Source organism: Pinus tabuliformis, chromosome 3_2 (genome assembly GCF_031772625.1).
Source record: "Pinus tabuliformis cultivar Carrire ecotype Pingquan chromosome 3_2, CPIR1, whole genome shotgun sequence".
NCBI lineage: Eukaryota > Viridiplantae > Streptophyta > Pinopsida > Pinales > Pinaceae > Pinus > Pinus tabuliformis.
Genome location: NC_142302.1, coordinates 1,286,293,977 through 1,286,438,155, shown reverse-complemented (window position 1 = coordinate 1,286,438,155; position 144,179 = coordinate 1,286,293,977). Strand labels below are relative to the sequence as shown.

The 144,179-nt window shown below is 39.5% G+C and overlaps 1 protein-coding gene and 1 long non-coding RNA gene across 2 annotated transcripts; both read right to left on the bottom strand.

Moving 5' to 3' along the window:
* Positions 1–17,782: 17,782 nt before the first annotated feature.
* Positions 17,783–19,665, bottom strand: LOC149185442 (uncharacterized). The gene has a single exon (XM_089417948.1). The coding sequence runs from the start codon at positions 19,508–19,510 to the stop codon at positions 18,569–18,571; it is 942 nt and encodes a 313-aa protein (XP_089274074.1). The 5' UTR covers positions 19,511–19,665; the 3' UTR covers positions 17,783–18,568.
* A 20,419-nt stretch (positions 19,666–40,084) lies between these two features.
* LOC149185441 (uncharacterized) lies at positions 40,085–136,201 on the bottom strand. The gene is made up of 2 exons (XR_016257842.1): positions 135,991–136,201; positions 40,085–40,732 (listed from the first exon to the last, which is right to left on the bottom strand). It is a non-coding gene; the product is annotated as an uncharacterized LOC149185441 (long non-coding RNA).
* Positions 136,202–144,179: the final 7,978 nt, after the last annotated feature.

The window sequence follows — 144,179 nt, the reverse complement described above, 5'->3', positions numbered from 1 at the left end:
CTAATTTTCCCACACAATAGTGATAAGACGACTCCTTTATCACCGTACTTGGGGCTTCTAGAATCAACCCACTCAACAGTGCCTTGTCACATAAAATCACAACAACTAGGGTTCACTTACAAGCCCATACAACAGTGACATTATCACTCCAAAACACAGTCTCTAGGGCATACATAAATTGTTGTCCAAAACACCATTTTGATCATACCACTTCCAAGCCACTTCCAACACACAACCTTCGCTAGATCAACGCCTATCTTCCTTCACGAAGTCAACCTTACTCTTTGCCACTTCTTCTCACTGTTTTGTCCACAACAGAGAGGTATTTTAGCCTCTCTAGAATCAGACCACACCACATAATTCAAAGCGCACTTTCCTAAGGATTATGTGGTCCTAAAACAAAGGCAATACTCCCTTCCTTGAGGTCTTGGCCCTCTTTACCATGCATAGAACAAAGTGCACTTAAACATAGTTAGAGAGAAAATTGTAGGGTAGCTCTCATCACAAGAAGAAGCCCTAACTAGGGCACCAATACACACAAGATCAACCTCCTAACAAACTTACACAAGGGCTCAAAAATTACTAAGGAAGACGTCCTCCTTCTAGGAAAACTCAGCCATCCACAAATCGAAATAAACCATAACAAGCTCAGATTTTGACTCTCCTTCAAGGCTACAGTTTACTGAGGTAACTTGCATTGCTTTTCTTGGGCAAATATCCATGAGTTGTGAGGCTTGGGATGCTCCAACGAACTCCTCCTTCATCTCTTCTTATAGGTTTCTATGGTGGTGTCTTTTCTCACCAAGGGTTGTGACCTTTAGCCCAAGCCGACTTGAGTTATCATGTCAAAACCCAACTAATATAAGAGATAAAATGCCTTCGTTGGTTCTTTTGCCACATCATTGAAGCCTTAGGTGTCCCTTAGCCTTTCAAGGGTGTGAGCTACATGCTCTCAATGAATAAACCATCAAATTCTCCACTTGGTTTTGCGCCCATAACTTTGGGTACAAAACCCACTATGTGTGTATCACTTCCCACAAACCACTTTTGTTAGTCAACTCCACACAAACCCATTACCCCAAGAGTTGTGGGAGTACCTCCCAAGCTACACAAATCAATACTCCCTCTTAGAAAGAGAGGTACTTCCACCCCTCGGAAGTATCTAGTCATCATCGACAACACTAGCCCAATCTCTAGTGTTCACCACTACAACATCCCCTTTATAATGAACCACACTCATCTCAGTAGTGTCCCTACCTCAATCTCGTCAAAACCTGAAGATTCAAGCTTCCATAAGATGTACTCCCTCTGAATCTAGACTCCTCCTGAGTCTACACAACCTCCATTGGCTCATGCCACTACTAAGCTTATGTCCTTCCAAGGTCAGTTCAAGCTGCAATCAAACACCGGGCCTCATCTAGACCACCATAACTCAACTCAACAAGCAATCTCATCCTCTTGGATCAAATACCTCACGTGCACGACTCCAATCTTGGATGTGCAACATCACTACCCAATGAGAATACTAGCCTATCGTCATTTTGTCCTTCACACAGAGCTAACTCGTTCATGCCAAAGCACTCCTTGAGCAGTCCCAACAAACATTGACAAGTCATCGGATGTCCATAATCTACAACCTGCCACACAACAAATTGTTGTTCACTAGGTTTTCCACCAATTCACCAGAAATCCCAGTGTATCTCGTCACCTAACCGTCAAGACCACACTTACATGTTCTTAAACCCTTTACTCCCTATTTAAGGAAATTATTAGCACCCTCTTAAGCTATACGTTGTGCACACTTTGATCCACTGTCCCTTCAAAGTAGCTCTAATTCCATGTTGATTTTTCCTCGACACTTCAAAATCAGGTTTAAGGTTTATATCTAAGACACAGTGACAAACACACTAACAACACAACCACTTTACTTGGCAGAAAATGTACACCAGTGAATCAATGTAGTACACAAGACAATTTTTAACACAAAACTTGTTATATTACAAACTTTAATACAACAAACGTAGGGTTCTCGTACTTGGGATCATGGCCCTTACAATTAACCATGAAATAAGAACAACTAGGGCTTGATGTCAACAACTTGTGACACTTAATCTACCCTGAACAAGATACACTTGACTTACTTGCTGAAGGAGCGCTCAACTCAACCCTTTTAGTCCACATACCTTGAACACCTTTGTCAAGTCATTTTCCACCTCTTTTGTTGCTCACTAGTACCCCTGCAACTTCATAATTACTGGCTTCTTCAACTGCTCAAACTGCCACTATCAATCCTCTTGTTGCTCCAAGAGTGACTGAACATAAGCCTCAACCAATCTGCCCTCTAGCATAGACAAGGTTACTCCACTAACTCTGCTCCTATGGTCTTTAAGTCTGCGCACTTATCAACCTTCTAGTTGCTCCCCAAATGTTGAAATTGGGACTCCACAGATAGCACTCTTATCATCAATTTGCCACACATCAAATCTTTGAACTAGGGCACAAACAACTAGCCCTCACACAATGATGACTCCAACTCTACCACTTAATATAGGGCTCTACAAGCAACCCTTACAACATTGAACAACCTCTTGCATTCAATGTACTTAGGGCTTCCACAAATATCAAGGTTACTCCACTAACTCTACTCTTATGGTCTTTAAGTCTGCGCACTTATCAACCTTCTAGTTGCTCCCCAAATGTTGAAATTGGGGCTCCACAGATAGCACTCTTATCATCAATTTGCCACACATCAAATCTTTGAACTAGGGCACAAACAACTAGCCCTCACACAATGATGACTCCAACTCTACCACTTAATATAGGGCTCTACAAGCAACCCTTACAACATTGAACAACCTCTTGCATTCAATGTACTTAGGGCTTCCACAAATATCCTCGCACAACAGTGATAAGGCAATTCCTTTATCATTGTACTTAGGGCTTCTAGAACCAACCCACTCAATAATGCCTTGTCACACATAAAATCACAACAACCAAGGCTCACTTACAATCTCATACAATAGTGACATTATCACTCCAAAACACAGTCTCTAGGGCATACATATGCTGCTATCCAAAACACCCTTTTGGACATACCTCTTCCACACCACTTCCAGCACACAACCTCTGCTAGATCAGCCCCTCTACCTTCATGGTGTCAGCACTTCTCTCTGACACTTCTTCTCACAGTTTTGTCCACAACAAAGAGTATTTCGGCCTCTCTGGAATCAGAATCTGGGGATTTTATGGTCCTAAAATAGAGGCAATACTCCCTTCCTTAGGGTCTCCTCCCCCTTTACCATGCACAGAACATATCACACTCAAACAGAGTTTACAGACAGAATTTTAGGGTAGCTCGCATCACAGGAAGAAGCCCTAGCTAGGGCACCAATACACAAAAGATCAACCTCCCAACAAACTTACACAAGGGCCGAAAACTTACTGAGGAAGACGTCCTCCTTTTGGGAAAACTCGATCATCCACAAACATAAGATAAACCATAACAAGCTCAGATTTTGACCCTCCTTGAAGTCTACAACTTACTAAGGTAACTCGTGCTCATTTTCTTGGGCAGATCTACATGAGATGTGATGCTTAGGATGCTCCAACAAACTCCTCCATCTAGGGCACCAAAACACAAAAGATCAACCTCCCAACAAACTTACACAAGGGCCGAAAGCTTACTAAGGAAGACGTCCTCCTTTTGGGAAAATTCGATCATCTACAAACAGAAGATAAACCATAACAAGCTCAGATTTTGACCCTCCTTCAAGTCTGCAACTTACTAAGGTAACTCGTGCTCATTTTCTTGGGCAGATCTACATGAGATGTGATGCTTAGGATGCTCCAACAAACTCCTCCATCTCTTCTTATAGGCTTCTATGGTGGTGTCTTTTCTCACCAAGGGTTGTGACCTTTAGCCCAAGCCGACTTGAGTTATCTTGCCAAAACCCAACTAACATCAAAGATAAAATTATTTCGTTGGTTCTTTCACCACATCATCAAAGCCTTAGGTGCCCCACATGCTCTCAATGAATAAACCATCAAATTCTCCACTTGTTTTTCACCCACAACTTTGGGTACATTGCCCACAAACCACTTTTGTGGGTCAACTCCACACAAACCCAGTACCCCAGGGATTGTGGGAGTACCTCCCAAGCTACACAAATCAACACAAAACACATATGGAACATTGAACCCAATGTCCAACATTCTCCCCTTTGCACAAGCCCAGTGTGTTTCGAACTTGAGACATGTGGCTTTGATACCATGTTAAGAATTAAGCATAAGTGAGACAAGACAAGCAAGTGGCAAAAAAGGCCTCAAGCTATTGTATTTCACTATATTGATCTCACAAACTAAATTTATAATACATCAATGACCATTCTAAATCTAGATCTAGATTTCACTAATAACTCATCAATATATCATAACAACACTTCATCAAAATAAAACTTACAGCTCATGACAATATGATTTCAAACTTTGTGTTTGTCTGAACACTCCGTCTAACATTTTAATGAATAATGTTCTTTTTTAAAGCACCACAATATATAACTTACCATCAAAATCTTTAATAATTAATCCGACAAAATGATATTTCACAAAATTAGAGTACAAAACGCTCCACTGTAAACGACATTTCTTAACTTGTTTGCAAAATAATGATACCATTTTTTGTCATGAAAGATTCTCTCAAATCAATTATGTCAAGGTGCTAACCCAATAAATAATCTGAACTTTACTAATTTTGACACTACATCTTTAACAACTTGGTTATTCTTCATTTACTAATTTTGACACTACATCTTTAACAACTCGGTTATTCTTCAGGTCCGCCGTAAGATGTCTGAAAATACCCAAATTTGAATTAACACGATGGTTTAGACTTTTACGATTTCAAAGAACTCAATTGTAACTTCTTACATATACTTTGGGATGCCCTTTCCAATTAAGTTATGAATAACCATGTTAATAAGAGAAGCAACTACTTTTATTAAATAAAATGAAATGAAATATGCACTCTCCTTTCTTTCTTTATTTTATTAATTAGGTTAACCTTTTTCTTCTTTTTTCGTTTTTATTTATCATGTCCAGATCAGGATGGAAAACAAACTGCCCATACGTAACATGCACACGGAAGATGCTATCCACATGATTATCTAATGTTTGGTTAAGTCTCAGGTGTTTCTCATCCTCAACTTCACTCTCAACCTCTCTCCATGAAATTGGATATTTTTATATCTCACAGGTGGTTCTCATCTTCAACTTCACTCTCAACCTCTCCCCATGAAATTTAACCCCATGAAATAACCAGTGACCTACTGGAAACTAAACCCACACAAACAACTAATCTACACCTCATGAACCAGATAAAACATACACTTTACTTCACATTATATACAACTCAGCTGTAACTTCTTAAAGTTGCATATACTTCACTTTGAAATGCCCTTCCAATTAGGTCAAGCGAGAAGCAACTGGTTCTAACATTGATCGATAAGACAATCTAAAGAGGTGGAAAGATTTGCAATTGCATGCATATAACTCTCCTTCCACATGAAAGAGTCGACTCTTTCCGAGTTACCGTCCCACGCTTGTCATGTTCTGGAACAATTTAGGTAATCACATAAGGCTTCAATACATGTATTGTACCACGAGTGCATGGTACAGGAAATTGATAAAACTCGGCGGTTCAAACTTTGCATGCACCAACAAGTACAATCGTTTCGAATGCGTAATAGTGGGTGGCACACATTTGAATTTCACAAGTGTGCGATGTTAGATAGAAGTGTACATCTCAATAATTAAACAATTATTCCCTCTCACACTTCTCTATCTTCACTCAATAGTTAAGCAATTATTCTGTCACGCATCTCTATCTGTATATTTTCTGTCTATATTTTCTGTTTGAGGATCTAATTTGCAACTCTATAGTCGCATTGACAGGGAAATTGTTACTTAGAATGAATGTTGCATAAATTTGGCCGAAACGCTGATACAGCATGCTCTTAAACAGCATACAAGTAATTTTAGGATTCTCAGGATAAGCTCATTAGTGTCAATAAACCATTAAAGACCGTAACCAAAACTCGAGACCTTCAGAAATGTTGTTAAATAATGGTACAGCACAAAGTTTAGTTACGACGTAACAATTTCGAAATAGAGTTGACATATAAGGCCGCTAATGCACCAATGTTCAAATATTGGAATTTGGCACAATAGTCTACACCCATGTTAATATATCTCGATTGCACACAGAAAACTCAAAATTAACATGTTTTCACCATGGAAGATATAAGCATGATATACGTAGGTAAGGGGGATGTGTGTGAGATCCCCATCTTTTAAAGGAGGCAGTCATGATTATACTCACCATTTCCCAATAAACTCAGTCAAACTGATCATTTTGGCTATATCAAAGTTCAATTCCCTAAGATATCTAAGAGATTGAAGAAAGAATTTATAAGGGAAAGAATTCAATTCCGTTCCACGGTGGAAAAATAGTGGAAAGGAAAGAATTTCTTTTCCACAGTTTTTCCATTGGAGTTAGTTTTCCCTATTCCTTTTTTCAGGCATGATGATGTGAATTTCACTTTGGTGGGCTTTTACGTGCAATGTCAAGCAGTTTCAGTTTTTCAACCTAAGAAGTACATTGACAGAGTTTATTTAGAAGGTCAAGCAGGTGGCCACAACTACAAAAGGAGGACCAGTGTATTGACATTACATATATTATTTCATTAGTTACTGGAGATATTATACAAATCAAAGGGATTATATATTATATTCTAATATCAATAATTGTGTTCATCAAGAGGAATCTGTCATGAAACTTTAGGATACGGTATAGATATAGTAGGGGAAGACTCTACTTGGAAAAAACATCCTAATGTGTATATGCCATAGGAAGGATACAGTTTTTAAAACGTAATGCTCACTACTGAACACTAGTATATAAAAATTAATTGTACCTATTCCATATCTCAAGATATGGAATTGTAACTTCTAATGCAATGGTGGACTAGACATATTGGTATACAGTGCATCTATATTAGGGGAAGACTCGTGGAGAAAAACATCCTAGTAATGTATATGTATATGGAAGACTCTCTTATATGAAAGAGTAACTTGTAATGCAAAGGTGGACGAGGCATACTAGCATACGGTGCCGCTACCGCGATAGTAGGGGATGAGTCTTTGGGAACATCCTAGTAGTATATGTGTCATCAATTATAATAAGGATGCAATTTTTAACGCTAGTACTCACTAGTGAACCACTGGTATATAAATATATTTGTACTTGTAATGCAATGGTGGAGGGGTACGCACAAATAGATATATAAAGTTGAAAAGTATTTGAAATAAATTATGCAGTGTCTAAATCTAAAGTACCAGAACAGTCTAATATAAATAGATAAATAGATTTACAAGTGTAATCCAAATCTAAAGTACCAGAACAGTCTAATATAAATAGATAAATAGATTTACAAGTGTAATCCAAAGGTGGATGGGGAACAACTTACAAGAAAAGGTATTAGAACAAAAGTTGATAGGTATTAGACCGAACTATGGCAAGCGTCTAAATCTCTAGCAGTAGAACGGTCAGATACCAATTAAAGTCAATATCCATTAAGCAGGTAAGATTGTAGATACCTAACTAGCCACAAATTGCCAAGATTTGTGGCAGAAAAAATAACTTGTTCAAGCACTTCAGTAGAAAGGAAAGCAACTGTCATCAACATGATAATAGCAAAGAGAAAATAACATCCCCCCCAGTACTTTGAGGCACAGGGAAGAAGGGATTTCCAGTGTGGATTTTTGGAGGTCTTCCATACAGAAAGATGGATACAGCTCAATCTGCTATGGATACAACTCAATCTGCTATGCAAACAATATGAACAAATCCCTCAGGCAATATTATCATGCCAAAAGTTAAATTAAAATGCTTAATTTGTTGACACTGTTTCCTGAGATTGCATAAGAAACTATCTTTATTATGTTCCTGAGCACTCAACAATTCGTCTAGCAAAGGCATTAATGCATTAAACTCGATGATTTGGCTCTATCCTGCAAATACACAAGATGCTTAAACTCAGACAAAAATGTGAATGCAATGCAACTGTACAACAACTTACAAGACTGGCATCAATGAGTCCCATCAATACCGTTTTGAGCAATGGTGCTCACCGCTTCAAGTTGTTGAAAAGGGTTCATTATTACAGTTGTCTATTGTCATAATCCACAAGGGTGAAAACATTCTTCGTTTGATATAACAAATGAAGAAATTGAGTCGACAGCAAGAGTAGAGGGCCAAAAGGCAATCTTAAGCCTGCATTTCCTGCATTTGCAAATGTGATAGTGCATGGAACAAACAAGACTCCAAGGATGATGATTGGCGCAATGCTACTATCCAGACCTGTGCCATGTATTATATCTCTAATGCAAGGCCCAAAACTCCTGCCTTTGTGTTATTTCAAAACAACACATCTCAGGTATAGATGTCGAGAATCAAGATATCTTTGCGTTAAGCTCATGATAAGATTAGCCTTTCAATTCGAATATTATGAGTGGGAACCAAGCAACATAATGGTACAACAGTCTTCACAAAAATATATTGCATGCTAACTTTGCTGCTAACAATGCATACATGCATACGTGTCAATTCTGTGTTCACTGTTTACTTATGGAAGGAACCTTATAAGCTGCTTTATTCTTAGCATCATAAAATAAAGTTTATACACTGTGGACAAGCTTTGGGTAAGCAGGACCAGGTTAAGCGTAAAGAAGCTATGAGATTAGTACTTCACTAAACACCCAAACCATAAATGGTGGTTTCGCTAATGATCATGTCCTTTGATCTGCATGAGAAAATGCACATTGTGGATTCATTTTTGAGACCTTCAAACATTATTATTGATGAGAACAAGTCCAAATTCTTGTTGGCCAATACGACATGTTAAGTTCGTCATGCAAGCATGACAGGGATATCGAAAAAGAATCCTCCCTAGACTATTTGTTATGGCGCAAACATGGGATTCGATGTTGGAAAGAACTTCTCTGCAACTTAATCCTTTCTATGTTAAGGACAATAATGGCAGACATAAGATTGTGTGTTGGAATGAATTGTTTTGAAACTTAATTTTTTTACAGCTAACAACATTTCCTTAACAAAGTTTTTGAAAAAATGAGACTGGATTTTCTTAATATTTATCATTTTTCATTCCATAATATGCATGATGTCATTCAGTTCCCAAATGAAATTGTTGAGATTTGTAAGTTGGGAGGTACTCCAAGCCCTAGGATTCAGGGATTTGGAGGAATGGGCACCACAAAAGTGATTTGTGGGCTTAGAACCCAAGGTGTGGGCTTTGCATCCAGGCTTGTGGGTGTGAAACCGCAAGGATATTTTGACACTTGGCACTCGGAGGACATAGGGCACCCTTAGAGGAGCAAGGGGCCACTTGAACAACAAAGAGATGCCATGCAGTTTGAGAGATAAAATTATTTATGATTTACACGCTGGTTGGGTTTACAAAAAAAAAGTCAAGTCAGCTGGGTTAGTTTTAGCCCTAAAAGACAAGTCATTGAAGCCCAATAGAGGCATATAAATTCAAGTGGACGTAGAGGCTAGTAGCCACATCCAAGAAGCATCAAATCACAGGACCAACATTTCTATTTAGGTCGCAGATCAGGGCAGACCTCAGTGAAGGAGGAGGTTTGTTTTGGCAGACCTCAGTGAAGGAAGAGGTTTGTTTTGGCATTTTTATGACCGTATTTGGAATGATAATACTTAAGGTGCAATGCATAGGCCGAATGGTGTAATGGTGTGGTCATTTGTTTCCACCTTTTTGTAACTGTGTCCTTCACTTCATAATAAAATGTTTCAAAAGGGTTATTTTCACTTGCCTTGATAATTTCCCTTATTCTATCCAACATACTATCAATATTTTCATAAGTTTTTCCCAAACAAGGTGTATGTGTGTCAAATGTCCTGATCAAGGTCAAGATTGGTTCAGTAAACCACAAAAGGTATTGGACCTTGTCCCACCATGCATCATCAAAAATGATAGACTTGATTTTTTGCCCTCTATCAAAAGTGGAAGTCCTCCATGATTCCCAAAGAGGGTCAATGACCATTGCTTGTAAAATGTGTCTCACCTCCACAAGCCTCTTTATGACAAGAGTGTGGGAGGCAAAACAGGTTTCAACAACCTAGAGGTTTCAAAAAGTCAAATCTCAAATGAAAAATCATATATAAATTTGAAATTAAGAATTTCCAAATTCCAATACAAATAATATTTATTAAAAAAAAGAGTACCTGCAGTGGCTCCAACTTTGCAAAACCTCGATATATGGCCTAGGAAATTGAATGATTGGTTATGAATATTTGGATTTTTTACTACTACATATATTTCATTAATCCATTCAATCTCACCAATCTTGGCAAACATAAGGTTTAATGAATATACTACACATGGAATCTAAAAGATGTGATCATACTGACTCTCCACAATCAAACTTGCAACTCTACAAACCTGTGCATTGTCCATAATGACTTGGACAACATTATGTGGCCCCACACTTTCTATTGCATCAATAAGAATTGTGGATATGAAAGATGTGACTTTCTCTATTCCACTGCAATCAACAGCCTTCAAAAACATTGCCCATTAAGGGCATATTGCAATAACATTTATTAGTGATCGGTTTCTTCGGTCTCTCCACGCATCAGAAATTTTGGACATCCCTGTTTTTGCCCATGTATCCCAGATTGATTGTCTCTCTAATGCCAACAAAGTAGTGCGGACCTTTTCATATCCAGGGCTCTTGTATCCTTTTAGCGCTTCATTAATTGTCTTAAGCATTTGTTGTCAATAAGGAGAACGCACCAAATTCAATGCTAGCCCATTTGCATAGATACAACGAGTTACATGTTTATCGGTTGTGTCTCTACCCTGGTTATTGAAAGTTTCTTCAAGAGGGCCTAGAGTGGGCCTTTAATTAGTTGTGACAGCAGGCCTAAATGTCAATGGAGGCCTAGTTGTAGAGCTTTGCACAGGGTGTTTTCCCTTAGCAAGCTTCCTATAAACAGCTTCTTGTAAAGATGCATAAAATTTTATTTTTCCAAGACTCAAACCTTGGTCAGGTTTGCCATTTGCATCTTTTTGCCCAGTGCATACTTGCACCCCTGTGTTAGTTTGTCCAGTCACATGGGTCTTCACTCTAGTATATGAGCCATTTTTTATATTTAGGCATTCAATGCACTTCCATTTATAAAAACCACCTCCATGATTTTTTCCAATAATCTCCACATACTGCCATAAAGGAGATTTTGGGTCTGTTTTGATGTTTTCCCCTTCACTCTGTCATGACAGTTCCATTTTTATTATCAATAATTTAAAATACATAAAATTAAAACTTAAAAAATTTTAAAAATGCTTAATGTATAGTGTTTAATGTTTAATGTTAAAAAAAATGTTTAATTGTACACCTAAGAGTCCATTGTGCATTTCGACTGCGGGGATTTTAAAAAAAAATGTTTAATTTACACCTAAAATTGCACTGTACATTTCGACTATAGTGAAAAATTTTATTATAATGCAAAAACGAACATTTCACCCTTACTCTATCCTTGTCCCAGGTCCCTGTAAAAGCTTTGTCCGTCCCTATAATTTAAAATTTTTCAACACCTTTGTGTTGTTGTTGTGGGATAAACAGTCACTGCCTGGAGATGGAGAATGTCGGTTGTTGTGGAGTTGAGGTTGTTGCGCAATGTGGGGTCGATGGTCATTGTCTGGTGAATGTTGGAGAACGTCAGTTGTTGTGGCAGTGTGGAGTCGTCATTTTTTGTGGGCTTGGGGTCGTTTGCTTAGAGATTCGCCTTCGGAGAACCCTTGCCTATTTGCTCAGTGCTCACTCTTGTGCGTTGTTACGGTCAACAAATTATAACAATGGACCACTTCGGTCGAAGTAAAAAGTTAAAAACTGAAAAAAAAAAAAAACCTAAATTTAAAAATTCAATTTTTATTAATTTGAAATCCAGCTATGTGTTCACAGGATCTGTTTCTGAAAGTCGTGATCCGTTTCTAGACATCGAGATCCATTTTTCGAAAAAGATGGATCTGCCACCTCACTGCTTCTCAGTCAGTTCAAGCCAGATCTGGATCGGATACATGGATACATGAATCCTAGACCCTCGCCTGTCTGATCCAATAACTTAGATATGTTGTTGATGAGTTTGAGGTTGATTTGTTGCTAGAGGATAGGCCCAGGTTGGACAGATTTGGTTGGGCACCTTAACACTGTTAGGAGGGCAGCAAGTAGGTGACCCAAGTAGCCCTAGATCAACTTGGCATGGACATTGACAGTGGTAAGGAGGGTGAATATTTATGAAAGCTCAAGACTGATTCTTGAAAGACAAAGGAAGGAGGTCAAGGGAGCAGATTACATCAGCGCGAGATCATTGAAGAGAAGGACATCTTGCAGCGATAGGTGGCAACCCTCCAACGCGAAGTTTGTCTTCATTGGAGCATCCAAGGAAGGCATTAGACGGAAGAAGTCCCAAAGGAGTTGAGGAGCAGTAATGGGCAATTGAGAGTTGATCACAAACGGAGTTGTGAACAACTCAATGGGAGTCTCTATGTGTTGATGCGTTGATGGATTAATGATTAACTAGAGAGCAGTTGGATGAGTTGTGTTCAGTGACCTAAAGGAGCAGGCCCATTGATAGAGGCAGGAGTTGCAGCTTGGGAGCAGACGGACCAGCAGTTGTGTTCAGGGTACAACAAGAAGAGTTGTGATTGTACACTACATTAGTTAGATTGTTAGAGTATCTTACTCTTGTATTCTTGTATCAGTGGATGTATGAGAGCCATTACCCCTAATACGGGAGCCCTAGACAATTGTATTATCAGTTTGTGTTAAAATTGGCAACTAGGGCCAAATCCCACTTTGGACAACTCCTTTGAGGAAGATAATTGTGGCATTGAATTCCTCCTCGAGAGGACCAAAATCAGCCTAAAGAACACCAAATTTGGATAAGGGAAATATTTATTTATTTAAAAGAAATTCTACAAGTCATGACTTTATTAAGGTGGGAAATTTTCAAATTTGCCTCCAAGTGTCAAGGTCAGCTTCACCTCCATAAAGACAAATTGTTATATATATAGGTGTCCTCCATTCTCATTGGACACACATTGTTTGGGCACAAATTAAAAGGTTTCATCTTCTGTGGAAGCCGCAGCACAAGGAGGACAGGGCCAAGGTTGCTATGGGTGGTTTGGAGATCTCGTTGTGGGTTTTTGATGGGTCCAAAATGCAGCTGAGGTAAACCAAGGCATATTGAAGGAGGGTTTGTAAGGCCGCAAGTCTTGTAGTAATTACAGGAGGTCCGCAGGCCTATTCTGGGCTAGTTGGAGGAGTCGTTAGGCCTTACTCCCTCAGCAAGTCAAGTTACAGGCAGCCATGACAAGCATCATGTAGAAGTATGCCAGCTGCAGTGATTGGAAACTTTGTTGACAGAATAAGAATGGGCTAACCAGGTTCGAGATCTTCTGTTGTTACATCATCACTGTCTAGTATATATCCATTTTGGGTTTATCATAATCAGTTATGAAGGCCGCTCAAATTGAACTAGGACCGAACTCTATTTGGAGTCTTCCTTGTAGTTGCTCTGTCTTCTATTGATCTCTGGTTAGGGCAGAATCTGGTTGCTATTGTTTGAAGGCAGAATGGAAGACTTGCCTGGGCTGCCTCCTTGTCATAAATTGTATTTTCTCCCTCTCTTTCTCTGCTGAACATTTGAAGATAATAATAAGAAGATTTGATCAAAGGTTTTCCCCATCTTGGGGTTTTTCCCTGGCTTGAGCCAATCTCAGTGTTCTCTTGTCTTGGCTTGTCTTTTGCATATGTTATTTATGTTCTTTCTTCAATTACTGAGATAATAGGTTATGTGAACTGGAATTAATCTTAGGCACTTATGAATTATTGAAGTTATTGACCTAAGCAAAGAACATGTTCCAAAATTAACAGTTTGCTAATATAACGAAGTTGGGTTTTGTAAAAAGTTCTCTATATTTGTGCACGTGTTGATTTACTGCTGTTTATATTCTGCTGTGCAAAGTAGTTTGTTGTGGTATTTGGATCGGTAGTGTCAGTGATTCTAAGACCCTAGCCTAGATTCCAGTACTGTGGAAAATCAACAGAAATCAGATGTAGCATATAACCAAATATAAGGTTAACAGGCTGCACTCAAGCATAAAGCTTACAGCTAAATTTTCTCCATAGCTGACAACTTGCTAACTAGATTAGCTACACCATTTATTGGCATCACATAAAACCAGAATATCATGTCTGTTAAAGTGTTCAGATCATTCTCTAGTACCAGTTCAATGTGCCAAGGACTAGAAATAAAATAGAGTGAACAGAAAATCGGTGATGACCGAAAAGTATAAAGCGCAGCTGATTTTTTTGGGACTCCACCTTGGCTGCAAAATGAAGTGCCTTTACCAATATCCTGGCAAAATGTTTTATAATTGCAGTTAAATTTGCATGTATGCCAGCATGGTGATTTAGCAACATGTTTCATCCTTCATCTATATACGTTTCGGTTGAAAGATCATGGAACTTAGACAGGTAACTGCATTTACTAACCTAGATGGAACCTGAATACATAGATTTGAAAGCTTGATTTTTGGTTACTTGTTTATAACTGACCAAAATTGACCCAGGTAACACTTTTTTTCAGAAATACCTACAAAACAGAGTCTTCTAAATAAATTTATGTCCAGTAAATCTAATTTCCCGCAAATCAGTATCATTTAACAAGAAAAACACAGTTCTAATAGCTAAATTGATGCCAAGTTCTCTGGCATTATAAGAGATTTGAATAAATCACATAATTTGATATCCACCTTGGTCTCCGCTTCAAATAGCACCCAACTGAGAAACAGATAATAGCCTGCCTATGATGTCAAGATTAACTGGTTAAGCCAGAAATCACTATGGGTTCACTCTTTCACATGGCAGTGGTTGTCATTTGCATGTCTAAAAACTATAGATATGACTTTTAACTCGCTCATGTATCCTGTCTTGTCTAGTCTTTGATCACAGATAACAGCCAAACTACAAAAAAGGGTATATTTTGCATTTTTTAATGCTTTCCAGTTTTTGCCAAGTCATTCCAATTTTTCCCAAGTCAGCTATTTTGACCCTCACTGAGAGCGCATATATATATATATATATATAGAGAGAGAGAGAGAGAGAGAGGATTCCCCGATTCCTTAATTTGGGAAACCTGCTTCATAGACCCCACTTCTAGTGACAATGGCCAAACAATATTAAAACTACCAAATTTCTGTTCTTCATCCAGTTTCACTGGATGCTCCACCTTCATGTCATATCAATTTATAATATATTAATACAATTGAAATCTTCCCTAACTGCAGAATCGCCTCCACTGAAACTCTTAATTCATCATTATATGCAATTGAGTTGCCACAAATATCAGGACATTTTCGGTGTTTTATCCTAAGGAAACACCAGTAGTTGTCAAATAAGGCTTTTGCCTTCTGCCATGATAAACCTCCAAAGCTCATCGCTCAGATATAGAGGCAATACAGATATTAAAAGTACGAAAAGAAGCACAGCTGGCTCAATGACAAAGATGCTAAGCCAACACAAATCCAGGGAAGGACTTATAGAACATGGAAAGAAAAATGCAGAGTCAAAACTACCTCAATCTCAAAAATAATCTATTTTGATTCAATAACATTTTGGTGAATGACCAAACTGGCTAATGCTTGTACAATTTATATAGCCTTTTGAAGTGGTTGTTGCTTTCACCTTACACCAGTTCATTTATAAATCATCATCTAAGAGATCATCAAGCTTACATTTTTACAGACACACAAGTGACACAACTGAAAATCAATAGCATAATTTTGGAAGGATTTGTAACAAGCATAATAGCAATCTTAAGTAAGTGCCAATAAAACATTTTCCTTCATTTCTTCAGTTGAAGAATTATATCCAGAAATTATCCTTTACGACAATGTTAGACAAAGACATCAAGTCAATTAATGCACCTGATAAATCCATTCCTATTGGACAATCTAAGGGCAAAAATAGCAAAGACTCGTGATTTGCATAACTGTTTACGTTCTGTTCATTTATATCAGAACCCTAAAAAATTATTTGAGAGAATCCCAAGTAGCCAATTCCATGTAGCTATTCTATAATCTATATCCAAGAAACAGCCTAAGTTGGAGATCTTTGTCACTTGACTTGTATATTTCTTCCATGCTTGAAAGTGAAAATCATTACTAAAATGATTGAATTTACATGATGATCATTAAAAATTAAGGCCACCACAACAATCTTGACAATGATGGATATCAAAAAGCTTGCTGCAAATTCAGATCTCACTGACACTGATATGAGGTAGAGACCTAAGGAACACATGAACATCTCATTATTGAAATCTCAAAGCACCAAGAATGACATAAAACTCTGCACATGCATGTAAGCTCTGGAAAACATAGAATAGAAATTTGCAATCTGTGAATTTCAATTGCTAAGAAAACATGAACAGCATGTCAAATCCTCTTTGCCATGGGGAGCATCTTTGAAGATTTCTAAAGAACACTTTGTGTAACTTAATCTGTTAAGTCAAGATTTATCTAAACAAAGTCTACTGATTGAATGAAGGTTGCAACAGATTTGACTGGAGCTGTAGTTGCCTCAAGAGAAGAAAGAAATTTTGCTAAGGTCCACAAGTGACCAAATTGGATCAAAGGGATTCAAAAGTAAGGCAAGCTACAATAATAATGGGGTGTAGCTAAGGCATCCCTAAATCTAAATTAGTAGAAGGAAACAAAATAAAATATAAAGAGGAAAACCCAAATAGATAAAGCCTAGACAACGAAATAGAGACCAACCTTGGGTGAGGGGAAAATAAAGGAAGAAGCAGCACTACTATGGCAGAAAGGGTTGGCCAGATCATGAGGAAAAGGACAGTTGTGAAACCTGTGAAATCTAAAATTTATTGCTAGCAAAACCACAAATTGAAACCACAGACAATGAAATAGGAAACCAGGAGGATAATATTCTAATCACGTTACCCACCAACTTTTGTAAAGTTGGTAACACAAGATATATACCATTATAACGGTGGTACACTAAAGTTTAAACCCTCCCAAAAAAAAAGAGTTCAACCTGTTGTTTTTGCAGACATCGTGGAAGCCAACACAACAATAATAACAGTAGCACAGACAGAACGAATAAAAGTCTGAAAAGCCAGAATTACAGTGTAATTAAAAGCTGATAAGCTGAGCTTTGACGTTTATGCTTCCCACAGAAATGAAGTGTAAAAGTAGTGAAAATGTGGATTGATACAAGATCAGAATGGAATGGTATGGACCAGATTACCCTAAGTAGCGACAGAAACACTGAATACAACACATAAAGGTGGCAAAGATAACTCCAGAGTACAATAATGATGATGGGTTGCACAGCGATCCCAAAGGAACAGTTCTAAAATCTTTCAAATCTAATGTTTATTACTAATATAACCCAAAATTGAAACCAAGCACAATAATTATATGAAATCAGAAGCATAATATTCCACTCACATTACCTGCCAACTATTGTGAAATGGCCAACACGAGGTACATAGTGTTATTATGATACAGTAAGCTCTCCCAAAACAAAAAGGGGTCGACCTGTAGTTTTTACAGACATTGCAGTAGCCAACACAATACTAATAGCAGTAGACACACAGAAAGAATAAAAGTCGTAATAGCCTAAAATATAGTGTGATAAAATCAGATAAGATGAGCTTCAACGTTTGTGCTGCTTATAGAAATGAAATGAAACAGAAGTGAGATATGCGGATTGATACAAGACTGGAGTTGAATGGTATGAACCAGATTACCCAAAGTAGCCAAAGAAACACTAAATACACCCAAAATAGGTGTGGAGTAGGACTCCAAAGTACCATAATGATGATGGAGTTGCATAGAAATCCCAAAGAACCAGCTACTAACAGAGCCACAAATTGAAACCATGAGCAACGAAAGAAGAAAATCGGAACATACCACTCCAATTACATTACCTACCAACTGTTCTAAAGTGGCCGACGCAAGATACATACCATTATAATGATAGACTAATGTTTAAAGCCTCCCCAAAGGGGTTCAAACTGTAGTTTTTGCAGGCATTGCAGTAGCCAACACAACAATAATAACAGCAGAACAGACAATGAAAAAAACTCTGAATAGCCTAAATTACAGTGTGATGAAGGCAGATGAGCTGAGATTCAAAGAAGTGAAACATGTGGATTGGTACATGATCTGAGTTGAATGGTATAAATCAGGTTACCAGAAATAGCCAAAGAAGCAGTATACGCCAAAATGGACTTTCTATACAACTTCGAAGTCAACAATGGTGATACTGAGGTGCACATCTAATATGCACACCAATCCCAAACAAATATGAGAATAACTCCAAATAACCCCTAAATAACCCAAAGGTAACAACAACAAATATATTGCATGTGCCATCGAAGGCCTCATTTGGGATCCGAAGGAATAGAAGGTGAATGCGACCTCTTTTTTCTTTTAGTGCGGAGTTTAGCGAGCTCTAGAACGAGCTTGGTGAACATCTCCATTTTGGCGATCTCGATTCTGGCATACATCTCAGAAAATCCGACAAGAGCATCGGCCAATGATTGGATAGGGTTAGTGGACTTGCCTTTGCGTTTCTTCGAAACGGAGGGGGAGTTGGAGGCAGAAGACTTCTTCCGCTTAGGAGGAGGTTGCTTTTCCGGCGACGAGGAATCCTGAAAGTCCGATCTGCGATTATTCTTAGAGCTGTAAGAGCAAACATTGTTAAGAATGTCGTCCAGAGAGCAGTCGGTGCCGCCAGTATTGTCGACTAAACCCTTGCCTCTGTCGGCACCGGCGAAGACGGACAAAACCATGTCCGACATCGACATGGACATCGACATCGGTGGCGGGGGTGGCATGCTCTCGCCCGCAAACCCTTCCGGCAGCTCGCAGTCAACGCCCTGGTTGAGCTCGAAGGACGACTGGCAGGCTTCCAGAAGACTCGTGCCCTTGTCGGATCCCGTGGCCGTGGCTGTGGCCATGGCCATGATCTCGTCAAGCTTGTGGAAAAAGGACCAGTGAACGGAGCTGAGTCCTCTGTTCGCGGCGCGGCGCTTCTCCAGCTTGTAACGGCGCTTAAGATTCTCGACCTTGTCACGGCATTGCTTCATGGTCTTCGGAGCGATGTTGGAGGCGTCGCAGTGGGCATTGACTGTGCGCACGATGTCGTCCCAGTCCTTGATCTTGAGGTAGCCTTTGATGCTGGCGCATTTCTCTCCGTAGCTGTCCAGCAGCCTCGACACTGTGGAGGGGTGCCATTCGCAGCGGGACACCGACGATGTCGATCCGCCCACCACGGCCCCTGCGTTGCCATACTCATCTTCGTCGTCGCTCACGCTGCCCATTTGCCCAAACCCTTCCCGACACCACTCAGTTGGATCCGACAAACACAGGGTGTGGGCGAGTGAATGGACTTTATGTCAGGGGAAAGGAGCTAATGTCGGACCACCCCCAACCTTGGAGATCAAAATGGCATTCTAATGGCTTGCAACTTTACATGTGGATCAGTGTAGATATGTATCCTTAATGGTGTTTTCAGTGTAACCTCAACTTTTTGGATTTGTTTTCCACAAATGGAAATGTCATGATGCACAAGTGGAGGAATTTGAGCAATTTGATATGAGGGGTTGATAAAGTTTAATTTTTTGTTTTTTTAAAAACAGATAATAAAATATAATTATAAATTTGGTTGATGATGATTTTAATAATAATTAGAAAGAAAGAAAGAAGAAAAAAAGAAATTATTTTAATGTCCACGAGGCTACAGATAGCTTATGGGACAGATTGCTTTTTCATGTGCTTGATGTATTCGGCCTTTTTTTTCTGTGAAGCTTCACAATAAATGCTCCCAGCTTCTCGACAAACCCCTCGCTAAATAGATTATCCCAAGAGGTAGCTGCCAGCGTATCTACATAACTTTCCATGTTGTCTTTGAAGGCCTCACATTCTAAAATGAAATGTTTTTTGTTTCCACTTTTCCAGAAGAACAATAAATGCATACCCTTTCCTTCCACACTTTCTTTGGCCTTTTCCAGTGCCCTGTTTAGTACAGATCTATCTTAATTTTTTATTGGTATATATTTATTTTATTTTTCAATTTATCTAATGATGTGATATGCAAATCTTTTTTAAGTGTAAAACTTGAGAAAAAATATATAAGTAAAAAGATTTAATTATTTTTCTAAGTGGATTTCTAACTAAAATGGATGTATGTTAATTCTTAAAAATACTATTTATATTATATATAAATGGCACATTTCTAGAAATATTTTTATTTTTTATTTTATTAAAACATCAATAATACAAATAATTATTGTTTTGTACTTATTAAAAAAAAGTATTAAATTTTCTCACTATTTAAAAAAATATATATTAATTATAAAGTTATAAAATATCATGGTTACCAATATGAATCATTATTATTTTAATTTATATAATAAAATAGAATTTAATTTATAACCATTATTTTTCACTCAAATTACATAACAATCAAAATAAAATTAATATACCATCAGTCTAGATCCATCTTCACTGTGGATCTATCAAAACCCTAGGGGGATCAAATCTTTTTGCATCTTAAGATATTCTCATCTCAAGAGATTTGATCCCTCTTTCAGAGTTAAGATGGATGTAGGTTGGTTTAATTCCCCCTTTAAATAGGTTATATTCTACATGAATACCATGGGCAATACATGGGTTCTCATAAACCTGGAGTGTAACTTGACCAAGTCAAGTTTACCTTAACTATCCAACAAAAAATAATTAAAAATAATAATAATGTAGAAATTTTATTTTAACCATAAGGTTATTTTTATTTTTATTTCAAATTAATGTGGAATTGTTTTTTTAACAAAGTTATTTTTATTTTATTCTATTTTGACCAAGTCAAAATGTTTACATAACATCAAATAACATAACATAACATAACCTTACAATATCTCTTCCATATATGTGACGAAATTAAAAAAATAAATGAAATGATATTTTAAGGTCCACGAAACTAAAAATAGTCTATGAGGCCATTAGTTCCCTGTTTTTCGTTTTTTGCAATTCAATCCTTTTCCGATTCAAATTGATCATGAGCTGGCCCAACCTTTCAACAATCCCCTCACTAAAAAGACCATGCCAAGGAACTGATGCTAACATGTTCTCATAACTTTCTCTGATGTCTTTGAATGCATCACATTCCAAAATAAAATGTTTTTCCGATCCCACAGCCCCAGACGTGCAAAATGTACGCACCCATTCTTCCCAAGCTTCTTTAGGCCTTTTCCATTGTCCTGTTTCACACCGAAGTTGATGTGAGATGGCCCTTAATTGAGCAATAAAAACCTTTGCCCTCCATGAAATGCTAGCTCCAATGAACTCTTTTTGTTGTCGATCACACGTAGGGTTGAATTCCTCAATGTAATATTTCTTATTTCTACCCAACTCTTTTCCCCATACCTTTTTTCGAAACTTCTCCATAACAAAATCATTTAGCTTCTTGTTATTTGTGGGATATGCATTGAGGCAGATATTCCATTTTTGCATCCATGTGTAGTTTTGTTTCATCCATGTTTTCTTTCTTTCACTCATGCCTTCATTGAAGATAACATTAGGCCATCTACCTACTCTCATTTGCTCAATTCTTTTTAGATATCTTATGAGCCACACCATAGCAATTGCTTCAATGGGAGTTGCTCCTGTTTCACTCAACATTATCTCATAAGGTATTGAACTTTTTATTTTGAACTTGCTCATGATCAAGCGTTTTTGGATTTTCTCAATTTGTTTCCATTTTGAGACGGGAGTGTTGCTAGCCCACAATTCACACCCATATAGCATCACTGGACAAACTAGGAGTCCAAAAAGCACTTCAATCGTTTTCCAATCCCATAACTCTATCTCTCTACATATGTTTTGAATAGCATATAACACTTTCCACCCTCCTAGAATTCTCTTCTTTCCACAGTCCTCCCAATTGAGTTTGTTGTTGAAATCAATCACAATGTACTTGTACTCATTTATTTCTTCAAGAATGTTGCCTTTAAAGAAGAAAGTATGTTGGCTCTGCTACCTTTTATTAGAGAAAATCATTATTTTGGTCTTGCTAGTATTGACTTGCATCCCCACTACTCTACAAAAATGCTCAAGGGCATATAAGTGCATTTGCAATACATGTGCCGATTTAGATATCAATACAATATCATCAACATATAAAAGAAGCTTTATCACAAACTCCCCCAATCGAACACCATCTCCACCTTGCAGATTTAGCCACTCTTCCAATTTATCAATATATAGACCAAAAAGAGCAGGGGATAGAAGGCAACCTTACTTGACTCCAATGTCACTTCTAAAGCTTTCTGAAATACCTGTTGAGGTTTTAATTTTGACTTTCACTTCTTCATAAAGTCTATGGACAGCAGCTCTATAATGCACAGGAATTTCAAGTTCTTCCATTCTACGCCACAACTTATCCCTAGGGACTGTGTCAAATGCTTTTTTGAAGTCAACAAAGCAGCAAAATACTTCTTCTTTGTCCTCCCAAACCTTTTCAACAATGTGTCTCAACGTGATACCATGATCCACTGTAGAATGTTTCAACCTAAAACCCATTTGTCCTCTTGTCCTCTTCTCTTTTACTTCTGCCCACTTACTAATTTTGTCTTCTACCATGTTGCCGAAAAGCTTTGCAAACAAAGGATTGATCATAATTGTTCTATAGTTGGATGGATTATTAATGTCTCCACTTTTAAAAAGGGGTATTGCTAGGCTAGTTGTCCAGTCTCTTGGGAATCCTTGTTGAATGATGTTGTTGAATATTTCCATGATGTGTGGTGCAAGAGCGTTCATTCCCCATTTTAGATACTCTGCTTGAAGTTCAACCAAGTCCTTTGCCTTTCCTGTTTTCAGCTTCTTAATTCCATTCTCCACCTCCTGTAACGTGAAGAGCTTTGAATTTGTGTTGATCCTAGAGGGGGCCTTCGCCTCAGATTCTTTCTCATAGAGTTGCCTTGCATATTCAAACCATTGATTGGTTGTAATATTATTTTCAATTTGCTTCTTCCTTGGTTGCAGTTCCTGCCAGAAAAGCTTTGGATTATTCTTGCTTAAATATATTAACTCTTCTCTCCTTATTTGCATGAACTCATCTTTTTTCCTTTTTAGTATCGGCTTATATAACTTTACGTTCATCTTCTCATTTCCTGTCTTTTTCAAGGTCCTCCTTGTCATTTTGCATTCCTCATCAAACCAAGCATTTACAGGAAAACAATTTGATTCTGATTTCCTATTTTTTTCTCTTTTGCACTTCTCAAGTGCACTTTGAATTATATTTGTTAACTCATGACTATTGAAGCTTTTGAAACTAGTTTTCTCCTTTTGAATTAATCTCTCTAACATTGTCTTCAAGATAGTACAATTTTCTCGTGTTAGAAGAATTTTTCTCCTTGATAGTGATTGTCGAGAACATTGGGTTTTCCTCCTATGTTGTCTTTCTTCTAACCATGATAACCTTATATAAATTGGGTTGTGGTCTGGTTTTAAGTCTGATTAAAACATTTTGGCTAGGTCAAATTACATGAAAATAAAATAAAATAACATTAATAATTATAATTATCAATTATTAATAATTAAACCAACCTAGATTCATCTTAATTTCGAATCTACCAAGCACGAGAGAAATCAAATCTCTTGAGGTGCAAACTTCTTTGAGTGAAAAGAGATTTGATCCTTCTAGGCACTTGGTAGATCTTGAATGAAGATGGATCTGCATTGGTTTATATTGTATTGCAAGGAGAGGTGATTTCCAACCCAATATGAAAAGGATGGTGTAATGTCAAGTCATGTTATGCTATGTTATCTAAACATTTTGACTTGGTCAAATTACATTAAAAAAAAAAAAAAAAAACCCAGCCTAGATCCATCTTAACTCTAGATCTAGCAAACACCGAGAGGGATCGAATCTCTTGAGGTGAAAACCCTCAAGAGATGTGATCCCTCTAGATTCGGAGTTAAGATGGATATATGTTGGTTTAATTATTAATTATAATTATAATTATTTATTTTATTTTATTATGTAATTTGACTAAGTAAAAATGTTCCCCCTGATCCAAGGGTAAGTCTAACAATGCAAACCTTTAATGACTTTCATGAATCCAGCACATAGACCTGGGGTGGGTTTTCAGTGACACATTTGGGCCGCATACCACCATGTCTCGAGTATGGAGCGCAATGGTGGTGCCAAGTCACCCCCTCCTGCATTTAAAGCATGCTCTCCATCCCGGTATGAAAGAGATATTGTAATGTATCATTTTGTTATGAAAGAGATATTGTAATGTATCATTTTGTTATGTTATGTTATCTAAACATTTTGACTTTGTCAAATTACATAAAAATAAAAATAAAACCAGCCTAGATCCATCTTAACTCTAGATATACCAAATGCTGAGAAGGATCAAATCTCTTTTCACTCTAAAAGAGGTTTGCACCTCAAGAGATTTGATCCCTCTCTACACTTGGTAGATCCATAGTTAAGATGGATCTAGGTTGCTTTCATTATTAATTATAGTTATAACTATTTTTTTTTTGTAATTTAACTAAGTAAAAATGTTCCCCTGGATCTGGGTGTCAGTCCAATAATGCAAGTCTTCAACAACGCTTGGTAGATCTGGAGTTAAGATGGATCTAGGTTGGTTTAATTATTAATTATAATTATAAATTTTTATTTTTTTTTTATGTAATTTTACTAAGTAAAAATGTTCCCCCAGATCCAGGTGTCAATCTGATAGCACAAGCCTTCAATGACTTTAATGAATCCAGCGCGTTGTCGCACAGATTGTACGACAACGCTCAGACCGGGGGCTGTCACCATGATCCTCAATCTCTCCGTTTAAGCCGTCTCCCGCGGCTAAGGGGGTAGACCCTATGAGATGAATGAAGACCAACTGTGGACCAGTTGGGTTGGGAGATAGAACAAGGCGATTTAGCACTTGATTGATTTAGAAATTAATGTACCAGTGCCTTATTAATGATTAAATAATTATTTATCAAAAGCTGCAGAAACATAAACTTTATAATTCCACGATTAACAATCATTTATCATCAAATAACCCAAGCAAAGATTTATTTTGCCAGATGTGAGATAATCAATAAATGCACAATGCCTTGACAATATTCCAACAATTAAATTTCTAAAGAAGGAATGGTTTAAACCACCATGAAATTTAAATGCTGACCAGATTTCAAATAGTTAATCTCCAGATATAAACATTTTGAGCACATTTAACTTCACCACAACAGAATAAGACTTTAAAAAAAAGAATTTCCAATTAGCCTTTTTCAAAAAAAATTATTTTGATTTATTTATTTATTTTTAATTTTTTAATTATTTTAATTATTTTAATTTTATTATTATTTTTATCTATTTTTATTTATTTATTTATTGATTTTTATTTTTGGATCCTCGAACTTAGCCTTTGGAAAAATCACTTAGGACCTAGGACTTAGGACTTATGAGGGGATTAAAACATTTTCTAACCCTCAAGACACTTTACATCATGACTTTTACAATTTTACATCTCAAGGGGGAAAACCCATTTGACATAGACCCTCATAGACCACCCAGTTCTGCGACCAAACATAATCTAGCAGACCAACACACTAGGCTTCCCCTAAGATTCTAATGACAAAATTCATTCCGGCTTTGGAGTTACGCTGAAGGAAAACTCTGCCAATCATGGATCGGTGAGACAAAAAACCTTCCGGAACGTAGATTATCACTAAAAAATTAGGTCCACCTAGGCAATTTTCATACAAGACTCATATCTGCTAAGATTATTTACAATTTACACATGCAAACTAGGTTTACAACATAACACGATCAGGTTGATGATGGAAGTCAAATGGCACAGACACATCGATCAAGCGCTATCCCTTTTGCAAAAAAGGGGGTGTACTGTTATGGGTAGTTGACACGTTGTGGTCAACATCTGGCTCTACTTGGGGACACGTCGCTGCACTATAGGAATGTGAGAATCCAGAATCTATACCCACGCAACACACAACCAAGAATAAGTAGAGTCCATCCAAAAATCATCATATAACATTAAGCACAGGAAATATATAAGCTCTTCATTTATTAACTATCTAGTAACAAGGAAAGTAAATCTAATCCTAAAACATAAATAAAATGTTGAAATGACAAGGAGTAGGGTTAGATATACAATACAAAGGATGCCCCATGGCATCAGATATCATCTTTGAAGAACAGCTTGAGCATTTGGCCATTTGCAGGTAGATCAAGTGGTTCGCCATCCAATCTGCTCAAGTGGAATGAGTTTGGTCCAGCTATATCTCAAATGATGTATGGTCCCAGCCACAAACTGTCGAATTTCTTATGTTTTCCTAGTTTTTCATTCTTGTGATCCCAAAGAAGTACCATATCTCCCACCTGCAAAGATCTAGATCGAGAGGATTTATCAAAGCTTTTCTTAATGTTAGATTGATTTTTACATATAATATCAAAAGCTGTCATACGAGCCTCATCTAACTCCACAATCTGATCTATTATATTCTGAACAACATCTTTATTAGTAGAAAAATGCTAAAGGAGCTGATAAGCTGGCAATTTCAGGTGCACAGGTAAGCTTACATCCAAGCCATAAACTAATTCAAAGGGAGATTTACCAGTAGCTTTCTTCTTAGTGATCCTATCTGCCCATAAAGCATACTTGATTTTGCTATCCCATGATCTCTTATTATCTCCTACTATCTTCTTGATAATGGTTATGAGATTCTTGTTACTTGATTCAGCCAAACCATTACCCTGAGGATAGTAATTTGATGAATGAGATAAGATAATGCCATATTTGAAACAGAAAGATGAAAACTCTGAAGAACTAAAAGCCTTGGCATTATCAGTAGTGATCTTAGCAGGGACACCAAATCTAGTAATGATATTATTTTCAATGAAATCCATAATAACCTTTTCAGTGGCATTCTTAGCAGGAATGGCTTCAACCCATTTAGTGAAATAATCAGTAGTAGTCAAAATCCATGAGTAGCCATTGCTAGAATTTTCATGGAACTTCCTGATGAAGTCCAGACCCCAATGCTGAAAAGGTGCCTCTACAATGATAGGTTGTAGGGGCAGGGCAACAAGCTTCTATTTCCCAGTGAATAGTTGACAAGCTTGACAAGTTCTAACAAACTTATGCACATCAGAAAAAATTGAAGGCCAATAATAACCAGCTCTTAGAATTTTGTGGGCGGTAGTTCTAGCAGCATAGTGACCACCACAAAATCCTGAATGAAACTCAGAGATTAATTTCTTGGACTCAATTTCATCAACACATCTAAGCGCTATGCCCTCAATATTTCTCCACCCAAGGCCATCCTTCATAAGGCAATACTTAGTGGCTTTTAGTCTAAGAGCCCTTCTCCTATGAGCAGCTAAATGGTTAGGACATGTAAGATTCATCAAGTAATAAACGATGTCCTTGTACCATTCATGTTCTCCTAATCTTTGAAACTCGGGCAAAGATAGATCGCTAAGACAAAACAAACCAAGATTCTTTTCATTACCTTCAGTCAACATTTGAGCCAAACCTTGGCCTTTGACTAGCTTGGTGGGTCTGATCTCTAAACCATATTCTTGTATTTTAGTAACCCACCTAGCGCGAGTCCCTAAGCAATTGGTTTGAGTTAATATATCTTTAACAGCAGAATGTGGGATGAAAGCAATGATTTTAGAATAACCCACATAAGTTTTGAAGTGCTTAAGAGACTTGACCAGGGCATAAGCTTGCTTTTCCATGGTATTGTACTTTAATTCAGAATTTTGAAGCGCTCTACTCATGAAAGCAATAGGCTGCTCATGACCATCTTTATTTTTTTGTAACAGGACACCAGCAATGGTATCTTTGGAAGCGAAAGAAAAAATCATGAAATCCTTGGAATAATCGGGACTAACTAAGACAGGAGCTCTTACAATAGCGCATTTGATTTCTTGAAAATCCTTTTTGTCGTCTTCTTGCCAAACAAATTTCGCATCTTTCTTCAGAAGACTTTGAATAGGCTTAGCTATTTCTGCATAATTTGGAATAAACCTTCTAAGAAAATTTGTCTTTCCAAGGAAAGACTGAAGGGATTTAAGATTGTTAGGAAGAGGAATCTTTTGGATTGCTTCAATTCTTTCAGGATCAATTTTGATTCCATCCTTAGAAATGATAAGGCCAAGTAATTTCCCTTTGGTTACTCCAAAAACAATGTTAGCTGGATTCAAAGAAATCTCGTATTCTCTACATCTATCGAAAACCTACCTAAGATGATTTATATGACTGATACCATCTTTAGAAAATACAGTAAGATCATCTTGATAAATCTCAATAAATTTCCCGATTAACCCCTTGAAGGCATAATCCATAGCCCTTTAATTCATCATAAGAAAAAGCTAAAACATCTCGATATTCGCGAAGTAAATTAGTTAACTTTTTTCTTTCCTCCACACTAGTACCTTTACCAATTTTAACAATCTTCGGGTTCTTAGGAGTACCAATGTTTATCTCGAGATATTCGCCTGGGTCCATTTTATTTTCCTCTCTCAACTTCGTGGCATCATGACGATCAAAGTGTTGCTCTAAGGCAACCACATTCCTAGGAGTAGGATTTATGATATGCTCATGATTTAAAGATCCATCTTCCCCAGAATCTATCCGGAAATCTTCAAACTCATCCAGACTATTAAGAAAATGAATGACTTGTTTTTCATCATTAAAAACTTGCTAATGCTCTTAGTTATTTGGAATAGATGGTCTAAATATTACTTCCATTTTAATCTTATCCTTAATCAGTTCATCAGATAACTGGAAGGTAGTAGCAACTACGGCAAGTTCATCTGCCAAACTATTTTTCTCTCTTGGGATAGCTTGGAGGTCAAGGGCATCAAAGTGCTCCATAGTATCTCACACAGCATTTCGATAATTCTTTAATCTTTGATTTTTGCATGTGAATTTATTTTTAAGCTGCATGATAATTAAATCAGAATCCCCTTTAATGTTAAGCAACTTAATTTTCAAAGACTTTGCCAATTCAAGTCCCAACAATAAAGCCTCATATTCAGCGACATTGTTAGTTGCTTCAAACTCTAATCGATAGGCAAACTTGAAAATGTGATCAAGGGGAGACTTAAGCGCTATTCCAGCACCCTTACCATGCCTAGACGATGCACCATCAAAGTACATGTACCAAACTCTATCATTGAGATCCTTAATCTTATCATCAGGAGGAATTATGAAATTAGACATGATGGCGTAGTTCCCAATGTCAGATTGTTCTTTAATTATCTTGTTGTGAGGTCTCTTAGGATTTTCAACATGGAATTTTCTTTCGGGCTCTCTATTAAGTGTTACAAAACCATCACCTCTAGGAGAAGGAATCATAGCATATGACCAATTCATTTGAATGCTTCCTCCTAGATCAAAAGCCCACTTTCTGGATAAAAGCATACCCCAGGCATCAGGCACATCAACAACAACTATATCCATAACAATCATGATGTCTAGGTAAACTGATAGATGAACTTGTAAATCTTTGATCAAACCATGCACTTCAATCTTTTTAGAATCCATGACACATATATTATAGTAGGGTCTAAAAACTCTTAATTTAAGCTGTTCCATGACCCTTTTAGTCATTACACAAGCTGATGCACCAGAATCCAACATGCAATTATTCAATTTATATCCATTAACTAACAAGGTGATAAAGAAAGGCTGGTGATCTTTGTTATCTGCATCTAAGCTTTGTAAATATATGGGAGCATCGTGATAGTCAACTTCCCGCGTCTTCTATTTTACTTGAGGACCCTGAATAGCTTTTAGTAACTTGTTTCTTTGGGAAGGGATTTTAGCAATCTCGGAGACAGGAACCCAGATTTTCGCATTGTTAAACCAACTTCCCAAATCGACATCTAATCCAGAGTTTAAACCAGGGTTAAAAGTTCGAGGGGGAATTTGATTCCCGCTCTGATCTTTATCCCTTCTCTGATAGGTTAAACCTTTATCTCTAGCAATTTCCATGATTTTCTCTGGAGAGGGTTTTTCACCATATAACCTAGCCAAAATGTCATCTTCATTTTCAAGGTTATTTATACTAAAAGCTGATGAAGGATTCATAACGTCACGACTATTTTCCTTGACCTCTATCCAATCATCCATAGACAAAGGAAACTTGTTACCTACTACATTTATTTGATCACCTGCCCCAAACATTCCATTATCTAAAATTCTTCTAACGATGGGACAAGTGGCCTCTTCATGAAGAGCATCACAAACCCGACAGTAAGGAGGAGCATTATCGACCAAATTAGTTAACGGATTAGGAGGTCTCTGCTCACTAGATTGACCCTTCTTTTGCCAATTGTTATTTCTATTATTATTATTTCGAGGTTGGAAATTTTGCGTTTGCGCTCTTTCCATTTGGACCAACCTATTTTGCAAAGTAGCTATCTCCTTATTATGATTAATTTCCATGGTTTCAATATTTTGGAGCAATTTGAGAACAAGTTCGCTTTCAAGCTCTTGAACTGCTTTTTCTTTAGGTTCTTTTAGTTTCGTAGTAGCCTTATCGAAACCTGGGATCTCAAACTTCCGAGATGCTGCCTTGTCCTTCTCAAGCTCTATAGCTAAGGCTTGGCAATCCCTATAATCATTAAGTCTAGCACGCCTCAATTCATAAGATGGCTTAGGACTAAAGGCATCAATTTAAAAATCTCGAAGAGATTTGTCGGTAGGTTTATAGTCTTGAGGTAATTCTTTAATAATATCATTAAACCTTTTATTAAATTCTTCAGCGGTTTCATTCTCTCTCTTTTTGATTATGCTGATAGCTTTCACAAGGTGTCTTCCTTCTCTCTTATCTCCGTACTTTTCCTTAAAGGCATTAACAATCGATGGTAAGGAATCAAATGAATTTTGAGGCTTTTCCGTAAACCAATCTAAAGCATCACCCTCCAAGGTCAGAACAAAAAGGGTCATTTTAACATCTTCATGATTAAAATCAGCGGTCCTTGCGTACTTCCCCAGCCATGAACTAAAAGCTTTCATATGTGAATTAGCACTAATTGCGTTATCTCCCTAAAAGATAGGCAATTTATCCATTCCATGCTTTGGAATATCATTGGGATAACCCTGAATGTTAGCAAAGTTACACGAGGGGAATATGTCCATGATGTCGTGCTCAACCAGGCTAGTAAAGAGCAAGCGGATATCAGAGAGGGCTTCCTGTCCAAGGTTAACAAGAAGTGTACGAGAAGAGAGTTTGTGTAATCGTACTCTAAGAGCCCTTTCAGGATCAAGAGCAGGATTGCACAAACTACTTGGATGTCTTCTAGTATACACTCTTGCAGATGATATATGAAGTGGAGTCGCCACCCGGACAGAGAATATAACACGGAAAAAACTCGAAAGGAGAGAGCTAAGGACAAGAAAGGACGAGAGGAAAGAAACGAGACGAATGTCGAAGGAACCAAGGACAGAAAAAACTCTATCCCTGGCAACGACGCCAAAAAATGTTGTCGCACAGATTGTCATGACAACGCTCAGACTGGGGGCTGTCACCCTGATCCCCGATCTCTCTGTTTAAGCCGTCTCCCATGGCTAAGGGGGGTAGACCCTATGGGATGAATGAAGACCAACTGTGGACCATTTGGGTTGGGAGACAGAACAAGGCGATTTAGCACTTGATTGATTTAGAAATTAATGTACTAGTGCCTTATCAATGATTAAATAATTATTTATCAAAAGCTGCAGAAACATAAACTTTATAATTCCATGATTAACAATCATTTATCATCAAATAACCCAAGCAAAGATTTATTTTTCCAGATGCGAGATAATCAATAAATGCACAATGCCTTGACAATATTCCAGCAATTAAATTTCTAAATAAGGAATGCTTTAAACCACCACGAAATTTAAACGTTGACCAGATTTCAAATAGTTAATCTCCAGATATACACATTTTGAGCACATTTAACTTCACCACAACAAAAGAAGACTTTAAAAAAAGAATTTCCAATTAGCCTTTTTCAAAATTTTTAATTTTTAATTTTTTTATTATTTTTTTTTGGATCCTCAAACTTAGCCTTTGGAAAAATCACTTAGGACCTAGGACCTAGGACTTATGAGGGGATTAAAACATTTTCTAACCCTCAAGACACTTTACATCATGCTTTTACAATTTTACGCCTTAAGGGGGAAAACCCATTTGATATAGACCCTCATAGACCACCCAGTTCTGTGACCAAACATAATCTAGCAGACCAACACACTAGGCTTCCCCTAAGATTCTAATGACAAAATTCATTCCGGATTTGGGGTTACGCTGAAGGAAAACTCTGTTGATCATGGATTGGTGAGACAAAAAACCTTCCGGAACGTAGATTATCACTAAAAAATTAGGTCCACCTAGAAAATTTTCATACATGACTCATATTTGCTAAGATTATTTACAATTTACACATGCAGACTGGGTTTATCAACATAACACGATCAGGTTGATGATGGAAGTCAAATGGCACGGACACATCGATCAAGCGCTATCCCTTTTGCAAAAAACGGGGTGTACTGCTATGGGTAGTTGGCACGTAGTGGTCAACATCTTCTTGCCCTCCAGGGCCTAGATCTGGCTTCAAACAAAATTTTTTTCTCATGCCTGTAACCTGCAATGGCAAAACAAACACCAAGAGATGATATATGCAAGGATTAAAACTAAAACTCTACAAACCAATCAAAAGATTTTAATATTTACAAATTTATGGCTCTACAACAGCCAGATTTGTCAGTAAATCCTCAATAATATTTTTAGAACTTTAGATTTAGTACGAGGCACTTCAAAAAACTTCTCATGCATTCAAAAGATAAATTAAAATGATAGACCCAGAATTAAAACTGGCTGGGCTCTTCAAGAAAATGCTTTGCGGGAGTTGGCTAGTTCAACCGAGAACTTCCTCAAATGCTCACTGATCTTCTCAATCTAGATTTACTATACAACTCACTTCAACCATCAATAAAGAGGGAAAAAATAGTACTAAATTCCAGATCTAATGGAGATACCTGCCATTATTTCTAGAAATTCTACTACCATTAAAACCCTAGTGAGTGAACAAGATACCTGTGTTCAACATCACTCTTCATCAAGCTATTACCAATGGCTAAAACTAAATATATGCAGAAAAATGAAACAGTTTACAGCACTTCAGGAGAGTAACACCAGCAAGATTTCAACCCCAAAGTCTTTCTTTATTGCAAGAAAAAGTTTACAAGAGAGCTTTCTTCAGCACAAGACTCACAGATCGAATATGATTTCAAATGACCCTTGACACCCTATTTAAAGGAAAATTTCTCAACGGCTAGTTTCAATGATCCATGTCAAAATGATCTCGACCGTCGATGAGGATCAAAATCCCTTTTAATCTCATCCGTCGAATTTTTAAATGCATTTTAATATATTAAAAATTGAAATTCTGCATTTCAATCTGCAGCGCGATCCCGTGCCATCGTGCCCACTGCATTTCAATCTGCAGCTCGATCCTCCTCTACTAGCATGTTGTTTTTCCCACGCATTTTTTTTCTCACCCAAGCTCTTCTGCAGCCCACGTCTTCACCTGCAAATCGATTCAGCCTGCACGCAAGTCTCCCTTCAGCTGCCGTCACCAATTGTTCTTCGAACCTGCGCAGCAAACGACAAGCAAAAAAAGGTCGAAAATTTGTTTTCCGTGGTTGGCATGATCAGATTTTGAGGTTAGCATATCATTTTAAAAAAAAAATCGATTTTCAGGTTTAGCGTAGGTGTTTTGTGTCAGGATATGTGCATATGCGTTAGGCTAGAGTTTGTTGATAGTTTAGAAATCTAAAAGTTCCGTCTCTTTTTTTTATTTAGATTTTGATTTTAGTTTTAAATTTTTGTTTTAGTTTAGATACGTTTCCCTTCTAGTCATGTTTCAAAAAATAAAAATTTTAAATTTTTGTTTTACATAAAAATTTAAGTTTTAGATTTTAATTTAGATTTGATTTTATAGTTTAGTTTAGTTTTATATTTTATATATCAAAAAACAAATAAAAATAAATAAAAAATTCCATAAAAAGTTAAAAAGTTTCTTTTTATTTTTTTATGTTTTTATTTTATTTATTTTTTAAACTCTAGGCTTTGTTCTGATTTTAGATTTTAAAATATAAAAATATAAAAGTCATAAAAATTAAAAAAAGCATAAAAAGTTTTAATCTTTTGTTTTGTTTAGAATTGTCATTAGCTTTGGATTTGTTAAGTTTAACTTTTAACTTAGGTCTTAGCTTTAATTTAGATATTTTCAGTTTCATGAAAGATAAAAAAAATTCATAAAAAGTTAAAAAGTTTCTTTTTATTTTTTAGACTTTTTAAATTAGATTTTATTTAGGATTTTAATTTTGTTTAATTTTTTTTTAGACTTAAAATTTTATTAAAAATATATAAAAATTAATTTTTTTTGAAAAGCTTAGCTAAAAATTGAAAAATCATTTTGGTGTCTTTTTGTAGTGTTTATGTTCCATTTTTCTATAGCTAAACGCACTTAAATGTTTATTTACAAGTTGGCTATATGAAAGTGGTCGCTGGTTAGCATTTAAAATTACGTGGTTATCTAAAGCATTTAATCTTTCGAATTTTAATTGCTGGAATATTGTTAAGCCATTGAGCATTTATCGATTATCTCGCATTTGGCAAAAGTTAACCTTTGTTTGAGTTATTTGATGGTAAATGATTGTTAATGAGCTCATATTTCTGCAAGCATTTGATAAATAATCATTCAGTCATTAACTCCATAAAGCACTGGTCTATTAACTTAATAAAATCAAATAGGTGCTTGTTTTCCCTCATGTCTCCCAACCCAACTGGTCCACAGTTGGTCATCCATTGTCCCATAGGGTCTCCCCCCTTAGCCGCGAGAGACAGGCTTAAACGGAGAGATCGGGGATCAAGGTGACAGCCCCGATCTAAGCGTTGTCGTGACAATCTGTGCGACAACACAGTGCATAGACCTACGGTGGCCTTTTAGCAGCACATGGGTCACATACCACCATGTCTCGAGTTTGGAGCACGGTGGTGGTGTCAAGTCCACCCCTCCTACATTTAAAGCACATTAAGCGAGTGGTGATTCCACTTGTCGTTTGATGTCCCTCATTCCTCATTAAAACGTCAAGAGCTCTCGACATCGCTATCAATTCCTCCAGTCGCGTGAAAGTGGTTACTATGCTTCAACTTCAAAGCTTTGCCTCTGTTTTCGTTGCAACTAGGATAGATCCATTTTTTAGACAGGATAGATCCATTTTTTAGACATTTATACCCCTAGTAATCAAGCACTGAGGCTTCATAATGGGACACAATATCACAGATTTTAGTCTATTCGAGAGGAGCCAAACTACATAAAACCTTTCTAACAAATGATTTCTTTAGCGCACAATCATTACTATTTATTTTTTCATCACTAAGGGAAGCATCAAATCCAACTTTTGTGCAATAAGTCACAATGCTAACATAAGCACAAACTTTCATACAATCCATTTATACAATTTCGATAACTTAACCCTTCAATAAGCTTTGGTGGATGTGTCATATCACCACACCAAGGCTTTGGAGCACTCAAACATAAACTTATGTATTAGAACATCGTAACCCATGCAACATGCACATTTGGATAAAAAATTCCAATGTACAATGATCATATTAAAATGCTTAATGTTAAGACAAGGATGGTTCTAAAACTTAATATGTCCCAAGCCTTATCCATTCTTTCTCAAAGATTGTTGGTTCCATTTGTTTCTAGTCAGATTTTGAACTAGATTGTGAATCTATTATAAATATGCATGTACTTCTCCACAATTAGATGGAGAGGAAGACATTTGAAAAGGTTGTGTTTCTAGTGAGATCTTGAACCAAATTGTGAATTTATTATAAATATCTATGTACTTTTTTACAATGATGGAGAAAACATTTGAGAAGGTTGACATTAAGATTAATATATTTTTATAAGGCTTATCCAAGTTTTGCCACATTTTTTTAAAGTAAAAATTTATGTACTATCATTTTTATTAATTGAAACTATAGATATCAAGGATTAATTAGATTTCTAAAATTAATTAAATATTTTCAAGTTTAGTACATGTTGGCTTTCTTAAAATTATTTGTTATTCTACTTGCATTTATTGATGGATGGAACTCATTTTACAAAATAACAAGGAGAATCTCTTTTACACTTTGACACCTTATTTCATTTGTATCATTCATCTTTTTCACATTTATTTATCTCACATGATATTTAATAGCGCATTTATTTCTTGTGAATTGGACTTATAAATCATAAGTGACACCAAAAAGCCACTCCTTTTTCATGCATTGTTATTCTTGATTATTTACTTTGTATGTTTCCTTACATTACATGGGGCACTCTTAAACTTTATGACAGCTCACTTATCTATGTCATTCATTTTCTCATAAAATTTAATACATGCTTAAATTTCATCACGTTTAATTCTTGTTGTGCCTTGGACTCACAAGACATAAGTGACATCATTAAAGCCACTTACTTTTTTCATGTGTTGGATTTCTTTATCACATTTATTTCTTGTTGTGCCTTGGACTCACAAGACATAAGTGACATCATTAAAGTCACTCACTTTTTCATGTGTTGGATGTCTTCATTTATCTATTTCACATGGGAAGTGTCTACGGAGGCAGAGGAATTGCCCGGACGGCTAAAAGTGGTCAGAATCCGAGTAAAAGAATTTCAAAAAATCTTGCACTCACAGTGTTTGAATCATGTTTTTTATGGTGGAAATGGATTCAGCGCTATCAAAAACCTCTGTGGCACCCAAAACCTTGAAGTTTAACCGCTGTAACCTGGATTTACAAAAATCCTTGACGGATTTTATCAAAATCTTGCCAGAATTTCCATAATTTTTAGGGAAAAAAAGCGGTGTCGTTAGACTACGACATTTCACATGTTGGGCTACACTACATATTACATATCCGTGTATACTTTATGACATATATCATTAAACCCACTCATTTTTTCATGTGTTGGATTTCTTCATTATCTATTTTGCATCACTACATATTACATATTCTTATATACTTTATGACATCTCACTTTCACTGCCTCATTCATTCCTTTCATATTCATTTCTCTCAAATGAGATTTTATACATACTTAAGTTATTGTGACCTGGACTCTCAATACCTAAGTGACATCCAAAAAGCCACTTCCTCTTCTTCATGTGTTGGTCTATGATTTGTTGTTTTGAGTTTCAATAATGATTTTAGAAGCTGCAATTTTAGCTTTTTTATGATAACGATAGATATTCAATTATGAATGTGTGGAATGACAAAATCATAATTCCAATATTTTTCCTGTAAAGTAGACAATATTTTTTTTATTTCTTTAATGACTGTATAAAATACCAACTACATAAATGCTAGCTATTCTTCCTCACATGTTGAGTTAAAAAATGTTGTCATAAATAGGGAATTTTTTAAGGATAGAAATCTATAAGTAAAAAAATCTTGATAAATCTTAGTAATCCTTAATATGCATATTTAAAATGTTTAGCGATATTTTTGAAAAACTATTCAAATTTCTAAGAATTTAACCCCTAAAATTTTCCTTGGTCATAAATATATGATCTTCCATTGACATTGACATGTTCATAGGAACATGGGTAAATGTGTAATTTTTGTATTATGACCTTAATATATATGTATCTCCATTATGATTTTTTAAAGGAGTGTAATAATATGTATATATATTGATTTATCCCCCATTTCTCATGTGGACCTTAATTTTGACCAACCTACTAATTGAATGTTTAATTATACAAATGGCATGCATATTGGCTTGAAGATGGCCTGCTATTACTTTCTTATTCTTCACATGCTTCTTACTCAAGCCATAAGACGAGACCTATTTGTAAGATCCTTGTAGATTGAAATTGCATTGTCGCCTCTTTCTAGATCTTCAATCCACCCATAGGATGTCTTCATTGGTATTTCCATGTGATAATATTATTCCCTGTAACTACATTTTTCTTTTAATCACATATGTCCATAACTTGGTAATTTTATTATTTTATTTTAGTTATTGATTGTTAATAGTATCATATCATGTAATTATCCTTGTTTTGATTACATCAGTGTCCATTATTTTGCAAAATGTGGATGAACATATTGACCCTTCTATCTTGATTGTAGACTTTTCAATTATGGAAGATGTTAACAACACTCTATCTTTATAGTCTTTATAACCCAATGGTATCTTTTTTCTACTTGTTCTCTAATCCTTCTCAGTGAAAAAGAATACTTTCTTATGTTTACTTTTGGTTTTGTTGCTTTTCTACTTTGTATTTTACTTTCTTGAATTAAGATAAACTTTTTATAGAAGTTTTATATAGAAGTTTTATATAGACGGCTTATATTACTTCATTTTTGTTTAAAATTTGAAGTGCATTACTATCCATCAACCTCTTTCATCATTTTTGAAACCCTGTATGCATTTCTAATTAACCTTATTTATATTTAGGGTTTTTGCAACCTTGCTACATAAAGTTACTTCAATTTTTCTAGTGATATTTTTGTTCTTTATTTCACACTCTTTTATGTAGTGGTATTTTCATGTTTTTCTTTTTCTAAACTCTTTTTTATCTATTGGTATTTTCTGTTTTTGACAGCCCATGAATTCAGAGTATCTCAATAGATGAGGGTAGATTGAGTTCTAGGTGATTTTCCTTCTATTACTTCTTCCTTTTCATTTAAAATATGAAGTGCAATATTATTTATCAATATTTTCATTAATCTTAAAACCTTAAAAGCATTTCTAATTAACCTTCTCTATATTTAGGGTTTTTTTAATTTTGTTACCAATCGCTGCTTCAATTTTTCTAGTAATCTTTTTTCTTTCTAGTAGTCTTCTCATTTTTTTTTTCTTTCTTTGGTCCTTTTTCCTTTTCTGCCAGCCCATGAGTGCAACACATCTCAATGGTTGAGGGTACATTAAGTTCCAGACAACTTTACCACAACATACCCTGGAGTTGCCACATCTTAGCCGATGATAAAGCCCACTTTAATAGAAAGTAAACCACAAAGAAAATTGCTATACACATTGTAAAATATCATCCAAGACGCTATAATTGAACTAGAAAAAGAAAACTTCATTTTTGGTAGATTTTTCAACATCTTTTGTTTGTATACAAATATGATTTTGTGTGGTGAGTTGATTTCAGAAAGGAGAATGTATAAAGAATAGTGACTTCAACAATAATTTATTAAAATAATTTCTTTCTTTCTTTCTTCTTCTTCTGTAGCTAAGGAGCATGAATGAAAATGTTAGGTTCCCAAATGTTCTAGAAAATATTAAAATCCCATCCCACTATGTTTCCAAATGTTCTGGAAAATATTAAAATCCAATCCCACTACGTTTCCAACTTTTTTTTGTTCATATTTTCCTGAAATCTCGTGTTGTTGAGGTTGTTTCAAAACTGAGGTACAACTGATTTTTTGCATTTTATTTCCTTAATATTCTTTCACAGCATATACGCAGCCATGTGCAAATACTTTGCTCAAATAGTTGGATATTCAAGAGTAGATATAATTATAAGCACAATTTGAAGTATGTTGCTTCAGAAAACCCCAAAAATAATGTAAACATAAAGCATTTCAAGCTAAAATCTAATTCATGGTCACAAAATGGATGAGAGGTTAGTAGTATCCAAAAGAATCTTACATAGAAATGACTATCCTAAAATTCTAACATTTGTTACAGAGAGCTATTGTGGCAAATGAATATGACAATACCAAAACGATCAACTACAGACACAGTGAATTAGGGTTTTCAACAAGATTTAAATTTATATATGCAAGAAATAGGAAGTTAAACATTACAGAAATAATTTATGGGCAACTTGAAAACTGCCTGTGACGCCCCTTAAATAAATCATGCTAATTGTGGCATGAGATTTTGAAGGTCATACATGTGCTCCTCAATAAATTGAGGGTGGGCAAGTAAAATGCTATTTAAGATTCATAAAGGATTAATAATTTATAGAGACATTTAGAATTTCTCATGTTTCTTTCTGAAATTGTTTAAGAAAGAACCAAATGTCATTATGGTCACGAATATGACCAGCATACAGTTCTCTGTCGTCCATATCCTGTATGTGCATCTTAAGCATAGATGTATAATGTGTGTCGTAAAATAATCTAGCTGTTGACCGAATGCAATGTAGAAAATCACCTCCAAATAAATAGGAGCCACAAGAAAACGAATATACTGACACAATCTAGCATAAATTTCTTGCCATATTCAGGAGTTATCCAATTTTGAGTTTACTTTTTGTGTCATCTTTCTTTTCAAGGAAGCCTGACGCCAACTCTCAATAGCTTTCTCTGTGGATGCTTGTGCGTCAACAATTTCCTTGTTTGTATACTTATGTTCAACGATGCCTAGAGGACCAGGCTGCAGAACATTGACTACAGTCTCCACATCCCGCTCCAACTGCCTGAACAGCATAGAGAATAGAGTTACTGTCGGAAATCTGAATATTCACTTCAATGTATGTGAGGAAGTGGAAGGAAAAATTCTATATCATCACAGCAGCCCAGATGCAAACCATCATTAAGGTTCCTAGCCTCTGATTCCAAGGAAGGAAAGTGGACATCATATTCAGTACATACAGGGTTGGTAAAATGAACACAATGTAGACGAATAGTACACCTAAAGAAAAATAAGCAAATATGGTAAAACACATCAGCTCAAGATTGATAATAGATAGAAATATTCCTAGTGATTCTCATAGATTATCAGATGTCATAAGAATTAAGATTCTATAACAAATTTGGAACGATTAGGACATTGAAACCTGCATATATTTTCCTTAACAGAGCCAATAATATAATAATGATAAATTGTCACGTAAGCTTAATATTTAATACTGCCACAATACCTGGACGCTGGGGCAGGGACGGGATGGGTGCAAGGATGGCAACACCAGTTTCGGAAATCAGAATGCAGGGGCATATCGGGGTGCATCACATATAAAATTATAAAAATGTAAAAAAATACAAAATTTTAAAAACAACCAAAATTTATCTAAAATGGCAAAACTTGAGCATAAAATAATATGATTTATTATTATAAGACTCAAGTGAATGAGAAGATTGCTGGCATGGTGTCAAAAAGGAATTGATTTTTCTTTTTTAGTTCAGAAAATCTGAATGTGAAAACTCGTTTTTGGCCTTGGCTAACTGAGAAAAGATGATTTTGACTTCCTGATCCTGCTGCCATAGTCAAGAATCTGATGCTCCCGCTGATCTCAGCATTTATTGTTTTGAACTTTTGAAGCTTCCCCAGCAACACAGGTTTTAAAAATTGCAAACTGAAATTTACATCGTTTTATGTAGGGAGTACATATCTACTTGCAGAAGTAATCACCTATAACTGAAGCTGTGGGTCCACCAATAGATATTGGATCTCAGGTACAGGAAGCTATTTGCTTAGCTGTCAGGTACATTAACTATGGTCTGAATTTAAATTATTAATGAAGAATATTACGGCAAAAGGAACCGCAGTGCATGAGAGCTCAAATGAGGCAACAGGAGACTAAGAATATAATCCTCATATTATACACCTTTTGGGACCCCCTCATTGAGGTTTATTAGTTAAAACGGCTCCACGTCTATTGGGTGCCATAAAATAAGGTAATGTATAGTCGTATGTCTGCCGGCAGAGTAAATATGACAATGTGGTAAATTTATACCCCTTCAGTTCCTTATCATTCTTTATCTCATGTATGAATATGGCATATCTCTGGGGTCTGGGCATAAAATAATAGAGCATCCTTTTAGTACCTCATTGTGCTTCATTGACCATGGGTTATTTAGGCAGTACATGGGAAATTTGGAAAATAGTGACAATTGTGATACTGCGGCTTACAATGTTATGCAGCCTATTCCTTATATTCAGCCAAGATTTATTACAATGACTGACCTGCATGGTCAAACTGCATTTATGATTGTGCAATGTGGACTAACCTATACTACTATGATCCTTGAATTTATGACATCCTAAATAGGGAAAGACTGATCTCTAGCTGAGACCATAACCAGAATCAGTCTTTGACTGAGGATTATTCGCATGGTACTCTTCCAAAAATCATGGACTATTATGAGTTTCTTCACTGAAACACACACCATTATCTGAATGGTATATTTCTAGTCTATTTTCAAGTCGTTTTCTGGTTGGTCTCATGACAATGGCACACGTTTCCCTTTGTTTCTGTATCGTCATTTTACATATGGTATATGACAGGTGGTATAAGAAAAATTCCATGGGTGATATCTGTTGAGTCACAATGCATTCTAGACCTAAGGGTTATGGCAAGGTCCATGCCGGTCAAAAGGAAATCTAGTTGTTGGAAGCAGTTGCTACAGCATTGACATGTATGCAAGTTTACATGATTCATAGGTGCGTATCAGAATCACTATAAGGATCAGGTATGTCAGCTTTCCAAAATTTAGGGTTCGTGGTCTTTAACTCAACCAATGAATTGGCCAGATAAAAAAAACATATATTATTCATATTTCAATTAATATATATATATATGTGTGTGTGTGTGTGTGTGTGTGAGAGAGAGAGAGATTCTGTCCACACCCAATGTAATGCATGCACATCCATGTCTGCTAGAAAATGTCCCAAACTGAAATAACGAATTGAGTCCCTTCATGTTATAGACAGCTTTTATAACGGCAACCTATGTCACAAGTTTCTACAAATTTGAACCTTGAAGTTCGAAATTAGGTGAACCTCTCAAAAAAATAATTCAAATTCATTGAGGTTTGTCAAACCTCAAGGCCAAACCTTAACAAATTCGAACCAGTTTAAATTCGAACTGTAAACCGAATTTAAAAACAAATTTTGAGTGAATTTTTTAAAGGTTCGCCGGTTTAGAGTTTTATCGTTTATTGGTTTAATTAAAAATAAATAAATAAAACATTGGACACCAACATTTTGTTTCCTCCACCACACACAGTAACCCTTCTCCAGCTCGAACCTCACTCAAGCCTCAGCCTTCAGGAATCTGTAGCTTGAAATGGAATTCGTTATTTTGCTCAGGTGACAACTGCGATAGTTTCAGGTTTTGGCTTTCTGCAGTGCACACAGAGGACAGGTCATAACTCATGACTCATGATTCAAGTGATAGGATTGGCTGAAATCCTCATGTTAATTAGTATGCACTCTACTCATAGTATCATATTTGTATTGGACCTTTGAGAAGTACAATTGAACCAATTGAACTTGAATTGTCACCAAACATGTTGGGTTAAATGCTTTGACCTGTCGGTCAATTGAATGATTGTAATTTCATTTAAGGAAAAACATATTATTTAAGTTATTATTTATGTCAATATTTTGGTTTTCCTTTTAATGGTGTTGCTATAAGTATAAATAGGAAAACTTACATGCAATTCAACAAAACAAGCTGGTGACAAGGGTTATGTGCAATTACAAGGCCTGTTGGTTCAATTATGGATTCTTCAACAAAGAGGTTGGTGTGAACATGATTGGAATTATTTGTATCATTGTGTGTGAACATCACCTATGTAGAATCCATGTTGATTCCTTATTATTTTACACTTGCTATAATTCATTTTAGTGTAGGCGAACCTCATCTGAACCTTATCAAAAAATTCAAATTTGAATCAAACTTAATCGTTGCCAAACACAAACCATGTGACAGACTGCAACATACAAGCTGGTCAATGAGACTCTAGCACCAATTATATTTTTGAAGAGATTTTGATTGGATAATTTTAGGAAGCATAAAATGAAATGGTTTGGTTAGACAAAATAGCTAATGAGAAAGATCAATATCTAGTCAAGCAGAAATCACAGAATTTGGAATGTCTGTTTTGTGGACATATTCAACAAGATTAAAATACAGAATCTATGGAAATTTTGAAGCTAGTGGCTTTGAGCACATGTAATGCAAAAATAAACAATGATACAACTAAATGAACCACATGTTCACACTTCCAGTTTTCAATGGGTAGATAATATAAATAAAGTTAAAATAATTACATGGGCCCATCAAATCTTGAAGTAGTCAATCTCTAAGAGATACCTAATGTAAATAAGTTATAACAAACAATAACTAAATGATACCAACTGGCCCAATCATGAAGTCACCAACTGCCATTTACAATCCACAGCATGCCAACAGGCATCTGAGTCAGCATAGGTGTGTCCAAGTCAGCAAATCTTGAAGTTTCCAATTTCTTAGAAACCAAAGTAGGCATCTAAGTCAGTAATGTCTGACTTGTCGAGCCAACGGTTCTTGGCTAGATTGACCGAGTCAACAACCTGTTCAGACTAGTTTTGGTCCAAAACTAATCAAACTCAACCAAGTTGAGTTGACTCAGCCAAATCTAGTTACACTGGTTTTCACCCTCCACATCCTCCTGCGCAACATCATATAATCCAGACCCCAATTGATCGTTAGAAGCATTGCCAGAACCCTCACCAAAAGAACTGCTAATAACAGCATGGTCACTAACAAAAGAAGCCACAAAAACTCCCAAAACCAACCTGCCTGCCCCTATCTCATTCTCATCTGAAAAAAGATTGTTCGGAGAAGATCCCAGAGAGAGGTGAACCATAAAAAATTCAGAGGTATCCAAATGCCTTTCTTCAGGATTCATATCCCACAGCTTTGAAGGCCCATCATTATACGCATCCTTTGATTGAGAGATAAGAAAAAGGTCATGTAGATGGAAACAAGATCTTCTGCTTTTGTTGATACAATTTCATGTTTCTTTACAAAATGGACGAACACACAAGTTCTCTAGTTTCTTCCTGTCGCTGAAGAGTTGGTAACCTAGGAAAGAACTCAAGATGCAAGCACCTACAATGCCAGAGATGAAAAGTCATAATATTTCCACCATGAAATAAGACAAGGGAGGGCCTCATCTTTTGTGCTAAATTTGGCACCTGTCCTTGTGCTTGATTTACAAATTGGATAAAATTGGAAGGGAAGCACTTGTATTGGCTTAGATTGGCATGTGTCATTAGAAGGGAGCACTCAACCTATCGAAAATATCATTGCTTCTATTTTTGTCAAGTTTCATATGTCAAGTGGCTAGCCATCCAATATTATCAGAACCAGACTAGTCGTCAAACCAGTTGACCCCAGAAACCAGAACTGGACAAAAACAGGAAACAAACTGGACCAGAAAACCAGTCCACCAAAAAATACATTAAATATTCAAATTTTGGAATCCAAACCATTATCCACAAATATGCAAAGTTTCTCATGTATATAGCAAGAGTGAATATAACCAAAATAGCACTGAAGGAAATCCATACTTGAACCAAAATACATCAATAAAGAGGCTATAGATGGTTTAGTGTTTTACCTTTTTATTTTATTGACCTTTTTAAATGTAAGTTTAAGTGGTCCCTGTTGACCACTGAAGTGGCCCCTGAAAGTTTTTGAACACTGTATGCCCAAGGATATGTCAGAGGCTTCAATGTACCATCAGAGTTCTTATTATCATCAGAGTTTTTAAACTCTAGCTTCTTCTTCTCATTTTCTTCTTCAGTCCTTAGATTCTGCAGCCCTAGGAGGATATTGTATAGATGTCACTAGCATGATGAATAAAGCCATGTAACAGGCTTAGGGTGTTGGGACTCGATCAACAAGTGAGTACACCTTGGAGTGTTTTTTTTACTTGGTTAATTATTCTTGTTTTTTAGTGGCAAATAATTTTCTAGGTTTTTTCACTCACTGCATTACCCCAAAGTCGGGGTGACGGCTTGAAAGTTGAGCCCCTAACGCATCTTAGTGTCTAGAGTCAATGTATATTACCATGCTAGGTCTAAGTAGAATTTTTTAATAATTAAAAATTTCCCGCACAACAGGATTTTTAATTATTTTCTAATTAATGATATAAATAAGTGATCCTAGGAAATGTCTAGGGAGTGTGACTCCTCAAAATTCATCCTCAGAGGCCCAGCATTATCCTAGGACTCACTTTGAGGGTCAAAAAATGACTTATAACCCCTCAGAAACCAATTTTTCTAATGTCAGTGGCAAAAATGAGGAAAAAAATTCAAAAAAAAATCAATAACTAGAAAAATTCATAAATTTTTCCAAGGTCAAAATATGTCAAACAAGTGACAAGGCAAATTGAGAGCAAGTCAAAAGTGAGGTGGCAAGAATGTGGGGCCCACCAAACAAGGCACAACTACATCATGAAGTCAAAGCAAGTCAAATGAGCCAACGTTGAATTCATACGTATGGTTAAAAGTTCACCTTGGATAAAGTTATTATGGATTAAACTTAATGGGGCATAGTCTAAGTTTAAACTTTAATAAAGTGGGTGGGGATTGGACCCCACCTCACTCCTCATATAGTATAAGTAAGAGGCAATCCAAACAGCAATACGCACATGACTCAATGCAACAGAAATTAATAGTCAATGCGGCTGTCATAAGTATGCTGCCAGCAGGGAAAAATCAGCGTAGACTTTGATGGAATATTAAGAGAAGTTAATGCTGCCAGCAGGGAAAAATCAGCAAAGACTTTGATGGAATATTAAGTTAACTCAAGTTTTTTTGTGATGGCTGTCTAAGCCTTAAACTCCACTTAGCTTCCATGCTGCCAGCTAAAACTTACCTACAACAGTCAACGCAGGCCCAGATAGCAGCTCCACGCAGCCTTTATTTGAGTTGGAGATTCGTTGAAGATGGCAGCCAGAATTTGGTGGAGATATGTTCCCTTTATTCTCTCACCCAAAACACTCCGCACTTGGCATCTACAGCAACGAAAATGATTTTTGCACATGGGCATGATGAAATTTATTGTCTACACTTGGCATTTGGAGCTTAAATCAACAAATTTGACTTTGCCTTGTAATTTCCTCCCTCTCACCACTTGGCATTTGGTTCTCACATTGGGATTTTCTCCATTCTTCTATAAATTGAGCCATTGGACTCTCATTTGAAATCATTGTTACGAGCTATTGCACTTGGGGAAGCTCTACTCTTATGTACACAAGTTTTCAATTGCAATAAAAGATTTTGGGGTTCATTCATGAATTGTTGTTCCATTGGGGTATGATGATTAGTTCACTATGGGTATAATTTATTTTGTTTATGCTTTGATTTATGTTATTTCCATGTGCTTTTGTAGATTTGTTAATGTAAAACTATCTTGCATTGACAAATGATTTATGAATATTCTTTAGGTGTAGAAATCTCTACCTATTTTCCATAAAAATTTTAGAGTTTTTTTATCATTGCTTATTTGCTAGATTTATATGAGACTAATGTTTGATTGAAGTTTTGTAAATTTCTCGAGTTTTCTTATCATTGCTTATTTGCTAGATTTGTATGGAACATTGGGACTAATATTTGATTGAAGTTTTGTAGAGAAAAATCTTGTTGGATCAAATCTCAATCGTGAAGGGAAGTCTTTGGAGAGACCAACCCACTCTTGACACATTTTCCAAGGAGCTCTCATTGGTTCTTTGAATTCTATAGTTCATCTTACGAAGAGATTTTTTGCAGGGATTTTCTTTGACATAGCTTGTATACAACAAATACTTCATAATTTAAATCTCTTTAAAAAATTGTGCTTTCATTGATTTATTTAGCTATTTAAGAGCATTTCCCAAACTAGGCAAGTGATGGGGTTCACTCCCATCACTTGATTTGGTTTTGTATATTATTTTGTATCATACTTACATGCTCTTTTTACACTAATCTTGTCTTAGTTTTGCAGCCCATAGTTGGAGTTTTGACACAAGTGCCTTGAGGAAAGACTATTGAAAACTCTAACTACCTCTCTTGTAGGACCTCTCAAGCATTCAAGATCTATTCTAAGGAGGTTGTGGACACTAGAAGGAGCTGCAAAGAAGGTTAGGCCGTGGGCCCTTGTGGAGATTGTAATTTTCTGATTTTAGAAAGACTTCTTTGGCCTTTGAGGTTGCTATTGTTTGGAGGGATATTATAGCTATTTCCAGCTCTCAATCTTGTACAAATTCCCTTCACCTTTTGGGCAGCCCTCTAAGAGGCTTTAACTCCATTGTAATATCATAATAAAATATCTATTTTTCTTGTGGGAGCTTGGGTTTTTTCCGAAAGTATCATTTCTCCTTATTTAGAAGGAGGATTTTTTGTGAGTGGATTAATTTTGCATTTCAACTTTTCTAACTTTCATTTTTAGCTCATTTTACATGCTTTAAAATTAATACAAACTCACCATCACATTTTGATTTCTAAGTTAGATCTTGATACAAGTTCATTTGATGTTTTGCATTTCATTTTGCTTTGAAGTACAAGTTGATATCTTGCTTTAGAGCAACTCACTTCTTACATGCAAGTATTTGGAGTTATGTGGCAAGTTTAATTTAGTTGCTTAACAATTTGCTTTCTTTGGGATACAATTGCCTCACTATAGGCTCATTTGTTATTTTGCTCACTTATTTTCCAAGCATACTTTACAAGCAAGCATTTCATTTTTTTTAGCTTCATCTCATTTTCAATTGCTATAAGTTTATGGTTTGTGGCATTTACTTAGAGCAATTTACAATTCCATTTATTTATGAAGCTTATGTTTATATGTCTTTTACAAGTTTGAGAGAAAATTTTCAAGTTGTATCATTGTGAGCACTTTCATTTACTTGAGGCAATTTCCTTTTGCAAAGCATCAATAAACTTACTTGCATCACTTTAATTCACCTTCAAGCTAATTTCTTTTTCCAATTGAAGTTACATTTGCAATTTACTTTGAGCATTATCTCATTTCCATTATTTTGAAACATTGCAAATATCTCTTGGGAAAACTTACTTGCATTACATTTAGGCATTTTTGGCATAGTTTGCATTTTAACTCAATTAACCTCCAATCATAAGTTTAGTTGATAGACATCATAGGGAAAAGACTTTCTTGGAAAATTCTTCCAACTGGTACGAAGTAAGGTAAAGAGTGTGTGACCTTGCAGTTATGAAAGTGGCTTGTCCCCTTATAAGAACGAAGGCACATGTTGGCTCGTAAGACTGAAGGGAAGGGTATCGTTAACGACACCATCATGTACTCAGCCCGTCTTTCTTACAATCACTCCAATTTTTTCCCTTTGGCAAGAGTTCAATAGGAAGATCTCTCACATAGAGTAGGCATTTAGTTTAAAATTAACCAAGATAATTGCATCTAACATTTAGACATATTAAGGCATCTATAGTATAGCAAGGGCTCTCATGCTTGTGAGTCCTAATTATGTGAAGGACTTTATGACTTTCTCCTTTGCTTATGAAGAAACAATTGCAAGAGGTATTGCTCCAGAAAAATGAAAAGCAGGAACAACCAATTGCTTTCATGAGCAAGGCATTGCAACATTTAGAATTGAACTATCACACTATGGAAAAGCAAGTTTATGCCTTGGTCAAATCACTCTAGCATTTCAGGGTATATGTGGGATATTTTAAATTTTTAAAGTCATAGCTTTTGTCACGCATTTAGTAGTAAAGGATATTCTAACTCAGACAGATTGCTTGGGAATTAGAGCTAGGTGGGTCACAAAGATTCAAGAAAATGATTTGGAAATTAGGCCTACCAAATTGATCAAGGGTCAAGGTTTGGCCCAGATGCTTACGCAAGGAAATGGGAAATTCTTAGGGATGGTTGGCCAAAATACTTCATCAGGGCCAACTATTTTAGCAAACCTACAAAGATTAGAGCAATTGGACTGGTATGGGGACATCATATATTATTTGCTTAAACTTACTAGTCCAAGTCACCTAGTTGGTCACAAGAGAAGAGCTCTAAGATTGAAGGCTACAAAATATTGTATCATCCATGATGGGCTAGGTTGCAGAAATCTAGAAGGGATTGTGCTTAGATGTGTTGATGAAGATGAAGCCAAGAGACTTGTTTCAGAGTTTCACACGGGATTTTGTGGGAGCCACTATGCAGCTAGAACCACGGCACACAAGATCCTTAGAGCAAGATATTATTGGCCCACCTTATTTTCAGATGTACACAAATTTGTGAGGGAATGTCAAGCTTGCCAATTGTTCACAGGGAAACAAAAGCTAGTCGCTCTACCTTTGCAACCAGTGGTGGTTGAGGCCCCCATTCAGCGTTGGGGCCTTGATTTCATATTGAAGTTTAAGGATAATTCAAGCAATGGCTACTCATGGATATTAACAACAACAGATTACTTCACTAAGTGGGTAGAGGCCATTCCTACAAAAAATGTCACCGAGAAAGTTGTGATGGATTTCCTAGAGGACAAGATTTTCACCAGGTTTAGAGTACCTGCAAAAATCACAATTGATAATGCCAAGGCCTTTAGTTCAGTTGAATTCTCAACTTTTTGTTTCAAGTATGGCATTATCCTATCCCACTCATCTAACTATTACCCCCAAGGGAATGGTCTTGCTGAGTCTAATAACAAGAATCTAATGACCATCATCAAAAAGATTGTGGGGGATAACAAAAGGGCATGGGATAGTAAGATTAAGTATGCATTATGGGCGAATAGGATCACAAAGAAAAGTTCAATTGGAAAAAGCCCCTTTGAACTTGTGTACGACCTTGATGTTACATTACCAGTACATTTAAGACTTCCAGTGCATCAACTCCTTCAGAACTTCACTTCAAACAAAGATGTAGTGCAACATAGTATTGATCAGATAAGTTAGATGAAATTAGACAGAAAGCATTTGATCAAAGTTGTAGAAACCAAGAAAAGGTTAAGAGAAATTTTGATAAATATTCAAGAACAGGCCACTTCAAAAGGGGGATATGGTATTGCTTTGGGATAAAAGAAAGGAGAAACCACGAAAGCATTGAAAGTTTGACAACTTATGGCTAGGACCATACCTCATCAGGGATATCACATGACAAAATTCATTTCATTTGAGTACACTATACGAGGAACCACTTGATTTGCCTGCAAATGGGCAAATGCTCAAATTGTTCACCGAAAACATATGATGCCCAAGGAGCACTCTGTAATGTATTTCTAATCGGAAGTCACAAACTCCTCGCTCCTTTGCTCTTGCTCTTGCTCAATGAAGTCACAATGAAATTATTTTAGGCCCATTGGACTTTTAAAACCAAAAGAAATTTTAAAATTTGATTTTTTTTTTTGCGTCCGCGGAATTTTTTTCCCGCCAGATCACTTTAGGCCTGCATCGAAACGCTCCCGAAGCGATTTTTTACACCCGGGAGCGATCTGGGAGCGATCGCTCCCGGGCGTTAAAAATCGCTCCGGGAGCGACGGAGCGATCGCTCCCCGAAACGCTCCCGAACAGGGCAGGGAGCGTAAATTTTTTTTAGGGAGCGCGCTCCCGAAAATCGCTCCCATCCGGGGGCGCGCTCCCGAGCCGCTCCAGCGCGGAGCGCGATTCGGTGAACAATTAGAAATACATTACAGAGTGCTCCTTGGGCATCATATGTTTTCGAGGGGGGGGGGCAAGCCACTTTTATGTAGTTATGAAAGTGTAATGTATAATAACCAGGGAGCGATTTTCGGGAGCGCTCTCCCTAAAAAAAATTTACGCTCCCTGCCCTGTTCGGGAGCGTTTCGGGGAGCGATCGCTCCGTCGCTCCCGGAGCGATTTTTAACGCCCGGGAGCGATCCGGGAGCATTTCGGGGAGCGATCGCTCCCGGAGCGATTTTTAACACCCGGGAGCGATCGGGGAGCGATCTCTCCCAGAGTGCTCCCGGGCGTAAAAAATCGCTTCGGGAGCGTTTCGATGCAGGCCGGGAGCGATCCGGCGGAAAAAAATTCCGCGGACGCAAAAAAAAATCAAATTTAAAAAAAAAAAAAAAATTGGTTTTAAAAGCCCAATGGACCTAGAAAAATTTCATTGTGACTTCATTGAGCAAGAGCAAAGGAGCGAGGAGCAAGTGCTGAGGAGCGAGGAGCAAGTGCCAAGGAGCAAGGAGCAAGCCTGCAGAGGTAAGTAACTTAGTAATTTAGTTAGTTTAGTTAGTTAGGTAGTGATTTAGTTAATTTAATTTAGTTTATTGAGTTTAAAAATCATAAATTTAAATTAAATTAATTAATCCCAATAAATTAAATTAATTTGCAGATTCAGGAATCAAAACCCTACAAACATCAAACACCATGGACCCGGCTATATTTCTTGGCATTTTCCTCTTCCTGGTCCCTTTTATGGTTATTATGGTGCTGGAGAGTAGGAAACAGAGGGGCCAAACTGAAGAGGGGGGTGAAGAAGCTGGAGAAAGTCAAATTGGTGAAAACCCCAGTGAGGAGGAGCTGGAGGAGGGTGAACATGACCCTCAAAAAACTAAACAAGACCAAACTCCATTGTGGAAATATGTTAACAGGGCTGAAATAGGGAGAGGGGGTGGAACCACTAAATTTCATTGCCCCCATTGCAACACTGATTACACAGGTTCATACACCCGTGCTAGAAGACACCTCTGCCGGAAAAGGCCATGGGATGGAGACAAACAAATAGGAATCAAAACATGTACAGCGGTGTCAGCGGCGGATAGAGCCAAATACATAAGAGAAGAGGAGGAAGCCCAACACAGATCAAAAAAATCAAGGGGTTTCTTCGAACCAAGCTCACACTCACAAAGAACTCCTTCAGCATCCTCCCAAGGTAGTGGATATGGAGGCACAGGGTCATCATCTTTAAGGCGTAGAACCATATCAGATTTCCTTGATGAGGGGTGTAGGAATGATGTGGATTCAAAGGTTTACAGGTTTCTCTATGCATGTGGGATACCATTCAATGTTCTTCGCTCACCTTATTGGCACGAAATGGTTTCTGCCATAAATGATGCCCCTAAAGGATACAAGAGCCCTGGGTATGACAAGGCAAGAACCGTTGGCCTTGATCATGAAAAGCAAAAATATCACATTCTTTGAATAGAATGACAAGTTCTTGCACTGACCATGGGGTGTCCATTGTATCTGATGGATGGACAAATGTAAAAGGCAAGCCATTGATAAGTGTTCTTGCTGTGTCTGTTAGTGGTCCCATCTTTCTAGCTGCACATGATTACTCAGACAAGTTCAAGACCGCCATCAACATTGCAGAAGCATTACTTGAAACAATTGAGCGTATTGGCCCATACAATGTCATCCAAGTCATCACTGATAATGCTCCTAATTGTAAGGCAGCGGGAGCAATTATTGAGGATAAATACCTGAACATATTTTGGTCTGGATGTTTGGTTCACACATTGAACCTTCTGTTGCATGATATTGTCAAGAACAAAAATGAACAATACCAATGGATTGGTGATTTGTGCAAGAAAGGAAAACAAATGATAAAATTTATTACAAATCATAGCAATACCCATGGCCTTTTCCGCAGTCACTCGAGATTGGAGTTGTTGAAGATTGCGAAGACCAGATTTGGTAGCTATTACCTCACCTTCAGGCACCTTTTGAAGGTAAGAGAGGCATTAGCTAGCATGGTATCAAGTCCACATTGGCAGGTATTAAAGGAAAGGGCTACAAATGTAGCTGACATGGCAGGTTTTGAAATGGTGGAGGCCGCTCTTGATGGGCAGTTTTGGACAACTGTGAGGCAGGTATTGGATTTCACCAAGCCAATTTATCACATGATTCGGTTTGCAGATACAAACAAACCAGTGATTGGCGAGGTGTATGAGCAAATGGATACCATGTTGGGGGAAATAAAAGACATTGTTCATAATAGAGATCCCAACTTGTACAAACTGATTCATGATTGTGTGTGTGAACGGTGGAATAGGCTTAATCTTCCACTACATTGCTTGGCGTATATCCTTACGCCAAAATACTACTCTACATCTTGGTTGGGCCAACCTGCAGCAGGGGGTGGGGTTAGGACCAAACCCCATTTAGATCCAGAGGTAACTAAAGGATATTTGGAAGCATTAGAAAAGTTGGTACCTGACAGGGAGGAATGTGCAGTTGTGCGCCTTGAAATAGGCAGATACTTCAGTGGCACTAGTTTGTATGGTAACTTCCATGCAATGGACGACAGAGATAGATTTGATACTCTCACATGGTGGGAAACATATGGCGGGCATGGACTTTTGCCAAAATTGGCAAAAAAAGTTCTTTCACAGGTTGTAAATACTTCTTCTGCAGAGAGGTGTTGGAGCACCTACAGCTACATACATAATGTGAAAAGAAACTGAGTCAATGAAAACCGAGCAGAAAGCCTGGTTTATGTGCACTACAACTTGAGGTTGTTGAGTCATTACTGTGATCGGGCTTATGAGGATCCCACATATAAAATTTGGGACAATCACCCAGAGGATGACAATTTGGAGGATGGCATTGTGCATATTGAAGAACTAGAAGAGGAACTTGTAAGGGATGAAGATGAAGCAGCTGCAGCAGCCATGCCACCTCCACCTCCACCTCCACCATCCAGTAGCAGTGCTCGAGGTCCGAGTCTTGTTCCTTTGTTGTCGCCACCTCCATCTACACCCTCACGTGGAGGTTCTAGTTCTGGTCGTCGGTCTGTGCGGGAGACTCCTAGAAGACCACCACGACCTGCTTATACTCCTGGAGACTCTCGTGGCAAGGGCCACATGTAGATTCTGATTTACAGTTTACTTGTCTTTTTTAGTTTCTATTAGACTTTAGTTTTCATAACTATTGAGTTTTGAGTCCTTGACTCTTGACTCTTGACTCTTTCATATCATAATGATATTTTTTGTAAACAATATATCACTGTGACAATGAAAATTTGAAGTTTGAAGTTGGCCCTTGGCAATTATAACTCATTGGTAATGATGTGAATTATGAATATGATGCTTCGTGAAAGACTAAAGTTGTTTCATTTCATTTCATTATTCATGTTTCATTTTATAAATTTATAACATTTCATATCATGTTAACAGTTAGAAGTTAGGATTTAGAAATATCTTAGATATTACTTCTTGTAATGGTTAAACTTAGCTTACAAGTACAACTTTGGTGATCAATGATGATAAATGTTATTGAATTTTCAATTTTGAAAGCTTGAAGTTGAAACTTTAAGATTGAATTTGATGAATCATGATTCATGATGATGAGACTCAATATGTTGCAGTTGTAATATGTATTTTACTAACTTGTGGACATGGTTGATGACGATTATAATTTCTAGATGATTGATGTGATATGGTTCAATGATCAATCTATGTTTTTTTATGTTTTTTATGTCTAATTCATCATTCTACATGTTTTTGTTGACATATATGTATCAAAAATTAAAAAATATAAAAAATATATATATTTTTAAAAATCGCTCCCGGATTCGCTCCCAAACCAGGATCTTCTGAAAATGGTCGCTCCCGCCCCCGTTTTCGCTCCCGCTCCCGCTCCCAAGCAACATTGTTTTGGTTTCAACATTTTACCTATGCATTTTGCTAGTATATTTCCTCCTTGCTGATTTTTGGATTATTCTGACATATTTGGTGCAGGTACTACTGTTGTGCTCTGTTGAGTTGTATTGATTACAAATTCTAGGTCTTTGTATCCTTTCCTGAAGATCCAACACACGTCCCCATGTGGAGCCAAATGTAATCTGTTAGGTTGCACCAAGCAAAATCTGAAGACCCCATGGCCCAAAGTACAAGGCACTCATATTTTTCAAAAGTCCAGAAGTCAACAAGCACTTGTTGACATTTTCTCTCTCCTCTATTTGCTTTTCTTCTCTCTCAAATTTCGCAACCCTACAGGGAATTGTATTAAATGTCGCTAGTATGATGACCTTTTGTAAAAGGCTTAGGCGACTTGGGACTCAATTGTCGAGTGAGTACACTCTAGAGTGTTTTTTTCACTTAGCTAATTATTCTTGCTTTTCAACGATGAATAATTCGCTGAGTTTTTCATTCACCTACCTCCAGAGCTGGAGTGATGGCTTGGTGATTGAGCCCTAGGTTTGTCTTAGTGCCTAGAGTCGATGTATCTTACCACACTAGGACATATCTAAAGTGTCGCAAAATTTAATTAGGTTTTATAGGATTTTTTAATTTATTAAAGATTCCGATAAGACAAGATTTTTAATTAAATTATTAAAAAAAATTGTAAATAAGTGAGCCTAGAAGATGTTGGGGGCGTATAAGAACCTAAAATCATGCTCTCCTCCCCAACATTCTTATAAATTCCACATTGAGGGTCAAAAAATGACTTCTAACGCCTCAAAACCCACTTTTCCTAAGTCTAGTTGCATTAAGTGGCAAAAAAATTAAAAATTAAAGGAATTAAATATAGACATAATAAATATGCTCTCAAAAGCTACAAGGGCCAAAGGAAATGAGTTGGAATTTCAAACTCAAGCCAAAGGTTTAGTTTAGAGGATGATTGGGCAGCCAAGTCACTGTATGGAGGTGGGGCCTCAAGATGGTTGAGCTTAACTACCTCTCGGAGGGCCTGAGTCGCCTACTCGGCAAGCTAAGATTCCCTTGTTCTCCTCAAGTAGCTACCAGCAATTGATTGAAGATTCGTCGAAGTATTCAGTAGAGTTTATGTGGGAGTTAACTCCCCTTAACTCCTCTCCTCCTTACACCTATGCACAGTCAGCCACACAAAAGATCTGCGCTAGCAATCTTAGAGCTACATGCAGATTTGGGAGTGGAGTTAACACAACAGTCAGGCTCAGATTTGAATAGGGACTTGTCTCCCACTTCAGTCACAGAGATCCACACTTGACACACAGTTATCACACCTGTCCACAAGGAAATACGACAGGTGAGGAGAAGGATCAACACTACCACCTACAAGCAAACTTCTACACTTGGCCAGTTATCATAGCAGACTTTGCCACACATTTAAAATTCGACCCTCCTTGGGATGTCCGCCACTATTGCCACTTGTTGATCAACGTTTCATTGGGATTTTCTCCCAAAACTCTATATATGTAACCCATGGGCTCTCTTGTTCTCATGGTTGGAAGCTGGAAGATTCTTGTAACCCTATCAAAATTTTTATTCAAGTAATAAGAAGTAAAGTCTTTGGAGATCACCAAGCTGGTTTTTGTGTTGTTTTTCCTTGTAGCATGAGGTAACATGGTATATTTTCATTGAGTTCTTTTTTGCATTGCAACAATTTTCGTGTTATAGCCTGAAGGCATTCTTGTCTAGGGAAGGAAAGCTACAACTAATTGTAGTTTTCCATGGGCTTGCATGTAGAAATTCCACGAAATTCTGATCTGCTAATATGAACAATCTGAAAAACACTTTCTTTCCATATAAAATCAGAGTTTTTCTACTCAAATTATGATACAAATTGTGCCTTCGTTCCTCCTTTTAATGCAATTCATATGGCTAAGTTTAGCAAATTTCTAATTAAGGAAAGTTGCTTTTGTGATTGACTGAGTTAACTAAGTGAAAACTCACATGCAACTCATCTTGTCTCAAATCTAAGACTTGAAACTCAACCACTTGTCCTTTTCCTCAATCAACTCGCACTAGAAGACAAGTAACTCGTCCTTCCACTTGAGCACATTAGTTAACTGCATCATAGCTCATCCTAATTTTTAGGGAATTCCTAAATTTTAGGAACTTGAGCATGCACAAGAAGGAACTCGAATTTGACTCCTTGAATTAAGGCACAAATCAAGGAATCAATTTCTCGCTACTTTTTCAACACTCCCTCTTAGCGAGGAAGGGATTTTGTACAACTCCCAACTTATCCTTGTGATGAACAAAATTGCTTCTTGCCAATGCCCTGGTCAAGGTGTTTGTTGTTTGCTCCTCTGTCGAAATGCACAGTAGCTTCACTATCCCTTTCTGCACACAATCTCTAAGACAGTGATACCGGATCTCGATATGCTTTCAGCGATCATGAAACATTGGGTTCTCAGAGAGTTTGATGCAACTCTGATTATCACAGTGAATCACAATAGGCTCCATCCTCTACCTGAAAACTCACACAAGCAACTTCCTCATCCAAATAGCCTCACATGCTTCCAAACTAGCAGCCATGTACTCGGCCTCTGCTGAACTGAGTGCAATTGAACTCTGCTTCGTATTACACCAGGAAACAACTAATAACCCAATGTTGAAGACGCCACCTAAAGTACTCTTCCTGTCTGTGGAGCACCCTGCCCAATCTGCATCTATGAAGCCCTCAAGCCTCACTCCATCAACCTGTCTATACCACAATCCATAGTCTGTTGTGCCTTTAAGATATCTCAACACGTGCTTCGTAGCAACCCAATGCACTCTGGTCGGTTCCACCGTGAACTGACTTAGTTGATTGACTGCAAAACAAATATAAGGTCATGTGTTGACCAAGTACATCAACAACCCAATCAAATGCTTGTATACTATAGGATCAACTCGCTCAGATCTAGTGGCACCCACCTTCCTCCAGTTTGTGATTAGAGGTGTGGCCATGGACCTATAATACTGCATATGAATTCTCTGGAGAATTTTTGTAGTGTACTTGCCCTATCCCACAAACATCTCACCATCACTTTGCCAAACCTCCAAGCCAAGGAAATCGTGCATAAGCCTCATATCCTTCATCTCAAATTCCCTTGCAAGGTCCTCCTCGCAATCCTGGACCAAGATCTCATCTCCATTCAATATAAGGTCGTCAACATAAAGAACTAGAATGAGTGGAAGCCCTCCAACAATGATGTAATATAGGTTTGCAACCGCTTCAATCTTAGTGAAGCCCAATCCTCGAAAGTAGTTGTCAATCCAAGTGTACCATGCTCTCAAAGCCTGCTTGAGCCCATAAAGAGATCTCTTCAACCTGCACACATGCGTGTCTCTGCTAAATTGCTTGAATCCCTCTAGTTGCTCCATATAAATCTCCTCCTCGACACTCCATTGAGGAATGTTGTCTTCACATCCATTTGGTGGATCTTCCACCCCATCTATGCTGCAAGTGCCAGAATAATCCTGATGGATGAATACCGTGCTATTGGGGCAAAAGTCTCATCATAGTCTATGCCCTCAATCTGTGAGAAGCCCTTGGCCACAAACCTGGCCTTATACTTCTCCACGCTCCCATCTGCACCATGCTTCACCTTGTACACCCATCTCGAACCAACTATTGATTTACCATCAGGTCGTGGCACAATCTCCCAAACATAATTCTTCATGATAGAGGAATACTCCACCATGGCATCCTGCCAAACCTGCTAAGAAGTTGCCTCCTTCTAAGAAGAAGGCCCAGTATCCACCAACTTTGTCATTGGTGCCATATAACCTGTGTATCTTTGTGGTTGTTTACTCTACCTAAACATGGTGCTAGAAGCCTCAACCTACTCCTAAGCCTCTTGAATCAACCTCTCGGCCAACTTGGCCTTCTTCCTCCCTATGGTGGGTGGCTCTGGTTGATCTATCTACTCTCAGCCTGAACTCTCCTCTTCATCCTGCTGCAAATCATGTTGTGTTGCCCACTTGCCACTTGGCTGTGGCTGGGTCTGTGGCTAACTCTAAGGTATTGGTTGTGACTCTTGCTTGGGAGCAAGTAGCTCCTCCTCAAGTACTACAATCTGCTAATGCTCTAAGGAAACTCTCAGAGCCTGATCCTCCTGGAATCTTACATCTCGCCTGAGAACGGTCTTCGTAAGTCCTAGACGATACACCCTGTATGCCTAAGTTGTCTCACTATATCCCATGAAAATACTCTTTTCTGTTGTGGGCTCTGTTACCACTCAAACCAGCAAGGGGCATAAAAGGGACTCCTAAAGGGACAACTGCTAGATCAAAGGGAAACGATGGAGGCTTAGCCCACTTTCACCTTTAGCTAAGACTCCCTACTCTTTACAAACTTTCACTAATGGGAGGAGACCCAGTATATGGAAAGTCACTTGTGAAGGATGAATCAACCAATATATGTGAGGTGACCTTAATAATCCCTTTCCTAGAAGAGGGTTAAGAATAGAGCTTACTTGCTTGTTAAGAAAGGTACAAAGATTTCTAGGATAAGGAGGTGAGGATTTGAAGGTTAGGTTAGAGGAATATGCCTTGTGAGGGAATTTCCCAATCCTAAAGTCCTCATTGGACCTGACTTCCCGAATGGTTCTTGAAGATTTGGCTTTTCAAAAGTGTGGGACCACACGGAACCAAGTGGACCCGACCTAGGTTAAGGGGGAAGAATCTAGCAACCAATGATGTTCTTAACCCAAACAAGGAAGGGGAAAGGATCAAAGCAAGAATTTTCACTTAAAGGTGTCAAATTGATCCTATGAGGCACTAGCCTAGGGAACACCAGGGCAAAGTTTGATCTTGGAGCTAGGGCTTGGGTTATCTCACAACTCCACCATTGGAATGGCTTCAAAATTGGAGGAGGCCTTGAGGACACACCAGCGCAGTAGAGGCTAGGAGATCAAACTTTTTCTTGGGCTATTTTGTCGGGAAAATGATGCCCTAGGTGACCCAACTTGGCTAGACCTAGAAGAGGGGGGAAAGGTGAAGAAAAGTATTCTTTGAATGATCACCTATTAGAGGACCAGTGCCTTAATCCCTTGGGGAGAATGGAGTCTAGGAGAATGATGAGAAAGGAACTTGTATTTCGATCAAGGAGGCCTTAAGGACTTCTTCGCTTAGCTTTTAGGGCAAGAGGAAGAGATGGAAAAAGAGATGGCTTATCAAGATAAATTCCCCAGTGGAATTATCCCTAGGATATTTCATTCGCATACATGGCCCAAACATTGAGAGATGTTATATAGAAACAATAATTTCACAAATTTGCAATTATGCAATGCAGCAATTAGCCCTATTATAGCGAAAATCACATTCAATGCAGATGAAAAAAGTAAAACAAGAATAATATTAAAAATGTGTACTTACATGTAATACAACATATCCAACCATCAACAATTTGACAATAAAGAAGCTCCATGATAAAATACTCCAATCCAAACATCAAAATTCATCCATGCTCCAATTCTTCATCCCAAAAAAAGTGTGAAATTCTCTAAAGAGGAGAGATCCAATCCAAAGTGATGATGAGAAAATGAACCCATCTCACTTGTATGTATACACTAATGAGGAGTTCGAATTAGTCTCTTAGGCGTACATAAGCCCCAAAAATAAAAATGAAAATAACGTGCTAACAGCCTAACTTTTGGTGACAAGCCCACAAAACTAGCTCATAAATGAAATAATAAGCCTCTTAAGAGGTCAAATGATAAACAATACATGTCGTAGGGCCCTCCAAGAGGCTTGATGAGGTCCATAGGTGCCATAATGAAGAATAAGAACCTCAAAAGTGATGGAAAAGGGGTTAGCCCCTTGTTCTCCAAACAATAAACCTGTGGTGCTCCCAGTGGGTGTGGGAGCACAATAATAACCTCATGGGTCTCCAAATGAGTCGAAGATGTCTGTAGACCATCTGTAAGGGCTCCGATGATGGTTTAGGTGATGCCACATCATCCTAAAAGTCCTGGGTCAGCTATTAAGTGCATGGTACATCTGTGGGGTTGGCTGAGCAAAGGTGAACCAAGTGCATCTTCCTCGTCCAACAGGTGGATCTCGAGCCAATCTTTGAACATCTTTGGGGATCTATGGAGTGGTGTCTACTACTGTGGAGGCATATGGTTCTCAACACACACCCTACATGTGTCAATGTAGCCCTCTGGAGGGTTAAGACCCCATATAGGGAGTCCAAACCCAAGATGGAGACCACCTGCAATCCTGCATAAGATCCAATGCATCCCCTAGCCTTCCAGTACAACAAGTCATCATGGAAATCGAGTAAAAGAGCTTACAAACCATAGACCACAAGTGGAGACTTCATAATCACCTGCCCTTCCATAATGGGCTTTGGCATGTGCTAATGTCTCCAAACTCCAAATGGGGTTAACCAAATATCCTATTAGGCGGTTTGTACTTCTAAAGGGGATAATATGTACAAGGTACATCTTTTAAAGGGTGGTGGTATGTGATAAAGAGGTGAGTGGAGGAGGGGATGAGAAGGGTCAGCCCTGGGCCACATGCTGGGGTACAAGGGTAGCTAATAAAAGGGAAGTCCATACTTGGGTATATAATGTATAGGATGGAGCAATTGTGGTACATGAGGTGCCCCGGCCTTGATTTTTCCACCCTTCTCTATAAGTCTTTTGCCTTTTTGTGATTTTTCTTTAATTAATTGCTAGGGGCTCAAGGGGTAAGAGTGTGATGTGTGAGATATAACAGTGGATACCCCCTTTTAAAGTAGGGTGGTTCATTGCCCACCAGGGGTTGGGGCAATCATGGGTTCCTATATGATGAAGGGGTAGAGCTCATGTATTGGCTTTTGTCCACATGCTTAATGTATTTGTCCCGGCCATCTTTTGCATTTTGTGGTACGTTTTCCTGTTGAATGTGACTAATTATGCTTTTACTTTTCTTTTTAGTTGCATCAACCTCCAGAGCATCATTCCAGGCCTGACCAAAGATGTGGGCAAGGGGAAGGGAAGAGCTAGCCCTATATGGACCCAGTGGAGAAATGTGGACCCAAGTGAGAGAAATGATGAATGGGGTAATAATGAGTGGAAAGGGGGTAATATATGCAGATGAGGGAGCGGGACCACACAACCAAAATAAAGGTTTCCCATGAAATACCATCCCTAAAGCCAAATGGTCAATAAAAGAGACCCCATGGGACTAGAATCCAAAGTTAATATCCAAAAGGGGGTCTAGGGGACAAGAGCATAGACCTAGCCTATTCTTTCCGCCCAACCCCCCCATTAGTCCATGTCAAGAAATGTCCATGATAAGCATACTACAATACTCAATTACCAAATGAAAAGGCATACCTTTAGGTTCAGGAGACCCACCTTCAAACATACAATCATGACATGTGGGTGAGGGGCCACATGGCTAGCTCAGGTGGCAGAGAAGCGGCACAACGAGCTAGTTGGTGGCTGCAAGGGGCTGCTAGCTACCGACTGTTATCTCAAAATCAGTCCCTGAAAGGCTGCTGATCAAGTAGACCTTGAGTAACTGTTTCAAACCTACTTTTAGCTAAGGCTTAGCCTCCTCAGCCTGAGAGGGCTCTCTCAAAGGGTTAATGATTTTGATTAAAGAATAAGATAGATGGCTAACTCTATGGTTTGTGATTGTATATGTTTATAGGTTGAAAGATGAAGGCTGGCTACCATTGGGCTATGGAGTCAAAGTATGTTCAGTACCACAGCAAGATCAACTTAACATGAAGTCAGGGCATAGAGAGTTTTTATACATCAACAAAACAAAGATACAATGCAAGGAAACACAGTTTATAAATACATGAAGGAAGTTAGAGCATCATTGATGAATTCTAAGTAACATGTATTCATACCACTACAAATAAGTGAAAGAGGAAGGCCATGAGACAATAGGACATTAAAAATTCTCTTTGAATCCTGAGTAGTGAAGCCAAAACATTCTACCTAGCATGGAAGTCAAGGAATTATAGAGTTCAAGTGCAGAAATGCAAATATAAAACAATGGAACACAGTGAGTTTATCTATGAAGGAAGTCAGAGCATCATTGATGAATTCTGAGTATCATAAGTAAACATCACTACAATGTAAGTATTGGAAGATGCCATCAAAACAAGAACATACAAGAACTCTTCATGAATCTTGAGTTGTCTAAGTAGAAATTCTGCATTAGGTTAAAAATATACATAGTATGCACATAGAGCAGCAGCTGAGCCAAAAAGTCTCCGTGCATTAGGTTAAAAATATACACAGTCTGCACGTAGAGCAACAGCTGAGCCAAAAAGTCTCCAACACTTTGCTAATTCGACCTCTTGCTCTATATATAGCATTTACAACATGTATTCCTTCATCCCTCATTAAGAGAATTCGAATTTGCTATGAGTGACCTCTATTCTAACCATAAAACAAACTATTAAATACAAATGACAGCAAACTAGCAGTCCTAGAGTCCTAATACAATTAGGAGTACAACTCCTTGTTATGATTACAACAACCTTATCTAAACATTGAAAGCATTCTTTGACAGCTGCAACCTCATGAAGTCGAATTTGATGAAGCCTCCCACGTTGTCACCTGACTGCTGATGACAAACCCTAGAAATTAGGGAACATGTTTCCCTGTTTTTAGGCTTAGGATCCTTGAAAATGGCACATGGGACAAAGCCCTTATCTTCTCACTCATGACATATTTTACGAAATTGAAGGAGGTTTTTGTAGTCCATGCCGTCTAGAACAAAAACCTCTCTTGGTTTTTTAAAACACTTCTCCAGCTATCCAAAATCTGTCCTTGAAAAACACGTGTCAAACAAGAAAAATCCGTTCTCTGAAATTAGGGTCTCAAAGAAAGCTTATTATCTCCCAACTGAAAACACTTATGAAGAAAGTGAGATAGGTTATTGTAGCTGGAGAGTTGGTGAAGAGAAACCTCCCTCAGAATTCCAAAATACCTTTTCCTGTAACCAGAAACTGATCTTGAAAAAGACTGCTAAAACCAGAAGACAAAGTTTGACTTTCAACAGTTTCATAGCACAAGTTTAACCATAAATTCCTCCCACCTCAGAACGAATTTGAAGAAACTGAAAGAGGTTTTTGTAGTTCAACATGTTAGGAAGAAAAGCCTCTTTCAGTTTTCAAAATTGAGTTCTCAGTTGCTCAGGAAACCTTCTAGAAGTTAACTAGTAAAAGCAGAAAACAAAGTTTTTTATGCTGAAACAGGGTTTTCAGGGGTTTTGTAGCGCGCTACGAAAACTCCTAGTTCAGAATCCCCGATTTCGTAGCGCAGCTAGTGCAAATTCTGGGTTTTGCGCTACGAAAACACCTAGAGTGAGTTTTACACTATGAAAACCTTGACACAAGTTTGACACATGGAATTTTAGGTGATGTGGGACCAGTGATGGGCAAGAACGGAGTGTTGACCCTATTTGACCATACCAACAAGACTCTTTTCTAGATCTTAGACATGAAAACAACCATGGAAAGACTAGACCAAGACTAACATCAATCCTTTGGGATCAAACTGATGTCAAAACACATGGTGAGGCTTTTAGGACATGGAATGAGGCTGTGAAACTTTTTTTTTTTGGAAAAGAGAATGACACTTATTGAGATGAGATGACTCAAAACCTATAAGACTATGACTAGAAACAAAGCAAACTTTCCAAAGCTTAGAAACAAAAATTTTAGGGTGATAACACTGGCTAAGGACCGTCCTGGAAGAAAACAAATTCTCCTAGGGATATCACCCACAAAATGGTGAGCAACATCTGGCTCCAAATGGGACGTTATCTCTTGAATCAGTGGACAAAGCAACTCGAATGGGAGGTCACGAGAACTCCAACAATCTCTTGGTTACCATAGACCTATTACCTGAACATATAATAGATAAAGAATACGGGGCATCATGCTTTTGTGGCGTCTCATGATTGCACATGCTTGATGTTAGGCCATAAAAATCAACAAACAAATAAAATATGCAAAGATGCATCTATTCTACCATGAGAAATATCATATGATGTTAATTCTAATGTCAAAATCAACATGCAATGCATCCTACTCTACCATGCATAATATACAATGTCAAGTGACCTCAGGATAATACTCCTTTAGGAGTTGTCCGTTTACAAGGAGGGGAACGGACTCTCCACCAAGAGTCTCTAAGTGGTACGAGTTTATTCCTGCCACATCACTTATCCTGAATGGACCTATCCAAAGGTTGTCCCACTTCTTGTGCATGTCGAGTTTTTCTCTTCTTTTGTCCCACGGGAGTACTAAATCATCAGGTTCGAATGCTTTGTGTTGGCTATGTTTAAAGGCAGCTTTCATTTTATCATGACTATGGCCAATTTGGTCGAAAGTTTTCCTTCTATTTTCATCATTTTCAATTATCTAATCAATACGGGATTGTATGGCATTTTGTTGATCGGGGAAAGCTTTTAGACATTCAAGGATGGGTAACTGCATTTGGATAGGTAATTTGGCCTCAGAACCATAAACTAATTGGAATGGGATAAAACCAGTGGAAGCCTTTACAGTTGTTCGGTCAGCCCATAGGGCATACTTGATCTTGCTATCCCAATCCTTCTTATTGTTGTCGATAGTTCTTTTGATAATTTTTATGAGGTTTTTATTGCTTGACTCAACTTGTCCATTTCCTTGAGGGTAATAGTTAGAAGAATGTGATAAGATTATGTCGTACTTATTACATAGGGATGTCAGAGCCATGGAGTCAAAAGCTTTGGCATTATCAGTGACAATCTTGGCAGGAACACCAAACCTGGTAATAATTTTATCCTCAAGGAAATCCATAACTACCTGGTCAGTTGCCTTCTTGGTTGGTATCACTTCAACCCACTTGGTGAAATAGTCAGTCGTTGTGAGGATCCATCTATGCCCATTGCTAGAATTGTCTTTGAATTCACTGATAAAATCTAAACCCCATTGTTGGAAAGGTGCATCAATAGCAACATTTTTTAATGGCATAGCCGCAAGGTGTTGCTTCCCAGCGAATAGTTGGCAAGGTTGGCATCATTTTACAAATTTGAGGTTGTCAATGAAGATGGTGGGCCAATAATAACCTGCCCTCAAAATCTTATGGGTAGTAGTTTGGACAACATAATGTCCACCGCAAAAACCAGCATGGAATTCATTCATCAATTTTTCAAACTCTTCCTTGCTAATGCATCGGAGGATCACCCCATCAAGACTCATCCATCCAAGGCCATCTTGGGTCAAGCAAAACTTAGATGCTTTCAATCTCAAAGCTCTTCTCTTGTGATCAACGAAATGGGGGGGTCAAATAGATTGCGTAAATAATAAACAATGTCTATGTACCAGTCATCATTTTCGAGTTCAGTGGATGTAGCACATAACTGCTCCTCCTCTCCCTCTTTAATGGTTTTGTTGTTACTCTCAGTAAGCATTTCAGCTAAGCCTTGTCCCTTGATGACCTTCTTAGGGCGGATATCAAGGTCATATTCTTGGATTTTGGACACCCATTTCCCCCTAGACCTAAGACAATTGGATTGCAATAGTACATCCCTCACAGCAAGGTAAGGGACATATGCATATATCTTGTTGTACCCTACATAAGCCCTAAAGTACTTAAGGGATTTGACAAGAGCGTATGCTTGTTTTTTAGTGATAGTATATCTTGTCTTAGCATCCATGAGAGGCTTACTCATGAAGGCCACAAGCCTCTCCCCTCCTTCATCATCCTTTTGCATGAGGATGCCAGCGATAGTGTCCTTAGATGTGGAGTATATGATAAAATCCTTAGTGTAATCGGGGCTAACGAGAATGGGAGCAGAGGCAATTCTTTCCTTAATTTCTTCGAAGGCCCTATTTGTTGCTTGGTTCCATAAGTAAGGAGTATCCTTCTTCAGGAGGTCATTCATAGGTTTGACGATTTCAGCAAAATTTGGTACAAATCTTCTTACAAAGTTTATTTTGCCGAAAAAGGATCTTAAAGCACTTTGGTCCTTAGGAGGGGAAATGTCTTTGATGGCTTGAATTATTTCAGGGTCAATGTTAATCCCATCCTTGGAGACCACATGCCCCAATAGTTTACCTTTGTCAACACCAAATATCGACTTCTTAGGATTCAGGGAGATGCTATATTGCCTACATTTCTAAAATACTTTTCTCAAGTGTTTGCAATGATCATGTCTTTGTTTAGAGGCGACGGTCAAATCATCTTGATAGATTTCCATAATTTTCTCAATGAGGTCCCTAAAAGTAAAATCCATGGCCCTTTGGAAGTTGGATCTAGCATTGAGGAGGCCAAAAGGCATCCTAAGATACATGTATGTCCCTCAAGGTGTGGTCAAGGCAGATTTCAAATGATCCTCTTCTTCTACAATGACTTGGTTATATCCCAAAAAACCATCAAGGAATGACATCATTTGAGATCTCGCTATCCTTTGCAAGAGATTCTCCATATTGGGCAAGGGGTAATTGTCCTTTAGACACACACGATTGAGATCCCTGTTGGGTAGCGGAGGGGTCCCGCGTAACAATTTTGGGTCTAATAGCCTAGAAATTAGGATAAAATATTGTAAACCTCTGAAATATGCGGAGCGCGAAATGTAAAAGGTCGAGTCAAAGGGTTGTACGCCCAATAAATAATATAGAATAATAGGAAGTAAGTCGGTCCGCGGACCATAGGAGGGTATAAATAGAGCGTGGCTCTATGAGAGAAAGGCAGTTCTATTTTTGGTATGTAATCTTGGATCTAATATGGGTTTTTGAGAAGAAAAGCTTTGAAGCGTCTCTAAGTCCGAGTCGATGGTTTGGGTAGTGGATAGAGGCTCTGCAGTTGTGTGCGTAGGGGCCTGGGAGAGTCCGCAACTATGTGCGCAGACCCCTGCAATTGAGTGCGCAGGGCTAATCTAGATGTATTGGTGATAAAGTGGAAATAAAGATAAGTTGCTTCCATAATTCTGTGTTAAATTTGAATTATCGTGGATCTAACTTTTTGTATGGTTAATATAACTGTTTGATCTATGCGCATATGCTTATATTATGAATGTATGTGAATCTGAGTTTATTCTAAGTGCGCAAACTGGTTAAATTTGTTAAATGTTTGCTTAAAGACCCGGCTAAGTAGATATGATTTATACAAGTAATTAATATCACGAATTAACCCGGATCCGGATCTACGCGAAAGTAGAGCAGCGCGAGGCTGCAGGACGGCGCGCGAACCCTCCAGACCACATCTAGACATCCCCAGGGTGCGGAAACCTGGTTCCAGCACCCTCCCCTACTACCTCGAGTGAGACCTCAGTCCGGGCTCCGCGAGCTGTTGCTGAAAGGGCCGGTAGCTGCAGGATTTGCTTGGCTAAATAATTCTTCCAAACCTAGGTTAGGCCCATATAAGCCAACAAATGGTTCCGTTGCCGGGACCGAGATCTGCCTAAGGGGTGTCTGATGTGAAACGCAGGGACTCTATAGAGAAAGAATTGAAGGATCGAAGGGACCAGGAGCAGTAGTAGTTCAGAGTACATTGACAAGGGTAACAATGACGAGCGCGATCCAGCTACCAGTATTCAAAGGAGCAGGAGGCGAAGACCCGGAACAATTCTGGTTCGTGTTAACATCAGTATGGAACGCACAGCGAATTGCGGATGATAATATCAGAAAGGCTACCTTAGTCAGCGCGCTGCAGGACCGAGCGCTGACATGGTACATAAAGTACTCAAGCGATCACCCAACGGCGGGGACAGCAGAAATCCAGACCGAATTAAAGAAAGAGTTTAGCCGGTCGAAGTCAGAAACACAATCGATCATAGGGTTCAAGGAGATCGCGATGATGCTTGGTGAAACCCCGTGGGATTTGGACCAAAGACTGAAAAGTACTATTCGCGAGGCTAACATGACATTGACAGATGCGCAGCACTGCGCTTGGTTTATGGCATCCTTAACACCACATCTGAGGACGACTCTGTCACAACAGAAGATCTCAACCCAGGCTAAAGCATTAGAGACAGCGATGAGGTTGCATGAAACTTCGTTACAAGACCCAGGGTTGGGAGTTCAGCAAATCCAAGCGCAAATCCAAAATTTGTGTTTGGAAATGAAGAAGTTAAAACAAGAACAGGCACCGCGACCAGAAGTCCGGGAGGAAGTATGGTGTATAAAGTGCAGGAGCCAGGGGCACGATAAAGATCACTGCCCAATCTCAGTGAATTATGTGGCAACGGGGGGACCAACACCATTGCAACCAGAGGCATAGGCAGGGCCGAGCACAACAACCCCGCTCTAGTGCACAATCTATCAGGTGGGAGGAAAGCACAACACGGATAACTGTCATCTGCTGCCAAAATACAACCAGACCCCTCTATCAGGTGGGAGGAAAGCACAACACGGATAACTGTCATCTGCTGCCAAAATACAACCAGACCCCCCAGCAGCTATTTTGCAACTTTTGCAGATCGGTGGGCCACAAGGAAAGAGACTGTCGTAGCTACCAATTATTAATGGACCAGTCACTTGCTTACAGAATGCAGACTGAGGCGCGAGGTCAGGATCCAGTTGCAGCGATCGCGCGTGGTGGGTTCCAGGGCCGTGGACGAGGACGAGGCGGAATGGGGCCAGGAAGGGGTTGCGGGCAGCTAATCTGTTACAACTGTGGAGGTCCAGGACATTACGCGTGGGATTGTACCAACCCAACTAGAATTTCATGCAGTTATTGTGAGCAATTCGATCATGAGCTGATAGATTGCCCTACGCTGATAGCACAGATTCGGGAAAAAAGGGCAGCGCAACCAGCAACGACCTAGAACGTGCAGATGATGAGGTCCGAACCCCGCGAGGAAGATCCCAAAGTAAACATGGTACTGAGGAGTGGCACAACCACAAGAGTGGATAGAAGGAACTTAAGTAAGGAAGACGCAGGGGTTGGTAAGGAGGCATATCTGGAAGCTCGGGAGAGCTTCGCGAAGGTCTCTACCCCAGGTAGTAGGGATTAGCCTGAGCCGGACAGGGATCCCTTGATGATAACTACCTTTTTAGAGACATGTATAAAATTGCTTCATGACAACAGGGTAGTTAAAGGCTTACAGGAATTGATAAATAGATGCGCAGGATGGAGTGAACCTCGCGTAGTTCGAAAGTTGGGAAGACATGCGTCGTGGACCGGGAGGGAAATGCGACTAACAGTGCAGATCGGCGATTATGAGATGGATCAGGTCATTCTGGATCTGGGCTCCGATGCCAACGTATTGCCTAAACAGACTTGGGAGCGCATGGGTAAGCCTACACTACAATGGTCCCCTATCCAATTACAGATGGCAAACCAGCAAAAGGTCCTGCCCATGGGAAGGCTGCAAGGAATTACGGTAGATATTGACGGCGCAAGTACTCGGACAGACTTTGAAGTGATTGAAATCATGGATGAAAGTACACCTTATCCTGCGTTGTTAGGAATAGACTGGGCTACCGACATGAATGGGGTTATTAATTTAAAGAAGCGAACAATGATATTTGAAACAAAGTCACTCCGCATAGTCGTTCCGCTAGATCCAGTTGAAGGACCGCGCTATATTGAACCCGTGCGCAACAAAGAAAGCAACGACGAATTAGATGGTATCTATAGAATCGTTGCACAAAGGCAAGAATGGGTCAAGAATGGGCTATGTAGAATCTTGCACCACCAATTCAAATGAAGAAGACGAGCGTTGGCGTAACAGGTTGAACGGAGTGACCACGCTACACTGCAATATGGTGACTAAATCTCTGTACTGCGTAAGGGCCTAGGATCGCAAATTGCCGACATATGATGGGTTGACAATAATAGATGAATTCCTGACCAAATTTGAAATCGCAGTACCAGAGCACCAACAGTTTGATGTGTTGAAGTGGGCGTTGCGCGCGATGCCTACGCGATGGTGGGGCACACATGAAGGGACTTTCGAAGATTGGCGCGGCTGCAGGCGCATGATGAAGATCAGATTTGGAAAGCCGGAACTACGCATAACGGAGAAATACGATGGACGTGATGACTCGCGCATGCACCTTACCAGATGGATCAAAGCCTACGGAGAGGAACCTCAACTAGAATGGGTGCACTTATTTTATCACACCCTAGATGTCATTCCCAAAAACTGGTATACTGAAGCGGAGCTCCGACACGACACAGGCGAGTGGGATATCTTGCACAAAGGGTTTTTGTCGACATTCCTCTTTGAAGATCAATGGATGGATCCCGTGGACGACGCGTTATAGCTAGTAAAGGCCACCATTTTCAAGACGACATTGGAACCAGAAGAAACTGTGTAGCCCGACTGGTCGCGACAGCTGAGCCAGGCTCTCGAATGCTATAATGTCCAGGTAGAAGATGATGAGGACGATCCGCGAAACGTCAATATTTCGGAATCAGAGGGGAGTCGTGAGGTGCGCGGACCCGAAATCGAAGATCCAAATATCACAACGTCGTTGAAAACGAGACAAGTCAATATCGGAACCGAGGAGGAGCCGAAGTATGCAACGCTTGGGGACTATTGGGACGACGCCACAGTGGAGAAGGTCGTCGAATTGCTTCGGGAATATCGAGATTTATTCCCAACAAAAATCACAGAGCTAAAAGGGATCCTAGGAGACCTGGGAATGATGAAGATAACGTTGAAACTAGACGTGAAACCAGTTAAGCAATGACCCTACTGATTGAATCCAAAATATAAAGCAAAGGTCCGCGAAGAACTGGACAAGATGCTGGTAGCAAGAATCATTGAACCAGTCGAGGAGTCCGACTGGGTAAGTCCGATGGTTGTGCAGGAGAAGAAACAGAAGGGTGAGATTCACATCTGCGTGGATCTCAGGAAGCTTAATGATGCCTGTGTTAACGATCCGTTTCCAACACCGTTTACAAATGAGGTACTGGAAAATGTGGGGGGGCAGGAAGCCTACTCCTTCACGGATGGGTTCTCAGGATACCACTAGATCAAGATCGCACCAGAAGACAGGAGTAAAACAACGTTCGCCACCGAATGGGGTTGCTTTTAGTACACGGTGATGCCCTTTGGACTAAAGAACGCGATATTTTCACGAATAGTGGTAGCAGCATTCAAGGAATTTATACACAAGTTCTTAGAGGTCTATCTTGATGACTGGACCGTGTTCAGACTGGTTAAGAAACACGTAGCGAGCTTACAGTTAATGTTGGATACTTGCCGCCAACACCAGATTGCGCTAAACCTAAAGAAGTGTACTTTCCTTGTCCCATTCGGGAACCTGCTGGGCCATGTGGTCTGTAAGCAAGGCCTGATGGTGGATCCGGCAAAGATCGTTGTCATACTCAATCTACAAGCGCCGCGAAGTGTCAAACAACTACGCGCCACACTGGGACACACGGGCTACTATCGGAAGTTCATCAAAAGCTACGCCCAGATCACGGCTCCAATGGAACAGTTGCTGAAGAAGGATGCTACTTATTGCTGGAATGAGGAATGCAACAAAAGTCTGGAGACGCTTAAGGAAAAGATGGCATCCACCCCTATATTGGTCTTTCCAAATGGGACATCGAATTTCATGTGCATGTCGATGCGTCATGTATCACGTTGGGGGCGGTACTTACTCAACCAAGAGCGGAGGGAATTGACCATCCGATTGCGTTCACAAGTCGTCGGTTGTCAAAAGCTGAGAAGAATTACTCCACTACCGAGCGAGAGGGATTAGCGATGGTATACGCGCTTCAAAAATTCTGCCACTATCTGCTCGGAGGCCACTTTAAGATGTATACCAATCACTCTGCGTTAAAATACCTAGTGAATAAGCCTGTGTTGGGGGGGCGCATTTGTAGATGGTTGTTGTTATTCCAGGAATATGACTTTGAGGTCGTCGTAAAGCCAGGACGTCTAAACGCAGGTCCAAATCACCTGTCCCGAATTGAGACCGGCGAAGAGCCCACAAATATAGAGGACAGACTCCCGGATGCATAGCTATATGCGGTGCACATAGCAGATGGCCATTTTGAGGATATAATCCATTTCTTAACTACAGGAACCGCGCCGCAGGGATATTTTGTTCAGCAGAAGAAGGAATTGGTGATACGCGCAGCAGACTTCACCGTGATTGCAGGACACCTCTACAAAATGGGCAACGATGAAATATTACGTAGGTATGTCCCGGAGTTCGAGCGAGGATAGATCCTAGCCGAAGCACATGGGGGGGTTGCTAGCGGACATTATGCGGGTTGCGCCACAGCCCAGAAGATTCTTCGCACAGGATTATGGTGGCCCACTCTGCATCAAGATTCGAAAGCATACTGCCGAGCCTGCGACGTATGTCAACGGACGGGGAAACCATCGCGGAGAGATGAAATGCCGCTCTAGCCACAAATGACACTACAGCCATTCAAGAAGTGGGCAATCGACTTCGTAGGACCTATCGAGCCGCGAGGGAAGACGGGCGCACGCTATATCATCACCGCAACAGAATATTTGACCCGATGGGCAGAGGCACAGCCGGTTAAGGATTGCACGGCTGCGACAGCTGCGAAGTTTTTGTTCGAGAACGTACTGACAAGGTTTGGATGTCCCAAAATTCTCATGAGCGATCAGGGAACACATTTCCTGAATGAAACGATCAACGCCCTCACTGAGGAATTCCAGATATATCACCAACAGAGTACGCCATACCACCCGCAAGCGAATGGGACCGTTGAGGCATTCAACAAAATCTTGGAGACCGCGTTGACCAAGGTCTGTAATGCGCAGCGAAATGACTGGGACTTGCGCATCCCTGCTGTGCTATGGGCATACCAAACCACGTGCAAGAAGTTGACGGGCCAGACACCTTTTCGGTTAGTCTATGGCAAGGAGGTCGTTATGCCTATGGAATATATTGTGCCTAGTCTACGGATCGCGGCAATAACAGGTATGGCAGACCGCGAGGCTTTGGAGGAAAGGCTCGCGCAGCTAGAGGAACTGGAGGAGGAACAGTTTTTGGCTAGATTCCATCAGCAAGTACAGAAACAACGCGAGAAAGCGTGGCATGATCGCCATATCAAGGTGCGCACCTTCAAGGAGAATGATCTAGTATTGCTATACGATAGTAAGTTCGAGAAATTCCCTGGCAAACTCCGAATGCATTGGTTGGGACCCTATGTTGTCAAAGAAGTTACCAATGGGGGCGCGGTTCAGCTTGCCAAACTCAATGGAGACCCCTTCCTGGGCCAAGTGAATGGCAGTCGCCTGAAGCTCTACACGGGCGGGCTAGCCGCCTGACTAACCGTTCGAGGGACAGTCTCACCGCTCCAGCCAGTTGAAAGAGAGCGCGGGACGGTAAAGCAATCTGGGGGAAAGAGGCGCGAGTACCAGGATACGCGTCGATTTGGCCCATCACCAAGATCGCGGTTGCGCGGTAAGAAGTGCGCTGATGCGTTGCTAAGAGGAGAGGTGACCATTCTTGTCACTATTCATGACAAGATGTCTGCATTATGGCAAAAGGGAGCGGGCAGCGGGCAATTAAGAGAAGGAGTACGAGCCAAATATGGAACGAGCTGCCACAGATTTTACACAAGGATGCTAGAACAGGCGGGAACCAGTGAATTTGAAATTCGAATCGCTTATAAATCACCGAGGGGCATCCACCGGGCGACCTACACTTCTGGAAAACATATGTTGGTTATCGATATGGAGCTTTTCATTATCTCTGCACAAGGAGTAAGCCCGAGGGTGGTGATATGGCCGATGGAAAAATAGGACTCTCTAAGGAACATGGTGTTGACAGTTGCAGGCGTCCCGCAGAGTGCAGCATCAACAGTAGGGGATGTACCAGAAAAGGGGAGACACGAAGTAGAATTGGTTCGGATGCCATCACCCCGCCCGGGGGCAGGCCGGCGAACTACAACAAAACAGAGAAAGGATGGAAAGACAGAGACCACTAGCAGCAATATAGTTAATACGTCGTCTCTGAGGTACCTTGAGGATTGGGATTTCGCGGACAGCAGCAAAGGTCTTGCAAAATTGCAACACAAGCTGCAGCAGACAGTGCGAAGAGCAGATACGAAGGTCGGAAGTGGCTGCGGTGGTACGAGGACGTCCCGTATGCAGCTCCCCTACTCGAGCTAAAATCCTATGAGGGGGTGTTCTATGTTAACCGAGCAGAGCAGAATGAGCATTATCGATCGCAAGAATTGGTAGAAACAACGAAGCAGGAGTCGGACGAAGCATTGTAGGAGACAATGAAGAAGCAGAAGGACGACGAGCGTCTCGCCGCACCAACGAGTGACTCGGGACGAGTCACGATGATTGTGTTGGGGGACTGTTGGGTAGCAGAGGTCCCGCGTAACAGTTTTGGGTCTAATAGCCTAGAAATTAGGATAAAAATATTGTAAACCTCCGAAATATGCGGAGCGCAAAATGTAAAAGGTCGAGTCAAAGGGTTGTCCGCCCAAGAAATAATATAGAATAATAGGAAGTAAGTCGGTCTGCGGACCATAGGAAGGTATAAATAGAGCGCGGCTCTATGAGGGAAAGGCAGTTCTCTTTTTGGTATGTAATCTTGGATCTGATATGGGTTTTTGAGAAGAAAAGCTTTGAAGCATCTATAAGTCCGAGTCGAGGGTTTGGGTAGTGGATAGAGGCTCTGCAGCTATGTGCGCAGAGGCTTGGAAGAGTCCGCAGCTGTGTGCGCGAACCCCTGCAGCTGAGTGCGCAAGGCGGATCTAGATGTATTGGTGATAAAGTGGAAATAAAGATAAGTCGCTTCCATAATTCTGTGTTAAGTTTGAATTATTGCGGATCTAAGTGCGCGAACTGATTAAATCTGTTAAATGTTTGCTTAAAGACCCGGCTAAGTAGATCTGAATTATACAAGTAATTAATATCACGAATTAACCCAGATCCAGATCTATGCAGAAGTAGAGCAGCGCGAGGCTGCAGGACGACGCGCGAACCCTCCAAACCACATCTAGTCATCCTCAAGGTGCGGAAACCTGGCTCCAGTACCCTCCCCTGCTACCTCGGGTGAGACCTCAATCCGCGCTTCGCGGGCTGTTGCCGAAAGGGTCGGTAGCTGCAGGATTTGCTTGGCTAAATAATTCTTCCGAACCTAGGTCAGGCCCATATAAGCCAACAATCCCTAAAGTAAATACAGATCCTAATGTTACCAGTGTTTTTGCGGGTGATCACCAGATTAGAGATCTAAGATGAATTTCGTATAGGGGCAATTATCCCTGCATCAACCATTCTTTGAAGTTCATCCTTAACCAAAGGTGCAAGCTTGGGGTTTATTCTTCTTAATTTTTGCTTAATGGGCTTCGCACCTTCCTTGAAAGGAATGGTATGTTAGATGACCTCAGGGCTATAGGCTTTCAAATCATCATAGGACCAAGCAAACACATCCTTGAATTCCCTTAATAATTTCTCGAGCTCACTCCTTTCTTCTTTAGATAAGTTTTTCCCAATTTTGATCATTTGGGGAGAGGTCTCAGATCCAAGTTGAGGTCTAACGTATCAGGTGATTCTTGGTCATCATTTTTAGTGATAGTAACGTCATTCCTATCAAAATGTTGTTCGTTTACCAAATCTTTACTTTTCCTATCAAGATCTTCATGGTCTTGAAGGAAATTGGCTATGTCTTGATCGTCTTGAAAACAGGCCAATATTCCTCATAGTCAAGGACAAAGGGTCTGTGGATTGTGTCAACTATACACTTCCCTTTCTTGGCGATATCACTGCGAATGATTGAGGATGTGGATGCAGCTATGGCTAATGCATTGGCCATGTCATTGAGACATTGATCAAGGGCCATGAAGTGTAGCTCTTTAAAGCCTTTGATCATGCTAATGATTCTTTCCCTATAAGGTTTCAATTTTTCATCCTTTGTTTCAAAAGTCCCCCTTATTTGTGAGATAACAAGGTCAGAGTCTCCAATTATGATTAATTGTTGAATCTTCCTTGATTGGGCCGCCTCAAGTCCTAATAGGAGGGCCTCATACTCAGCGATGTTATTGGTGCAAGTGAATTGGAGTCTCAAAGAAAATAACAAGTACTCCTCAGAAGGGGATATGATGACAATGCCAGCCCCTGATCCAGCCCTAGAGTGTGCTCCATCAAAATACATTACCCAAAGCCCAGGGAGGGGGGGGTTCTTGATATGCTCATTTTTTAAAATCCTCCATTCCCCAAGTTTATTATTTTCTTCTTCTAAGTCATTATCAGATTCTTGGGAGGTAGCAATCATTGGGGCAGAGAATTCTTGTCTAGGGATGGATACATAGGAGTTTTCTTTCCAAGGGAGGTATATAGTGGAACTATCTTCACTGATGGACAAGTTAAGATCTTCAATGAGTTGTTTTGATAGAATCATACCCCATGTTGGATCTGTTTCGACAATGACAATGTTTATAGAGAATTCTTTCTCAAGATATGTATGGAAAAAGGCCCTTCTACCTTCTACCAGCCCACACACCCTAAATTCTTCATAGTTTAGAATCATCTTGCCCAGGCACTTCCTTGATAAGGTGATCCCAATCTTTCTCATAATACTCAAGGGCATGATATGGATAGGGCTCCTGGAGTTTAGGATGCAATTTCTCAAAGTGTGCCCGTTTATTCCTAGGGTTACATAGAAAGGGTTAGTCATGCTTAGAATCAACCTTAGGGGAATTCTTGTGGCGAGGTCAGGAGGTTCCTTTGCCTTATTGTTGATTTCTTGTAACACATTTTTCTTGTGAGGGGATATCTCTTCACTTGAGGGGGGAGGCTCATCTTCGATTTGTAGCATGTTGATGGAATTGTGCCTCATGGCTTGATCAAGGTCAAACATCATGTTTTGAGCTTGGAAGAGACTAGAGGGGTTCTTATTTCAGACATCAAAGATTAACTTCCCTTTGAAGGCATTGAGATAAGCAGCCATGGCTACTTCCTTTGGGGGAGACATTTCTTGAGGGATAGAATGGATAATCATATTGAATCTTTGGTTGAACTCAGCAATGGTTTCATCCTCTCTTCTTTCACTAGACAAGAGGCCTTTGTATATTTGGACCATGTCCTTTTTGGGAAACCACCTTCTTCTAAAGGTTTGGACAAATCCCTCCCATGTAGAGATGGAAGATGAAGGAAGGTTAAAATACCAATCCCGAGCATTTCCTATCAAGGTCGTAGCAAAGGCAATCATTCGGCTATACTCATTATATAATTCATCACATGTCTGATACTCAAATTTCATAAGATGTTCTTGGGGGTCTTCTTCCCCTGTGAACACAGGCCTTTTGGGGTCTTCGGGTACTAAACAAAAGAGAGCCCCGATCATAGAGGAAAGGTCTAGAGGTCTAAAGATCTTGTGTTTTTTTCTCAACTGATTGACCTTTTTGTTAAAAAATGGAATATGGGGTTCATCATCTCTTCTTCGATGGTAAGTCATAATCTCAGGATTTTCCATCTAGGAAAGAGAATGTGGAGTCACCAGAGGAATGCTTGAATTGTCGTTAATGAATCAATTCCTCAATGATTCACCAGGGAGGCAGACCTTCTTTCTCCCTAGCAATGGCACCAAAATGTTATCGCTCTAACTAGCAGGGGGCATAAAAGGGACTCCTAAAGGGACAACCGCTAGATCAAAGGGCAACGATGGAGTCTTAGCCCACTGTCACCTTAGCTAAGACTCCCTACTCTTTATGGACTTTTGCCAATGGGAGGAGACCCGATATATAGAAAGTCACTTGTGAAGGATGAATCAACCAATAGATGTGAGGTGACCTCAATAATCCGTTTCCTAGAAGGGGGTTAAAAATAGAGCTTGCTTGTTAAGCAAGGTACAACGGTTTCTGGGATAAGGAGGTGAGGATTTGAGGGTTAGGTTAGAGGAATAGCCTTGTGAAGGAGTTTCCCAATCCTAAAGTCCATATTGCACTTGGCTTCCCAAATGGTTCTTGAAGATTTGGCTTTTTAAAAGTGTAGGACCACATTAGACAAAGTGGACCCATCCTAGGTTAAGGGGGAAGAATCTAGCAACTAGTGATGTTCTTAACCCAGAAAAGGAAGGGGAAAGGATCAAAGCAAGAATTTTCACTTAAAGGTGTCAAATTGATCCTATGAGACACTAGCCTAGGGAACACTAGGGAAAAGTTTGATCTCGGAGCTAGGGCTTGGGTTATCTCACAACTCCACCGTTGGAATGGCTTCAAAATTGGAGGAGGCCTTGAGGGCACACCAACACAGTAGAGGCTAGGAGATCAAACTTTTTCTTGGGCTATTTTGTCAGGAGAGATGCCCTAGGTGACCCAACTTAGCTAGACCTAGAAGAGGGGGGAAAGGTGAAGAAAAGTATTCTTTGAGTGATCACCTATTGGAGGACCAGTGCCTTAATCCCTTGGGGAGAATGGATTCTAGGAGAAGCTACCAGGTGCATGGTACATTTGTGGGGCTAGCTGGGCAAAGGTGAACCAGGTGCATCTTCCTTGTCCAATAGGTGGATCTCGAGCAAATATCTAAACATCTCTAGGGATCCATGGAGTGTTGTCTATTGTTGTGGAGGTCAATGGCTCTCAACACACACCCTACATGTGCTAATGTAGCCCTCTGAAGGGTTAGGACCTCGTATAGGGAGACCAAACCCAAGATGGGGACCACCTACAATCTTGCATAAGATCCAATGCGTCCCCTAGCCTTCCAGTACAACAAATCATCAAGGAAATCAAGTAAAAGAGCTTACAAACCATGGACCACAAGTGGGGACTTCATAATGGCTTGCCCTTCCATAATGGGTTTTGGCATGTGCAAACTCCAAATGGGGTTAACCAAGTACCCTATTAGGTGGTTTCTACTTCTAAAGGGGATAATATGTTCAAGGTACATCTTTTAAAAGGTGATGGTATGCGAAAAAGAGGTGAGTGTAGGGGATGGGAAGGGGCAGCCCTGGGCCGCATGCTGGGGTACAAAGGTAGCTAATAAAAGGGAAGCCCATACTTGGGTATATTATGTATAGGAGGGAGCAATCGTGGTACATGAAGTGCCTCGGCCTTGATTTTTCCACCCTTATTTAAATGCCTTTTGCCTTTTTGTGATTTTTCTTTAATTAATTGCTTGGGGCTCAAGGTGTAAGAGCATGATATGTGAGATATAGCAGTGGATACGCCCTTTTAAGGTAGGGCGGTTCATTGCCCACCAAGGATTGGGACAATCATGGGTTCCTATATGATGAAGGGGTAGAGCTCATGTTCTGGCTTTTGTCCACGTGCTAAATGTATTTGTCCCAACCATCTTTTGCATTTTATGATACGATTTCTTGTTGAATGTGGCCAATTATGCTTTTACTTTTCTTTTTAGTTGCATCAACCTTTAAGGCATCATTTCAGGTCTGACCAAAGATGTGGGCAAGGGGAAGGGGAGGACTAGCCCTATGTGGCGCCCAGTGGAGGAATGTGGACCCAGGTGGGAGAAACGATGAATGGGGTAATAATGAGTCGAAAGGGGGTAATATATGCAAATGAGGGAACGGGACCACGCAATCAAAATAAGGGTTTCCCGTAAAATACCATCCCTAAAGCCAAATGGTCAGTAAAAGAGACCCCACGAGACTAGAATCCAAGGTTAATATCCAAAAGAGGGTCTAGGGGACAAGAGCACATACCTAGCCCATTCTTTCCGCCGAATCCCCCCATTAGTCCATGCCTAGAAGTGTCCATGATAAGAAAACTACAAAACTCAATTACCAAATGACAAGGCATGCCTTGAGGTTCAGGAGGCCCACCTTCAAACATATGATCATGACAGATGGGTGAGGGGCCACATGGTTGGCTCACTTGGCGGAGAAATGACACAACGAGCTAGTTGGTGGTTACAGGCGCTGCTGGTTGCCGGCTGAGGAACATCTTGGAGAAAAAAAAATCTCCTAGGATATCACCAACAACATGGTGGGTAACAGGCTCCAACTTCTTCCTACTATCCTTGGACACATGACAATAGACCTTTGTGCAAAAGATCTGGAAGTGTGAAACATCAGGCTTATTGCCTATGAAAGCTTCCTCTGGTGTAACTAGTCCAAGCACCCTGCGTGGACTCCTGTTCTGCAAGAATACTGCAGTGTTGTACGTTTTTGCCCACAAGAATATAGGCAGTCCATGATAATGCAACATAACCTTGGCCGCTCCAACAATACTACAGTTCTTTCTCTCAGCAACCCCATTCTGCTGAGGTTATGAGGTGTTATCAACTCTCTCCTAATACCTTTGCACAAAATTGCTTGAAAGAATTGGAGACATATTTTCCATCATTTTCACTCCTCACTGCCTTGATCTTCTTCACGATCTGCTTTTCCACCAAGGCCTTAAACTCCATGAACCTGTCTACGACTTCATCTTTCTTTTTCAGAAAATAGATCCAAGGTTTTCAAGAAAAATCATCAATGAAAGTAACATAATGTGTGTGCCACATCAGTGATGGATTAGTGTTAATTTTAGGTATGTTCTATGCTTAGAGCAATTTATTTCAATTTTCACAATTAGCTCAATATCTCTTCCAGATTAGCAATCACATCAACATTAAAGTAAACTGCAGATAGAACATAAACATAAATCGCAAAAGACAAGCCAAGACAAGAGGACACAAGATGTGGCGCTAACCAGGGACAAACCCCAATGTGGGGAAACCCTTGATCAATTCTTCTTATATGTTCTTCAATAGTTCAGTAGAGAGAGAGAGAGATAGTACATATACATCAGAAGTCAACACTTTGACTTGACAAGATAAGAACATAGATCTTCTCTAAGAAGATGTCTCATGAGGTAACTGATATGGACTCATGTGATTCCATCACCCTATCACAGTGCTGCACCATGCTGCACCATCATACCATGTCCATCACAGAGCTGCACCATGCTACATCACTGTTGAGTTGTACCTCATCATGTTGTACCCATCTTGTTGCTCTTCATCTTCATGTTGCACACATCATGTTGTTGTACCATATCATCATGTTGCACCTCCTTGTGTTGCATCTTCAAACTGTACCTTACTGTGCCTATCATGCTGCATCCACTTATGCTGCACCTTGATACACTTGTGTTGCACACCCTGATACACTGCCCATAACAACTCTTGCTATGGTGCTATGGCCTGCGGCCTAGCACATAGCAACAAACATATCACAGATAGTGTCCAATCATTATTAACACAACAACATTTAGTCTATAGAAATGTCAACTCTTGAACATGCTATAATGCTGCAATTCAGGGACTGATTAGGGTACTGACCACAGTCCCTAACAACCCATCTAAGCTGGCCCAGAATTGCTCTTAATGACTGTGGTTGTCCTCCAATGAGTTGCTGCCCTCCACGCTGCATCATAACAGTCCTCCTTGATATAGTAGACCTCCCAAATCGTCCCACTAATGAACTGTTGTAACCTTCTCTTTTCCTGTGGCTAGGGCAGTCATGAGACTGCATATAAGGAACCATTCAGATCCCTTCTCACAGCAGTCTAAGGGCACATGAAACCCTCCACAAATGCGGCCTAGAATAGTGTTAAGGTGACTGCGTTTAGGCCTGCGTTCAGCCATGTATAGACTGCGTCTAGGGCACGTTTAACCCTTCCTTAGATATGCAGCTAAGGCTCCTTTAAGGCTTCCTCATGTCTGCAGATTAAGGTTTCCTTGTTGCGTGCAGAAGTTCCCCTAAATAGTGGGTAGATCTCCCTTCTTTGTTGCGGATTAGGGCCTCCACTTGGCTGCGTATAGGGCTCCTTAGATCTGCGGATTAGGGCCTCCACTTGGCTGCGTATAGGGCTCCTTCTTTGCTGCGTATTAGGGCCTCCTTTAGACAGCTGTTAGGGCTCCTTTTGGCTGCGTATTTGAGCTCCCTTTGACTGCGGCTAGGGCTGCGTTCTTCAACTGCGTCTAGGGCACATAGAACCCTTTCTTCACTGCGTCTAGGGCTTCTCCCTCTTGACCTCTCTAGCCACTAAACCCAAACGAGTGGAGAGAGATCTTAGGAGAAGTGAGTGTTTAAATGACTTGAAGACCTCCTCCTTTTATAGTAAAATGTGGAGCACAAGAGGAGGCAGATTAGTTGCTGGCCAACCTTGACGAATTGTCCTATAACACAAATAAAATCATATCTCCATGAATACTTATTGGAATCGGATGATCTTTAGATCAATCCTACACCTCTCGATGAGAGGAGTCCAAGAAAAATATCAATTGTCATTAATAAGATGACCCACATGGAGTTTGGCCCTAGTTGCCAATTTTAACAATTAGTAAAGGGCCTGCATACATCTGAACACACCAACTCCAAAATCCCTTTGGCTTTGTTATCCTAACCATGGAAGGAAGACTTGGCATACTTGCCAAGCATGCACCCCTTGCATACTCCACTATTGTCAAAGTTGTCTGTTGGTGATCCTGTGGCAATCTGCTAAAGAATTTCCAGCGTCCCATGATGCAAGTGTCCCATGCGCATGTGCCAAAGTTCACCAACATCGGCACATCCTGCCTTGCTGCTCAAGGTTTCACAATGGAACACTTAGTTTGTTCACTCACGTTCACAATGCTCAAAAACATTGATTTTTTTAAACACACACACACACACACACATATATATATATATTATTCAATAATGGATGGTGTTGTTACAAGGCTAGGGTGGTTCTCCTTTATAAGAGTTGACTGGCCACGAGCCTAAAGACATGTCTTTTGACTAATGCCTCTTCAAAACTAATAGAGTAACTTAGTTTAATTTATTTACTAGTTATTAATTAATATTTATTTATTATTATTAATATTTCATCATTTATTTTTATTATATACATATAGTTATGAGTATTTAATTCATAACATTGCCTCTCCCTTAAAAATGCTTTGTCCTCGAAGCATAAGCAATGTTGGGTGTTGCTGAAGAAAACGTTTTGTCTCCCACAATGAGTCTTCCTCTGGATGTTTTTTCCATTTGATAAGGTACTCCTTAATAGTTTTTCATTGTAGTACCTTCTCTCTGGTAGCGAGGATGCCTTCAAGTTCTAAGATGATCCTTCCTTCTTCGTCAATCTCAAGTATCTCTATCTACGTTGACTGATTTTGTCCCAGTACTTTTTTGAGACTTTATACATGGAACGTGTTGTGGATTCGACAATTGTCTGGTAGCTTCAGTCCATAAGCCACGCTACTTATTTTTTTGATTATTTGGTATGGTCCATAATATTTAGGAGATAACTTATTTTTCCCTTGTTGTTTTAATGATAACTGCTTAAAGGGTTGAAGTCTAACAAAGGCCCAATTTCCTTCAAACTCTCTTTCGGTGCAGTGCTAATTGGCTTGTTGCTTCATTCTATTACGTGCCACTGTTAGATTCTCTTTTAACAAGTTAATAATTCTTTGGTTTTCTTCTAAGTGGTCCTTTATTGCTTGTACCTTAGAATCGAGTAGTGCAAAATCCTTCCACTTGGGTGGTTCATAGCCATATAAGGCTTGGAAATGAGTCATTTTAGCTTAAGTATGATAGGTAGTATTGTAGCACCATTCTGCTAGGTGTAGCCACTGAAACCATTTGTTTTGTTTGTTGGTGATGAAACAACAGAGATATGTTTCCAAACATTTATTTACAACTTCAGTTTGACCATCTGTCTGGGGGTGATAAGTTGAACTCATGTTGAGAGATATTCTTGCTTGGTGGCAGAAATCTTTCCAAAAATTGCCTTTAAATTTTGGGCCTCTATCACTGACAATAACCTTGGGAAAACCATGTAGTTTGTAATGGTTTTACAAAACACATCCGCAATTTGCTTTATTGTGGCAGTTTTTTCTATTACCATGAAGTGGGCATATTTGGTGAGTCTGTCAACTACGACAAATATATTGTCCTTACCATCAGAGATAGGTAGTCCTTCAATGAAATCCATCAAGATTTCCTCCCATTTTTTATTTGGAATATGTAATGGGTGTAGTAAACCAGGAGTTGGGATATTTTCACTCTTATTTATCTGACAAACATCACATTCTGCGACATATTTTTGGATTTCCTTACTCATACCCTTCCAATAGAATGATTGTCGAATGTTGTAGTAAGTTTTGAAGAATCCGACATGCCCAGCTGCAGGAGAACTGTGAGATTCCTTTAGAATTTTCATTCTAAATTTGGATGTTGGGATTAGGTAAATTCTACCTTTGTACCATAATATGTCATTTTTCCATTCAAAATTGGCATATTGACTGATATTTTCAATCATAGAACCATGGTCCAAATCCTTGGGCATGCTCAGCTCGTATTCCATCTAACCACTCAAGAACAACTACCAAGGCGGCGCATGTTGTGTTGTCATCATCCTTACGTGAGAGTGCATCAACTACGACATTTTCCTTTCCCTTTTTGTGCAGTATTTCTAGGTTGAATGTTGAAAGTTTCTCCATCCACTTTTGTTGTTATGTTGACAATGATTTTTGAAGTAGAAATTGAAGACTATTGTGATCAGTTCGGATTGAGAACATACTTCCGAGCAGGTACTGTCGCCATTTAGCTAAAGCATGTATGATGGCAAGCATCTCCTTTTGGTAAGTTGATTTCAAGCTTTCTTGTTTGTTAAGTTTTCTACTCTCGAATGCTATAGGGTGGTTGTCTTGCATTAATACTGCTCCAATTCTGAACCCTGAAGCATCACATTTGACTATGAATGGTTTGGAGAAGTCTAGAGTTGCCAGTACCGGTGTGGTTGACATCACTTCTTTTAGATTCTCGAAGCATTCGTCTGCCTGGTTATTCCATTGAAAAGCGTTTTTTTTTAACAAGTTGGTTAGGGGCGCCGTCAAATGTGCATAGTTTTTTATGAACCTTCTGTAATACTCAGTTAAACCTAGAAATCCTCTTAGTTTTGATACGTTCTTGGGTTTGGGCCATTCTTTAATTGCTTTGATTTTGTTGGGATCCACTTTGACTCCTTCCCTAGATATAACGTGTCCCAGGTATTCAACTTCCTTTTGCCCAAAGGTACATTTTGATAACTTGGCGTAAAATTGATTCTTCTCTAATACGGACAGTACTTCCTCTAGATGCTTGAGGTGCTCCTTCCATGTCTTACTGTAAACGAGAATATCGTCGAAAAAGACTAACACAAATTTTCGCAAGTATGGGTGGAAGAGTTCGTTCATGGTTGCTTGGAAGGTGGCTGGCGCATTTGTTAAACCAAATGGAATTATCTTAAACTCATAGTGCCCTTCGTGAGTTTTGAATGCAATCTTTTCGACATCTTCTAATCTCACTCAAATTTGATAGTAACCTGATCTCAAATCTAATTTTGAGAAATATTTTGCGCCATGGAGTTCATCCAACATCTCATCAATGAATGGAATCGGAAATTTGTGTTTAATAGTAATTTTGTTTAATCCTCTGTAATCTATACACAACTAGAAAGATCCATCTTTCTTCCTGACCAATACTACTGGTGCAGCGTATGGACTTCTACTTTTCGTAATGACTCCATGCTTTAACAGATCTTGTATTAATCGTTCTATTTTTGTTTTATGATGATGGGGTGGCGATATGGCTTCACATTTACTGGTGTTGAATCTAGCTTGACTTCGATGATATGTTCAATTTTCCTTTTTAGGGGCAATTTCATCGGCAAACCTTGAAAAACCTTCTCATATTTCTGGATTAGGGACGAAACTTCAGACTGTTGGTGAACCCCTTCCATCGATAATAACTCTGACTGTTGACATTGTGCAACGAACACTAGGGCTCCCTTGCAAATAAGATTTTTCATTTGCTGAGCATAAATGACTTGGGTAGGTAGGGCTTGGATCCTGAACAACTTGTTGACCACTCCATGTCAACTACCCCATAGATGTACATTTTTTCGCGTAAGGATTTCCATCATGTCCAAGCACTCAAATAATCCATAGATTCATCATTATCAGCTACATGTACATTGGAGTTTTGTAAACCCATTCTGCATTTTCTAATGTAAATGATCCTAGTAAGACAAATGTATGTAACAACCTACGTAAATTTATTTTTCTAATGATGATTTCCATCTTAGGAGGTTTTTCGTCTCACCGATTCATGTGTGTTTCTAAACACGGATGATCGGCAGAGTTTTTTCCCTCCAGCCTCACCCCAAAGCTCGGATGGATTTTGTCATCAAAATCTTAAATGAGTCCTAATATTATTTATCGAGTCTTTGTAAAAGTGATTTGGGAATAATTCTAGCTATTTGGCTAGATTATTTTATTACAAGCCACTTAGTCTACTAGATCATATTTTGTGTCACAGAAATGGGTAATTGTTGAGGATCTATAACGAACGGGTGTTCCCCCTTCATGGGTTAGAAATGTAATATTTCATGTAAATAATATTTTAACTATAATGCTAAAGTATTAGAGGGTTGGAAAAATTAATAATCCCCTCATGAGTCAATTAATTAAATTTTCTGGCTAAAATAAATTAAAATACTAAAGCCGAAAATTTAATTAATTTAGGTCCTAGGAAAAATTAAATTCTTCAACATTTAAAATTCATGGGTTTTAAAGTTTTTAATTTTTGGAGGTCCCCAACCAAGGGAATATTGAAAATTTCAAGATATTTTGGACCCTTGGGCCATAGTAGTTAAGTCAAAGTCAACTTTTTGAGGCAATTAACTCAAAATAATCATTTTTGAGTTAATTAAAAGTGAAATTCGAATTTCCTCAAAAAGTAACTTTATTTCAACGGTGATGATTAAAAGATCATTTGATCTTCATCAACGGTTGAGATTGCTTTGACGGGGATCAAACCAACTAGCTGTTGGAGAATTTATCTATAAATTAGAGGTCTCTCTCCATTATTTGGATCCGATTTCTAAATCGTGTACTTGCTCTAAGAAAGCTCTTGTAACTTTTTTCTGGTTAATAAAACGCAAAGACTTTGGGGTTTTAGACCATGGTGTTCCTCTTTCAGATTTATGTGGTAATATTGCTCTCAATACTTTGCTTGCTAGATAATAGTCTTTAGGGATTGATCCGTGCACGGGTATCTTGCACAGATTTATGGGTTTTTAAAATGTCATTTGATTTGATAGAAGTAGCAGGTATCTCTATTTCTTGATGATTTTATGATTATTTTGAATCTCTATTAATCTAACAATCAAATCTAAGTGTGCAAAAGTTATCATTCAGGATTTGGGCGTTTGAGAAAGTCCTCAGCTGGGCCAAATAACTCTCAGAGTACAGAATCTAGATTCTAAAGAGCCTACTATTTTTAATTTCTGAAGTCATTTTACAAAATATTTTACTCGCAGGGTTTTTCTTAAGCTTGTGCCTCTTTAAAATTTCCAGTTTATTTATAAATTTGTGAAAAAGTGTTTAGATATGGTTAATAGAGGGCTTTGATTTGCTAGATCTGTAGAATATTACTGTAGATTGTAAATATCGAATTTTTTAATTCATTGGGGTTTTGGGTATTTCATATTTTTGTATATACATGCTTTGGGGTTTTCTATCTTTTGTTTGTGCATGGACAAATCTAAAGATTGTAGGCAATTTTTGTGGATTCTGGAGACAGATATAGGCCCTGGAGGGCATCTCCATTTTATTTGTAGATTGAAGAGAAATTTCATAAGGATTGTGAGAAGAAAAAATTTAAGGGGCTTGGAGACCCTGTGCTGCCATCTCCAGCTCCTTCTCGGCCTCTCTTTCCCTTTGGTCCCTGCTCCTCGACCTTTCCTTTTTCCTTACGATCTCCTCCCTTATCCCTCCAGCTCCTCCTATCTCCCCTGCTCTCCCTCTTCTCGGCCTCCTCCTCCCTTGACCCTCACTCCTCCTCCGCTGCCCTGTCTCCCTCCCCCTCACGACAGCCCCTTCTTCTCGGCCTCCTTATCCCTCCTTCCTCTCTTCGCAACTACTCCTCACTCCATCACTTCCCCCGCTGCCTCTCAACTCTCAGCCTCCCCTCTTCTCACCCCCAAGCCTCTCTTCTTTCACTCCCTATCACCATAATTTTTTCACTAAATTTTTCCTAAAAATTCCGAACAAATAAAAAATAAAAAAATAAAATAAAATTAATTAATAAAAATTAAAAATTAAAAATTAAAAATTAAAAAAAAAAAAAAAAAAAAAAAAAACATTTTCCCAAAAAAGCTTCCAAGTTGAAGATCTTCAATGACTTGGGCAACTTGTCTTCAAGCCCCTAAGGGCTAACTGGTGCACATCCTCTAAACCCTTGTACCTCATTTCATTGATCAAATTGAAAGCAAGACTAATACTTGCTTAGAATTTCAATTAGCTGAAGTTTAGCAGCAAGTTTAGTTTGCAATCTTTCAGAAATAGAAGTTATCTTCCGTAACCTTTCGCGTGCTAATTGACAAATTTCTGAACATTGTTTCACTGCTTTTCAGTAATTTATTTATGAGTTTTTAGATCAAATGCATCACTAGATTAGAAATAGTTAAACTCAGAAATTTTCTGAATTGTTAGTTATTAGTTTGTCATGTGAAGTTTCTGCTATTATACATAGAAAAAAAATGAATATTGCATGGTAATAGGACCACTGGTTCAAAATATATTGTTGGCATTGACATTTGTTTTAAGAGCAGATTACTACACTAATATTTCATTGAATGTGATCCGAGTTTAAGCACTTAGTTTAATTTCTGAAGTACATTTGTTTTTACATGCTCATTCAGGAATGATTAATTTAGTTTTACTTATGCATCTAATGATCTCTAATTGAGTACTTCATACAAATGAATTTATGATGTTAAAGTGTTTTATTTCCAACATTTTACATTGGTTTCCTATTGTATTTTTAGTAATTACTTGTGCAAACTTCATATTTTACATTGTTGGTATAAGTATTTGTTTTCACAGTAAGATCATTTTTCCAAGCCTTAAGTTAAAAAACACTCAAGCATATTTCAGAAATGACTTAGGCCTTCCTTTCGCCATCACATCATTTCAATTTGCATTTGCATACTAAGCTAGTTTTTGCACATTAAGATTTTATTTCCAAGCATAAGCTTTGTCGATAGAAACATTAAGGGATCAAACTTAGAACATCGTTTAACTAAAATTGAAATTGACCAAGTCCCTGCATTTCACATAGCTTTAAGTTTTGCATTTGCATATAAGATAGTCAAATCATTTAGCAGTGGTTTCCCATCCATTACATGGACTTATTTCCTTCGCAAGATAGTTGACTCCACAAGGCACTGGTATCATTTTTCTCAAATCTAATTGAATCCTTCGAAATCTTGCACAATCTAAAATAAGTGTTGGTTTCTTAACTGTGTCTCCCAGATTGGTTGGTTCCCAGCTAATCTTCCCTCATTCCATTTCCATAGGGTCTACCCCCCTTAGTTTGCTATTGGGAGACAACTCAAATGGAGAGATTGGGGATCAGTGTGACAGCCCCCGATCTAAGCAATTGTCACGGTGCCTAGACATTTTGTGTGACAACACAACTTATACTTCCTTCCATCCATTTTGAACTTAATGAACTGTTTTTGGTGATTTGCCAAATACGTCCCTAATGTTTGCAACCATTGTCCTCCTAAAGGGACCGTATAAAAACTGGACTCCATTTCGTATTCGTTCAGTTGCATTTTAACTTTATGGCGCTTTCCTACTCCATCTATTTGTTTTCCATCTGCCACCATAACTTTTAAATCTGCTATGGGGTAGGCAAAAATGTTCAGTCTTTTTGCGGCATTGACATTTATAAAATTGTGTGTACTTCCTGAATCTATTAAAACGATAACGTTTTGTTTCTTGATATGTCCTTTAAGCTTCAGTGTTTGTGGTTGAGTTATCCCTGTGATAGCTGCCAAAGAGATTCGTCGCATATTCTCTTCTTCTAGATCTGGATTAGGAGTCTCATTTTCTTCATTTTTTTCATCGTCGGAGCTCTCCTCTGAAGATTTTTCTTCTTGTTCTATTTCGTAGTTGTAAATTTTTTGCGTAGTGCATCTGTGCCCTAAGGAATATTTGTCTCCGCATGTCCAGCACTTGCAATCCCTTTTTCTTTCAACATTTGACTGTAGTTTTCCTCCATTGCACATTGGTGGTGGAACGTACTTACCAGTGTTTTCTAAAAACGGTTTACTTGACTTCCCCTTTGAGTAGTTTTTGAATTTTTCATTACCGGCATATGGCGCTTTATGGAGTTATATTTCTGCTCAATAATTATCGCTGCATGTCTAGCTTCTTCAATGGTTGGGGGTTTATATAGTTTTAATTCTTCCCGAATATAATCCTTAAGGCCACATCGATACATTTTTAGCAGCTCTTCGTCTGAGAATCCCCTTTGCCTTATAGCTAATACTTCCCACTCGTGGGTGTGTTTTCTTACCGATCCTTTCTGTTTGAGGTGAACGAATTTTTCGTAGACATCATCTTCTTCTTCGTCATGAAACCTTTTTAGCATGGAATTTTTTAAATTTTCCCAATTGAACGAGCGAGTTGCACATTTGTTAGACCACCATAGGAACCAATCATATGCTTCCACTTCCAGGTTGTTGGATGCAGTCATGACCTTCTCTTGTTCACCTATTGGTGGGTTTGCTTCGAAAATGGCATCCATTTTATTTACCCATACAATGGCGCCTTTATGGTCCTTACCATCGTACTTAGGTAATTCCCTTTTAATTTTAAGGTAGTCTCTGTCATGAAACTTTGTATGGTACTGACTTTCTTCAAACTGTATATGCGGTACTCATGGCTTTTCGTGCATCGACGGAAATCCATGACTTGGGGAAAAAATTCGCCTTCCGGAGTCTTTGGACTTTGTGTGGCTGAGTGGTTAAAAGGTGGATTGGCTCCTCCCATAAACTGGCTCATCATGCTCTTTATTTCTTTGATATTCTCTGCCATTTGGTCTTGGCCCTTCGTGAATTCATCTTGCTTTCTTTCGACATTTTCAAGGCGCTTGCGCATTCTGTCGAGTTTTTCTTGAAATTTCTTTGAATTGTCGTCATTATTCCCCATTTTGTTCTTATTTTTCCTAGTAGACCTAATTTTTTTTTAATTAATAATATTATTATTATTAAAAATATATATATTAATATACAACTATATTAAAATTATATAATATAGTTTATATTTAATGACTATATTAAAGTTATATAATATAGTTTTTAACGAATATCAAACTTTAAAAAATGGCGTGATTTTTTTCAAAGAAAAAAAACGTGATTTGGAGTTCGGGTTACTTAACAAGTACGATACGAGCCTCACTGCTTTACATAGCGTATCGAGGGTGGTCAACGGACGCGATGGGTGGTCACATTGTTTGACCAAACGATGATTAAACGTGAAGGGTGGCCCAATGAACAGGGACAGTGGCGAACAGAAGGATAGACAAAGATGTTGCGGTTGCATAGGAACAGCCACAAACGGAACGGATAGGAAAGGTGAAATGGTATGGCTACATCGGGTGTGGATTGGATATGCGGCGGAATACAGTGAGTGTGGACGTTGTTGTCGCACAGATTGTCTAGGCAGCGCGACAACGCTCAGACCAGGGGCTGTCACCTTGATCCCCAATCTCTCCGTTTAAGCCGTCTCCCTATAGCAGACTAAGGGGGGTAGACCCTATGGGATAAAGGAAGACCAACTGGGAACCAGCTAGCTTGGGAGACACAGCAAGGGGAAACAAACACTTGATCAATTTTAGAATTTGATTAAATCTTTAAATGCTTAAGACCAATGCCTTATGGAGTTAATGAAAACCAAGTAATTAATTAATTGCTGCCGCTTATGAAGTAATTTAATGATTGCTTGAAAATATTTACAAAATTTCCAACATGTAACGAGCATTATATAATCCAAGCAATGATTGATTTCACCAGATGCAAGATATGTAATAGATGCACAAAGCTTTAGCAATTAAACTTCAAAAGATCAAATGCTTTAAATAACCATAAAATTTAAATGCTAACCAGTTACCACTTTCATATAGCTAATCTTTAGATAAAATTTAAGCGTGTTTGACTATATAAAAATGACAAACATTAATCCCACATTTAAAATCTTTTAGCCTTAGCGAAAAGGATACACCCAAAATTGTAAATGCGACAAATCGTTAAGTGAATATGCCAAGACTAAAAAAAAATAAAACTAAATTCTAAAATAAGACCAAACCAAAACCTACAAAAAAAAAAAAAAAAATTATGATTTTATGATTTTTTATATTTTTATAATTTTTTATTATTTTTTATGCTATAAAGTTCTAAATTTAAAATTAAAATATAACAAAACTAAAATCTAAAATATCTAAAACCAGAACCTAGCCAAAATCTAATCTAAATCAAATGAAAATCGAATTTTTAATTTTAATTATTATTATTATTATTATTTATTTTTTTAATGATTTTTTAATTTAATTTTATTAAAATCAAAATAATCTAAATCTAAAAGAAAACAAAAATTTGAAATTTTTTATGAAACCTAACTAAATAAAATAGAAAATAAACTAAAATAAAATCAAAATCTAATTCCTAAACTAAGACCTGATCGTATCAAATGTACAATAATGAAAATTGAATTTTTTTTATTTTTTATTTTTTATATATTAAAACACACTCCATAAAAAAATAAACCTTAACTCTAAACATAATAACCAAATGAAAATCTAAACAAAATAAACCAAATTAAAATTGAACATGCCAAAAACCCTAGCCGCATAGCATAGAAAGTAAAAATAAAAATAAAAAAAATTCGAATGCTTTGGTTGTGTGACTGCAGGTATACAATGATGGCGGAAGAGAAAATGGAGGTCTACAGAGGGAAGCTTGCGTGGAGCTGGTGCGATGGCTGCGGATTGACTGTGTATGGAGATGCCGCAGAGGAGAGGTGGGCAGCACGCTACGTGAGGATTTCGCAAGCTTTGCAGCCAGCGTTGAAGGCTGTGGTGATGATTTGGTGGATGGGCAGCTCGATGGAAAGGCTTGCGTACAGGCAGCGTGGAGATCCAGTGATGAGGATTATGGCCAACGGAGCTGCGATATGATGAAATGAACACAGGTATGCTGGATTAACTTACTGCGTGGAGGTGGATCGAGCTAGGGCCACAGTGGAATACAATGTGCAGTTGCGGCTTAGCAGGAAATGGCAGCAGCGTGAAGAGAGACGCGAAGGAGGATGGCAGACTGCGTTGGGAGCAAGGAAACGCAGGCAGAGGATTGAAGACGTGGAGAGCAGAATGGCCGCAGAGAAAGACAGCGTAAAAAATTTGAGATTTTCTGTCAAAAAAATCGACCTTGGGCAACAGAGAAACTGAAACCGGAGGTAACAAACCGGTAGTCCAGAAACTTAATCAAAATTTTAAATCCTTCCTGCTTCAGATTTGCCTGATGGAAACCCTGAAGAATTTTCAAAAAATCTGTACCTGCAATGATAAAAGCAAAATGCCCAGAAACAAAATAATAATGAAACCTTAAAAAACCTAGCTAAATAATTACAATATTCACAAGCTGCAGGCTCTTAAATAGCCAGATTTGTTAGTATGCTACAGAAATACTATCAGAATTTTAGATTTAATATGAGATGCTTCAGAAAACCCTTCATGCATTCACAAGAAAAATTTAAATGATAAGCCCGGGATCAAAACTAGCTGGGCTCTTCAGAAAATGCCATTTTCGGGAGTTGGCTGGTTCAACCGAAAACTTCCCCAAACGCCCCGATGATCTCGAAATCAAGAGTTTCCTGCACAACTTACTTCAACCATTAACAAAGAGGGAGAAAACGATACTAAAATCTCTTTTAATCTCGTCCGTCGAAATTTTTTGGCGTCGTTGCTGGGGATAGAGTTTTTTTGTCCTTGGTCCTCACGACATTCATCTTTTCAATCATCTCATCTTTTCCGCCATTCATTAGCCTGTTAAACGGCTAGCATTTTTTGGCATCATTTTGATCTTTTCATCGCCCTATCTTTCGTCATATCATTTAATCAAACCTTTAGCACCTAGACTTCTCAGTTCGTTTCTTGTTTGGGTGGCGACTCCATTTCTTTTCATTTATTTTTCCCAAGACAAGAAGCCTCCCTTATATCTGGTTGTTTGTTGCCTTTTGGATCCTAGAGTTAGATTCATGTTCAAGTGGCGACTCCACTTTTTCATCTCTTGATCTTCTTGAGCAGAGATCTCTCTCTATCATCCATCTGGTCCCTCATTATTCATCATGGATTATTTGTTTACCCCGTGTCATTTTACTGATGTTCTCCATGATATTCCGGAGATGGCCATTTCTAAATTGTCTTTGTTCTCGGGTGGTGATTCAATCGCTGTTAGAAAGCATCTACGCAGTTTTTCTCGTATAATGTTCATATATTGTAGACCTCCTGAGTATAATCATGAAGATGTCAAAATGCGTCTTTTTGTCTTTTCTTTAGAGGGTGATGCTTTGAATTGGTTTAATAATTGTCTTGAAGACTCTTTCACTTCTTTACAAGACATTGTCAATGCTTTTAAAGATAGATATGGTTATCAAGATAGCTCGCCTTGTGCCCCTAAAATTGTGCAACAGAATGAAAGTAATCTTATGAAGGGTCCAGCTGTCAATGAAAGATTTCAAGACAATTCTTCATATTAGAATGTGCCATCCACCTGTACTATTGCAGATCAAATCCATGATAGTGGAAAAGCAGGGACAAATTGTAAAATCAGTGTCAACAATGAAAGGGAAAATCATAAACAAATTATAGAAGAACTATTGCGGCTGGTAAAAAATATGAAGATCAATCAAGAAAAATTTGTAACTGATTACGCCAATGATATGAGAACTTTATGCACCCACCTGGAAAAACGTGATAAGGAGATGGAAATCATGAAAATTAAACACTCTGATCACGTAACCAACATGCAAAGTCAGCATGCTAAGGAAATTGAAACCATGAAAGCTAATCATGATAGGGAAATTAATTCTATGCAAAACAAGTTATTAACTATGGATGAAGAAATGACTATCATGACATTTGATTATAATAATCAGTTGGCTACCATGCAAGCAAATCATAAGAAAGAGATAAACTCTATGCAGCATTGCTTGATGACCATAAAGGAAAAGAACGATAAAGTAATAAAAGATATGGAAGAAGACCATGCCAGGGAAATCAGTGCTATGAAGGTTGAACACTCTAGCCAGATGGATGCCATTACAATACAGGTATAGAAATTTCAACAGCGATCAGAGGATGAAAGAAACCAGGAAACGTCAATAGATCAGAAGCCTCCTTATCTGCTGCAACAAGCTCCATCTTATTATGAGGAGGTCATTGGTTCGATTGAAAGGTGGTTAATTGAAGGTGACCCAGATAAAATTGAAAACAATAAAGATCATATGCAAAATGAAGAAAGACATGTCACACATATCTTACATACTTCATCTGAGGGTTTTGAAGCAGAATGTTCCGCGAAGAAAAAACGCAAGAGAAAGAGAATGAGAAGGCGATTTGATGCATCAGATGGCCGCGAGCAACTTGATTTTTGGATAGGAAAAAGTCCTACCGTATGCAGAATTCGACATGGCACATCTGGGAAGCAGCCGACAAATTTGCCTGAAAGCAGGCAAATGCTCAGTATACACTATATTGAACGCATCTGATACCATGGGGCATCCTCTGTATTTCTAACCCTACTCCTTGTTTTCTTTTTCAGTATTTTCATTTCTGTTTTAGGATTAGATTTACTTTTCATGTTACTAGATAGTCAATAAATGAAGAGCTTATATCTTTCCTGTGCTTAATGTTATATGATGATTTTTGGATGGATGCTACTTATGTTTTATTGTGTGAGATTCTAGATTCTCACATTCCTACAGTGTAGCAACGTGTCCCCAAGTAGAGCCAGATGTTGACCACTACGTGTCAACTACCCATACAAGTACACCCCCTTTTTATCGCAAAAGGGATAGCACCTGATCAACGTGTCCATGCCATTCGACTGTCATCATCAGCCCGATCATGTTATGTTGTAAACCCAGTCTACATATGTAAATTGTAAATAATCTTAGCATATCTGTGTCATGTATGTATTTGCCTAGGTAAACCTAATCTTTTAGTGATGATCTACATTCCAGAAGGTTTTTTGTCTCACCAACCCATGGTTGGCAAAGTTTTCCTTCGGCCTAACCCCAAAGCCGGAATGGATTTTGTCATTAGAATCTTAGGGGAGTCCTAGTGTGCTAAATCGAGTCTATGTAAAAGTGATTTGAGAATAATCCTAACTATTTGGTTAGGTTATTTTATTACAAATTGCTTGATCTGCTGGATTATATTTGTGTCGCAAGACTGGGTAGTCTATGAGGGTCTTTGTCAAATGGGTTTTCCCCCTTAAGATGTAAAAATGTAAAAATCATGATGTAAAGTGTCTTGAGGGTTAGAAAATAATTAATCCCCTCATAGGTCCTAGGCCTTAGGCAAAGGCTAAGTTTGAGGGTCCAAAAAAATTTATAGAAAAAAAAAAAATATACATATATATATATATATATAATAATAAATAATAATATAAAAATATAAAATTAAAAATTAAAAAATTAAAATAATAATAAGTCAAAGTTTTGAGGAAATAAATGCAAATTTTAATTTTTTAATATATTAAAATGCATTTAAAATTTCGACGGATGAGATTAAAAGAGATTTTGATCCTAATCGATGGTCGAAATCACTTTGACATGAATCACTCGAACTAGCCGTTGGGAATTTTTTCTTTAAATAGGGTGTCAGGGGTCATTTGAGAGAATTCGATCTAAGTCTTGTGCTAAAGAAAGCTCTCTTGTAGTCATTTTTCATGTGCAATAAAGAAAGACTTTGGGGTTGAAATCTTGTTGGTGTTACTCTTCTGGAAATGTTGTAAGATGTTTTATTTTTCTGCATAAATTTAATTTCAGCCATTGATGATAGCTTGATGAAGAGTGATTTTAAACACAGGTATCTTGTTTAGTCACTAGGGTTTGAATGGTAGTTAAATTTCTGAATATGATGGCAGGTATCTCCATTAGATCTAGATTTTAGTATCGTTTTCTCCCTCTTTGTTAATGGTTGAAGTAAGTTGTGCAGGAAAATCTTGATTTCGAGATCATCGGGCATTTGGGGAAGTTCTCGGCTGAACCAGCGAACTCCCAAAAAGGGCATTTTCTAAAGAGCCCAGCTAGTTTTGATCCCAGGCTTATCATTTAAATTTTTCTTATGAATGCATGAAGGGTTTTCTAAAGCATCTCATATTAAATCTAAAACTCTGATAGTATTTCTATGGCATACTAACAAATATGGTTATTTAAGAGCCTGTAGCCTGTGAATATTGTAATTATTTAGCTAAGGTTTTTAAGGTTTCATTATTATTTTGTTTCTAGGCATTTTGCTTTTATCATTGCAGGTATAGATTTTTTGAAAATTCTTCAGGGTTTCCATCAGGCAAATCTGAAGCAGGAAGGATTTAAAATTTTGATTAAGTTTCTGGACTCCCGGTCTGTTACCTCCGATTTCAGTGTCTCTGCTGCCCAAGGTCGATTTTTCTGACAGAAAATCTCAACTTTTTTACGTTGTCTTTCTCTGCGGCCATTATGCTCTCCACGTCTTCAATCCTCTGCCTATGTTTCCTTGCTCCCAACGCAGTCTGCCATCCTCCTTCGCATCTCTCTTCACGCTGCTACCATTTCCTGCTAAGCCGCAACTGCACATTGTATTCCACTGCGGCCCTAGCTCGATCCACCTCCACGCAATAAGTTAATCCAGCATACCTGCGTTCATTTCATCATATCACAGCTCCGCTGGCCATAATCCTCATCACTGGATCTCCACGCTGCCTGTACGCAAGCCTTTCCATCGAGCTGCCCATCCACCAAATCATCACCACAGCCTTCAATGCTGGTTGCAAAGCCTGCGAAATCCTCACGTAGCGTGTTGTCCACCTCTCCTCTGCGGCATCTCCATACACAGTCAATTCGCAGCCATCGCACCAGCTCCACGCAAGCTTCCCTCCGCAGACTTCCATTTTCTCTTCCGCCGTCATCGTATACCTGCAATCACACAACCAAAGCATTCAAATTTTTATTTTTATTTTTGGACCCTCAAACTTAGCCTTTGGGAATTTTACCTAGGACCTAGGACCTATGAGGGGATTAATTATTTTCTAACCCTCAAGACACTTTACATCATGATTTTTACATTTTTACATCTCAAGGGGGAAAACCCATTTGACAAAGACCCTCATGGACTACCCAGTCTTGCGACACAAATATAATCCAGCAGATCAAGCAATTTGTAATAAAATAATCTAACCAAATAGTTAGGATTATTCCCAATTCACTTTTACATAGACTCGATTTAGCACACTAGGACTCCCCTAAAATTCTAATGACAAAATCCATTCCAGCTTTGGGCTTAGGCTGAAAGAAAACTCTGCCGACCATGGGTCGGTGAGACAAAAAAACCTTCTAGAACGTAGATCATCACTAGAAGATTAGGTTTACCTAGGCAAATACATACATGACACAGATCTGCTAAGATTATTTACAATTTACACATGCAGACTGGGTTTACAACATAACATGAGCGGGCTGATGATGACAATCGAATGGCATGGACACGTTGATCAGGTGCTATTCCTTTTGCGATAAAAAGGGGGTGTACTGCTATGGGTAGTTGACACGTAGTGGTCAACAGGCATAGTGTCAAGAAATTAAATATGTGGGTTCTAGTGAATGTGGGCATAGTGTGATTGAGCAAGGGAACAATCGACGAACTGGAATGACAGTGAGAATAACATTGCAGGCGAGAGGATCGGGAGCGCTCTGATACCACTAGAACACTTAGTTTGTTCACTCACGTTCACAATGCTCAGAAACATTGATTTATATATATATATATAATGGATGGTGTTGTTACAAGACTAGGGCGGTTCTCCTTTGTAGGAGTTCACTGGCCACGAGACTAAGGACACGTCTTTTGACTAATGCCTCTTCAAAACTAATAGAGTAACTTAGTTTAATTTATTTACTAATTATTAATTAATATTTATTTATTATTAATAATATTTCATCATTTATTTTTATTATATACATATAGTTATGAATATTTAATTCATAGCACACAAGTCTCCACCTACAACCTGTAAAGGTTCTTCATCCTCACACCTATCTGCTTCACTATCCCAAAAGCTAGATGCTTGAGGTAAGCCTTACCTCTGTTGAAGATGACATCATATCCTTTATCCTCAAGGATTGCTACTAAAACCAGGTTCTTCTTTAGCCCTGGAACATAGAGAACATCTTTGAGATGGAGAGAGTTCCCAGACTCCCTCTCAAAGCTAACAATACCAACCCCCTTGGTCGCATACTTGCCATTATCTCCAAGCTCAATATGCACTTGCAAATCCTTCTCCTCTAGTTGGCTGAAGAACTCCTTGTTCCCAGTCATGTGGAAAGAGGCACCTGAATCAATATACCACGTGTTGCTCCCTACTGAGCTTGCCATGCAAGCTATCAATGAGAAATCTTTCTCAAACTGAGAGGCAAACCCATCTACCTTAGTCGATGCAGCTACATGCTCCTTATTCAATCCCTTCTTTTGATTAGGACACTTAGAAGCAAAGTGCCCAAACTCGTGGCAATGGAAGCACTTGATCTTACTTAGATCCTTTTTCTTCTTGTCACTCTTTTAGTTGTTCTCCCCATTCCTTTTGCCTTTCTTCCCTTTGCCTTTACCTGCAACAGCAAGATTCTCCTCTTTCTTTTCACCCTTGGAACCCTTGCCATTATTGCTGAAAGCCTCAACTAGATTGAACCTTAGCTCCTCCTGAGTGAAGTCACTCCAAAGGCATTCCCAATCCGGCAACTTATCTCATCCAGTGTTCCCTTGAACAAAAGTAGCCCACTCCTTTGTAAACCTGTTTATAGCAACCGATACTAGCTCTCCATCCACCGACTTCTCTCCCACAGCTGCTAGCTCATCACAGACTCCCTAAATTTTGGTGAGATAGGAAGTTACATTCTCACCCTTCTACATCTTGATTGTTCTCAGCTTCTCCTTGAGAATCATCTTCTGATTCTCGGAAGGGTCTTGATAGAGCTTGACTAAGGCATTCCACATCTCCTTAGTTGTATCTTTACCTGCAACATGAGGGACTACATGATCCCAGAGTCCATCTAGGATCATCCTCTTGGTCTTGGCCATTTGCCTTTGGAAAAGCCTTAACTCATTTGGATCTGAAGGTTCTGCAACACCTTTCTCTGCATAATCCTTCAGCCCAAACTCGTCCAACAAGAACATTATCCAGACTTTCCAAACACCAAAATTTGAGGCACCATCAAGTCTATCCTGCTCTCTCAATTTTATTCCTGCGTGTGTCAACTTTCAAATCTAAATGTTGTGTGTCGGTCGATTCCTGTTCACTGCTCTGATACCATGTAGAAATTCCACAAAATTTTAATCTGCTAATATGACAATCTGAAAAACACTTTCTTTTCATATAAACACATAATTTCTCTACTCAAATTAGGATACAAATTATGTCTTTGTTCCCCCTTTTAATGCAATTCATATGGCTAAGTTCAGCAAATTTCTAATTAAGGAAAGTTGCTTTTGTGATTGACTAAGTTAACTAAGTGATATCTCACGCAACTCATTTTGTCTCAAATTTGAGACTTGAAACTCAACCACTCATCACTTTCCTCAATCAACTCGCACTAGAGGACAAGTAACTCATCCTTCCACTTGAACACATTAGTTAACTACATAGCTCGTCCTAATTTCTAGGAAATCTCCTAAACTTTAAGAACTTGAGCATGCACAAGAAGGAACTCGAATTTGAATCCTTGAATTAAGGCACAAATCAAGGAATCCATTTCTCGCTACTTTTTCAACATTGCACATATCCTAAGCTTAGTTGAGATTTGTATGCTCTCATTTGAACAACAAATCCAACTTTGCCATCATATGGCAAGTTCCCATTGACACTAATATTTTGTTTTGCAAGATTCTGGTCGTATTGAAACAGCTTACCAATTGCATTGGAGTTGGGGACGTCCTTTGCTAGACTAACCATCTCCATTGATTTCAAGGAACACATAATTCAAAGAGCCAAGGACTCTCCAAAGCGATTCAAAGAAGAAACATCAAGAGGGGGCTTCCATAAACCTCAATATCTTCTTCCCTCCATCACTTAGTCTAAATTGGTTTTGGTTACTTATTTGTGCTCATATCGAAAATCTAGAGCTTCTAGGCTCTTCTAAAAGGCTGATTGCTAACATCAGTCCCATTTGTCCAAGGAAAACAAGATTTCCTTTCTTTTCCTTAGGCAAATAAAACTTCTTCTCCTTGGATCATTAAAAGCAATAGTTCAACAAGGCTTGGGATTTGAAGTTACTCATGTTTGCTTTAGACTTTCCATGCAAATTTGTGCTTTCCTAACTTGGTTACTTGGCTGCCTTATCTCACAGGTTTGTAGGGCTTTTGTGCAGTGAAAAGGCTCTCTTTCTTCGACAGATTTGACAGATTTTTAATCACTTTTCCTTGATTGATTTTGGAGGCAGCGAAGGACATTCTACCATCACTTGTTGACCATTTTTTTGGGACAGCGAGAGCTTATTCTTTTGGACAGATTTGAAGTTGTTTTCCTTCTTCAAACTAAGTACCTCCAAAGCTCTTCTAAGGAACCCTTAGAAGTTAGACCATAGTAACTCACCACTCTTTGGAGGCTTGCTTCAAATTTCAAGGGAGTCTTTTCTTCTTTTACTTTGGATTGTGGATGTTGAAGAGCCAAACTCAAAGGTGATTTGTAATTTCCTATTCCATTAGGCTCTTTCTCTCTTTTGTAACGAAATTCTTTGGGAAAAGTGCCATTCCCCTTGAGGGAAAACACTTGTAAACTTTTCCCAAGGAGCAAAAAACAACTTCCTTTGCATCGCTCATTATATAAGGGGATCTTTACTCTAATGAAAATAACAATTTTCTATTGGGAGCTTGGGGACTTTGTCCCCTTGGCATCCCACTCTTCCCCATTTGGGAAAGGTCTTCTTGTGATTGATTGAGTGGTTTGCTTTCGTACTCAAAACTAAGTAGATTAGATCAATGCTAATTACTTTAATTTTCATTCACTTCCCCATTTGGGAAAGGTCTTCTTGTGATTGATTGAGTGGTTTGCTTTCGTACTTAAAACTAAGTAGATTAGATCAATGCTAATTACTTTAATTTTCATTCACTTTTAGTTTTCATTTCATGCAATATAGTTCATATTCTCTAAACTTCACATGCAAAATATTTGGATGAGTCTTGTGAACTAGTTTAATTTGTTTTGAGCATTTCCTTTTCCTAGCATTTAACCATTGTTCATAACTTGCTCTATTGCAATCTCATTTGCCTATTTGCTTGAAGCTCCTCATAAGTTGCTTTTGGTTTTTTCTTTCAAAGCATCATCTTTCTATGCAAGGCATCTTTATCACAAGTTTGGCAATTGCAATCCTTTCATTTATGCAATCACAATCTAGCTTAGTCTTTTCACTTGCTTGATTTGAGTTCCTTTGCATTTAGAGAAATTAACCTCCAGCTTAACTAGTTGTATAGTTTAATAGGGCCCCTTTTCACCCATTTCTTTTTCCAAGTTTGGAGACGGTAAACACTCGACTTGCTAAATCAGATTGGGGAAGCCCAATGTTGGATCTACTTGCGAGTGGGTTGACTTGAGAAATCAGGTGGATACTCATTAATGAAGCTAAGCTTCTCCACATTGGATCTCCTTGCAGCCATCCTTATCTTTGCTTGCATAAAGTTTTGGGGGAAAATTTTCACATTCAGATTAGGTGCAATCTCTCTAATTTACACTAACTCAAGAGACAACCTAATTAATTCTAAAATCAACCAAGAGGCAATTCATCACACTTTACATTTCGCATTGTGTACTTGATATCATTGCTTTTGATTTTACAAGTTGGTTTATAAATTGGCAAGCACATTTATTTCAAAGCTATCCTTTTCAAGTACTTTTCTTTCAATCCTTTCACTTTCAAGTACTTTGCTTTCAATCCTTTCATTTCCAAGTACTTTACTTTTCCTTCAAGCATCTATTTGGATTATTGGCACTGGTCTCTTTATTGATCATATCTTTACATTGCTTAAGTATTTCATTCATTGGTTTGGCACTCTTATATATGTTTCTTCATGAATGATATGTGATGCTTATGTACTTGTGAATGCATTTATTTGAAGCACATGTGATGGTTTATCTTGTTAATGGTGAATTGTAAATTGGTTTAACTCATATTAACTCCTAGAACTTGCTTAGCACAACACTAATCAAGCCTTAGTTTTATCCTTTAGGGACTACCCCCCTTGGCTTCGCTAGGAGTTAGCCTAGATGGAGGAGTTGGGAATTGGGTGACAGCCCCAACTTGCAACTTGCCCAAGGCCACACCAAGTGGAGTTAGAGACTTTCTCCACGATAATCCCAGGTGTGGATTTAGGCAGCAAAAGAGCCCGTTTCTAAGTAAGTTATGGGAAGGGAGGAATCCCCTACTATTTTGAGATTCGAGACTTTTTGAGATAAAGCAAGGACCATGCCTTAGCATAGATTGTAAAATTTTGCCTAGTTATTTTAAGTTATTCCCAGGCCCCAAGAATACATTATTTCTCTTTTTCCACCAAGGTAATAAGTCCCCCCTCCCCCCCCAAAGCTCTTGCCACACATGCTGCTCAATCACCGTATTACCAAGCTATGTGGGACTCTATTATATCTGCAAGAAAGGGCTTCAAAGGCTCTAGTATGCATGTCCATTGAAGAATATTTGACTAAGTTTAAAGAGTCGTGGACCAATATTGGTTGTTCCATCATGTCAAATGGATGGACTCATGGAAAGAACTGCACTATCATAAATTTCCTTATCTCTTGCCTTCAAGGAACCATGTTTTTGAAATCAACAGATGTGTCTAATAGGGTGAAAGATGCTAATATGTTATTTGAACTTTTGGATGAGAGGTTAGGACAGTGAGGGAGCAGAATGTTGTGCAGGTCATCACAAATAATGCCTCAAACTATGTTCTTGCTAGAAAGATGCTAGAGTCCAAATATAGGAGCATATTTTGGACCCCACGTGCTACCCATTGCAATAACCTCATGCCTGAGGACATGGCAAAGTGGAGTGGCTAAAGAACATTGTAGAGCATGCCAAATGTATCGCAAAAATACATCTACAACCACTCATGGGTATTCAGCTTAATGTGGAAAAACATTGGGGCTAGGAGCATGTTAGGCCTGCCATCACAAGATTTGCTACTCACTTCCTCATGTTGCAATCTCTCACTTCTCGGCAACAAAACTTGCAAAAAATGTTTTTCAATGATGATTGGAATTCATTCCAGTGGGCTCACAAACAAGATGGAAAAGACATCAAAAAGAAAAAAAATGTAAACACTTTTTAGAAAAAGAGCTTGTGAAAATTGGCAAGGCCCTTGTTAAGGTGTTGTGGTTAGTGGAGGGTAAAAAATGGCCATGGGCTACATCTATGAGGCCATCGATCAGGCAAAGGCGTAGATATGGGCAGCCTACAAGGATAGAGTAGGTAAATATGGGTCTATTTGGATGATCATTGATAATAGAAATCAACTCCATCATCTTATAGATACAGTTGGGTATTTCCTGAACCCAGGGTATCAGTATAAAGCTTGGTTAGGAGAAGATCAGACTAGCAAGGTCAAAGATGGGTTGTACGAGTGCTTGGAGTGCATCTCTGATGAGTCTGAGCAGTTGGAAATACATCGATAGATCAATGCTTTCACTAGGGCCACTGGTACATTTGGCAAAAACCTAGAAAATATTGCAAGAGATGTGGAAGAACTAGGCAATTTCAATTTATTTTTAAGTTCAATTGTTTAAAATTCAAATAGTAAATACTTGCCTTTTTAGCTAAACTTACCAACTAAATTGTTGAATAATGAACTAACTTTAGTCTTTGTCTTTGGAGGCTGGAGCACATTGTTGGGAGTCACTTGGTAGCCAATGTCCTCAATTGTAAAAGTTTGCAGTTAGAGTTCTTAGCCAAACTTGCAGTGCTTATGGGTGTGAGTGCAGTTGGTCTTTTTTTGAGAGGATTCACACGAAGAAGAGAAATCATTTGGAACAAAATCGGTTAAACAATCTCGTTTTCATGCAGTACAACCTTCGACTAAGGCACAACCAGTTGCTAAACAAAATATTAAGGTACAACTCCCACTGTGTTAGATGATATTAATCCAAATTCAGAATAGATGGAGGAGATTCAACCAGCTAAGCTTGATCCTAATTTTGAAATTGATGCCATAAGAGTTTGGGGGGGTTTATCCCAATGCATATCTCTTAGTCGAACCAAGTGTTAAAGAAAGAAAATCACCAAGCATGGAACATGGTGATGGAAGCACTGGTCATGCAGCTAGGCCAACTCGTGCTTCTAGTTGTGTTAGGCCCAGTGTTGTTTTTGTTGCAAAGGAATAGCCAGATGATGTTTATGTAGCTCTTGGTGATGATCCCGTGTCTAGTAGTGGTGATGAGTTTGATGAGTGATCATGTTGATCAATGATTTGTAGAAGGCTAGTGGCCCAGTAGCTTATGGCAATTTTTTTGGACTCAAGAGGCCATTTAGAGCCTCACTAATTATGTATTTTTTTGATGATATGTATTGCACTCGGTGCCATTTTGATATATGCACCCTTACGTGGTATGTAGATGAACAAACTTTGCATATTTTGTCTCTAATGGTTTCAAATCATGGTTTGAAACCTTTCAAACATTTTTTCCACTTAAAACAATTATTTCATGTATTTCTTCAATTGTGGTTCAATCCGGTTTGATCTGATTCTAGTGCAAACGCCAATTTGATAGGTGTCCCAGTGCAAAACCCGGTTTCAATTTTTAGAACTATGATTGCAACATGGTGGGGCACTATGTTGAACAAAGATGTGATATCTGATGAAGGCATGAGGTCTTTCAGTTCATAGGATAATCCCTCAATGGTTGAAGAGAGAGAGGAGAACGTTGTTCTAGAGATTAATCCAACACTTGAGATCAGTTGGATATTGGATTCAAAGGGAGTTGATGTGCGATAGAGTGTGGATATTCCCTCACCTAGTCCAACTTATAGGAAGTCGAGATGCTTACATTGTGAAAGGCTTGAAAGCATATAGGAGTGCCTAATCTTCAATAGGACAAGTATAAATCCCATGAAATATGTGAACCATATTGGATTGATTTTTTCCTTTTGTGAACCTTCCAAATGCCTGAAGGAGAAGAGGTACAATTCCTTGATGAAGGATGACATTGAGATTGATTTCAGGTTGGCAATGCATGGGAGTGATGTTGAATACAAGGAGAAGGGCGATGGATTTTCTCAGATAAAAGGAGTTGTCTGTGATGTTACTCTTGCTTCATAATTCTCTTAGGATGAGAGAGTTGATCTAGTTCAAGTTGTTTCAATTACCAAAGGATTAAAGGTTCATGAAAGGGATTCTCATGTTGGCAAGTTGTTGATGGCCTTGCATGGCTTCTTGCCCATACCACAAGCTTGGTATACCAAGATCGATGAGTTGATTTGTGCAAATCTTTGTGATTTTGATAGATGTGACCCACATGTCTTGACCTTGTATAGAGATATGATATCTTTATAGGATGCCCTAGACATTCCATGATGTGGTGTCCATTGAATTTGAACAATAATGTTGACATGAGAGATATTGAGATTTGGTAGGATGCTTATGATCCAAGGTCGTGTTCCTTCAAATTCACAAGTGGTCAGTATTCTCTAGAGGATGAAGATGTTGAGAGAGCATGGGTGTCAATTTATTTACAAGAGATAGTAATTGATTCCAAGACTGTAGTAGGTGCAAATTTGCAAGTAATAGGTTTGGTGGAGATACAAAAGGAGTCGACAAGTGTTGATGTAAACACTTTCCTCATAAAGAGGGAGTGTTAGCTTTTGAGTTACTCTTAAAGTGTTTACACCATGTTTGGGGGTGCTTCGATTTGGGGCACATGGTGTATGTTCAACCCCTGGATGGTCCATGATGAACTTGCATGTGGGAGATGATCCATGAAGGATTTGCACATTGGAAATAACTTAGTGGTTGATTGGCCTCAATTAAGCGATTGCTTGGTATTTTTCCTTTAGGCATTAGAGTTTTCTTGATAGTTTGGGGGACGTCCTGTTGAACAAGTACCAAGGAGGTGTTTCCTAGGCTTTTCTCCTTTTGGCATGTTACCACTCAATTTAACAGGGGTCCTAGGAGGGGTTCCAAAGGTACTACTACTACATCAAGTGGCAACAATGGGACAAGGACCCGCTATCATCTTAGTCAATGTCCCCTGCTCTTTACGGACTTTCACTGATGGGAGGAGTCCCGGTATAGGGAGATCACTAGAATGATGAGGTCAATAACGATGAACAATGTGATTTCCAAAGCCAATTCAAAGAATAGGCTCAGATAATAGGTTGCTTGTTTTAGAAGCGAAAGAAGGGTTCTCCAAGAAAGGCTTGAGGGAAGGATGACCTTGGGTTTAGGAATATTAAAAAATGATGAATGCCTAAGATCAAAACTTCCAAAATCCCTCACTTGTGATTGATGTGTTTATACTAGGGTTTAAAGTGAGGCAAAGATGGCTCATTCAATGGAAAGATTCAATTAAAGTGTGAGCTTTGGGAGAAGCTAGTGTGACTTTCCACGAAAAAACCCCTTTGGAGAAATACTATAAGAAACCAAGGGTTGAGAGATATACCGTGGTAAAGGCTCATCCAATGATCACCTATAGTTAAGAGAAAAGGTTTTGAATGATGAACTACAAAGTGCAAACCTTCAAGAAATCCCCAAGTCAAAGCAGCTTCAAGGGTTCCCTCTTGGTGTGATAGCTAGGGCATCAATTTATTTGAAATTCCACCGTCGAAATTCGTTCAAAACTGGAGGATGCCTAGAGGAGACATAAATGAAGAAACTTGTCTAGATGGAATCCTAAAATTCCTCCTCCCTAAAATTTCACACCAAGCCCTAGAAATCTCCTTATCCTTAGGGGACGAAGAAAAGAGGTGAAAGAATGATATTTCGTTAAGTTAATGTGATCACCAAGGATCTAGGACCAGTGCCTGGCTATTGGGAAGATTGGAGTCAAAATGATTAAGATTTAGGAACTTCGCTCTTCAAGGAGGCCTAAAGAAGCAACGACGCTCTTTGTGGACGTAGCTTCACAGCATTTAGACTTTTATACTTCAGTGTGCAATATTTGATTGAGTTTCAAGGTAAAAGGTGCACAACCTACCCCTAGGAAATTTTGTTCTTCTTGCCAAGATGAATAACATATGCAACGAGCCAAGATTACGAGTGTTTCATAAATTCACATTTATTTTTAGGGCACAAGCAAAATCAAAGCATAGCATTCCATACATTAGACATAATTATCAAGAAATTCGAATGAAAAGAGCACTTACATGACAAGAGAGTATATCCATCCATCACATTTGCAAAATAGAAGCTCCAAGAGAGATAGCGAAAATATTCCACACATCAAAATGCATTTAATCATCCAAATCATTCCACAAATTGCAGGTTTGAAATCTTTAGAAAGATATATCCCAAATCCAAGTGATGATGAGAAATGAAATGAACCTCTCATCAATTTATATGATCCTCTAAGGGATTCAAATTGCCTAATTAGGCCTAATGATGCCCCTAATAATAAAATAATGTACAAATAACAACCTTTTGGTGACAAGCCCACCAAATAGCTCCATAATATGAAAAATAAGCCTCTCAAGAGGGCCAAAATGATAAACAAGTAGCTAGGAGGGTCATTGGAAGGCCAAATGAAGTCCAAAATGTGCCCACATGAGTGGAAGGGCTCCAGTGATGAAGGGGGTGGCCCCTTGATCTCTAAACAAATGACCTATGGTGCCCCAAAGTGGTTGTGGGGGCACAAAAACATCCTCATGGGTCTCCAACTGAATCAAACAAGCATGTATCCCATCTGCAAGGGTTGGAACAATGATGCAAGCCCTCCCTTTGTCTCCCATGGTGAGACACAACCCCATCTAGGCTCTGGATCAACTGTCAAGTGTGTCATGCAAGTGTGTAGCCAATTGGGCAAGGTGGTCCAAGTGCATCATCATCATCAAATAAGTGGAACACAAGCGAGCAATGAGCGGTGCTAAAGGATCCCATGGCATGCCTATCTACTCTTTGCTATAGCGGAGGCCCATGGCTCTCAATCCACACCTTATAAATGCCAATATGACCCGATGGAAGGCTTGGACCCCGTATAAGGATACCAAACCCCAAGATGAAGACCCACTTGCAATCCTGCATAAGATCTAATGTGTCTCCTCACCTTCCAGTACAACAAATCATTAGTGTAATTGAGCAAATGAGCTTACAAGCCATGGAACCAAGTGGGCACTTCATAGTGGCATGCCCTTCCATAATGGGCTTTAGAGTGTATAGGTGTCTCCAAGTTCAAGAAAGAGGTTAATCAAGGACCCTATTAGGTGGTTTCAACCTCTAAGGAATTGACAAGTCCATGGTACATTCGCCATATGGCAGGTGGCATGTGAATTACTAATGGAACGGAGTGGGGTAGCAAGGGAAGGTTCCAAGCCATGGTACAAGGGTAGCTATGATGAGGGAGGCCCACACTTGGGTGTATAGATGTAAGAGGGAGCAATCGTGGTACATGAGTTACCCTGACCTTTGTTTTTCCACCCTTCTTCATATGTCTTTTGCCTTTTATTGATTTTTCTTTTATAATTACTCGGGGCTCCAGGGAATGAGAGCATGATGTGTAAGATATAGTAGTGATTACCCCCTTAAGGTTGGGCAATTCATCGCCCACCAGGGGTTGGGACAATCATGGGTTCCTTAATGATGCAGGGGGCCAATATGAGGGGCCCTAAGAACTAGGGTGATGGCTATGATGATAGGGGTAGAGCTCATGTTGGTTTTTGCCCACGTGCTAAATTTGTATGTCCAGCCATCTTTTGCATTTTATGGTACATTTCCTGTTGAGAGTGGCCAAATTATGCTTTTTACTTTCTTTTTACCTGCATCAACCTCCAGGGCATCGTTCTAGGCCCGACCCAAAGTGTGGACAAGGGTAGGGGGAGGCTAACTCCTTGTGGTCCCAATGGACAAATGTGGACCAGGATGAGAAATATGTGAAAAGGGGTTATAATGAGTGGAGGGTAGTGACATATGTGGTGTCGGGAAGCGGAACCACGCAACAAAAATCGAGATTTCACATATAGTGCCACTCCTAAAGCAAGTAGCCAGTAAAAGAGATCCCACGTGACTAGGATACAAGAGTAACCACCAAGTTTGACAAGGGGACAAGAGTACAAACCAGGCCCATTATTTCTACTGAATCCCCCCACCAATCCATGCCCAGAAGTGTCCATGATAAGTAAGCAAAAAAACCCAACTACATAATGAAAGCCATACCTTCGGGGTTGGAAGGCCCAACTTCAAACATACGATCATGATAGATAGGCAAGGGTGCATAATGGTTGGGTCAGGTGGCGGAGATGTGTGAAAATTTCACTTGTTGAAATCCTATTGTAGCAACTGGAATTATTTCTGCTAACTGTTAATTAAATTAGCAATTTATTGCTAAGGCAATAACGAAATAAACACACCGCAATGTTCACAAAAATAATTCGGAAAATAATAGTGCTGGAAACTAAAAAATATGCACACACGCATAAAAATATGACAATTATTTTTGGACAAATGTCCCCGGAAAAACACAACTTGGGAAAACCAGTGCAGTAGCTGAGGGTTTTAATTATTAAGCAGCATCGAAATAATTTGAGTACAATCTGGATGCCAAAAACTGGAAATCCTACAGAGAAAATACTGGCAAAAATTATCTGAGGGAAATTACCCTCACTCCGATCAATCTCGGCACTTAACTGCCCCTAAAAAGCAAGTTGTCCACTCTGCTCTATGTTGAAAAGTGTCACTAGGTTCGATCTTCATAATGACATGTGTAATTGTGATTTTTATGTAATTGATGTAAAGAAGAAAAATAAAATGATTGTATGCTTGCTTCATGGGTTTCATGAGCAAGAGATTTTATTTTTAGATGGCTCCCATTGAGAGCCTTTAGGATTTGTCATAAAAGTTAAAGAGTCAATGTCATGTATGGAGAGCCCTTCTTGGGCATGTTACAAATGTATACAAGTCTATAGGATTGTCAAATAGCCCTCCAAGACAAGCACTTGTTACTCCTCTTCAAGTCGGCCTCAAGATAAAGAGAAGGATTCATGTCGGCTCACCTAAATGGAGACACACCTCTTCGGGTTCATAGGTCGGCTTATTTACATGGGACAACAACTATATATATGGGTGTAGGATCTTCGTATTTCCACAGTCAAGTCATTCGGATTACCTCTAAAATTCGGGCGTCAAATTAGAAGGAACTCGAATAGGTAAGGAAGGGACAGCGAGGATTTGTTTAGGGCTAATCACAGTGAAGAAGTTTGGATCACACTCTGAAATTCGGATGGACAGTTACAATCAAGCGTTCGGATATCATTTCAGGAAGAGGCTCGGATAAGGGTACACAAAATATCGATGTAATTGTAGAGATAACAATGCGGATTGGAGCAGAGAACTCTAGAAAAGTTTCTTTGATACCACAGTGACATCCCCTCACTGTCTTAGTGCTATATCATAGCAAGAAGCTCAGTGTAATCTTTGCCTCGCAAAAAAGAAGTATTTGGTGCCACGACAGGAAGAAGGTCACAAGTCTGTGACAAGATCTCAATGTTATTGCAAGGGAGAAGGTCTCGGTACTATCAACAGTGACTATGGTTCTGTGATATGACTTCAAAATTCGATGCTACTAGGAGAGGTTCGGCATCCTTGATAAACTCAATGACCACAGTTCGGTGTCATCACATATGGTGCGAAATCTGAAGTAGAAGGAACCGAGAGAGAGTAAACAAGAAGGTGGAAGAGGACTTGTGTCTTGGTCTTGGAGTGGCTAATAGGTCAAGGGTCTTGGTCTTGGTATTCGTCAATTGGAATCTCTATAAGAAGAATTTGTGCGGGTTTTCCTCTCAAAGAGTGAGAGGTTTTGGCCCTGGCTCATAGCCTACATTCTGTGTCTCTTGTCTATTTATGTTCATGTATTGGTATTTGTTTGATGAAGAAGAACACTAATAACTTAAGTAAAGAAGATCCTAATCTAAAGTTGTAAAAATCACTCACAAGCAGTTACTAATGGAAGAGAATCACCTAACTATTGATGCCCTAGATTTCTCAACACTCTACACAGGCCTTGTGTCACCTTTACGCAATCCCTCAAACGCTCAGCCCGAAACTCCTGCAAATCAAGTCATCATGCCTGCTACTAACTGGTAAATTGTCTCTTCGGCACTCTAGAAATACTTTCTGGCCTTTGGAACTGAAAACCAACTTCACTTCAGCAAAATCGATTTGACCTTTTGAGGCTTTTGTGTTGCCTCTACGCAGCCTCCTAGAGAAAATCTCGGCCTCTCTGCAAAGCACTCACCGGATCTGGAAAATCTTCCTCCAGCCTCACTATCTTTGCCCCCCTCTGTCTTTGCTTCCCTTCTCTGGCTCGAACTCTTCTGGCAACTATTGCTGCTCTCTGGAAAATCGAACTACAGAAAGAAATCGATCTCAAGTGTGTGTTCTTCATCTACCTATCGACTTCTTTTTATAATCTTTTGTTGCGACTCCAACGGCCAAGATTAAAACTTAATCAAGGGCTAAGATTTTTTCCTAGTCGATCCGTTCGAGTTTCTAGATGATTCACACCTTTCTCAATTTATATCGATTAATTAACCCCTTTTTTTAAGTTTAGACTTAGGAAATATTTAAAAATAGGCTAATAATCTAATTGAAACACTTCTAGGTGGAATTTCCAAAAACAATTTATGGGTTATGGAGAACTCCTGTGTTATAGCCTCTCCACAAAGTCTCGAGACTAGAACACCATCTGATGCTACAAAAACTAACACTCCCTCTTAGCGAGGAAGGTGTTCTAGTGTTGCACAACTAGTACAACACCTTGTCTCTGTATCACTCTCTGTACGTTGCTGATGTCTGGCCACTGTGAGGGACTGCCACTACCCACCATCCATAGTTTTAAAAATCAGTCGGCTTGAACCGGAAATCAGTTAAATCGGTCGGTTCATTGGACGATCGGGTCAAACCGGACAAAAAATCCAGTTTATGGGCCTAATTCGCCAAAAAACCACAAAAACCGGCCAAACCGGCGGGTTTATGAAGGAACCGACCGATCTTCCCATAAACCGATCGGTTCCTTCATAAATTGGTCGGTTTATTGCCAGGCCAACTACAAACCCCACATAATACAGTTTTGTGAGTTTTGATGTTGTTTTGAGGGGAATTTGGGGTTGTTTCCCTCCAAAAACAACCCATGTAAGAAAAGCATGCCTCCCCTCTCATTTGCCTCACACATATAAACCCTAACAACACTAGCAATCAATGCCAAATGGTAATATTAAATTCTTAAAGTAAAAGTGACATTTCCTTTATTTTTCATTTTCATCCTTTTACTTAAATTTTTAACATTACCATGAAATGATTCAAGATGTTTGAGAGTGGTTTCGACCTCATTAGATTTCATATGGAGAAACCAGAATTTTAGAGTTCACTCAAAATTCAGCAGACTTAATGGTTTTCAGGATTTCATGGTTTGGGGGTTTGCAATGTTTCCATTTGATTCTATCATGCATGAGGGTATGAGATTGACGTTTGATCAAGAGCATGAAGCCCTTTAAGAACCTTGATGTTGGTGGCATTGATTTTTGAACTTTGTTGATGTTGGTGGTATTGATTGTTGAACTCCTCTGCCATGGCCTTACCAATAATGCACCCTTTACTCCAAGGAAAATAATTGGTAGGGATGCTAAGCTTTTTCTACCACATTATAAGGCTGAGGAGATGAACCCTTCACTCAAACCAAAATCACTAGCTATGCATGCTAAACTTCAATTTCTATCATATTATAAGGTTGAGAAATCCAAGTCTGAAGACTTTGAGAGAGATAATGTTTATGTATCTCTTGTTGATGATTCCATTTTTAGTAGCGTTGAATCAATGATGAGTTTCATGAGTGATCATGTTGATCAGTGATTTGTAGTTTTGATGTCTATTTTTGCTGCTACTACTACCACTATTGCTAAGGTTGCAAAGGAGTTTTAGGAGTCCTCAAACACTTAGCCAGATTATTTATGTAGCTCATGTTGATGATCCCTTGTCTAGTAGTGGTGATGAGTTTGATCATGACGAGGAGTGGTCATGTTGATCACTGATATGTAGACTTGTAGTAGGCTAGTGACCCCATAGCTTATAACATTGTTTTTGGACTCTAGAGGCCATTTAGAGCCTCATTGATTATGTATTATGTTGTTGATATGTATTGCACTCGGTGCCAATTTGACATATTCACCTTTACCTGGTATATAGATGAACAAACTTTGCATATTTTCTCTATTGGTTTGGAATCATGGTTTCAAATCTTAAAAATAGTTTTTCATTAAAAACTAATTATTTCATGCATTTTTTTAAAGATTGGTTCATTGAGATCTGACTAGTTCCAGTTTGACCGATTCCAGTTTGAAACCCGATTTGATAGGTGGACCGGACTGTCACTAGTTTTGGGTTTTAAAACTATGCCACCAACCACTGTGCAACTTTGATGTTGCATTTGTGTTGCTGCTGACACTGCTATACTGTTGCCAACTCTGCATATGCACTACAACTCCCTCTCATCCGTTGTTGTTGCAACTGCAACTACTACAACTGAGAAGCATCCAAAATGTTGAATCAATTGTCTCTGTGTTGCATCTGTCTCCTGAGCATCTGATTGCTACTAGCCTCTGCACTGTCCACTAAGGAATTTGTGTTGTTGCTGACTCTGCTACTGAGCCTCCTGCTTTATTGTCAACACTGCTCTGCACTCCTCAACACCTAACTACAACTAGTTTGCAACTGTCACTCCAGAATTTGACTGCATCAATTGACATTGATCCATCCTGCTATTGAATACTGTGGGCCTTCGTAGCAAGGTAATGATCCATGAGGAAGACACTTCAGTGGACCCTGCCCCAATTTGCGCAACTCATGCACTACAACTCCATATCGCCCCACCTCACTCCTAGAGGTATAATTGCAAACATGGCGAAGTCTTCCTCCAACCTGGAGGACAATTTATCTATCTTTGCGGATGTTGTCGCCTGGTCTTGCTTCTCCTGCTTGTCCTTCTTCCTGAGAGGACACTAAGTACTGTAGTGGCCAAACTCGCCACACCTGAAGCACTTGACCTTAGATAGGTACTTCTTCTTCTTCTTCTCCCCTTGTCCCTGACTGGGACCCTTTGATGCAAGGGCCACATTCTCCTCGTCCTTCTCACCCTTCACGCTCTTGTTGTTGCCTCTGTTGATGGTGCTCTTTAACAGAGCTCACCTCAACTCCTCTTGTTGTAGGAAGACCCACATCCTGTCCCATCTAGGCAAATTATCTCGGCGAAAGATACTTTGGACAAAGACTTGCCATTCCTCTGAAACACTGTTTAGTGCCAACCATACCAGCTTTGTTGGTTGAGGTGCCTCCCCAACCGCTGCAAGTTGATCTCGAACCTCCCAAATTCTAGTGAGGAAGGGATCTATGCCTTCACCCTTCTACATCTTGATGCTTCTCAACTTCTCCTGGAGAAACATCTTCCGCTTCTCAGAAGAACTCTGATATAGCTGGGAGAGAGCATCCCACATTTCCTTGGTCATACCTTTGTCTGCCACATGTGAGACTATATGATCTCGAACTCCATCCAAGATCATCCGCTTTGCCTTCACCATTTATTTCATGTACTTCTTCAGCTGATCTACATCCTGGGGTACTGCCACCACATTATCTACGTAGGCTTTCAGGCCATATTCATCCAGAAGGAAGGACATCCTAGCCTCCCAGATGACATAGTTGGAGGCCCCCCTCCAACCTATCTTGAACTCTAAGTCGAGTTGCGGCAATCTCGAAAACCTCCCTCTTCCTTTGCCCGGCTGCTAAATCTGCTACTCGCACTCCCTTCTGGAGTGAAGAATTCTGCTTGCAACTACTGTCGACTGCAACTGGAAAAATTGGATTTCTAGGCTAGAAACCCTCTGAGAGAAATTTCCCTCTGTGTGTGCTCTTTTCTTTCACCTGACGTTGATTCAGCTGCTGCAAAACCCTTTTGCACCCAAACAAGGAATTTATACAGCGAAAATCATGATATGCCTCATTGGAATTGCTTCCCGGCTTCACTACTACCAGTTGGAACTGCTACTGGGCTTTGCGAATTTTTCCAGCCACCTACACCAAAAAAATCGAACCGTCTTCCCAACAGTTCAAACTATTTGGCCAACGCAGCGCAAAACCCAAAAAGTCGTCATGTTGCTCCCTTTGAACAACGAATTTCTGCCTTTGCCTCTGAGCTTCCCCGTCTAATCAAAATCGCTTTGATACCATGTGAAAATTTCATTGCTGAACTCCTATTGCAACAATTGGAATTATTTCTCTTAACTGCTAATTAAATTAGCAGTTTATTGCTACGGCAATAACGAAATAAACATACTAAAATCTTCACAAAACTATTGCGGAAAATAATAGCGTTGGAAACTGAGAAATATGCACACACACATAAAAATATGACAATTATTTTTGGACAAATGTCCTTGGAAAAACCCAACTTGGGAAAACCAGTGCTACAGCTGAGGGTTTTAATTATTAAGCAGCGATGAAATAATTTGAGTACAATCTAAATGTCGAAAACTGGCAATCCTGCAAAGAAAACACTGCCAAAAATTATCTGAGGGATATTACCCTCACTCTGAGCAATCTCGGCACTTGGCTGCCCTTGAAAAACAAGTCATCCACTGTGCTCTGCTCAAGCCCTACGTCACCTTTGTGCAGTCCCTCAATCACTCAACCTGGAACTCCTACAAATCAAGTCGTTCTACCTGCTACTGACTGGGAAACTGTCTCTCCAGCACTCTGGAAATACTTTCCGGCCTCTAGAACTGAAAACCAGCTTCACCTCAACAAAATTGAATTTCCCTTTTAAGGCTTCTGCACAGCCTCCTGGAGAAAATCTCGGCCTCTCTGCAAAGTACTCACCGAATCTGAAAAATCTTCCTCTGGCCTCACTGTCTCTGCGCCTCTCTATCTCTACTTCCCTTCTCTGGCTCGAACTCTTCCGGCAACTGCTGCTCCTATTTGAAAAATCGAACTACCCAAGGAAATCGATCTCAAGTGTGTGTTCTCCATCTACCCATTGACTACTTCTTATAATCTTTTGTTGGGACTCCAACGGCCAAGATTAAAACTTAACCAAGGGCTAAGATTATTTCTTAGTCGATCTGTGTGAGTTTTTAGATGATTCACATCTTTCTCAATTAATAATAATTAATTAACCCCTTTTTCTAAGTTTAGACTTAATAAATATTTAAAAATAGCCTAATAATCTAATTGAGATACTTCTAGGTGGAATTTTCAGAAACGATTTTTGGGTTATGGAGAACTCATGTGTTTTAGCCTCTCTCCACATAGTCTTGAGACTAGAACACCATCCATGCTACAAAAACTAACAAGATGGTGGCACATTGAACTATCTGGGGCTGCAAGGGGTTGTTGGCTGCCGGCTGAAGACAATCTAGGAGAAAAAAATTCATATGGGTGTCACCCATAGGTGGTGGGTAACATGGCCTAGGGAGACACATAAATCACATTTTGTTTAAGTGATATTATGAGTTTATTAATATCAAGGGGGCTAATGTACTTTTTATGTGGAGATGTACTAGGTACTTTATTATTAAAGTCACATGTGATTTAAAAGTTACTTTATGTGAAAAAGTACTAAGTACACTTTATTTTATTAAAGTGACTTTTATAATGTAAAGTGACTTTATGAGGAAAAAGTGACCATGGTAATAAAAACATTAAAAGTACTAGGGAGGCTCATTAATAGAAAGGGGACCACATGAAGAGGGGTTAAGTAAGGGACTCATCTTCACCCTTGATCTAATGGTTTGAGATTAAATCTCAAGTTCTCAACCATTAGATCTTAGGGATAGGGTTCCTATCTTATTGGAAAGACAAAAGGGAAAAAAGGAGGCAGAGCTCATTCATTATTCTCATGAGAAGATTAAGAAGAGGAGGAGAGCAGCAGGAGAAAGGAGGAAGGGTTTCCTTGTGAAGAAAAATTAAAATCAAACAGCAAGAGAACAAGAGATACTTCAGTTCTGGTATGAATTTCAAGAGGTTGAGTTTAAGCCTTGAAAGAGGGTCGAATCTTAAGGAGCAGCTTCATTAACCTTCAGCATTCAGGTCGAAACACTTTTCTGAGCAAGAGACAGTGTTCTGGCAGCGTTTTTCTCACCCAATACTCAGTCAAAAGGAAGCTGAGAATCTCGGGCCTGAGGAGCGAAATACTTGGGCTTCTCTGTGCTTGTATAGCGCAATTTTCGGGAGGCAGTTGTGGACTGATTTTGGTGTAAAAGCATGCTACAGGAGTTTGACTTATAGCTGAGGGATTCAAGCCATAAAACTGGAAGTGTTGACTACTCCAAACTTTAAATTCCTTGTGTACAGTGAGCTCAAAGGAGGCCTCATTTTTCACTGGAGTAAAGGACTATGAGAAGAATGATGTCAGCCAAGAAAACTCAGTGTTAAAAGAACCTCTGTGAAAAAGCTTAAAGGGATGAGATAAGTTTAACTTCTCTTGAAATTTTGTTGTAAAAAATTTCTTTCAAGAAGCAAAATAATAGCCTCCTCCAACACTGGTTTTCCCCAAGTAGTGGTGCTTTTCCAGGGTCAAGTTGACCAAAAATCATTGTGTCACAATTGTGTGTGTGCATGTAATTTGTCTTTTGTATTACTTGTGCTAATTAAACGGTAGAGCAGTCTTAATGTTTTATGTAAATGCAATTATTAGTCTCATATTTCATGATGGTTTGGGCATTAAACCATGCAAAACATAAAACTGGGTTGCGCTACAAGTTAGACACAAATTTCTACATGGTATCAGAGCCAAAGAGGGGTCAGACCAGAGATCTTGTCACAGCTGATACAAAGACCAGCAAGCATTAAACTTCTGCTAACAATGAACAAACTTGTAAAACCTTGTCAAAAACCCAAAGACTTCAGCAGTTGAGAGGGAGGAAAGTTCTAGTTCACAGATTTGCTTCATTTGTTGGTTGGGAAGGTCATGGCAACAGGGTTGAGGGTAGAGGACAGATTGGCAGGGGCTGATAATTTTGGCCCTTGGAAGGAGAGAATGATGCTTTTACTGGAGGAAGTTGAAGTGTGGGACATTGTTGAAGCTCTTGTGCAACCACCTACTGACCCAGCTCAGTTAGTGGACTTCAACAAGAAGAATGTGAAGGCTAAGAGGATCCTTCTAGATGCCATCAAGGACCATTTATTCCCTCATGTGTTTGGGATGAGATTTTCCTACCAGATGTGGGAGTCCTTGGTCTCATTACACCAAAGTTCTAATGAGAACAGGAAGATGGTGTTGGGGCAGAAGCTACACAACACCAAGATGACCAAGACCGACACTGTGACCTCATACCGCACCAAGATCTACCGGGGAAGGATGAGTTGGCTATCATGGGAGAGGCTATCCTAGAGAACTAGTTGGTCAGGATTGCATTGGATGGGTTCACTGAGAAATGGGATGGATTCATACATGGCATTGTGGCCAGAGAGCACCTTCCAGATTGGAGGAGGATGTGGGACGATTTCATCCAGGAGGAGATCAGGAGGAGTGCTAAGGTGGGCAGCAAGAGTGGTGGGGGAAGTGAGGAGAATGTCACCCTTGCAGCGAAGGGCAAGAAGAAGGACAAGAAAGGGTCTTCTAGTTGAGCAAAGAAGGAGAAGGGGAAGCAAAAGGCGAAAGAAAAGGACATGACCAAAGTGAAATACTTTGCTTGTGGGAAGATGGGTCACTATGAGGTTCAGTGTCCCAACAAGAAGAATAAGAAGCAAGGAGTTGCAGCTTCAGCAAAGGTGGATGATTTCGCTTCCAGATTTGACACTGAGTTTGCCTTATCAGTAGAGGTGGATGAGTTTGCCTTGGTGGTGAGTTTAACCACTCACATTACATCTTCCCATGCATGGTTTGTTGACAGTGGAGCATCTTGCCATATGACCGGAGTGAGAAAGTACTTCTCGAGTCTCTTAGAGGATGATATTGACTTGGGAGTTGTGCTTGGAAATAACTCCAAGGTCAGAGCAGCAGGAGTGGGGATAGTATCATTTCAGAGGAAGTCATTACCTCCTCTGAAAGTGACTGATGTTCTTTATGTTCCGGGGTGGAAGAAGAGCTTGATATTAGTCTCTAGCTTGGAGGACAGAGGGTATGAGGTGTTGTTCTGAAAGGGACAAGTGTTGATATATCCTAGAGAATCCAATATCAAGTTTGCTCATGTGATTAGAACCTGGAGTGGGAGGCTATATAGGCTTATGTTTCAACCTATTAGAGCCTTGGTGGCGCAGACTAGTAGTAGTGAGTTGTGTGAGCTATGGCACAAGAGGATGGCCCACTTGCACCATGGAGCTTTCAAGATGTTGAGGGAGATGGTTACAGGTTTTCCTAACTTCAGCATGGAGCATCATGATGCATGCAGGGGGTGTGCTTTGGGAAAGTACACCAAGTCACCTTTCGTGAGTAGTGACAGCAGAGTTGCAGGTATCCTTGATTTGGTACACTTTGATGTTTGTGGTCCTATGTCTCATGTATCATTGACTGGATGTGAGTACTATGTGACCTTCATTGATGACCACTCCAGGAAGACCTGGATTTTCTTTCTAAAGACCAAGGATGAGGTCTTCAAGAGGTTCCAAGAGTTTAAGGCTCTTGTAGAGAACCAGACAGGGAAGAAGATCAAGGTGTTGAGATCAGATAATGGGGGTGAGTATACCTCCACGAAGATGAAGGAGTTTTGTAGGAGTGCGGGCATCAAGAGGGAGTTTATAGTGCCTTATAACCCCCAGCAGAATGGGGTGGCAGAGAGGAAGAACAGGGCCATAGTGGGTGCAGCTAGAGCTATGTTGCATGATCAAAGTTTACCTTTCTTCTTGTGGGCCAAGGCGTGTAACACTGCAGTGTATTTGCAGAATACAAGCCCACACAGAGTCTTGGGGAGCAAGACTCCTGAGGAGGTGTTTATCGGCAAGAAGCCAGAAGTTGGGCACATCAGGATCTTTGGGTGCCTTACATATTCTCATGTCCCTGAGGAGAAGAGGACAAAGTTGGAACCCACTGCAGAGAAGGGTATCCTAGTGGGTTACAATGAGACCAACTGGGTCGACCGTATCTATATTCCTGCACTAAGGAAGGTTGTCCAAAGGCGGGATGTGAGATTTGAGGAGGAGAGGGCTTTGAGGAGGTCTTGGGAGGTTGATCAAGTAGAGCAGCAGGGGGCCACACCACAGGTTTTAGGAGCATCAAGTGGCACATCGGGATCAAGAGGATCATCTACTTCAGTGGTGACAGGGTCTCAAACTCCAGTATCACTAAATGTAGGATAACCCGGTGCAAGATCGTCAGGTGCAGGATCTCAAAGTCCAAGATCTCCATTGGTTATAACAGAGCCTTCCTCGTCAGGAGGAGAGGCATCAGTTGAGGATTTTCACATACCACCACAAGAGGCTACTACAACAAAGAGGAAGCCAAGATGGCTTCGGGAAACCCTGAAGGAGGCTCAGGAGGCTGTGGGGAAACCCAAGTGATTAGTGAGGGAGAGCAGACCACTAGAGAGGTTGGGTGGCTTTGTAGCAAATGTTGTGGAGACAGAGCCAGCTAGTTTTGAGGAAGCCGCCAGTTAACAGATCTAGAGGGATGCCATGGTGGAGGAGTATGCTTCCATGATGAAGAATGATATCTGGGAGGTAGTGCCACGACTTGAGGGGAAGTCGGTGGTGACTTCCAGGTGGTTCTACAAGAACAAACATGTTGCAAATGGCAGCGTAGAGAAGTTCAAAGTTTGGTTTGTGGTGCGGGGGTTCTCATAGGTAGAGGGAGTTGACTATGAGGAAACCTTCACTCTAATTGCTTGTTATACTTCCATTAGAGTAGTCATATCAATAGCAGCTGAGATGGGTTGGAGGATTCACCAGATGGATGTGAAGACCACCTTTTCTCAATGGTGTTATACAAGAGGAGGTATATATTTAGCAGCTATAAGGCTTTGAGGTTCATGGGAGGGAGTCTCATGTGTGCAGGCTTAAGAAATCCTTTTATGGACTGAAGCAGGCGCCAAGGGCATGATACGAGAGGATAGATGCCTACTTGCAGCAGATGGGTTTCCAAAAGAGTGATGTTGATCCGAACCTATACTTCATTATGGTTGGTGACGATCCACTCATTTTGGTTCTGTATGTGGATGATTTGTTTATTACAGGAGAGGACAGACTCATCCAACACTGCAAGAGAGATCTTGCTTCAGAGTTTGATATGACCAATATGAGACTCATGCATTACTTTCTGGGGTTGGAGGTTTGGCAGGAGGATGGACATATATTCATTGGCTCGGGCATGGATGCAGGTGATATCTTGAGGAGATTTTGTATGGAGGGTTGAAGGCCTATGGCTACTCCTATTATCATCAACTAGAAGAAGTTGCATGCTTTGGATTCCAAGTTGGTGAACCCCACTTTGTATTGTCAGTTGATCGGTTCTTTGATGTATCTGGTCAACACTAGGCCAGATATATGTTTCATAGTCAACACACTAAGTCAGTTTATGATGGAGCCTAGGAGAGTGCACTGGGTCGCTGTGAAACATGTGTTGAGGTACCTACAGGGCACAGTGGATTATGGTTTGAACTATGTCAGGTGTAATGGAGTCAGATTGATTGGTTGCACAAGTGTAATGGAGTCAGATTGATTGGTTGCACGGACTCAAATTGGGCTAGCAGTGCTAGTGACAGGAAGAGTACTTTCGGGTGTTGTTTCTCGTTGGGCTTAGCAATTGTGTCATGGTTCAGCAGGAAACAGAGGTCAATGGCATTGAGCAACGCAAAGGCAGAGTATATGGCAGCTAGTCAGGCAAGTTGCAAGGCATTGTGGCTTCGCAAGATGCTATTTGGTTTATTTGGTCAGAGGTTGAGACCAACTACAATATACTGTGATAATCAGAGTTGTATTAAACTCTCTGAGAATCCAGTGTTTCATGACTGATCAAAGCATATAGAGATCAAATACCACTTCATCAGAGACCGGTTCAGAGGGGAGTTGTGAAGCTTGAGTTTATATCCATTGATGAACGAGTAGCATACATTCCCACCAAGTATTTGCCAAGGGGCAAACATGTATTCTTCAGAGACAGGATGGGAATGGTGAGAAACACCTTCCTCAGTAAGAGGGAGTGTTAAAAAAGTAACGGAGGGAGTGTTGAAAAAATACCAAGGAGATGTTTCATAGGCTTTTCTCCTTTTGGTATAGGGAGACACATAAATCAGCTTCTATCTAAGTGATATTATGAGTTTATTGATATCATAGGGGATAGTTAACATTTTATGTGGAGATGTTGTTAAATTTGGAAACTAGGGCCAAACTTCACCTTGGACAGCTCATATGAGGCCGTTGATATTTTTATTGGATTCCTCTCTCCGAGAGGTGTAGGATTGATCTAAAGATCATCTCATTTTGACATGTACAAATAGAATTATGAATTTATTTTGTTTATGGACAAATTGTCAAGGTCAGCGAGCAAACTAATGTAGGCTCAGAAGCGCAACAGTGACGTTTATTCATCCTCAACATTTGCATATAAATACAAGGTGCATCCTCCTCATTTAGACACTTCACTCACTCACATATCTCTCTCTCCTTCATTGATTGGGTACAGATTTCTAAGGCAGCTCTCCACACGTGCGAAGAATGGCAGTTTTGTTCCTGCGTTGACTAGTGTTGACCAAAGTTGCAGGAAGAGTTTTTTACTAGCGTTGACTTGTTTGATTGTGGTTTTGTGAGGATTATCTCTGTTTGGGAAATCCACATTTATGGGCAAAGAAAATGAGGTAGACCATACTGTTTGACCAGCGTTGACTACAGAAGGGTTTGACTACAGCATTGACTTTCGTTGACCAGGTTTGACTGGATATTTTCAGACTGTTTTTGGGCTAATTTGATTTATTGTTGGAGGCTGAGTTGACCAAGTTTGACCGAGTTGTTTTGGAGGTCAAATTCTACCCTGTTGTCCAGCGTTGACTTTCTGGTTAGGGCTTTCTGTAGCCGTTGTTTGTTGGGACAGATTTTACTGTGATTGGGCAAGTGAATATTGCATATTGTACTCTCTTTCTCTCTTTGTTGAACTTTTGAAGAATAATAAGAAGAATTGATCAAATAGTTTCCCCACATTGGGGTTTGTCCTTGGCTGGCGCCATATCTTGTGTCCTCTTGTCTTGGCTTGTCTCCTACTATTATTGTTTATGTTTTATCTGCATTTCACTATCATGTTGATGTGATTGCTAATCTAGATATTGATATTGGGTTAGTAAGAAAATTGAAGTAAAATTGCTCTTAAGCATAGAACATACCATTGTTATCTAAAATTAACATGGTATCAAAGCTGAGGTGAAGACAAAGCCCAAGCAAGAGTGAGAAGAACAATCACTAAGAGGAGCAATCACTGATCAAGGACAAGATTCAATGGCCTCCACATCCTACTTCAAGTCTGATGATAAGCTTCATGATAGGTTTGATTATCATGCATGGAAAATATCTCTTGATTTGACTTTAGAAGAGCAAGATGTTATGGATTATGTGTAGAGAAAGATTTTGGAACCTCCTTCACATGCACCGGCTGCTGCTAAGACAAAGTACAAGAAAGGTGAAATCAAAGCCAAGAAAATCATCACGGATTCTATTCATAAACATTTAGTTGCTTACATCTCCGATTTGAACACATCAAAGAAGATATATGACAGGTTGGTTGGCATGTTCAAATCTAGCAATGCAAACCAAGTTCTCTTTCTCAAAAACAAGTTGAAGGATATAAAGAGGGGAAGAGGTGAAGACATTCAATCCTACTTCATGAGAATTACTGAGATAAAAATGATCTTTCGATTGGAGAAGCTACTGCTAATAGGGAGCTTACTATCATTGCCCTTAGCGGACTCCCTCATGAATGGCATGTGTTCAACACCACTATTCTTAACAACGACAGGAGCCCAAGTTTTGAAGAATTGCTGACTAGATGTTCTCAAGAAGAAACAAGGATGATGGAACTAGATATGCCTTCAAATAGGAATGATCCTACTGCATTCTTCGCTCATGCTAAAAAGAAGAACAATGCAAGTTCAAAGAAGCAATGTCAAGGAAGGTTGGGTTTCAAAAATGGAAGGGAAGATGCTTCATTTGCAACAAGTTTGGCTACTATGCTAGGGAGTGTCCTAATAGAAAGGATACACCTCATGATAATGACAACAACAACAACAACAATTTCAAGGGCAACAACAATCAAAGGAATGGCAGATTCAACAACCGAGGTAAAAGGAATGCTCCTGCTCCTCATCAAGGAAATGGTCGCCCTCCCAAGAGATCAAGAAACACCAGGTATGATGAATCTAATGTTGTTGATAACAAGCAAAAAGAATTTTATCTTATATCTACCCTCTCTACTGCATCTCCTCCGGACACTCTAGGAAATTGGTTGATTGATAGTGGTGCCTCAAGGCACTTCACTGGGTATAAGGAAGCTCTTTCAAATCTGATTGAAAAGGATACAAATTTGGAAATTATCCTTGGAGACAATGCCACCTATCCCGTGAAGGGAGTTGGGAATGTTACTCTTCAATTGAATCAAGGTAACACCATTCATCTACAAGAAGTACTATATGTACCTGATCTAAAGAAGAACCTGGTATCTATCTCGGTGATGGAGGACAAAGGATTCAAGGTGGCATTCATCGATGGAAAGGTACGTGTGTGGAATAAAAATTTCAAAGATGCATTTACACTTGGATTTAGGGTTGATAACCTATATCAAGTTGGAAGAAGTCCATTGGGAGCTATGTCTTGCGACACATAACTTCAATCCGAATTATGGCATCGAAGGTTTGTTCATCTACATTATAAGGCTCTACACGATGTGAGGAAGATGGTGACAGGTATGCCCGAATTTAAAGTAGAACATGAAGTTGTTTGTCAGGGGTGTGCCGAAGGAAAGCATCGAAGGGACCATTCCCCTCAAGTGATAGCAAAACTACCGACATATTGCAATTGGTTCATTTTGATCTATCTGGTATGATGCCCGTGAACTCTTTGGGAGGATATTTATATTATACTATCTTTATGGTCGAAAATCAAACCAAGAACAAGATCAAAATATTGAGGACCGATAATGGAACCGAATATGAATCAAATGAGTTCAATAATTATTGTAGAGAAGCTGGCATTAAGAGGGAGACTACTACCGCATATACTCCTGAGCAAAATGGTGTTGCTAAAAGGAAGAATCATTCTACATAGAAGCCACTCGTGCCATGCATCATAATCAAAGCCTTCCGAAGTTCTTATGGGCCGAAGCTACAAACATTGTCGTGTATGTTCAAAATAGATGCCCTCATCAAGCGTTGGACTCCAAAACTCCCGAAGAAGTTTTCACCGATAAGAAACCTGATGTTTCTCACTTTAGAATTTTTGGTAGCCCCATATATTTTCATGTGCCGAAAGAAAAGAGAAGTAAATTGGATGCTTTTGGGAAGAAAGGAACATTTGTGGGCTACAGTGAAACTTCTAAGGCGTTTAGAATCTTGTGCCTGGTCAAAGAGAAGTGGAGATAAGTCATGATGTCACCTTCGATGAGGATGTTGCCCTTGGAAAAATTAGTAACCTTCCTATTCCAAGGAAGGACAAAGAAGCAGATTCAGGAAAGTGGGGAGAATCGCAGGATGAGTCGATGTCCGATGCTGAAGGACCAATGGATCCCATTGATCCACCCCCTCATGAGCCCTCCTCCTCAAAAAGGAGACCCTCATGGCTTAGGGAAACTCTCGAAGATGCTGAGAAACACGTTGCACCTAGGGGGACCTTTCGTGAAAGTAAGAAGTCGAATAGGTACCAAGGGTACTTAACTGCAATGAGCACCATTGTTCAATTTGAGCCTTGCACATTCGAAGAAGTTGTAAAGCACCAAGTTTGGAAGGATGCAATGAACGAAGAGTATGAGTCAATTATGAAGAATGATGTCTGGGATGTGGTCCCTAGACCCAAGGACAAATCCGTTGTCACCTCAAAATGGCTCTACAAGATCAAGCATGAAGTTGATAGAAGTGCTTAAAAGTTCAAGGCTAGATTTGTTGCTCGAGGCTTCTCTCAAAAGGAAGGTGTGGACTACGATGAGATATTTGCACCTGTTGCCCGATATACCACCATCCGTTCGATTATAGCCCTTGCTGCCTTGCAAGGATGGAATCTACACCAGATAGATGTTAAGATCGCCTTCTTACATGGTTCAATTAAGGAGGAAGTCTATGTAGAACACCCTGAGGGGTTCGAAGTTCAAGATCGTCAAACAAATGTATGCAGGCTGAAGAAATCCCTCTATGGGTTGAAGCAAGCTCCCCAACCTTGATATGAGAGCATCGACATCTATCTGATGAAGCTGGGATTTACAAGAAGTGAAGTTGATCCAAACCTTTATTTTAAGGTTGGGAATGATAGACCTCTCATCTTGGTACTTTATATGGACGATCTCTTTCTAACAGATGCAGACCCTCTTATTCATCAATTTAAGAGGGACTTGGCTTCTGAATTCGAGATGAAGGACCTAGGACTGATGCATTACTTCCTAGGGTTGGAGGTCTGGCAAAAGACAAGTGAGATTTTCCTTTCTCAAGGAAAATACATCGTGAAGCTACTTGAAAGATTTGGGATGGTGGACTGCAAGTCCGTGACTACTCCGATGGAACTTAACTTCAAGAAGTTATGCGGAAGTGTTGTTCGGCCCGATTTGGGAAATCCTTCTGAGTATCGTCAACTCGTGGGGGCCCTGATGTTCTTGGTGAACTCTCGTCCGGACATATGTTTTGCAGTGAATACATTAAGTCAGTTTATGGTCAAGCTTCATCACATACATTGGATTGCTGCCAAGAATCGCTTGATATATCTTCGGGGCACAATTACTTATGGATTGAGATTCATTGTCGAGAATGTGAGGCTCCATGGTTACTCTGATGCAAGCTGGGTTGGCAGTGTTGTGGATCGCAAAAGCACATTTGGATGTTGCTTCTCTCTAGGTTCTGCTTTGATATCCTGGATGAGCAGGAAGTAGAAGTCAGTTGCTTTGAGCACCGCTGAGGCTGAATACACTGCTGCTAGTATGGCCTCCTGTGAAGCTGTTTGGTTGAAGAAGCTCTTTAATGAGTTGTTTGGACATGTGCTTGATACCACCGTGATTTATTGCGACAACCCGAGCGGGATTCGTCTTTCTGAGAATCCCGTGTTTCATGACTGCTCCAAACATATTGATATTAGGTACCACTTTATCCGAGATATGGTACAACAGGGAGCAATAAGGCTCCGTCATATTGGAACTGATGATCAAGTCGCAAATATTCTTACAAAGTCCTTGGGGAAGGTCAAATTCTTAACCTTCCGTGAACGACTTGGAGTTGTGGAGAGACCCTCTTATGAGGGTCTCGTATGAGATGGATGTTGAGCTCTGAGAGCTCCGGGGGGCTTGGGGTACTTCTTGGAGCGATGAGCGACCACAGGGTGAGTGGTTCACCTTCCCCTAATGGTGCGCAATGTATAGGGTGAGTGGTTCACCTTCCCTTGTGATACCCCAAGTTGATATATACATAGGATGAGTGGTTCACCTTCTCCTATGGCATATGAGCACGATGAGTGGTTCACCTTCTCTGGCCGGTACATCCTACCCATGCATTCTGGGACTCATGAGAAGTACCTCTCATCTGACCAATGAGTAGGGAAATGAGGATAGGGACCATAGTACTACCAATGGACGCATCGTGTACTATCGTACTTAGTATGCTAGGATGTTTGATATTGATCTGGGATCAATGGAAACTGACTTCGGGTCAGTTAAGAGTGCTATGACACACTCTCGACTATTGGAGACTAACTTCGAGTCAGTGGAGAATGGTATGATACATTCTCGATCATTTCTTATTTCGTCATGGTTCAGCAGAGTAGAGACAGGAATGGTACAGATTGTCAGATAGTTTGGCAAGTGAAGTTCTCCCTAGTTGAGAGGGAGTGTTAAATTTGGCAAATAGGGCAAAACTTCACCTTGGACAGCTCATGTGAGGTAGCTGATATCTTTATTGGATTCCTCTCTCCGAGAGGTGTAGGATTGATCTAAAGATCATCTCATTTTGACATGTACAAATGGAATTATGAATTTATTTTGTTTATGGATAAATTGTCAAGGTCAACCAGCAAACTAATGTAGGCTCAGAATCCCAACAGTCACGTCTATTCATCCTCAACATTTGCATTTAAATACAAGGTGCCTCCTCCTCATTTAGACACTTCACTCACTTACATATCTCTCTCTCCTTCATTGATTGGGTACAAATTTCTGAGGCAGCTCTCCACACGTGCAAAGAAGGGCAGTGTTGTTCCTGCGTTAACCACCGCTAACCGAAGTTGCAGGAAGAGTTTTTTTACCAACGTTGACCAGCAGCGTTGACCTGTGTGACTGTGGTTTTGTGAGGGTTATCTCTGTTTGGGCAAGCCGCATTTATGGGCATAGAAAACGAGGCAGACCGTACTATTTGATCAGCATTGACTGCAGAAGGGTTTGACTATAGCATTGACTTTCGTTGACCAGGTTTGACTAGATATTTTCAGACTATTTTTGGCTGATTTGATTTGCTATTGGAGGTCGAGTTGACCAAGTTTGACCAAGCTGTTTTGGAGGTCAAATTCTGCCCTATTGACCAACGTTTACTTTCTGCTTTCTGTAGCTGTTGTTTGTTGGGACAGATTTCACTGTGATTGGGCAAGTTAATATTGCATATTGTACTCTCTCTCTCTCTGCTCAACTTTTGAAGAATAATAAGAAAAATTGATCAAAGGGTTTCCCCACATTGGGGTTTGTCCCTGGCTGGTGCCATATCTTGTGTCCTTTTGTCTTGGCTTGTCTTCTACTGTTATTGTTTATGTTCTATCTGCATTTTACTATCGTGTTGATGTGATTGCTAATCTGGATATTGATATTGGGCTAATAAGAAAATTGAAGTAAAATTGCTCTTAAGTATAGAACATACCATCGTTATCTAAAATTAACAGATGTACTAGGCACTTTATTATTAAAGTCACGTGATTTAAAAATTACTTTATGTGAAAAAGTACTAAGTACACTATATTTTATTAAAGCGACTTTTATAATGTAAGTGACTTTATATGGAAAAAGTGACCATGGTACTAAAAACATTAAAAGTAATAGGGAGGCTCATTAATATAAAAGGGGGCCACATGAGGAGGGGTCAAGTAGGGGACTCATCTCCAGCCTTGATCTAATGGTTTAAGATTAAATCTCAGCCATTAGATCTTAGGGATAGGATTCCTATCTTATTGGAAAGACAAAAAGGGAGAAAAGGAGGCAGAGCTCATTCATTATTCTCATGAGAAGATTGAGAAGAAGAGGAGAGCAGCTGGAGAAAGGAGGAAGGGTTTCCTTGTGAAGAAAATTGAACAGCAAGAGAACAAAAGATACTTCAGTTCTGGTACGAATTTCAAGAGGCTGAGTTTAAGCCTTGAAAGATGGTTGAATCTTAAGGAGCAGCTTCATTAGCCTTCAGCATTCAGGTTGAAACAGTTTTCTGAGCAAGAGACAATGTTCTAGCAGCATTTTTCTCACCCAATACTCAGTCAAAAGGAGGCCGAGAATCTCAGGCCTGAGCAGCGAAATTCTCGGGCCTGTCTGTGCTTGTATAGCGCAATTTTCAGGAGGCAGTTGTGGACTGATTTTGGTGTAAAAGCATGCTACAGGAGTTTGACTTATAGCTGATGGATTCAAGCCACAAATCTGGAAGTGTTGACTGCTCCAAACTTTAAATTCCCTGTGTACAGTGAGCTCAAAGGAGGCCTCATTTTTTGCTGGAGTAAAGGACTGTGAGAAGAATGATATCAGCCCAGAAAACTCAGTGTTAAAAGAACCTCTGTGAAGAAGCTTAAAGGGACAAGATAAGTTTAACTTCTCTTGAAATTTTGTTGTAAAAATTTCTCTCAAGAAGCAAAATAATAGCCTCCTTCCAGCACTGGTTTTCCCCAAGCAGTGGGGTTTTTCCAGAGCCAAGTTGACCAAAAATCATTGTGTCACAATTGTGTGTGTGCATGTAACTTGTCTTTTGTATTAGATATGCTAATTGAATGGTAGAGTAGTCCTAATGTTTTATGTAAATGCAATTATCAGTCTCATGTTTTATGATGGGTTTGAGCATTAAATCATGCAAAACATAAAACTGGGTTGGGCTACAAGTTAGACACAAATTTCTACAGGTCCTTCATGATGGCCACGTGGAGAGGTTCACTTGCTTGGAGAACACCCTACTTAGGAGGAAAAGCATTGTGCATCTTGGAAGAGTGCATCAAGCACTAAACAACATGTAGTAGATGGATTCCTATATGGAGGCTTGGAGTTGGCCCAGGGATGCCTAGTTGTGATAGTGTTTATGCAAGGGGAGTGGACCCAATAGAGTACATGGCTTAAAAGGAACGATGGAGTTTGTATGGGCTTGTGGTGGAGTGCGAACACACCTTGTGTAGTTACATCATCTTAGAACCCTTATTGTGTATGACATCACCTTGGAGTTTAACATGTGTACCCTGAGAGTGTAATGCTCCACTTGTGTGAGCCTACATGTGATTATTGTAGGTTGCTTATAAGAACATAGGCCCACATATGTATTTTTGGCCTCCCTCACATCTCATATGTGTAGCGGAGGGAGAAAGTCCTTTCATTATCATCATCATCATTTTACTTTTCTCTTTGTAGTTGTTTTTTTCGACGAAGTCGCTAGGATTATGATGAAACCCTAGGAGAGCTATTGAAGGGAAAGAGGACATCTTTTTTGGGAAATTTCTCTCGAAGAAGACATTGGATATCATAATCACTTCATACCCATCATTCTTATTCACTCTTCTATAGAGATGCGACTAGGAGCACACTAGTCATCCTTTCTCTCTTATATTTTACGCTAGTCATTCTCTCTCCCTTTTGGAATCACCAAGGTTTCTTAATCCTCTTGAAGCATATTGAAGTCTAGGGTTAGGGTTTCGTACCTTGGAGATTTAGAGATTTGGGTTTTGAGATGAAAGTCTAGATTGTATTTGGTGAAGAAAAAGAGGAGGAGGAGACATCTTGCCTTGGAGGACTAGCTTGAGTGACTCATGCTTGTTGGATTTCCTTAGTTGAGCTAGGGTTTATCATTGTTTTCCCTAGCTAGGGTTTCGAAGAGGTAGAGGATTGTACTAACCCTGTGAAAAAACTAAGGTTATAGACATGAACCTCATCTTATGCATACTAATGAAATTTTCAACTATCCAACACTTGTGTAAATTGCAGATTTGATTTTTGGTCACCTATGTTCTTCATGGTTTGTAGTTTCTAGCTATATGTGTCTTCCTGATTTGATATAAGTAAATGGTGATTATCTGAAGAAAGTTAACAATATAATTGAAGAAGATAAGGGTACTTTGTTGTGTTATTTACTACTGTGAATAGAAGTTTTCAGATAAGATCTGGTCTATGCATGATAAGATTCCCCTAGAGAGCTGAAACTTATCAGAAAGCTGGTGCATTTTTCTCTTGGATTGTGTAGAACTTTGAAGTGTTTAAGAATTGAAATATTGTCCGCCAACACTGCTGTTTAGTTTTGAATTTCATAACAGCCCTGAGGCTGAATTCACAGGGTTAAGATCCAGGAGACCTCTAGTTAAGAGATGAAATTTCTGAATTTCAAATTGCAAGAAATTTCCACAAATACTAATCAGGAAAAGAGGGGAAGGATGGGATCTCCAAATATTAGCAGCTATATTTTGTAGCGAGACAGATGATATAAAGGAAAGAGAGAGTTGCCAAGCAACATCCAAACCATCAGCCAAATCAAGGTTTGAAAAAAATGGCATGGGTAATTGCAGCAGGAACTGACCGAGGAGGGCCACAAATTGAACGACCGTCACCAATCGTATGAGCAGGACCCTCACCTTTTTCTAACTGGGGAAGTCTGGTGCATGAACATCCCAAACAAAGGCATTATCCTGCATAACCAAGAAAAAAATTCCAACAGTGGATCTTATTTGAATTAGCACATAAAACCCCTAGTTTGCATGGTATCCTGATTTCACAATTGGTTGTTTTGCATTGAATTGATGTGGAAAAAACTGGCAAAAGAGGGCAGCGAACCGCCTTCACACCCCACCAACTTCACCGCTATGTTTGGAAATATATGGCAAGGAGGAAGAATCTAATCTTCATGATTGATTGAGCCAGCAACAAAATTCTATGATGAACCGCCCACCGTAGAAAATTACGGTGGACTCTTTACCAAAAAACTGTCATCGAGAAAAGAAAGTCAAAATTTAAGGAAATCGTTGAGGAATATTGTTAAAAGGAGAGGAGACAACAGGGAGATGGGCAAGAAGAGAAATTGATTCGTAGACAACATAACAGCTAGGCGGCTAATTCACTGGAGAAGAGGGCAAATTTCTTGGCGCAGGAGCAGAATCGGGGCATCAGTTAAGTACCATTCTCTGATTAATTGAAGAAATTGCTGGCTGGAGGCTGAAATTGAGAAGAAACCGCTGGCTGGGAGCTCCAATTGGAGAAAATGTTGAGGAACAACGGTTTCAGTATAGAAAATCGATGTAAGTGATGATCACTGGGGGAAACCGTGGCATTCTATGGAAGTAGAATCAGTAAGGAAGGAGAAATTAAAATGTTGGGCATGAGTTTGCTGGTGCAGAGAGTGACTCCTCTGGGAGAGTAATGAAGTAGCAGCTCTGTAAATTGACAGTCTCACTTGAATCTGATAATGGAAAAAAAAATTGATCGATGTGGTTGCTTGAGTCTCATCTATAATTGTTTTGCTTCAGCGTATATGTATTTTATCCTATCGATGGTACCTACCCCTGAGTATTTGAGCGGGTCCTATGTTTATTGAGCCTGCATCAACCTATAATCATCTGAACAGACTGATTGGATGCCCAAATTCATATGGGTCCAACTCAACTCCATTCTGTGTACTTTCTCCTTATGAACCCAATTTCTTAATTCAAATAAAAGTATACCATCATACACAATACTGAAATCAAGCTTTCCCGGCCACTTAGGGCTGGAGCGAGATTGAGAGAAAAGGAAACGTCATAACTTAAACCGACAAAAGCCCAGGGAATGAATGAATGAAAGAAAAGCATTTTAATTTTGAAGCAAAATAATTGATGAAAATCCCAATGTACCTGAACGCGTCAGCGGACTTCGAAATAAGCTGCCCTATCAACCCCTTCGTCCTCATATTCATCACATCGCATTGCAGGGAACAAGTATATACTCGAAATAATAATCAACGAAAGTAGACGCTGTTTATCATCTGAAATTTCACAGGTGTACTGATCTGAAACTGAAACCTCGCCGTTGTGTATTTATGCTTCAACGTTAACCTGTGAGAGTTTGTGACAGTTTACCATTATAATGATGCCCATCTTAATCGGGTTTAATCTCGGTTATTATAAGTTTAATTACGTAAATACTACCTGTTTAATTTGGTTAATAAGTTTGTTAAAACAACATGAATCATATTCACTGGTTCGGAAATAGTTGAAAAATGAATTTTGATGTCGTTATTATTAAAAATAATTCTCAAAAAATTTGATATATATCAACTTTAAAAATTTGATATATATCAACTTTAATTTGATCATTTTAATATAATTATTTACTTTAGAAATTTAACTTCCATTAAATATTTTGTGTAAAAAGGAAAAGTAAGTTCAAACATCTTGGGCTTGATCTAGATCTGGAGATGAAAGGCGGCTCTGGCGATTTTCTGCATCGAGCTCCTCTGACCTGATCCTTCCCGCGCGCCTGTGCCTGGCAGCGCCGCTGCTAGGCCCGCGCTCTACCTCTGCTGACCCTCTCTTTGTCTGGGGCCTCCTGCCCTCCTTTTCTGCCTTCGGGCCTCTGCCCTCTCCCCTCACCGGGGACTCCCCCGGTTCCCCCCTTGAATCCCTCGATCCCCTTCAATGCCTGAAATGGATCCATCGTCTCAAGATCCGGACGACCTGGAAAAATCTTTCGCTTCTCTCATCCCTGAGAATGCAGCAAATAAAATCCGCCCTACAGCTTCTAAGTTCATCAAGAAGTTAGACGAAATTCCGGAAGTCTCGCTCCCTCCTTCCCTTCCGAGGAGAGCAGCAGTCGCTTTAGCAGAAAGAGGCCTGGTAGGCCAGTTCACGGGATTGTGGCCTTCTCCTCGATCAGTCCAAAAATGGGTCGAGAGAAACTGGAACTCGATAGTGCAAGGGAAAATAGCAATCAGGTTCTGCGGGAGGGGGTTTTACACCTTCCTTTTTGAAACAATGGAGGATCGTAACCTCATCTTCAGAAACGGCCCCTATTTCATGGACTCTCGGGGCCTTTATCTTAACAGATGGACCCCTGATTTCGATCCAGAGATGGACGTACCCAGCGCTGTCCCCGTCTGGGTTCGCCTGCCCCATTTGCCGCTACACTGCTGGGGGGACGAATCAGTGAAAGCCATAGGGAATGCCGTCGGAAAATATATTGACAGATCCGAACCAAAGGAGAACATGCATGCCTGTGCGCGGATATGTGTTGAAGTAGATCTCGGTAAGGGACTGCCGGAAGCAATCAAACTCAAAGTTGATCAGTGGACGCACATACAGCAAGTGGACTACGAGCAGCTGCCATTCAAGTGCAAGGTATGTCACGAATATGGGCATTTCGCCAATAGATGTAGCAAATCTAAATCAAATGTATCTGAAGGCAATGTAGAAGCTCCTGAAGAAGCTTGGGAAATAGTCAAAAAGAAAAAATCAAACCCCCCTCCTGGCCCATCCTCTAAGCCCCACCTTGAAAATCCTTTCCCCACCTTGAAAATCCCTTCCCCACCTCCCAACCCTCCGGATCTGGCCCTTCCTTCCCCTCCTCCTCCAACCCTTTCGAATCCTTGTCTGCAGAGGAACCCCCATCCCCTCCTCCATCCCCGCGAGGCCCCATGGTAACCCCCTCCCATATCTCTCCCCCCCAGCCCTCCCCTCCCCCGACAGTGGAAAGAATCTTAACTAGGAACAAATCAAAGGAAAACAACCTCTCCACCGACCCTCCCAGAAAAGTTGGAAGGAAGTCAAACAAAGAGATAAGGGATGAAAACGCTGCAAAAGAAATGGCCACCGGGACCCAACAACCAATGGACACATACCTAGATAAAACTAAAGGAAGTGGGGAAAAAATGAAAGAGAAAAGCGGGGCTCACAACAAACAAGGTAAATGATGATATTGGTCTCCTGGAATTGTAGGGGGATGGGCTCCTCCCTAAAAGCAAATGCAGTCCGAGATCTTCTCAAAGCTGAACATCCAGACATTCTCCTTCTTCAGGAGACCAAAATCACGGACCAGGAATTTCAAAATAACATAAAAAAAAACAGAAGTTATGAAGGAATAGCATTGAGTGCAGTAGGCGCCTCAGGGGGCATAGGGACAATATGGGACAAAAACAAATGGAAACTCAAAGGTCAAATGCAGAACAGATGGTGGATAAGATCAGACATGCAAAACATAGCCTCGAAAGAAGAATTCTCAATATACAACATCTACGCCCCCAACCATTATAGAGACAAAGCCTCATGTTGGGATTCAATCATCTCAGATCTTTTGATTGTTCAGGGAAGGAACATTTTCCTGGGTGGAGATCTAAATCTTATAAGGAATGCTGATGAGAAGCTAGGAGGAAACTTCTTTGCTGATCCCTCAAGAGATTCTTTAGAAGAAATCATTCAAGCCCATAACTTAGTGGACATTCCTCCGCAAAATGGGCGTTTCACTTGGTCAAATAAAAGAACAGGCAGCAATAACATAAAAGAGAGGTTAGATCGAATACTCGTCCAAGAGAGAATAGTGGCAAGATACCCAAATATCCAAAGCAAAATAATCCAAGGATACATTTCAGACCATAAACCAGTGGCTTTGACTCTTGATAAAGGAAAGAACATGGGACCGCTTCCATTTAAATATAATAAGGCCTGGGACAGCAGCGATGAATTCAGAAAACTGATCAAGGAACAATGGGCAAAAGAAGTTGTGGGCTCTCCTCACTACATCTGGGAAGCTAAGCTCAAGTCTCTCAGGATTGCCATTAAACATTGGGCAAAAAATCATGCAACAGAGGAAGGCAAAAAAAGAATTGAACTCCAGGCAAAGCTGGAACAATGGAGCCAAGAAAAAGAAAGAAGTCAGGACACAGAAGAAGATCAAGCCAAAGAAAACGAAATGTATAAAGAGCTGTATAAACAGAACAGAAAGGAGGAAGAAGAGCAAAGGCAGAAGTCTCGCTGTCTTTGGCTCAAAGCGGGAGACAAAAATACCTCTTTTTTTCACAACTGCCTTAAGCTCAGGCGGGCAGGGAATCAAATAGAGAGAATTATGATGGAAGGAAGGGAACTCAGAGAACAAGAGGAAATAAAGGATGCAGCGTCCCGGCATTTCCGCGATCTTCTAACAGCTGACCCTCATTATATTGATAACTCAGATTTCCTTAGCATAATTGAAAATAAAATTTCAGAAGCTCAAAATGCTGAGTTGGAGAAAGAAATCACGACAGAGGAAATCGAGTGGTCAATCTTCAGCATGGCTATGGACAAGGCTCCGGGCCCTGATGGGTTCACTGTGGCTTTTTATAGAAACCATTGGGAAGTTATCAAAAAGGATTACATCAGAATGGCTAAGAATTTCTTTTCGAAATGCAAAATGGGCAGCAGCATCAAATCTTCCCATTTAGCCCTCATTCCCAAAGACCCTAATCCTCAAACCTTTGATAGATTCCGACCAATATCCCTGTGCAATGTCTCCTATAAAATCATCACCAAAATCCTTGCTAACAGGTTAAAAAAGATTCTTCCTTCCCTTATCTCTGAGAATCAAGGAGGCTTCGTTCCTGGAAGACAAATAACGGACAATGTTATTATTATCCAGGAGGCAATACACAGCAGCATAAATAGGAAGGAAAGGGGCATGATCATCAAACTAGATATGGCGAATGCCTTTGACCGTGTTAATCACCAATTCCTTCAGGCGGCCCTAAAGAAATTTGGCATTTCCGAGATCTTCATCAGCAGGGTCATGGAATGCATCTCATTCACCTGGACAGCCCCCCTCATTAATGGTAGGCCCTGCCATTCCTTCAAAAGTTCAAGGGGTTTGAGGCAAGGATGCCCGCTCTCTCCCTTCCTCTACATCATCATGGCCGAAACTCTAAGCATACACCTGGAGAATTTGCGCAGGCTAAAAGAAATAACAGGGGTCACCATAGTTCGGGGAACCAAGGGAATAAACCACTCCCTCTTCGCTGATGATACTCTTCTAATTGGAGGCGCTTCCAGTCTCATGGCTAGGAGATTCAAGAACACGCTGGAACTCTTTCTTCAAGCTTCTGGAGGCAAGCTAAACAATAATAAGTGCATGATCTACACTTGGAATGTTCCCAGGCATATCATTCAAAGAATCTCCACAATCTTGGAAATCCCGGCTCAAAGGAACTGGACACACTTCACTTATTTGGGGTTACCATTAGCCAAGGAAAAGGTCAAAACCGAAATCTGGGTCAAGCTAATTGAGAAGCTGAGAGGGAAGCTTCAAAGCTGGGGGGTGTCTTGGCTCAACCTGGCAGGCAGAACAATTCTCATCAAAGCCATCCTTTCAGCCCTCCCAATCTATCAGTTTGCAACCACCCTTGCCCCGGCCAGCATTCATAAACACATGGAACTTATCATCAGAAGCTTCTTGTGGCAAGGAGGCAGGCAGGAATCAAAAAAGTTCAGCCTAGTAAAGTGGGAACAGGTCATCTTACCCTTCGAGAAAGGAGGGCTAGGAATAAGAATCCCAAGATTAGCCAACATGGCCATGGGCTTCAAATTGATATGGAGAATTCTCAACGAAAACGGAGCTTGGTGGACAGAGGTCATCAAAAAGAAATACTTGAATGGGGCCAACTCCAACATCCTTTCAGAATCCATCATTGATAGGCAGTGCACCCCAGTATGGAAGCTTATTAAAAAAACTCTCCCTCACTTCAAAGCCTGCATCTCAAGAGTCCCGGGCAATGGTAGAAACATCAACATATGGGCGGACAGAATAATGGGCTCAGAAGCAAGGGAAGCCCTCACAAACTTCAGGCCCCTGCAACGGTGGATGACAGAGGGAAATCTCAAGACCCTCTATGATATCTCCTCCTGGGATCAAAACAGTTGGATAGGTTGGAAGTCTATCTCCCCTCCTAATGATCTTAAGAACCTTTGGTTTGATCTTAAGATATCACTCATAGGATCAGCTCCCCTTAATAGAATGTCAGAAGATAAATATGTCTGGGACTCCAATGGTGGAAGCTACACAGTCAAAGAGGGTTATAAAGTCCTTCAAAGCGCCTCAGCAATAAACAACTGGCCTCTCCACAAAGTGGCTTGGAAAACTGAATGCCTTCCAAAGGTAAAATTCTTCAATTGGACCCTCCTCAACAGCAAAATCCTCACAGCGGAAAATCTAAGGAAAAAGGGTATCCATGGCCCCTCAATCTGCTGTTTGTGTAGGGCAGCGGAAGAAAGCTGTAACCATCTTTTTCTAGAGTGCTCCTTTGCGCGGACTTGCTGGAAGCTCATCACTAGCCCGTTGATCATAGGCGATCTCCCCACTCAGATGGCTCTCCTGCAGAAAAACTGGGGAAATAGCTATCCCCTTCCCAAAAAAGGCAAGACCCTGGCTAAAAGGTTGTGGAACAGCATTCCCTCAAATCTGTGCTGGCAGATTTGGAACGCCAGAAATAAAAGCATTTTCAATAACAAGGTTCCCAGCATCTCCAACACAATAGCAAAAACAATCGCGCTCATCTCAGAGACCATTGAGGCGAATGGAATAACCCATGTTGATTCGAAACCGGGAGACCCAAGAGAAACAGAGTGGATGAGCAAATTCAGCTATGAAGCAAGAATCCAAAAAACAGTAAGCACAGGCAAAGGAAATTCTGATTGGAAGTTGAGAGGGACCAAAGAAGAAATTAGAGATTGGATACAAAAGCAAAGGAGGCCCTCCTTACAATTTGACGGGGCCTCAAAAAATAACCCGGGCCAAGCCGGAGCTGGAGGAATCATTAAAGACCTCCAAGGTAAAACAATAGTAACCTACGAGTGGGGATTGGGATCAATGTCTAATAACAAGGCAGAGGCCTATAGCCTCCTCCTGGGGACCTCTATAGCAAGAAAACTTGGTCTTCAAAACCTGTTAATTATGGGAGATTCAGCTATCATCATAGCGGCCATGGTTTCTGGAAAGGACTTCAATCAAATGGCTTTGAACAGCATCAAATACAGGGTTATGGACAATATCAAGGAAATCAGCGGGGCCATCTTCAAGCACGTTCTAAGGGGAAACAATGCAGAGGCCGATGAACAGGCCAACAAAGCAATTAGTAGACAGACAGGTCAGGTCAGAGAAAACGATGATGTCTATGACAAAGCCATCCCATAAGCTCCTCCATCCGAGTCACCTCAGGCTTCACACTCCTCGAAATTGGTCTCTCATCGAATCTCCATATCCCCTGCAAAATCCCCTCGACTGCACAATACGGTACCTCATAAACCAGATCCACCCCCCTGCATCGATTCACACCACATCAATCAGCCACTCCCACGAGTCTCAGGCACCCTCAGCAGACATTCTCTACCTCAACACTCTGGATCACCACCTCGGTACCCTCTCCGCACGCAGTAAGATCTTTTCTGAGGATCTCAGTCATGTCAAGAGCCGACCCCCCCAGAATTGGTCCAAGCACCTGAGGAACCTCCATCATCCTATTTATAGCAGCTCGGGCCTCAGCGATCTCTCATTCTTCAGCGCTGCATGGACTCCTCAGTGCGCTCCAATCAAGCGTAGGCTCCCTCCTGAAGCGGCTTGCAATCATCGGGAGCTTGATCCTCGCTCCCTGACTGTGGTAATCTCAGGTTTCCTCACTGTTGTTTTAAAGTTTGCTAACTGGTGGTTTTTTGGTTGTAGCAGAGCCCTTCGAGTCCCTCAGCTCCCATCTCATTTCATCCCTCCCTGTGCTGCTCCGCTCCCTTCTTCTCTGGCTTATCCTCTCCCTCATATCGCTTCCCTCCCTGGTACTTCCCCCCTCCCAGGAATTGGCCCGCTTCCTCAAATTGCTGATACTCTTCTACAGATCACCAAGATGGCGGATCAGCAGGAACAGCCAAATGCCCAGGAGCAGGCCAACAATCCTTTAGACAGGATCTTCAACAACAACGAGTGCACTATGTGCAAAACGCATACATTCATGATCAACCGATTTGTCAAACATTTCAATGAACTGAAGGATGACTACCAGGCTGATAGCAGATCGAAACGGAAGAAGCTGGAGAAGCGAAAGGCAGAGATTGAGGCGTTGAAGGAGAGGTGCTGCCATCTTGAGGAAGCCATCGAACATATCCGCTCTCTCACTCAGAGTTTTCAAGCGGAGGCTTCAACTAAAGCCAGCGCCAGGAAAGATCCTCTTCCAGATGACTCGGTCACTCAGAAACTTCCCTAGGAGCTATGGAATGTAAATTTTGTTGGATTGGCGGTTCTTTTGTACGGCAATATAGCCGTTACTTCTTTGCTTTCAGTTATCCTAGAAGTAGCAATGAGGAAACAGGGTCTGCGAACCCGTTTTTGATCCTCATCTCTCAAATCTACTATATTTATGTACTAGAACTTTGTTCCTGTTGGTTTTTATAATACACAAGTAACCGATTCTGTTAAAAAAAAAAAAAAGGGAAAAGTATCTATAATTATTAAAAAATGAGATTTTGGGTTTATTTTAGAAAAAAGTTTTTAAAATTTTAATTTAATTATCCATAATTATTAGATAAATAGTAAAGATTTAACTTCCATGAAATATTCTAAAATATTTTAGTAGTGTACACAAATCAAAAATTGAGATTTATTTTCAAAGCAGTTATGCTTTTTTGTCCTTTCAACTAAGTTAATTAATTCAAAAATAGGTTATAAGAATTGAGTTATGGCTTTTTGGGCACGTTGTATTGATAAACAATGGTATTGGCACATGGTATCATAACAAAGTCTACTTGCATATTAAGAATTTTCATAGTAAACTGGGGTAAATCTCCATGGTTAAGAATCTTGTTCTTTCTAGTGTGATTCATCATCAGGATAAGATGGAGAATCAGATCATGGTATCAAATTAAATAGAGAAACCAATGTAGAGACCCTTAGTTTTGAAAAAAGAAGAAGAAGATTTTTAGGATGTTAGAATCATCTAGTGTTGTTCATCTGCATGATAAGATGGAGAATCAAATCATGGCATCAGATTAAATAGAGAAACCAATGTAGAGACCCTTGAACAACTAGTTTTGAAAAAAAAAAA

Bases quoted from the DNA above. Each gene is read 5' to 3' on its own strand.
- LOC149185442 (XM_089417948.1), bottom strand. From the start codon at position 19,510: ATGGGCAGCGTGAGCGACGACGAAGATGAGTATGGCAACGCAGGGGCC.